The sequence below is a fragment of the Salmo trutta genome, chromosome 1 (genome assembly GCF_901001165.1).
Source record: "Salmo trutta chromosome 1, fSalTru1.1, whole genome shotgun sequence".
Lineage (NCBI taxonomy): Eukaryota > Metazoa > Chordata > Actinopteri > Salmoniformes > Salmonidae > Salmo > Salmo trutta.
Window position 1 is genome coordinate 76655342 of NC_042957.1, and position 117500 is coordinate 76772841.

Below are 117500 nucleotides of genomic sequence, written 5' to 3' on the forward strand. Positions count from 1 at the left end.
GATGCTGCGTTCGGCTTTGCCTACGTCCTGGCCTGGGTGTCCTTCCCTCTGTGTCTGGTCAGTGGTCTCATCTACATCGTACTGAGGAAGAGGGAATGAGAAGGGGAGGGAGGCTGAAGACCTCACACCACCACCACCAGCAGAACACAGCATTGTGCCCCAGGGTTGGAGTCAATTCCATTAGAATACCAGTCAATTCAGGAAGTACACTAACATTCCAGTTCGCTTCAAGGCTTCTTAATGAGGTTTACTTTCTGAATTGATATTGGAATTGGAATTGACCCCAACCATGCTGTGCCCACTGACCACCAGAGGAGGCTGGTGAGGGGAGGATAAATGGCTCACATAGTGTTTGTTTTCCATCAAATACTTTGAGCATTTGATTAGATTATGAGTGTTTGCACTTTTGGGATTATTCCATTGGTTTCATTGTGCCAAGCAAGCTCCATCAAGCCCAGCTAAGGCATTTGTTAGAAAACAAATCATATTTGAACCCAAGTCTACATTATACATACCAATCACAGGTGGTCATGACTGAAGCGGAATCAGTGGAATGGTTTCAAATACATCAAACACATGGAAACCATGGAAACCATGTGTTTGATTCCATTCAATTTGCGCAGTTCCATCTTTTATTACGAGCCGTCCTCCCCTCAGCAGCCTCCACTGAGAGCCATGTGTGAGTAAACTACAGAGGAGAACAGACCATCCATGTTACAGTGTAAAGATGTACATAGTGTCTATGGTTTTAGACATATTTATAACATTTTTTACATGACCTTTTGTACATAGTGTTGTTGAGCTCAGTTCATTGTCAGAGCTTGTTTTTGTCATACTTTCTCCTCCGTGCCAAAGAGATAAAGCTGTGATATCAGCTTTTAGTAACAAAGAGGAAATGTTTAAAACCTTTTAAATGTTTATGTTGCTTTACTATAATGTAGTGTCAATTCCTAGCTTGTCATTGTCAAGCCAAACAAGCCAGTTCCATAAATAGTTGTCAAGAAGGCAAGAACAGACTGGCAGTCAGGCTATTCAAATCCTTCACACAAAGTGAATCCACAAACAACATCAGTTTTCTTGATGAAGGAAAATGTGTTTCAGTAGAACCAACAATTACTACTTTGTCTTTGTACTGTCCTGTATTGTCTATTAAGATTCTGAACTGAAAATGGTGCTTTGTGTCTGCCATTCTACTGTACAGCCTACTTGCTGATGTTGTTATTAATTGATTTTAACAATGCTTGAATTGTATAGCCTACTTGTTTTGTGTTGCCATTAAATGATTTGAACAATGCTAGTGACTGGGGTCCTGCCCTTTCTGTCGAATCTGTAAAAATTAATGTGCCGTTTTTATGTCTATATTCTGATAAATAAAACCGTTGAAAGAAGGTCTACTTGCTTGGCATGCAGGCAGGTCATCCGTGATACAAGTCAGTATTCCACGTCCATCCATGTCTGACGACATCGGGAGATGACGTGGAAACCCACCACTACAGGGCAAGAGTGAGCCGTCTAACCTTCAAGTAGGCTTTGGTTTTGCTAGGGCGTTGGGGACGGGGACGGACGTAAGTTTCTGCCTCTGGATCCTCTGGTTGCATGTTTGAATCCAGTGATAGAAAGTTGTTTTTGACATTTCTGTTCTAAGCCTATCACAAAGCTTAACATTACCTTAACCATTCTGAGTTAATGTCTAAACTTTACAATTCCGAATCAATGCCTAACCTTAACTGAACACTTAAAAATCTGACATTTGAAACAATTTCAAAATTTGACGTTTGAGAAACATGGATGAATGTCTAATTCTGACATGAGACAGTGAGAACTTGTTTTGGTATGATCATTCATCCTCTGAGAACTGGGCTGATTGACAGCTTCAGTACTGATCTGCACCACAGGGTGGCGCTGTAATGCAGAGGTTAACAGCTAAGGAACCCATTTTGCGAGAATAATTGAAAGTCCATCAACAATATGTTTGACACAGTATGCAGCTCTCTCAACAGCTCTCTCTGGATAAGAGCGTCTGCTAAATGACTACAGTGTGCGTGTTACACTCTGCATAGCTTCAAATGCTGACAGATGGGTCTATAAAGAGATACAGAATATATATCTAGCTGAACCAACCACAGATGGATCTATAATGAGATACAGAATACATATCTAGCTGAACCAACCACAGATGGATCTATAATGAGATACAGAATACATATCTAGCTGAACCAACCACAGATGGATCTATAATGAGATACAGAATACATATCTATCTGAACCAACCACAGATGGATCTATAAAGAGATACAGAATACATATCTAGCTGAACCAACCATAGAACCGCTGAAAGCTCCTGCGTGTCGGTATCTTCACTAGTTGTTCCTGGCACCAAACCTGTAAACAATCATGTTCAATTGAACTTCAGATACCCACTTGACTTTGGCTTGTACAGACACATTTATCAAACTTTTGGAAATTTGGCAAGACCCAGGGGGCATCCCTCCTTCTCTGAGTCTTGTTTGGTTCCATGGCCCCGGAGGGCATCCCTCCTCCTCTGAGTCGTGTTTGGTTCCATGGCCGCAGGGCGCATCCCTGCTCCTGTGTCTTGTTTGGTTCCATGGCCCCTGGGGGCATCCCTCCTCCTCTGAGTCTTGTTTAGTTCCATGGCCTCATGGGGCATCCCTCATCCTCCTGAGTCTTGTTTGGTTCCATGGCCCCGGAGGGCATCCCTCCTCCTCTGAGTCGTGTTTGGTTCCATGGACGCAGGGCGCATCCCTGCTCCTGTGTCTTGTTTGGTTCCATGGCCCCTGGGGGCATCCCTCCTCCTCTGAGTCTTGTTTGGTTCCATGGCCTCATGGGGCATCCCTCATCCTCCTGAGTCTTGTTTGGTTCCATGGCCCCGGAGGGGATCCCTCCTCCTCTGAGCCGTGTTTGGTTCCATGGCCCCAGGGGGCATCCCTCCTCCTGTGTCTTGTTTGGTTCCATGGCCCCAGGGGGCATCCCTTCCCCTCTGAGTCTTGTTTAGTTCCAGGGCCTCATGGGGCATCCCTCATCCTCCTGAGTCTTGTTTGGTTCCATGGCCCCTGGGGGCATCCCTCCTCCTCCTGAGTCTTGTTTGGTTCCATGGCCCCTGGGGGCATCCCTCCTCCTCCTGAGTCTTGTTTGGTTCCATGACCCCTGGGGGCATCCCTCCTCCTCCTGAGTCTTGTTTGGTTCCATGGCCCCTGGGGGCATCCCTCCTCCTCTGAGCCTTGTTTGGTTCCATGGCCCCAGGGGGCATCCCTCCTCCTCCTGAGTCTTGTTTGGTTCCATGGCCCCAGGGGGCATCCCTCCTTGAATTGGAGACTGACACTTCCAGGATCTGCTGTCAACTGGCTGTGTTGTTACTAAAAATGGAGGTTAAATGTGACCGCTGCTTCACTGCAGAGGACTGATGTGCTAACTGTTGTGGAGGTATTGCAGCATATCGCTCCAGGACTTCAGCAGAAAGGTTTGGCTCCAGTAGACACAACATGAGTCTTGGGAGTTGGGCTGAACATATCTAGTATGATGCAATGTTTTCAGGACTATGGAAGATTTACAGTCTCAACATGATCATGTTTGAAAACGGATCAGTCAGAATATGTGATGCATTCCCACTGATATAGTTCTGTCCCTCAGTCTTCCTCATTTTCACAAAATGATATTCATCTTTATTTAATTTCAATCTGCGTCATCAACATCAACAGGCCGTTATTGTCCTGCTAAATAATTCCATGTCCTTCCATGGGATAGTGTTTCTGTGTCTCTCTAACCATGTACAGCTCCTTTGTCCTGCTAAACTAATGTGGTCATTTATCCTCTCCCCCTCTCTTACACTTCAAACAGTCATACATGGACACACACACACACACACACACACATGGACACAGACAGGTGCACAAGCACACACACACACACACACAAACACTCACACAAACTTCTACATGGACAAAGACAGACAGCCAATGATAGAGCTCTGTGCCTCCAGGGCTTGATCAGGCCTACACAGCCCAGGGAATTATGCGTAATGAGATTAGAGTGAGAGAGATATCCACCACAAAACAGGCCCGAGAGAGAGAGAGAGAGAGAGAGAGAGAGAGGATCTCTTAGATCATTCAGTAATTAAACCAGTTCAGTCCCCTACTCTACTCTATCGTACTGTACTGTACTCTATTCTACTATGCTGTACTGTACTCTACTGTATTGTACTCTACTATATTCTACTGTACTGTACTCTACTATATTCTACTGTGCTGTACTGTACTCTACTATATTCTACTGTACTCTATTCTACTATAATCTACTGTTCTGTACTCTACTATATTCTACTGTACTGTACTCTACTATATGCTACTATGCTGTACTGTACTCTACTATAATCTACTGCTCTGTACTGTACTCTACTATATTCTACTGTACTCTATTCTACTATAATCTACTGTGCTGTACTCTACCCTACTATATTCTACTGTGCTGTACTCTACTCTACTCTACTATATTCTACAGTACTGTACTCTACTATAGGAGTCTACAGTCATGTCTCATGGTAACAGTCAGACTTACCATTAGATACTATAGCAGTCTACAGTCGTGTCTCATGGTAACAGTCAGACTTACCATTAGATACTATAGGAGTCTACAGTCATGTCTCATGGTAACAGTCAGACTTACCATTAGATACTATAGGAGTCTACAGTCATGTCTCAGGGTAACAGTCAGACTTACCATTAGATACTATAGGAGTCTACAGTCATGTCTCATGGTAACAGTCAGACTTACCATTAGATACTATAGGAGTCTACAGTCATGTCTCATGGTAACAGTCAGACTTACCATTAGATACTATAGGAGTCTACAGTCATGTCTCATGGTAACAGTCAGACTTACCATTAGATACTATAGGAGTCTACAGTCATGTCTCAGGGTAACAGTCAGACTTACCATTAGATACTATAGGAGTCTACAGTCATGTCTCATGGTAACAGTCAGACTTACCATTAGATACTATAGGAGTCTACAGTCATGTCTCATGGTAACAGTCAGACTTACCATTAGATACTATAGGAGTCTACAGTCATGTCTCATGGTAACAGTCAGACTTACCATTAGATACTATAGCAGTCTACAGTCATGTCTCATGGTAACAGTCAGACTTACCATTAGATACTATAGGAGTCTACAGTCATGTCTCAGGGTAACAGTCAGACTTACCATTAGATACTATAGGAGTCTACAGTCATGTCTCAGGGTAACAGTCAGACTTACCATTAGATACTATAGGAGTCTACATAACAAAACATTTATCAACCCCACCAAAAAAATGTATGTTAATTATATTCCAGAAAAAAATTTGAATTTCCCTGTTGCTGCAGGATTATTTTCCTGCTGTAGAAAATGAAGATACTACATCCGTATGAGTCTACAGCCATGTCTCAGACTAGCTGATCATTAATGAGATGGCATCAGCATTGGCGGCATGGATGTTACATCATAACGTGTCTGTGTTTCCTCAGAACAGCTCTGGGACACCGTGGAGATCCATGAGAGCTGGGATTCCAAACCCATGGGTTGAAAGAGTATTTATATTCCTGCAAATCTTTGCTTGATTGGGCTTGTCTGGTGCAATGGAACTGAGAGAGCAAACCCTGTCCCTCCCTGACACTACTGGCAGGAGTAACCAAACACTATAGTATTCTGAAGTAAACAGATACTATTTTAACCCAGGTCTGGTGTGAGGGGCTGCAGAAGGGTCATACATGGATCACTGTCATTAGGAGTGGACATCGGTGAAGTCAGTGTCAATATTAGCTTTACTGACGCAGGGGAGAACCCATTCACCCTGTCTGCACACTCTCTATCTCAGATCAGATCTTATCAAACCAGGATTGGGGTCAATTCGAAGTGAAGGCACTCAATTCAGTATTTGATTAGAATTAACGTTTTAAAAGTGGAAAAACATTTGAAATAAATAGCATTTGCTTTTAAGATTATAGAGAAATCATTGAAAATATATTTTTTATTTTCTTCCAATTATTGCATATGAATTTCAGTTTACTTCCTGAATGGACTGCCTTCAGATGTCGAATCTACAGATGTCGGATCTACAGATGTCGATGTCGGATCTACAGATGTCGGATCTACAGATGTCGGATCTACAGATGTCGGATCTACAGATGTAGGATCTACAGATGTCGGATCTACAGATGTCGGATCTACAGATGTAGGATCTACAGATGTTGGATCTACAGATGTTGGATGTGGCGCAGCAGTCTGAAGCACTGCAGCTCAGTGCTAGAGGTGTCACTACAGACCATGGTTTGATTCCAAGCTGTATCACAACTGACTGTAATTGAGAGTCCCATAGAATGGTAGGCTGTCATTGTAAATAAAAATGTGGTCTTAACTGACTATTTAAATAAAACATTTTTTGAATTGGCTCGACCCTGTATAAGACGTGTAGTTGGTTATACTGCCATGGAGGAAGCAGCCAGTCAGAGATAGAGAGAGAGAGAGAGAGAGAGAGAGAGAGAGAGAGAGAGAGAGAGAGAGAGAGAGAGAGAGAGAGAGAGAGAGAGATGGAACCAGACATGGGTTCAAATAGTATCTCATTTATTTCAAATCATTTGAGTTGTTTGATTGATCCAGTCTGGACTGCTGGGACTATTCCCTTGGTTCCGTTGAGCCAGGCAAGCTCAATCAATCACAGATAAGTGTATAAATGTAAACCAGTACTAATTGAACCCATGTCTGCTACCGACCAACCAATCAGCCCCATCATGAAGGGGTCTGAGGCCACTACAGAAAGGGTCAACAAGGTTGAAATAACATGGACACTTTCTGTGTGTGTCCACTGTCTGACCCCTCATTGGCCCACAACAGTCATCCTTCATTTAACCAGCCAGTAGATGGATATCAGATCAGCCCAGTGTGTGTGTGTGTGTGTGTGTGTGTGTGTGTGTGTGTGTGTGTGTGTGTGTGTGTGTGTGTGTGTGTGTGTGTGTGTGTGGTAAACCCTTTGAGGAATAGAGTCAATCAAATCTCCCCCCCATTACCTGAAGACACCAGTCCTTCCTCACTGACCTCCTGACCCTGTGTACCCTCTCTAACCCCTCTCTAAGTGACAGTCTGACTGATGCATCCTGGGAACCATCCGTCCTGGCTCCTCTCAATGGGGACTGAGCGCTGAGCCAGAGATAACAGTACTGCTATATTGTTATGATAATGTGCTGTAGAAACAATGTAGATGTCACAGGTGGGATCTGATCCGCGGTCTCCCACATGTGGGATCTGATCCGCGGTCTCCCACAGGTGGGATCTGATCCGCGGTCTCCCACAGGTGGGATCTGATCCGCGGTCTCCCACAGGTGGGATCTGATCCGCGGTCTCCCACAGGTGGGATCTGATCCGCGGTCTCCCACTGGTGGGATCTGAACCGCGGTCTCCCACAGGTGGGATCTGAACCGCGGTCTCCCACAGGTGGGATCTGAACCGCGGTCTCCCACAGGTGGGATCTGAACCGCGGTCTCCCACAGGTGGGATCTGAACCGCGGTCTCCCACAGGTGGGATCTGAACCGCGGTCGCCCACAGGAGAAAACAACGTCTTAACCATTAGGCAGAAATCATAAATCTGTTTGTGTGTGTGAACACATTTTAAGGTCTTGAAGGGAGAGAAAAATGTAATGTTTCAAAATTTACATTTACATTTAAGTCATTTAGCAGACGCTCTTATCCAGGGCGACTTACAAATTGGTGCATTCACCTTATGATATCCAGTGCAACAACCACTTTACAATAGTGCATCTAAATCTTTTAGGGGGGGGGGGGGTTAGAAGGATTACTTTATCCTATCCTAGGTATTCCTTAAAGAGGTGGGGTTTCAGGTGTCTCTGGAAGGTGGTGATTGACTCCGCTGTCCTGGCGTCGTGAGGGAGCTTGTTCCACGATAGGGGTGCCAAAGCAGCGAACAGTTTTGTCTGGGCTGAGCGGGAACTGTGCTTCCTCAGAGGTAGGGGGGCCAGCAGGCCAGAGGTGGATGAGCGCAGTGCCCTCGTTTGGGTGTAGGGACTGATCAGAGCCTGAAGGTACGGAGGTGCCGTTCCCCTCACGGCTCCGTAGGCAAGCACCATGGTCTTGTAGCGGATGCGAGCTTCAACTGGAAGCCAGTGGAGAGAGCGGAGGAGCGGGGTGACGTGAGAGAACTTGGGAAGGTTGAACACCAGACGGGCTGCGGCGTTCTGGAAGAGTTGTAGGGGTTTAATGGCACAGGCAGGGAGACCAGCCTACAGCGAGTTGAAGTAATCCAGACGGGAGATGACAAGTGCCTGGATTAGGACCTGCGCCGCTTCCTGTGTGAGGCAGGGTCGTACTCTGCGAATGTTGTAGAGCATGAACCTACAGGATCGGGTCACCGCCTTGATGTTAGTGGAGAACGACAGGGTGTTGTCCAGGGTCACGCCAAGGCTCTTAGCACTCTGGGAGGAGGACACAATGGAGTTGTCAACCGTGATGGCGAGATCATGGAACGGGCAGTCCTTCCCAGTCCTTCCCCTACAATATGTAGGTAGGAGAACCCTTGTGTATTGCTACAATATGCCATACTGAACGTGACCATGGTCCACACATCAAATCAAATCAAGCTTTATTCATACAGCACATTTCAGATACGGAATGCAACGCAATGTGTTTTATAGGAAAACAAGCCAATAACATAAAGCCAATAGAAATAAAAGCTGCAATATATTTACTATATGGGTTCCTGCAGCATTACATCTCTGACTGTCCCACTGCTGCTCTCTAATGTGGAGAAGATCTACTAATACTGACAGCACTGGAGGAGAGGAGGAGGAGGAGAGAGAGAGACTGGAGGAGAGGAGGAGAGGGAGACACTGGAGGAGAGGAGGAGGAGGAGAGGGAGAGACTGGAGGAGAGGAGGAGGAGGAGAGAGAGAGACTGGAGGAGAGGAGGAGGAGGAGAGAGAGAGACTGGTGGAGAGGAGGAGGAGGAGAGGGAGAGACTGGAGGAGAGGAGGAGGAGGAGAGGGAGAGACTGGAGGAGAGGAGGAGAGGGAGACACTGGAGGAGAGGAGGAGGAGGAGAGGGAGAGACTGGAGGAGAGGAGGAGGAGGAGAGAGAGAGACTGGAGGAGAGGAGGAGGAGGAGAGAGAGAGACTGGTGGAGAGGAGGAGAGGGAGACACTGGAGGAGAGGAGGAGGAGGAGAGGGAGAGACTGGAGGAGAGGAGGAGGAGGAGAGAGAGAGACTGGAGGAGAGGAGGAGGAGGAGAGAGAGAGACTGGTGGAGAGGAGGAGGAGGAGAGGGAGAGACTGGAGGAGAGGAGGAGAGGGAGACACTGGAGGAGAGGAGGAGGAGGAGAGGGAGAGACTGGTGGAGAGGAGGAGGAGGAGAGAGAGAGACTGGAGGAGAGGAGGAGGAGGAGAGGGAGACACTGGAGGAGAGGAGGAGGAGGAGAGAGAGAGACTGGTGGAGAGGAGGAGGAGGAGAGAGAGAGACTGGTGGAGAGGAGGAGGAGGAGAGAGAGAGACTGGTGGAGAGGAGGAGGAGGAGAGAGAGAGACTGGAGGAGAGGAGGAGGCGGAGAGAGAGAGACTGGTGGAGAGGAGGAGGAGGAGAGAGAGAGACTGGTGGAGAGGAGGAGGAGGAGAGGGAGAGACTGGTGGAGAGGAGGAGGAGGAGAGGGAGAGACTGGTGGAGAGGAGGAGAGGGAGACACTGGAGGAGAGGAGGAGGAGGAGAGAGAGAGACTGGTGGAGAGGAGGAGGAGGAGAGAGAGAGACTGGAGGAGAGGAGGAGGAGGAGAGAGAGAGACTGGTGGAGAGGAGGAGGAGGAGAGGGAGAGACTGGAGGAGAGGAGGAGGAGGAGAGGGAGAGACTGGAGGAGAGGAGGAGGAGGAGAGGGAGAGACTGGAGGAGAGGAGGAGGAAGAGAGGGAGAGACTGGTGGAGAGGAGGAGGAGGAGAGAGAGAGACTGGAGGAGAGGAGGAGGAGGAGAGGGAGAGACTGGTGGAGAGGAGGAGAGAGAGAGACTGGAGGAGAGGAGGAGGAGGAGAGGGAGAGACTGGTGGAGAGGAGGAGAGAGAGAGACTGGAGGAGAGGAGGAGGAGGAGAGGGAGAGACTGGAGGAGAGGAGGAGGAGGAGAGAGAGAGACTGGTGGAGAGGATGAGGAGGAGAGAGAGAGACTGGAGGAGAGGAGGAGGAGGAGAGAGAGAGACTGGTGGAGAGGAGGAGGAGGAGAGAGAGACACTGGAGGAGAGGAGGAGGAGGAGAGGGAGAGACTGGTGGAGAGGAGGAGGAGGAGAGGGAGACACTGGTGGAGAGGAGGAGGAGGAGAGAGAGACACTGGAGGAGAGGAGGAGGAGGAGAGGGAGAGACTGGTGGAGAGGAGGAGGAGGAGAGAGAGACACTGGAGGAGAGGAGGAGGAGGAGAGGGAGAGACTGGTGGAGAGGAGGAGGAGGAGAGAGAGAGACTGGAGGAGAGGAGGAGGAGGAGAGAGAGAGACTGGTGGAGAGGAGGAGGAGGAGAGGGAGAGACTGGTGGAGAGGAGGAGAGGGAGACACTGGAGGAGAGGAGGAGGAGGAGAGAGAGAGACTGGTGGAGAGGAGGAGGAGGAGAGAGAGAGACTGGAGGAGAGGAGGAGGAGGAGAGAGAGAGACTGGAGGAGAGGAGGAGGAGGAGAGAGAGACACTGGAGGAGAGGAGGAGGAGGAGAGAGAGAGACTGGTGGAGAGGAGGAGGAGGAGAGAGAGACTGGTGGAGAGGAGAGAGAGGGACACAGAGGAGAAGAAGCACATCTCATCAACAAGGACACACTAGTACAGAATCCCTTGTTAGCCTCCATGGTGACGATTAGAGAGAGGGCTCTGATGATCGGCTAGCGACAGAAGGACACAGAGGATTTTGACATTCCTTCACTGCTTTACTGTGTGTTAGAGGATATCTTGTTCTTTTATATGTGAAAAACATGGGTGAACATTTTATTTCATTTTCTTTCCCGCTCATTCACTCCAGTTAAGCTCCGGATACAGAGGCATGGAACAACTGTTGCAGAAGCTCATCTGGAGCGACTGAGTGGGAAAGACAATGAAATAAAGAAAATATTCACCCTGGAGTCACTCCTGGTACTGAATAATTAATGAACACGTTGCTTCATCTTTTATACGATCAGGTTACTGTAACGACGATGCACCTCTGCTTCCTGATACACTGTTGGAGCCGCATCCCAAATGGCAGCCCATTTCCTTTGTAGTGCACTACTTTACCAGGGCTCTGGTCAAAAGTAGTGTACTACATAGGTAATATGGTGTCATTTAGGACATAGCCTAGGACCACATGAGATGGACTGCATTATAAACACACATTGATCCAGCTTCATTGTTTTAAGATCAACATTTTTTAGGAGTTTGAACCTTGATGTGTTTTTTCTCACAGACTCAACCTTTACCACTGCTGTGACTAAACGTCACTGATTGTGTTCTAGCCACAGTGAGCGAGACTATAGTTGTCTTTGATGTGTGGTGAGGCTGGGGAGCTTTACTAGGCTTTGTAATTTATAAAATCCTGTTGACTGAGGATTGCTGAGGGTGTTAATATCACTTCATCACTCGTGGTGACAGACAGAGTGTGAAAGGAAACATTATCTCCTCTCTGCCTTGCTCTATTCTACATGTCAACTAAACCCCAAAGAGGACTCAGAAACTATACGGCCCTGAGTGGTACTGGATATATAGAAAATATCTATATATATTTAGCTTTATTATTTTCCCCTAACCTGTCACGGCTGTCGAAAGGATCGGACCAAAGTGCAGCGTGGTTGTAGTTCCACATTTTATTAAATCTGTGAAACTTTGCAATACATAAATAACTGAATTTACAAAACAACAAACTGTGACGCAGAGAGAAACAAACACTACTCAAAGATAATCACCCACAAAACCCAGGAAGAAAAACCCCTACTTAAATATGATCTCCAATTAGAGGCAACGAGGACCAGCTGCCTCCAATTGGAGATCAACCCCCCCCCAAAAAACATAGAAATAGAACAACTAGAACTTAAACATAGAAAACATAGAAAAACACAAAACACCCCCTGTCACGCCCTGACCTACTCTACCATAGAAAATCACATCTTACTATGGTCAGGACGTGACATAACCATACCATCCCTCCCCTAATTGGAGAAAACTAATGGACAACAACACTTAGGATTCTACTTCCAGCTCATACATACTGTATACATTTTACAGAGACAGTATATGTTGCTATAGTTATCATTTGTTTGTTTTTAATCCCATCCTTCAGCTCCACTCAACCCATCCCATCTATCTCTGAATCCCATCCTTCAGCTCCACTCAACCCATCCCATCTATATCTGAACACCCTCCAGTTTTTATTTATATTTGCCATATAATTTTCAACTGTGCTGTAATGTTTCACAAAAGTTCTGAACCTTTCCAATTCTCATAGATTATACATATTGTAAATTAACGACAAACATGTTTGATAAGAGTATTATCATAGTATTCAGCGATTGACTATGACTTTTTAAATCACCCAGCAGTGCTATCTGCAGAGTTAGCTCAGGGTAAATGTTGCAATTCTTCAGCAATTTCTGAACCTGTGACTAAAAACAAGCTACATATGGACAGTACCAAAACAAATGATCTAATGATTCTGTCTCTTTGCAGCACAATCTGCAGAGCTGGGATGGTTGTATCCCCCAAATATATAACATTCTATTGGATGCAATAATTATGTTTAATCATTGTTATTGAAAAACTGTACGTTTTGAATCCAGTGTTGTTTTGTGCATCAGTTCATAAACCATGTCCCATGGAATCGGTACATCAAAAATGCCTTTCTTTGTTGTTGCCTTTTTTATGCTCATGCATTCCTATCCTTGCCAACTACTGTTTGTGTGAGTGTGTGAGTGTGTGAGATAGAGAATGCATGCCTGCATATATGAAAACAGAAAATAAAGTCATAAAACTCCATTCTGTTTGTGTTTCCCTCTCTCTCTCCCTCTCTTCTTCTCTTCCTCTTAGTGACTATCAGATAACAACCCACTGACCTGGGAGAGGGGAGGAGAGGAGAGGAGGAGAGCATTCCTTTCTCTCCCTCTCCTATCGTCTGTCATCCTCTACAACACCTATATATCTCTATATCTTGTCTGTAACAGGAAGCTGAGAAGTGGTGACATCCTGTGAGTTTTGGTGGGTACCAGGGGTCTGCATGCGGTAGGCAGGATGGTAGTGGCAGATTTAACTCCATTCCTGTGCGTTTTGGGGGTCGTCGTCTCTGTGTGTGTGTGTGTGTGTGTGTGTGTGTGTGTGTGTGTGTGTGTGTGTGTGTGTGTGTGTGTGTGTGTGTGTGTGTGTGTGTGTGTGTGTGTGTGTGTGTGTGTGTGTGTGTGTACAGGATGCTAGTGTTGGTTTTAACTCCAGGGTTCAAAGGTGCCTCCGGGTTCCGTGGGGTTCCACATCTGCAGCTCCTCAGCGCTCCTGTCCTGACTCCCGCAGACCCATCAAAGTGGCCAGTCAGCTGCACCCTAATGGGTATTACCAAGACAAAGGAGGAGTGGAGGGGCAGGGGAGGGGAGGAGTGGAGGAGAGGAGGAGGGGAGAGGAGGAGGGGTTAGGGCGTAAGACAGGCTTTGATATCTAGGAGATTTATGGGCGTGATGAAATCAGGTCTGAATACCCCCAGCTTCCCCTACCTATCTATAGGTCAGGCACATCTAAAGGCCCGGGTTTGTTCCGGGAGGACAGACGCCTGGGATGAAAAAAAGAATAAAAAGCAACAAATCTAAGAAGAGAAGAGAGGAGGGCAGTTCTGTCTCCTGGAGTAGGGGCTCTGAAGTCTCCTAATGTTCCATTCAACTGTCAGTCATCTGGCTTGGGCTATTGACTGTTACTACTGCTGCAGCAGAGAGAGAGGGGGAGAGTTATTCACTTCAGATTTACACACACACACACACACACACACACACTAAGACCCTTGACCTGTTTAGTGACAAATAACCCCAGGAAGTTAATAGTGTCTGAAGTTGAGCTGGGGGACTCTGGCCCTCTGGAACTCTCCTCTCCTGACATCACCAATATGTTATCAGCATGTCCCTCAGGGCTTGATCAGACCAGACAAGCTCAGGGCAGACCAGACCATGGCAAAGCTGACATTCACGGACTGCATGTATGTCTGTGTTGGAAACTAGGAAGTCCTAAAGTCAGGAAGAGGAGGTCTTTTAAACTATGGACCTGGGTTTGGCATATAAATGTGTTTGTTTGTTAGCTGTGTGTGCATGGCGACAACCCATTGATGGAATGCAGATATATCAGCCTATCAGCCAATGCCACCTCAATCCAAGATGGCATCACACGACCCATTGAGTAAGGTAGTGGATCCTAATTCCCAATCTATTCAATAAATAATGTAGTGTACTACTTTTGACCTGCCCTATATACAGAATAGGGTGCCATTTGTGACTTGTTTCAGGAAATGAGGCGTATGTCACATGCCACAACTTCACAGGAGTGGCATTTGAATGTCTTTTACATTTTTTTTAATCAAAATGCGTTTTTTGGGGGGCAGAAATGCCTTCTGGAACATGTGAACTTTCATGTGCCTTAATAACACACTTGTATTCCATCCATAAATACGAATACAATTGTTAAATTACGAGCCTAGTTGGTTTAGCCATGTAAAAAGTTAGGAACTTTCCTGCTAGCCATGATTGGCTGAGATAATGGATGGGCTGGACATGCCGGGAGATGAGTTTGGATTGGTCTGCCATGTAGCTTGCTCCTGTCTATAACGTGAGCTGTGATTATGGCCATCTTGTATTTCATGTGTACATGTCTAGACAATAGTGAACCATCCACTTAGCAGGATGTGGCTGGAGGTTGGTTACAGCATTTCCTTCACATGACAAATCAATTTAGACAAGTGTGTTGGGTAAACGTCATCTAATAAACATGAAATATTTATTAAATATTTGTATCTAGACACTTTTTGTTTTTGATGTTGTTACTATGCAAGTAACCACTTCACTGTACCGTTTACACCTTCTGTATCCTGTGCATGTGACAAATAAACTTAGATTTGATTTAATATAGCATGTGTTTACAACATGGCCTCACATGTGAATTCTTAAAAACATGGCTGGGCCTAAAGCTTAAGAGGGTGTGAACAATGCTGAATGGGTGTAGACAATGAAGAGCTCTCCAGTAGGTGTACCAAAACATTCAAGGATAATTTTCTCAAAAGTGAGGTTACAAGTTTATCAACTTTCAAAGCAGAATTACTTTCCCATTGTTCCTCAACTGCAGTGTGTGATATACCATTTTCTAGCTCTGAGTCTCTACTTTTATCCATTGTAAGAAAACACAATTTCAAATGTTGCTACGTAAGACTGAACTAGAAAGTGTGGTGGGAGCATTCTAGAAGGCTACTGCAAGGCGTTATGTCACTTACACATTCCTACCGCTGCCCTCTTTTTCCCATGGTTACACAGTGTCATAAATCTGATCCCAACAGCACAAAAATCCACCCTCGGAGAGTAACAGAGAAACACAAACATTATGCAGACACAGAACCTCACACAACCCACACAACAATAGACCAACTGTTTGTATTTTACCACATGGTCTCTCTCTCTCTCTCTCTCTCTCTCTCTCTCTCTCTCTCTCTCTCTCTCTCTCTCTCTCTCTCTCTCTCTCTCTCTCTCTCTCTCTCTCTCTCTCTCTCTCTCTCTCTTTGTGTGTCTGGCAAAAACGGATGTGGGATTGTCAGTGGTGGCTGGTGGCACTTTTATTTGGAGGAGGAGCACAATGTAATGGCTGGAACATAATGGATGGAATGACATCAAACACATGGTTTACAGCCTCCTCTGGTGATTGGGCTGTTGCTGGGTTCTCCAGGACACCCAGCTGGAGTCAAGCCTCGGGATGCACTGATCCACAGCAGAGCCACAGCAAGCAGACAGACCACTAGAGACAGACCCACAGAGGAACGTACCACTACAGACCCACAGAGGAACGTACCACTACAGACCCACAGAGGAACGTACCACTATAGACCCACAGAGGAACGTACCACTACAGACCCACAGAAGAACGTACCACTACAGACAGACCCACAGAGGAACGTACCACTACAGACAGACCCACAGAGGAACGTACCACTAGAGACAGACCCACAGAGGAACGTACCACTACAGACCCACAGAGGAACGTACCACTACAGACAGACCCACAGAGGAACGTACCACTACAGACAGACCCACAGAGGAACGTACCACTACAGACAGACCCACAGAGGAACGTACCACTACAGACAGACCCACAGAAGAATGTACCACTACAGACCCACAGAGGAACGTACCACTTCAGACAGACCCACAGAGGAACGTACCACTCAGACCCATAGAGGAACATACCACTACAGACCCACAGAGGAACGTACCACTACAGACCCACAGAGGAACGTACCACTACAGACAGACCCACAGAGGAACGTACCACTACAGACCCACAGAGGAACGTACCACTACAGACCCACAGAGGAACATACCACTACAGACCCACAGAGGAATGTACCACTACAGACCCACAGAGGAACGTACCACTACAGACAGACCCACAGAGGAACATACCACTACAGACCCACAGAGGAACGTACCACTACAGACAGACCCACAGAGGAACGTACCACTACAGACAACCCCCAGAGGAACGTACCACTAGAGACAGACCCACAGAGGAACGTACCACTACAGACAGACCCACAGAGGAACATACCACTACAGACCCACAGAGGAACGTACCACTACAGACAGACCCACAGAGGAACGTACCACTACAGACAGACCCACAGAAGAATGTACCACTACAGACCCACAGAGGAACGTACCACTACAGACAGACCCACAGAGGAACGTACCACTACAGACAGACCCACAGAGGAACGTACCACTAGAGACCCACAGTGGAATGTACCACTACAGACAGACCCAAAGATGAACGTACCACTAGAGACAGACCCACAGAGGAATGTACAACTACAGACCCACAGAGGAACGTACCACTACAGACAGACCCACAGAGGAACGTACCACTAAAGACAGACCCACAGAGGAACGTACCACTACAGACCCCCAGAGGAACGTACCACTACAGACCCACAGAGGAACGTACCACTACAGACCCACAGAGGAACGTACCACTACAGACCCACAGAGGAACGTACCACTACAGACCCACAGAGGAACATAGCACTACAGACAGACCCACAGAGGAACGTACAACAACAGACCCACAGAGGAATGTACCACTACAGACCCACAGAGGAACGTACCACTACAGACAGACCCACAGAGGAACGTACCACTACAGACCCACAATGGAAAGTACCACTACAGACCCACAGAGGAACGTACCACTACAGACAGACCCACAGAGGAACGTACCACTACAGACAGCCCCCAGAGGAACGTACCACTAGAGACAGACCCACAGAGGAACGTACCACTACAGACAGACCCACAGAGGAACATACCACTACAGACCCACAGAGGAACGTACCACTACAGACAAACCCACAGAGGAACGTACCACTACAGACAGACCCACAGAAGAATGTACCACTACAGACCCACAGAGGAACGTACCACTACAGACAGACCCACAGAGGAACGTACCACTCAGACCCACAGAGGAACTTACCACTACAGACCCACAGAGGAACGTACCACTACAGACCCACAGAGGAACGTACCACTACAGACAGACCCACAGAGGAACGTACCACTACAGACCCACAGAGGAACGTACCACTACAGACCCACAGAGGAACATACCACTACAGACCCACAGAGGAACGTACCACTACAGACCCACAGAGGAACGTACCACTACAGACAGACCCACAGAGGAACATACCACTACAGACCCACAGAGGAACGTACCACTACAGACAGACCCACAGAGGAACGTACCACTAAAGACAACCCACAGAGGAACGTACCACTAGAGACAGACCCACAGAGGAACGTACCACTACAGACAGACCCACAGAGGAACATACCACTACAGACCCACAGAGGAACGTACCACTACAGACAGACCCACAGAGGAACGTACCACTACAGACAGACCCACAGAGGAACATACCACTACAGACCCACAGAGGAACGTACCACTACAGACAGACCCACAGAGGAACGTACCACTACAGACAGACCCACAGAGGAACGTACCACTACAGACAGACCCACAGAGGAACGTACCACTACAGACAGACCCACAGAGGAACGTACCACTAGAGACAGACCCACAGTGGAACGTACCACTACAGACAGACCCAAAGAGGAACGTACCACTAGAGACAGACCCACAGAGGAATGTACAACTACAGACCCACAGAGGAACGTACCACTACAGACAGACCCACAGAGGAACGTACCACTAAAGACAGACCCACAGAGGAACGTACCACTACAGACCCCCAGAGGAACGTACCACTACAGACCCACAGAGGAACGTACCACTACAGACCCACAGAGGAACGTACCACTACAGACCCACAGAGGAACGTACCACTACAGACCCACAGAGGAACGTAGCACTACAGACAGACCCACAGAGGAACGTACAACAACAGACCCACAGAGGAACGTACCACTACAGACCCACAGAGGAACGTACCACTACAGACAGACCCACAGAGGAACGTACCACTACAGACCCACAGAGGAAAGTACCACTACAGACCCACAGAGGAACGTACCACTACAGACAGACCCACAGAGGAACGTACCACTACAGACAGACCCACAGAGGAACGTACCACTAAAGACAGACCCACAGAGCAACGTACCACTACAGACCCCCAGAGGAACGTACCACTACAGACCCACAGAGGAACGTACCACTACAGACCCACAGAGGAACGTACAACAACAGACCCACAGAGGAACGTACCACTACAGACAGACCCACAGAGGAACGTACCACTACAGACCCACAGAGGAACGTACCACTACAGACAGACCCACAGAGGAACGTACCACTACAGACCCACAGAGGAAAGTACCACTACAGACCCACAGAGGAACGTACCACTACAGACAGACCCACAGAGGAACGTACCACTACAGACCCACAGAGGAACGTACCACTACAGAGAGACCCACAGAGGAACGTACCACTACAGACCCACAGAGGAACGTACCACTACAGAGAGACCCACAGAGGAACGTACCACTACAGACCCACAGAGGAACATACCACTACAGACCCACAGAGGAACGTACCACTACAGACCCACAGAGGAACAAACCACTACAGACCCACAGAGGAACGTACCACTACAGACCCACAGAGGAACATAGCACTACAGACAGACCCACAGAGGAACGTACCACTACAGACAGACCCACAGAGGAACGTACCACTACAGACAGACCCACAGAGGAACGTACCACTACAGACCCACAGAGGAACATACCACTACAGACCCACAGAGGAACGTACCACTACATCAGACCCACAGAGGAACATACAACTACAGACCCACAGAGGAACGTACCACTACAGACCCACAGAGGAACGTACCACTACAGACCCCCAGAGGAACGTACCACTAGAGAAAGACCCACAGAGGAACATACCACTACAGACCCACAGAGGAACGTACCACTACAGACAGACCCACAGAGGAACATACCACTACAGACCCACAGAGGAACGTACCACTACAGACAGACCCCCAGAGGAACGTACCACTACAGACAGACCCACAGAAGAATGTACCACTACAGACCCACAGAGGAACGTACCAGTACAGACAGACCCACAGAGGAACGTACCACTCAGACCCACAGAGGAACATACCACTACAGACCCACAGAGGAACGTACCACTACAAACCCACAGAGGAACGTACCACTACAGACAGACCCACAGAGGAACGTACCACTACAGACCCACAGAGGAACGTACCACTACAGACCCACAGAGGAACATACCACTACAGACCCACAGAGGAACGTACCACTACAGACAGACCCACAGAGGAACGTACCACTACAGACAGACCCACAGAGGAACGTACCACTACAGACCCCCAGAGGAACGTACCACTAGAGACAGACCCACAGAGGAACATACCACTACAGACCCACAGAGGAACGTACCACTACAGACCCACAGAGGAACGTACCACTCAGACCCACAGAGGAACATACCACTACAGACCCACAGAGGAACGTACCACTACAGACCCACAGAGGAACGTACCACTACAGATAGACCCACAGAGGAACGTACCACTACAGACCCACAGAGGAACGTACCACTACAGACCCACAGAGGAACATACCACTACAGACCCACAGAGGAACGTACCACTACAGACCCACAGAGGAACGTACCACTACAGACAGACCCACAGAGGAACATACCACTACAGACCCACAGAGGAACGTACCACTACAGACAGACCCACAGAGGAACGTACCACTACAGACAGCCCCCAGAGGAACGTACCACTAGAGACAGACCCACAGAGGAACGTACCACTACAGACAGACCCACAGAGGAACATACCACTACAGACCCACAGAGGAACGTACCACTACAGACAGACCCACAGAGGAACGTACCACTACAGACAGACCCACAGAAGAATGTACCACTACAGACCCACAGAGGAACGTACCACTTCAGACAGACCCACAGAGGAACGTACCACTACAGACCCACAGAGGAACGTACCACTACAGACAGACCCACAGAGGAACGTACCACTACAGACCCACAGAGGAACGTACCACTACAGACCCACAGAGGAACATACCACTACAGACCCACAGAGGAATGTACCACTACAGACCCACAGAGGAACGTACCACTACAGACAGACCCACAGAGGAACATACCACTACAGACCCACAGAGGAACGTACCACTACAGACAGACCCACAGAGGAACGTACCACTACAGACAACCCCCAGAGGAACGTACCACTAGAGACAGACCCACAGAGGAACGTACCACTACAGACAGACCCACAGAGGAACATACCACTACAGACCCACAGAGGAACGTACCACTACAGACAGACCCACAGAGGAACGTACCACTACAGACAGACCCACAGAAGAATGTACCACTACAGACCCACAGAGGAACGTACCACTACAGACAGACCCACAGAGGAACGTACCACTACAGACAGACCCACAGAGGAACGTACCACTAGAGACAGACCCACAGTGGAATGTACCACTACAGACAGACCCAAAGATGAACGTACCACTAGAGACAGACCCACAGAGGAATGTACAACTACAGACCCACAGAGGAACGTACCACTACAGACAGACCCACAGAGGAACGTACCACTAAAGACAGACCCACAGAGGAACGTACCACTACAGACCCCCAGAGGAACGTACCACTACAGACCCACAGAGGAACGTACCACTACAGACCCACAGAGGAACATAGCACTACAGACAGACCCACAGAGGAACGTACAACAACAGACCCACAGAGGAATGTACCACTACAGACCCACAGAGGAACGTACCACTACAGACAGACCCACAGAGGAACGTACCACTACAGACCCACAGAGGAAAGTACCACTACAGACCCACAGAGGAACGTACCACTACAGACAGACCCACAGAGGAACGTACCACTACAGACAGACCCACAGAGGAACGTACCACTAAAGACAGACCCACAGAGCAACGTACCACTACAGACCCCCAGAGGAACGTACCACTACAGACCCACAGAGGAACGTACCACTACAGACCCACAGAGGAACGTACAACAACAGACCCACAGAGGAAGGTACCACTACAGAAAGACCCACAGAGGAACGTACCACTACAGACCCACAGAGGAACGTACCACTACAGACAGACCCACAGAGGAAAGTACCACTACAGACCCACAGAGGAACGTACCACTACAGACAGACCCACAGAGGAACGTACCACTACAGACCCACAGAGGAACGTACCACTACAGAGAGACCCACAGAGGAACGTACCACTACAGACCCACAGAGGAACGTACCACTACAGAGAGACCCACAGAGGAACGTACCACTACAGACCCACAGAGGAACATACCACTACAGACCCACAGAGGAACGTACCACTACAGACCCACTGAGGAACAAACCACTACAGACCCACAGAGGAATGTACCACTACAGACCCACAGAGGAACATAGCACTACAGACAGACCCACAGAGGAACGTACCACTACAGACCCACAGAGGAACATAGCACTACAGACAGACCCACAGAGGAACGTACCACTACAGACAGACCCACAGAGGAACGTACCACTACAGACCCACAGAGGAACATAGCACTACAGACAGACCCACAGAGGAACGTACCACTACAGACAGACCCACAGAGGAACGTACCACTACAGACCCACAGAGGAACATACCACTACAGACCCACAGAGGAACGTACCACTACATCAGACCCACAGAGGAACATACCACTACAGACCCACAGAGGAACGTACCACTACAGACCCACAGAGGAACGTACCACTACAGACAGACCCACAGAGGAACGTACCACTACAGACAGACCCACAGAGGAACGTACCACTACAGACAGACCCACAGAGGAACGTACCACTACAGACCCCCAGAGGAACGTACCACTACAGACAGACCCACAGAGGAACATACCACTACAGACCCACAGAGGAACGTACCACTACAGACAGACCCACAGAGCAACGTACCACTACAGACCCACAGAGGAACGTACCACTACAGACAGACCCACAGAGGAACATACCACTACAGACCCACAGAGGAACGTACCACTACAGACCCACAGAGGAACGTACCACTACAGACAGACCCACAGAGGAACGTACCACTACAGACCCACAGAGGAACGTACCACTACAGACAAACCACAGAGTAACGTACCACTACAAACAGACCCACAGAGGAACGTACCACTACAGACCCACAGAGGAACGTACCACTACAGACCCACAGAGGAACGTACCACTACAGACCCACAGAGGAACGTACCACTACAGACAGACCCACAGAGGAACATACCACTACAGACCCACAGAGGAACGTACCACTACAGACCCACAGAGGAACGTACCACTACAGACCCACAGAGGAACGTACAACTACAGACAGACCCACAGAGGAATATACCACTACAGACCCACAGAGGAACGTACCACTACAGACCCACAGAGGAACGTACCACTACAGACAGACCCACAGAGGAACGTACAACTACAGACAGACCCACAGAGGAACGTACCACTACAGACCCACAGAGGAACGTACCACTACAGACAGACCCACAGAGGAACGTACCACTACAGACAGAGCGACATAGGAACATACCACTCCTCTCATGAATTGGTTAGGTCGGTTTTGGCACTAATGAAATCTCTCTTTCTCGCTCGGTGCATTCTAGTGGAGAGAAACAAGACAATATAAAGTTAGTCAGGTTTGTGCATGTTTTGAGTGTATGACCTGGAGTGTTGTTCCTATTACAATGTGATAATTAGCATCAACTCAGTTGAAAGGTCGTACTTGTATAGCCAGCCTCTATGCCCTTCTACCACACAGACTAATACAGACACTTTTAGAGTCGGATCTGTATTATAGATTGTTCAATTAGCGTGGCAGATACTTTTCCCAGCGCCACTGACTCCGATATGGGCTTTCACGGTGCCTGCCCTACCCAGGGCAATGGGTCAGTGTGTGTGTGTGTGCCAACATGATGGGTCAGCCTAACTGACCCTGCCCTGGCCTGTATAATGAGTGATGGTGGTCACCAAGTTAGCTTCATTAAATCTGGTTTCCATGCTGCCCTGTACCCTGACATGGTCTCAAACTGGCGGGAAGAGAAGACATCAGAAGGAATAAGGTTTTGAAGTGTCTGTCCCATATCTAGGAGATGTAAGAACGCTCAGGAAATATAAAACATTTTTGTTAACCTGTTGGGGCTAGGGGGCAGTATTTGCACGGCCGGATAAAAAACGTACCCGATTTAAACTGGTTACTACTCTTGCCCAGAAACAAGAATATGCATATAATTAGTGGATTTGGATAGAAAACACTCTAAAGTTTCTAAAACTGTTTGAATGGTGTCTGTGAGTATAACAGAACTCATATGGCAGGCCAAAACCTGAGAAGATTCCATACAGGAAGTGCCCTGCCTGACAATTTGTTCTCCTTCTGTGGCATCTCTATCAAAAGTACAGCATTTCTGCTGTAACGTGACATTTTATAAGGCTTCCATTGGCTCTCAGAAGGCGCCAGAAAGTGGAATGACGTCCTGCAGTCTCTGGGAGAAAAACAGCAGGAGTTTTTGTGAGTGGTCAGGCAGGGACCAATGACACTGGAGATGCACGTCCACGAGACGACGCCATGTTTTTCTTTCAGTCTTTGAATGAATACAACGTTGCCCGGTTGGAATATTATCGCTATTTTACGAGAAAAATTGCATAAAAATGGATTTTAATAAACAGCGTTTGACATGCTTCGAAGTACGGTAATGGAATATTTTGAAATTTTTTGTCACGAAATGCGCTCGCACGTCACCCTTCGGATAGTGACCTGAACGCATGAACAAAACGGAGCTATTTCAATATAACTATGGATTATTTGGAATCAAAACAACATTTTTTGTTGAAGTAGAAGTCCTGGGAGGGAGTGCATTCTGACAAAGAACAGCAAAGGTAATCAAAATTTTCTTATAGTAAATCTGAGTTTGGTGAGGGCCAAACTTGGTGGGTGTCAAATTAGCTAGCCGTGATGGCCGGACTATCTACTCAGAATATTACAAAATGTGCTTTCGCCGAAAAGCTATTTTAAAATCTGACACCGCGATTGCATAAATGAGTTCTGTATCTATAATTCTTAAAATAATTGTTATGTATTTTGTGAACGTTAATTGTGAGTAATTTAGTAAATTCACCGGAAGTTTGCGGTGGGTATGCTAGTTCTGAACATCACATGCTAATGTAAAAAGCTGTTTTTTTATATAAATATGAACTTGATTGAACAAAACATGCATGTATTGTATAACATAATGGCCTAGGAGTGTCATCTGATGAAGATCATCAAAGGTTAGTGCTGCATTTAGCTGTGGTTTTGGTTTTTGTGACATATATGCTTGCTTTGAAAATGGCTGTGTGATTATTTTTGGCAGGGTACTCTCCTGACATAATCTAATGTTTTGCTTTCGCTGTAAAGCCTTTTTGAAATCGGACAATGTGGTTAGATTAACGAGAGTCTTGTCTTTAAAATGGTGTAAAATAGTCATATGTTTGAGAAATTGAAGTAATAGCATTTATGAGGTATTTATATTTCGCGCCACGCAATTCCACTGGCGTCCCACCTTGCCCAGGGAGGTTAACGGTTCACCTTCAGATGAGTCCCGTGACACTTGTGAGGGTCGTAGAGGAAAAACGGACAACATCTAGTTGGTGAGAGTCTTCCCTTTCCGTAGTGGCAGCATATTAGTTTGTAGGACAAACTGTTCGGACGCTACAGACGCTTGTGTGAGAAAGATTTTCGGCCTGTCTCTTGGTCTGACCAACAGGGCTATAGCTCTGTCACTTTCCCCCGCTGATGCGGAAGGCCGACGGGGGGTGTGGTGGATTGAGACGAAGCCCGTACTAAAAAAGATTAATAAAGGTGATACACATTACATTTTGGGGAATTTTTTGTATTGTAATTTCAGAAAATCCATGATATACCTGCTGTAACAATTGAATGATAGTGTTGTGATTGGCTGTGATACTGGCCTATTGATTTCTCCCGCTGGCGTAGCATCTGTTGTCTAAATGGGAAATCTGTTTTTGACTTTGTGTTTGTGTTATCTAGTGGAAATCAGGTCAAGCTGCCAATTTAGAAATCTCTCATTTCCTACACTGTTTCACTCAACTTCAATTTCTGTGAGAAAAAAAAGCAGTGAATAGAGTAGGGAATCATTGTATCATCTAAATCGCTTTGAAATATATTTTCAATAACATAAAATATAGTTTTTCCAGCTGTTTGAAGCTGGTGGACCAAAGCCGAAAGTAAAAGGCTCAGGCATGAGTGTGTGCCATGTTAAGGGGAAATGGGATGCGGGGGAGAGGGAGATTTATTTTAAATGCAGCCTAGTGCTGTTTCAATTCACCTAGCTTCCACATCGGGGAGAAATTCTGAGAAATGTGTGTAGCACCTTTAAACAGACAGATTTTGACAGGTGGCGTCAATCGACTCTTAAGGATTCTCAACGGGCTTAGATGGCTCCTTCTCAAAATGTGAAACTAGGGAAGTCAACACATCAACACCATCAACACCAAACAACTCACAGACAGGTAACATGGGCCTCGACGAATGGGAGGAAAAATCTACAGAAGACAGGAGAAGGTCTTTTCTACTGTATCTGTGATCACCGTGACCTAGATACAACAACTCTCCTGTGACAAAGAGATTAGATAGATGGAGCTTAAAGTATGATTCCTATCCAGACAGTCTTATCCCACTGAACTAAACTAAAGTATGATTCCTATCCATGACTGTCTTATCCCACTGAACTAAAGTATGATTCCTATCCATGACAGTCTTATCCCACTGAACTAAACTAAAGTATGATTCCTATCCATGACAGTCTTATCCCACTGAACTAAAGTATGATTCCTATCCATGACAGTCTTATCCCACTGAACTAAAGTATGATTCCTATCCATGACAGTCTTATCCCACTGAACTAAACTAAAGTATGATTCCTATCCATGACAGTCTTATCCCACTGAACTAAAGTATGATTCCTATCCATGACAGTCTTATCCCACTGAACTAAACTAAAGTATGATTCCTATCCATGACAGTCTTATCCCACTGAACTAAACTAAAGTATGATTCTTATCCATGACAGTCTTATCCCACTGAACTAAACTAAAGTATGATTCCTATCCATGACTGTCTTATCCCACTGAACTAAAGTATGATTCCTATCCATGACAGTCTTATCCCACTGAACTAAACTAAAGTATGATTCCTATCCATGACAGTCTTATCCCACTGAACTAAAGTATGATTCCTATCCATGACAGTCTTATCCCACTGAACTAAAGTATGATTCCTATCCATGACAGTCTTATCCCACTGAACTAAACTAAAGTATGATTCCTATCCATGACAGTCTTATCCCACTGAACTAAAGTATGATTCCTATCCATGACAGTCTTATCCCACTGAACTAAATTAAAGTATGATTCTTATCCATGACAGTCTTATCCCACTGAACTAAACTAAAGTATGATTCCTATCCATGACAGTCTTATCCCACTGAACTAAATTAAAGTATGATTCCTATCCATGACAGTCTTATCCCACTGAACTAAACTAAAGTATGATTCCTATCCATTACAGTCTTATCCCACTGAACTAAACTAAAGTATGATTCCTATCCATGACAGTCTTATCCCACTGAACTAAAGTATGATTCCTATCCATGACAGTCTTATCCCACTGAACTAAACTAAAGTATGATTCCTATCCATTACAGTCTTATCCCACTGAACTAAACTAAAGTATGATTCCTATCCATGACAGTCTTATCCCACTGAACTAAACTAAAGTATGATTCCTATCCATGACAGTCTTATCCCACTGAACTAAAGTATGATTCCTATCCATGACAGTCTTATCCCACTGAACTAAACTAAAGTATGATTCCTATCCATTACAGTCTTATCCCACTGAACTAAACTAAAGTATGATTCCTATCCATTACAGTCTTATCCCACTGAACTAAAGTATGATTCCTGTTCTCTCGAGTGGCGCAGTAGACTAAGACACTGCATCTCAGTGTAAGTGGCGTCACTGCAGTACCTGGTTCAAATCCAGGCTGCATCACATCTGGAGATTGCAATGCTGTCATCAAGGCAAACGGTGTCTTCTTGAAGAAACTCAAATATACACTGCTCAAAAAAATAAAGGGAACACTTAAACAACACAATGTAACTCCAAGTCAATCACACTTCTGTGAAATCAAACTGTCCACTTAGGAAGCAACACTGATTGACAATAAATTTCACATGCTGTTGTGAAAATGGAATAGACAACAGGTGGAAATTATAGGCAATTAGCAAGACACCCCCAATAAAGGAGTGGTTCTGCAGGTGGTGACCACAGACCACTTCTCAGTTCCTATGCTTCCTGGCTGATGTTTTGGTCACTTTTGAATGCTGGTGGTGCTTTCACTCTAGTGGTAGCATGAGACGGAGTCTACAACCCACACAAGTGGCTCAGGTAGTGCAGCTCATCCAGGATGGCACATCAATGCGAGCTGTGGCAAGAAGGTTTGCTGTGTCTGTCAGCGTAGTGTCCAGAGCATGGAGGCGCTACCAGGAGACAGGCCAGTACATCAGGAGACGTGGAGGAGGCCGTAGGAGAGCAACAACCCAGCAGCAGGACCGCTACCTCCGCCTTTGTGCAAGGAGGAGCAGGAGGAGCACTGCCAGAGCCCTGCAAAATGACCTCCAGCAGGCCACAAATGTGCATGTGTCTGCTCAAACGGTCAGAAACAGACTCCATGAGGGTGGTATGAGGGCCCGACGTCCACAGGTGGGGGTTGTGCTTACAGCCCAACACCGTGCAGGACGTTTGGCATTTGCCAGAGAACACCAAGATTGGCAAATTTGCCACTGGCGCCCTGTGCTCTTCACAGATGAAAGCAGGTTCACACTGAGCACATGTGACAGATGTGACAGAGTCTGGAGACGCCGTGGAGAACGTTCTGCTGCCTGCAACATCCTCCAGCATGACCGGTTTGGCAGTGGGTCAGTCATGGTGTGGGGTGGCATTTCTTTGGGGGCCGCACAGCCCTCCATGTGTTCGCCAGAGGTAGCCTGACTGCCATTAGGTACCGAGATGAGATCCTCAGACCCCTTGTGAGACCATATGCTGGTGCGGTTGGCCCTGGGTTCCTCCTAATGCAAGACAATGCTAGACCTCATGTGGCTGGAGTGTGTCAGCAGTTCTTGCAAGAGGAAGGCATTGATGCTATGGACTGGCCCGCCCGTTCCCCAGACCTGAATCCAATTGAGCACATCTGGGACATCATGTCTCGCAGCATCCACCAACACCACGTTGCACCACAGACTGTCCGGGAGTTGGCGGATGCTTTAGTCCAGGTCTGGGAGGAGATCCCTCAGGAGACCATCCGCCACCTCATCAGGAGCATGCCCAGGCGTTGTAGGGAGGTCATACAGGCACGTGGAGGCCACACACACTACTGAGCCTCATTTTGACTTGTTTTAAGGACATTACATCAAAGTTGGATCAGCCTGTAGTGTGGTTTTCCACTTTAAATTTGAGTGTGACTCCAAATCCAGACCTCCATGGGTTGATAAATTGGATTTCCATTGATTATTTTTGTGTGATTTTGTTGTCAGCACATTCAACTATGTAAAGAAAAAAGTATTTAATAAGATTATTTCATTCATTCAGATCTAGGATGTGTTATTTTAGTGTTCCCTTTATTTTTTGAGCAGTGTATTTGGATTTGTTTCGTTACTACATGTGTTATTTCATAGTTTTGATATCTTCACTACTATTTTACAATGTTGAAAATAGTAAAAATAAAGAATAACCCTTGAATGAGTAGGTGTTCTAAAACTTTTGATCGGTAGTGTAGATCTGTTAATGATAAAGATGTGTTAATGATATAGATCTGTTAATGACAGGGTGGATGATAGGGTGATCTGTTAATGATATAGATCTGCTAATGATATAGATCTGCTAATGACAGGGTGGATGATAGGGTGATCTGTTAATGATAAAGATCTGATAATGATATAGATCTGCTAATGTTAGGGTGAATCATAGGGTGATATGTTAATGATATAGATCTGATAATGATATAGATCTGTTAATGACAGGGTGAATGATAGGGTGATCTGTTAATGATATAGATCTGTTAATGATATAGATATGTTAATTATATATATATGTTAGTGATATAGATCTGTTAATGATATAGATCTGTTAATGATATAGTTATGTTAGTGATATAGATCTGTTATTGTCTATAATTGTCAGGCTGTGGGTAACTGGTGCATGGAATCAGGCGCAGGAAAGCAGAGATGAGTGTACAAGGTAATTTATTCCACGAACAGCACCAGTATAAAACAAATACTAAAGGTGAGTGAACTACCGGTCACTCGTAAATAACGGGCATAATAACGAACCCGGCAAACAATACCAGCCAACAAGTAACAACCTGAACATTATATACAAACACGCACACAAACATGGGGAAAACAGAGTGTTAAATAATGAACATGTAATTGGGGAATAGAAACCAGGTGTGTAGAAAACAAAGACAAAACAAATGGAAAATGAAAAGTGGATCGGCGATGGCTAGTGACGTCGACCGCCGAACGCCGCCCGAACAAGGAGAGGGACCGACTTCGGCGGAAGTTGTGACAATAATGGTCTATAATGGTTCAGAAGTTTTCATTTTCTTTGAAATACTTTTAGCTGTGCTTTATTGGGCTGGCCTGGCTTGATGGAACCAATGGAAGAGTCCCAAAAGCACAACAGACAGGCTCAATCAAACGCTCAAAGTATTTGAAAGAAAAGTTATGCTTTTTGTGCCCACATCTGGATCCTACAAAACCTCCCCATCTAGCTTGGTTTGAGAGGGAGGAAGGGAGGGTAGGAGGGAAGGAGCGAGAACTGAGAAAGAGGGGAGGAGGGGAATGGATAGAGAGAGGGAAGGAGGGGATCAGAAAGAGAGAGGGAAGGAGTGAAACAAAGAGAGAGACGGACGGAGGGGAACAGAGAGCGAGACAGAAGGAGGGGAACGGAGAGAGAGAGGGAAGGAGGGGGACAGAGAGAAAGACAAGGAGGGGAACGCAGAGAGAGAGGGAAGGAGGGAGGCAAAGGCATGCTTGGTTGGGGAGAGAGAGAAAAAAAATGAAAGAAAGAGAGTGAGTGAGCGAGAGAGTGAGCGAGAGAGAGAGGAAGAGAGAGAGATAGGGAAAGGAAAAGAGGTAGAGAAGAGAGAGATGTTTGTCATCTCTGTGACAATGAGTGGCAAGAACAGCCTTGAAACCATGGTAACTCTTGGAATTCGGCAGCATGTGCTTCAGATGGAGTAAGACTGGGAGTAGAGGAGAGGGGAGGAGGAAGGAGGGAGGGAGGAGGGGAGGAGGGAAGAAGGGAGGAGGGAAGAAGGATGATGGGAGGAGGCAGGAGGAAATAGGGAGGATGGGTGGAAGGAGGATGGGGGAAGGGGGAGGGAGGAGAGATTGGAGCCCATTGATTGGAGCCCATTGAGTTTAGAATTAAGGATCCGCCCCTTTTTTTAAAAATTTGCCTAAAATGACATACCCAAATCTAACTGCCTGTAGCTCAGGCCCTGAAGCAAGGATATGCATATTCTTGGTATCATTTGAAAGGAAACACTTTGAAGTTTGTGGAAATGTGAAAGGAATGTTGGAGAATATAACACAACAGATCTGGTAAAAGATAATACAAAGACAAAAACAACTGTTTTTTTGTATTTTTTTTGTACCATAGTTTTTGAAATGCAAGAGAAAGGCCATAATGTATTATTCCAGTCCAGCTGAAATTTAGAATTTGGCCACTAGATGGCAGCAGAATATGTGCAAAGTTTTAGACTGTTCCAATGAACCATTGCATTTCAGTTCAAGATTTTGTGTCAAGACTGCCCAAATGTGACTAATTTGTTTATTAATAGCTTTTAATGTTCAAAACTGTGCACTCTCCTCAAACAGTAGCATGGTATTCTTTCACTGTAATAGCTACTGTAAATTGGACAGTGCAGTTAGATTAACAATAATTTAAGCTTTCTGCCAATATCATATTTATCTATGTCCTGGGAAATGTTCTTATTAGTTACAACCTCATGCAAATCGCATTAGCCTATGTTAGCTCAATTGTCCCGCAGGGGACCCACCAATCCTGAAGAAGTTTTTTTAAAGAAAACAACTTTTAAGGCTCATGAAGCCTTCGCTAACCCTTTATATCAAATCAAAAATCATATTTGTCACATGCGCCGAATACAACAGGTAGACCTTACAGTGAAATGCTTACTTAAGGGCTGTATAGATGCTTCATAAATCATTCATTACCAATTATCATGCTATACAAAGGGTGGCAAAAGGGTTGAATTCATTTGTCTTATTATGAACTTTGGTCAATCCAGAGTGTGATGGAACACAGTCCCAGAGGTGAGGAGGAGCTGTGATTGTGATCAGATCTCTGTACACATGGTTCTATTTGGAGACCCCTGTCAACATGTTTGGAACCTCATTGCCGTGGATACATATCACTTCGACAACAACAACAGAAAGAACAACATCCAACAAGAGCTACATCTTGAGATACAAAATGCAACAGAACGTAAGCTTTGATATGCTGCTTTACAGTGTGCTGTTTTGGGCCAAGGTCCAACCCTGTCAGAAGAACACAGAGAAAGGACGTGGAATATTCCAGGGGAAGATAGGGGATTCCACTGTCTGGTAAATATGAATATGAGATGAACAGAGAGTAGAGAGGCATCTTGGGAAATCTGCCTGCTTGTCTCTGGCCTGGCTTTAATTTCCCTTTAATCCCAGAAGCAGACGTTTAACCAACCAATTAATTGCATCATCAGATTAAATCCTTTGGAGACTTGAAATTATCTCGGTGTATGCATCCCAAATTGCCCTATTGGCCCTGGTCAAAAGTAGTGCACTATATAGGGAATAGGGTGCCATTGGTAACGCTCACTGTGTTAAGTGTTTGGGTCGCCCCAGGCACATATGAATATTATCTGCTAGGACTTTAGTTGTTACTGTAAGACTTTGGTATGGTGTCCATATTAGGAAAGCCTAACTTCTGCTGAGACCGTCCCAGCAAGACAAAGGAGCTGATCGTGGGCTACAGGAAACATTCACATTGACAAGGTTGTAGTGGTACGGGTCGAGAGCTTCAAGTTCTTCTGTGTCCACATCACTAAAGATCTATCATGGTCCAAGCACACCAAAAAGCTGATAAGAGGGTACGACAATGCCTCATCCCCCTCAGGAGGCTGAAAAGATTTGCCTTGGGCCCTCAGATGCTCAAAAAGGTTCTTCAGCTGCACCATTGAGTGCATCTTGTCTGGCTGCATCACTGCATCTGACCGCACTGCACTGCATACGGCCCAGTGAGGGTAGTGTGTATGGCCCAGTGAGGGTGGTGCGTATGGCCCAGTGAGGGTAGTGTGTATGGCCCAGTGAGGGTAGTGCGTATGGCCCAGTGAGGGTAGTGCGTATGGCCCAGTGAGGGTAGTGCGTATGGCCCAGTGAGGGTAGTGCGTATTGCCCAGTGAGGGTAGTGCGTATGGCCCAGTGAGGGTAGTGCGTATGGCCCAGTGAGGGTAGTGCGTATGGCCCAGTACATCACTGGGGCCAAGCTTCCTGCCATCCAGAACCTCTATACCAGGTGGTGGCAGAGGAAGGCCCTAAAAATTGTCAAAGACTCCAGCCAAGACTGCTTCATAGTTAGTAAAATAGTTAATGCTTCATATTTTATTAAATAGTTAACCTAGCCATAAGACTGCTTCATATTTTATTAAATAGTTAACCTAGCCATAAGACTGCTTCATAGTTAGTTAAATAGTTAACCTAGCCACAAGACTGCTTCATAGTTAGTTAAATAGTTAACCTAGCCATAGGACTGCTTCATAGTTAGTTAAATAGTTAACCTAGTCATAAGACTGCTTCAAAGTTAGTTAAATAGTTAACCTAGCCACAAGACTGCTTCATAGTTAGTTAAATAGTTAACCTAGCCATAAGACTGCTTCATAGTTAGTTAAATAGTTAACTTAGCCATAAGACTGCTTCACAGTTAGTTAAATAGTTAACCTAGCCGATAATACTGCTTCATATTTAGTTAAATAGTTAACCAATCCATAAGACTGCTTCATATATTTAGTTAAAAAAACAATTAAACAATTAGCAACATACTTAGTTAAACAACCAGCAACTACATTTAGTAAAACAACTAGCAACACATTTAGTTAAACAACTAGCAACCATATTTAGGTAAACAATTAGCAACACATTTAGTTAAACAACTAGCAACTACATTTAGCTAAACAACTAGCAACACATTTTGCTAAACAACTTGCAACACATTTAGTTAAAAAACTATCTACACATTTAGTTATAAAACAAAAAGCAACTAGATTTCATTAAACATCTAGCAAGTACTTTAGTTAAACAACTACCAAGAACATTTATTTAAACAAAAAACAACACATTTAGTTATACAACTAGCAACTAGATTTAGTTAAACAACTAGCAACTACATTTATGTACAAAACACTTTGATCAATGTTGAAACAAAAATTATTGCTTTGTGGTCATTCATGTATTGTCATTAATAACTGCTTCATGGTCATTGGTCTTTAATGTATTGTCACTAATAACTGCTTCATGGTCATTAATGTATTGTCATTAATAACTGCTTCATGGTCATTGGTCATTAATGTATTGTTGTTAATAACTGCTCCATGGTCATTAATGTATTGTCATTAATAACTCTTTCATGGTCATTAATGTATTGTCATTAATAACTGCTTCATGGTCATTGGTCATTTATGTATTGTCTTTCACAGCAGCATACAGTAGTTTTATCAACAAAATCACATTCTATTTCAATTCCTCTTAGCAACACACATACAAGCAAAGATATGTGTGTAACGGTCGTCTGTGGAAGAAGGAGTAGACCAAAGCGCAGCGTGGTACGTGTTCATGTGTTTAATATAACTTGAACACTGAAACAAAAAAACAAAGTGGAACAAAACGCAACAGTTCTGTCGGGTGAACACACCAAACAGAAAACAACTACCCACAAAAACCCTGTGGGAAAAGGCTACCTAAGTATGGCTCCCAATCAGAGACAACGATAGACAACTGTCCCTGATTGAGAACCATACCCGGCCAAAACAAAGAAATAGACAAAACATAGAAAAGAGCACCCTGGCCTAACCAAAATATTGGTAACCATACTTAGGCAGCCCCTTTTCCCTCCTTGAGTTGTGGGATCTTGTTTTTGTGTAGCTGCCTTGGAACAGCCCCAGAAAGTCACGTTTCTGTTTATCCTGTTTATTGTTTTGTTCGGTTTCACTTCGAAATAAAGGTTGTGGAATTACCGGCACGCTGCACCTTGGCTTATTTATGACAGGGAGTTTGAGGACAGTGACCGTGACATCCTGAGACACCAGCTGGGAAGAGTTACGTACCAGCAGCTGTTAGACTCCAACTGATGCAATGTGTCACACATCCTTGGGGTCAGGACATCCGGGCATTACACCGAACTTCTAGCTCGTAAATTCTGGTGGTCCTCACTGGCATCTGACGTAAGGGATTACGTACTGTCCAGTCTGTGCACAGACTAAAAGCCCTCGTCATCTCCCTTCCAGTAAGCTTCAACCTTTGCCAATCCCTCACAGACCCTGGTCCCATATAGCTGTTGACTTCATCACAGACCTTCCTGAATCCTCTGGTAACACCACCATCCTTGTCATAGTAGACTGTTTTTCAAAAATGTGTCTGGTTCCTCTTCCTCATTTACAGTTGAAGTTGGAAGTTTACATACACTTAGATTGGAGTCATTAAAACTTGTTTTTCAACCACTCCGCTCCAAATGTCTTGTTAACAAACTATAGTTTTGGCAAGTCGGTTAGGACAACTACTTTGTGCATGATACAAGTAATTTTTCCAACAATTGTTTACACACAGATTATTTCACTTATAATTCACTGTATCACAATTCCAGTGGGTCAGAAGTTTACATACACTAAATTGACAGCTTGGAAAATTCCATGTCATGGCTTTAGAAGCTTTTGATAGGCTAATTGACATTATTTGAGTCAATTGGAGGTGAACTGTGGATGTATTTCAAGGCCTACCTTCAAACTCAGTGCCTCTTTGCTTGACATCATGGGAAAATAAAAAGAAATCAGCCAAGACCTCAGAAAAAAAATTGTAGACCTCCACAAGTCTGGCTCATCTTTGGGAGCAATTTCCAAACGCCTGAACGTTCCACGTTCATCTGTACAAACAATATTACGCAAGTATGAACACCATGGGACCACGCAGCCATCATACCGCTCAGGAAGGAGACGCATTCTGTCTCCTAGAGATGAACGTACTTTGGTGTGAAAAGTGCAAATCAATCCCAGAACAACAGCAAAGGACCTTGTGAAGATGCTGGAGGAAACAGGTACAAAAGTATCTATATCCACAGTAAAACGAGTCCTATATTGACATAACCTGAAAGGCCGCTCAGCAAGGAAGAAGCCACTGCTGCAAAACCGCAATAAAAAAGCCAGACTACAGTTTGCAACTGCACATGGGGACAAAGATCGTACACTTTGGAGAAATGTCATCTGGTCTGATGAAACAAAAATATAACTATTTGGTCATAATGACCATCGTTATGTTTGGAGGAAAAAGGGGGAGGCTTGCAAGTCGAAGAACACCATCCCAACCGTGAAGCACAGGGGTGGCAGCATCATGATGTGCGGGTGCTTTGCTGCAGGAGGGACTGGTGCACTTCACAAAATAGATGGCATTATGAGGAGGGAAAATTATGTGGATATATTGAAGCAACATCTCAAGACATCAGTCAGGAATGTAAAGCTTGGTCGCAAATGGGTCTTCCAAATGGACAATGATCCCAAGCATACTTCCAAAGTTGTGCAAAAATGGCTTAAGAACAACAAAGTCAAGGTATTGGAGTGGCCATCACAAAGCCCTGACCTCAATCCTATAAAGAATTTGTGGGCAGAACTGAAAAAGCGTGTGCGAGCAAGGAGGCCTACAAACCTGACTCAGTTACGCCAGCTCTGTCAGGAGGAATGGGCCAAAATTCACCCAACTTATTGTGGGAAGCTTGTGGAAGGCTACCCGGCATGTTTGACCCAACGTGTCCCATACCCCCTTGCATCCCATACAACCCTGCACCCCAAGCCACTCTTCATCACAAACCACCCTGCATCCCAAACCACCCTGCATCCCATACCACCCTGCACCACAAGCCACTTCATCCCAAACCACCCTGCATCCCAAACCACCCTGCATCCCATACCACCATACCACCCTGCATCCCATACCACCCTGAATCCCATACCACCCTGCATCCCATCATGGCCACCTAATAAAGGTACAATAAATTGAAAAGCTTAGGCCTCAAGCAGCCAAATTCTTCAGGTCTCAGGCAAGGTTACCACCGGTGAAGACCTGACCATTAGCTGGAGGCATGATGCTTCTCTTTGGCTAGTACTGAGAAGGCTGTACTCCCCATCAGACAACATGACAATGGAGGATAACCAGACATATCAGGCTTACTCTGTGGTCTACTGTAGTCAGAGCATTGATAGCCTGGGCAAGCTGCTGAAAGCTGGCATCAGTAGGGTACAGTTATCTGTTCTGCATGTGTCAGACCTAAGAACATATGTAATAAAGAATATGGAGGCATTCTAGAATATAACAATAAAATGAGTAATTCTAATGCAGGGACATAGAGCTTTTTATTTAAAAACAGAAACACAAGCCAGTTTCCAACATTTCGGCTGTATGCCTTTATCAAAAGCAAAAACAATAATGAAATAACACAATAAAATTAGGTTCCCTCCAACTCACAAACATTACTTCATTATCCAGAAAGGGGGACACCTCCCCCTGCCAATGAGTTAAGACATGTATCAAATACATGTGTGGTGAACTATATACAGGCTACACTCATGCAACACCTTTAGTTAAACAACTAGCAACACATTTAGTTAAACAACTAGCAACACATTTAGTTAAACAACTAGCAACACATTTAGTTAAACAATTAGCAACTACATTTCTGTACAAAACTCTATGATAGATTTTGCCATTAATAACTGCTTCATGGTCATTGGTCATTCATGTATTGTCATTATTAACTGCTTCATGGTCATTGGTCATTCATGTATTGTCATTAATAACTGCATCATCATGTTTAGTCATGCATGTATTGTTATTCACAACAGCATACAGCAGTTGTTATCTGAATTAAAACAGAAACAGAGCTAAATCCCACCCTTTTTCAGTTCCTCTTACCGACACATTTACAAGCAAAGATATGTGTTAGCGATTAGGTGTTGAAAAATACAAACAGAATCTGTTCAAACTTGGGGAAGTAAAAAAAATGCATTGAATTTTTTTCTAAAAGTTGAAATAGGATTATTTCAGATAATTTCAGAAGAATCAGAAAAAGTACACTCCAGGTAGAATATTTAAAAGGACTTCACCAGAATTGTCAAAACAAATCTCAAATAGTGGTTGACATTTGTACGGAGCACTTTAAACGACAAATGCCATACCTCAACATTACATCTGCATTAGCACAATGTCCTACATTAACCTCTGATGTCACATTTCAGTCCACAATGTCCTACAGTACATCAACCTCTGACCTCACGCTTCAGACAGAGGTTTCAGTTTAGCCCACAGTCTGTCCCAGAATGCCTGGTGCTGATTGGGGTCCTGGGGCCAGTCCAGATGAGTCCTGGTCTTCACCAGGCGAGCCAGCCTGTGGTGGGTAGACAGCCGGTGAGGGGGATCTTCTCCAGGAAGACCAGGAGGAGGATGTCCCTTTGCTCCACCTGCAGCCTGGAGGTGGCCAGCTTCATCTCCAGAGAGCACCAGTTACTGCACAGGTAGTGGCAGCTGACTAGACAGAGGGTGTGGCGGCTCCGGTAAAGGCTATCTGTGATGTTCTCCACAATGTCCTTCCCCAGCTGGAAGTCCCTGCTGTGCAGACAGAGGCGCAGGAAAGGAGGACCCCTCTGCTCCAGGTTAGGTAGCAGCTCCTTCACCACCCAGCGCTCGTCCTTCCCGCAGTAGGAGACAAACACATCATAGTGGTAGCGCCTCCTGGTGTTGGATCGCATGGCCTCCGACAGCCAGCCAAGTGTGATGTTATGGACCAACACCACCAGCATGAAGAACAGTACTCCCAGGACAGTCACAGCAAAAAGCACAAAGCCCAACTCCACCTTTGTGCAGTTGGCTTCTGTGTAATTGAAAAAATTAGGTGTGTCTAGTCCATTGTCCGACAAGCATATCATGTCCTCCAAAGCAGACATAACGGGATGTGAATACGGAGTAAGCATGAGCACTTCAACCTGCCTGTACTCTTTGGCCCATGTAATGAGCCAAGCATTGTCACAACTGCAAAACATCTGTAAATTATCAAACGTCAAATACTTAAGACTAGAGAGAGGTTCAGTAAAGCTGTAGAATACATTATAAATGTTCTCGATACACAAATACAATGTTTTCAAGGATTTAAAGTCTTTAGTTAAACTTCCCTCCAAAGAATAAATCCTGCAGTTGTCAAGTTCCAGAAACTCCAGTTTGGTCAGGTTGTGAAAAATGTTGTCGGCAGAACGCTGTATTAAAAGATCCACCTGATGTAGAGTCAGTTTCCTCAGGTGAATCAGCTGATTAATTGATGTTAAATCAACACTTTTAGCTTAAAGCTTAGATCTGTAGTCAAATGTCTCCACAGACGTGAAGTACTTTCCCATGAATTCAGATCCACAAAGGAATTCTTCAGCATCAGCATGAAGATGGGTTACAGACTGAAAGAAGGGTCTGTCACAGTCCTGAAATGACACCGTCTGGCCTTTGAGCTGGAGACTCAGGTTCTGTTTAGATGTGATGTTACTGCCGATAATCAACTGCATTGGCCTCATAGCTGAACTAATGTACAGATGGGTCAGCTGACTCAGAATGCCACCAAATATAAGTGTCAGATTCAGCTTGATCACAGGTTCTGTTAGTGGATTGTTAAATTGCCCGAGAAACACTTGTTTTAGAGACGTGAGGTGTGTGAAAGACATTGCCTCAATGTTGTGAATAAGTGGATTGTTCCTGAGGTCTAACCATGTCAAACTATGTAAACCAAAAAATGTGTTTGCATTTATCTGTGTTATCTTATTTCTTGTAATGTCTAAGGACTCCAGATTTGTTAATCCCAGGAAAGCAAAGTCTTCAATGTTTGAAATTAAATTATGTGTTAAATCCAGATACTGCAGCTTAACAAGACAGCTAAATTGTTTAGCAAAAAGCATGTGTAGCTTGTTCAACCTTAAAGTCAATTTTGTCAGTTGTAAACCAAAAAATGTGTTTGTATATATCTGTGTAATATTATTTATTCCAATGTCTAAGGATTCCAGATTTGTCAGTCCCAGGAAAGCAAAGTCTTCAATGTTTGAAATTAAATTATCTGCTAAATCCAAATACTGCAGGTTAACAAGACAGCTAAATTGTGTGATCAAGTTCATATTTATATCAAAAAACAGCTTTTTACATTAGCATGTGACGTTCAGAACTAGCATACCCCCCGCAAACTTCCGGGGAATTTACTAAGAATTTACTAAATTACTCACGATAAACGTTCACAAAAGCATAACAATTATTTTAAGAATTATAGATACATTACTCCTCTATGCACTCGATATGTCCGATTTTAAAATAGCTTTTCGGATGAAGCACATTTTGCAATAGTCGGAGTAGATAGCCCGGCATCACAGGGCTAGCTATTTAGACACCCGGCAAGTTTAGCCTTCACCAAAATCAGATTTACTATAAGAAAAATGTTATTACCTTTCCTGTTCTTCGTCAGAATGCACTCCCAGGACTTCTACTTCAATAACAAATGTAGGTTTGGTCCAAAATAATCCATAGTTATGTTCCAACAGCGACGTTTTGTTCGTGCGTTCTAGACACTATCCCAATGGTAAATAACGGTCGTGCGCACGGCGCATTTCGTGACAAAAGATTTCTAAATATTTCATTACCATACTTCGAAGCATGTCAACCGCTGTTTAAAATCAATTTTTATGCCATTTTTCTCGTAAAAAAGCGATAATATTCCGACCGGGAATCTGCAATTAGGTAAACAGCCGAAGGAAAACACTGCACGGGGTCGAATCGGGCAAGCGCCTAAGCCCTTTGTCCTCTGATGGGCCACTTGGAAAAGGCGATAATGTGTTTCAGCCAGAGGCTGCCTTGTCATCGTTCAGGTTTTTCCCGGGCTCTGAGAGCCTATTGGAGCCGTAGGAAGTGTCACGTTACAGCTAAGATCCTGACTCTTAAATAAACAGAAGCAAGAACAACACCTTGTCAGACAGGCCACTTCCTGCATGAAATCTTCTCAGGTTTTTGCCTGCCATAGGAGTTCTGTTATACTCACAGACACCATTCAAACAGTTTTAGAAACTTTAGGGTGTTTTCTATCCAAAGCCAATAATTATATGCATATTCTAGTTACTGGGCAGGAGGCGTAACCAGATTAAATCGGGTACGTTTTTTATCCGGATGTGAAAATACTGCCCCCTAGCCCAAAGAAGTTACACAACTTGCAAATACATTAAGGTAAACAACTAGCAACATATTTAGTTAAACAACTATCAACTACATTTCCTTAACTTCTTCGGGATCGTTGTTAGTCACATTTGGTCTGTCTTGATACAACATTTTGAACAGAAATGCAATGGTTCATTGGATCAGTCTAAACCTTTGGACATACACTGACGCCATCTATTGGCTAAAATCTAAATTGCACCTGGGCTGGAATAATACGTTATGGCCTTTCTCTTGCATTTCAAAGATGCTGGTACAAAAAAAATACAAACACAAAGGATGTTTTTTTTCTTTGTATTATATTTTACCAGACCTATTGTCTTATATTCTACTGCATTCCTTTCACATTTACATAAACTTCAAAGTGTTTCCTTTCAAATGGTACCAAGAATATGCATATCTTTGCTTCAGGTCCTGAGCTACAGGCAGTTAGATTTGGGTATGACATTTTAGGCAAAAAATGAAAAAAGGGGTGGATCCTTAAGAGGTTTTAATCTGCATCCCTGCGCATTACTCTCCCATCTTCTTAACGCCACAGAGAGGAATTATGATGTGGGAAATTGAGAACTGCACGCTGGGAAAATGGCATTGGAGGAGTGGAGACACTGGTTAGAGGGGGCGGAACTCCATTCATAGTGTGGATAGACCACAAGAACCTGGAATATTTTCGCATCGTCAAGCGTCTCAACTCCAGGCAAGCTCAATGGGCCGGTTCAACTTCACCATCTCCTTGACACACTTTCATGCCGCTATAGCCCCGCATCTACACCCTCGGAGCCAGAGACCATTCTTCCTACCTCCGGGGGGGGGGGGGGGGGGGGGGGGGGTTGGCCCTGACTAAACAGATGTTTGTCCCAGATGCTGCCTGCTCCACGGTCCTGAAAAGGGCTCAATCCTCTAGACTTCCCTGTCACACTGGCTCCCTTCGAACCCTGGCCTTTGTGCGACAACGCTTTTGGTGGCCCACCATGGTCCCTGACATCACCGAGTTCGTCACCGCCTGCACTGCCTGTGCTCAGAACAAGACTGATCCCGAGCATGCCTGCCGTTCTGTACCTTACGGACTCTACCCTGGATTAATGACCTCTGCCTGTCGTTTGCCTGCCCCCCGTTTTTGTAATAAACTTTTGTTATTTTGAACTGTCTGCATATGGGTCTTATCCTGAGGTCTGATAACTACAGCCCCAGAGTAATAATGTCATTATGGAGGCATGTCACAGGGGTCTGAAGAGAACTACAGCCCCAGAATAATAATGTCATTATGGAGGCATGTCACAGGGCTCTGAAGAGAACTACAGCCCCAGAGTAATAATGTCATTATAGAGGCATGTCACAGGGCTCTGAAGAGGACTACAGCCCCAGAATAATAATGTCATTATAGAGGCATGTCACAGGGGTCTGAAGTGAACTACAGCCCCAGAGTAATAATGTCATTATAGAGGCATGTCACAGGGCTCTGAAGAGGACTACAGCCCCAGAGTAATAATGTCATTATGGAGGCATGTCACAGGGCTCTGAAGAGAACTACAGCCCCAGAGTAATAATGTCATTATAGAGGCATGTCACAGGGCTCTGAAGAGGACAACAGCCCCAGAGTAATAATGTCATTATGGAGGCATGTCACAGGGCTCTGAAGAGAACTACAGCCCCAGAGTAATAATGTCATTATAGAGGCATGTCACAGGGCTCTGAAGAGGACTACAGCCCCAGAGTAATAATGTCATTATGGAGGCATGTCACAGGGCTCTGAAGAGAACTACAGCCCCAGAGTAATAATGTCATTATAGAGGCATGTCACAGGGCTCTGAAGAGGACAACAGCCCCAGAGTAATAATGTCATTATGGAGGCATGTCACAGGGCTCTGAAGAGAACTACAGCCCCAGAGTAATAATGTCATTATAGAGGCATGTCACAGGGCTCTGAAGAGGACTACAGCCTCAGAATATTATTATTATTATTAATATTATTATTATTAATAATAATAATAATAATAATAATGTCAACATCACAACTTCATTAAATAAGTTACCCACTTCCTATTTTGATATGTATATGTACTACAGAATTCAAAAACGTTTTTTTTTTAAATGAAGTATTGTACTCCAATTCATATTTCATTACAATCTGCAGATATTTTAGTGAAACTCATCTGTCTTCTGAAGTCTCGTACAAATAGGTCTTTCATGTCAATTGACTTTTTTTAAAACAGCATGTTTCTTTCTTTAGCGGAACTGAAAGAGAGAGATGTGAAAATAGACTTTCACAAGCTGTTTAATGGAGTGTCACTGTGCAATACAAACAGGATGCTGCTCCTCGAATGTGTGCAGACATCAACTGTGATGGTTAGAGAACACGTTGCAGCTCTGCATTAATTCCTTAATTGCCTGTGGGACATTTTATAGTTTCTTTACTTTTGCAACCAAACTAACCATTAAATATTTACTCCTGTTACCTTGAGATACAATTCAACTGCAGGGTGAAAGGGCAGACCATTGGAACAACCAAAAGATATGAGCTGCTGTTAGTTACCAAGGAGGAACCCATCTGACAAACAACGACAAGAACAGAGACGCCTGAAGAGAGATGTACTGTTTGCAGCATTCACAAGTGTGTTACTGTATCAAGCCAACGTTCTAGAGATATCCACCGGAACCAAACTATTCTGACAGTTATCTCAGTAGATTTGGCGGCCGTTGGAAGAGATAAGAGCTACAGTTAGATAGATAGTGCAGCATTTAGTATTTTTTATTTAAACTTTAAGCCAGTTAAGAACAAATTCTTATTTACAGTGACAGCCTACCGGGGAACAGTGATACAGACTGTACCGCCTTGTTCAGGGGCAGAATGACAGATTTTTACCTTGTTAGCTAAGGGAGTCAATCCAGCAACCTTTCGGTTACCGCCCCAACACTCTAACCACTAGGCTACCTGCCGCACTATATGAGAAGAGTAATGCGAGATATGTAAACATTCTTGAAGTGCCATTATTAAAGTGACTACTGTTCCATTTATTAAAGTGGTCAATGATATCAAGTCTGTAGGTAGTCAACCACCTCTTTGTGCTATTGGTGGCTGTTTAACAATCTGATGGCGTTGAGATAGAAGCTGTTTTTCAATCTCTCTGTCCCAGCATTGATGCACCTGTACTGACCTCGCCTTCTGGAGGGAAGTGGGGTGAACAGGCAGTGGCTCAGGTGGTTATTGTCATTGATTATCTTTTTGCCTTCCTGTGACATCGGGTGTTGTATGTGTCATGGAGGGCAGGTAGTTTGCCTCCGGTGATGCATTGTGCAGACCGCACCACCCTCTGGAGAGCCCTGATGTTGTGGGAAGTGCAGTTGCCGTACCAGGCGGTGATACAGCATGAGAGGATGCTCTCAATTGTGCACCTGTAAAAGTTAGTGAGGGTTTTTGGTGACAAGCCACATTTCTTCAGCCTCCTGAGGTTGAAGAGGTGCTGTTGTGCCTTCTTCACCACACTGTCTGTGTGCGTGGACCATTTCAGTTTGTCGGGAATATGTACACTGAGGAACTTAAAACTTTTCACCTTCTCCAATGCTGTCCTGTCGATGTGGATGGGGGTTGCTCCCTTTGCTGTTTCCTGAAGTCCACGATCATCTCCTTAGTTTTGTTGACATTGAGTGTGAGGTTATTTTCCTGACACCGCACTCTGAGGGCCCTCACCTCCTCCCTGTAGGCTGTCTCGTTGTTGTTAGTAATCAAGCCTACCACTGTAGTGTCGGCTCCAAACTTGATGATTGAGTTGGAGGCATGCATGGCCACGCAGTCATGGGTGAACAGGGAGTAAAGGAGAGGGCTGAGAACGCACCCTTGTGGGCCCCAGTGTTGAGTATCAGCAGAGTGGAGATTTTGTTTCCTACCTTCACCACCTGGGGGCGGCCTGTCAGGAAGTCGAGGACCCAGTTGCACAGAGCGGGGTCGAGACCCAGGGTCTCAAGCTTAATTATGAGTTTGGAGGGTACTATGGTGTTGACTGCTGAGCTGTAGTCAACGAACAGGATTATTACATAGGTATTCCTCTTGTCCAGATGGGATAGGGCAATGCTCAGCGTGATTGTGATTGCATTGTCTTTGGACATACTGGGGCGGTAAGCAAATTGGAGTGGGTCTAGATAGAAGTAAATAGAAGTAAATATTTATATATATATATTAAATATATAGAAGTAAATAGAAGTGAGTGCTATGGGGCGATAGTAATTCAGTTCAGTTACCTTAGCTTTCTTGGGAACAGGAACAATGGTGGCCATCTTGAAGCATGTGGGGACAGCAGACTGGGATAGGGATTGATTGAATTTGTCCGTAAACACACCAGCCAGCTGGTCTGCACATGCTCTGAGTATGCGGCTAGGGATGCCATCTGGGCAGGCAGCCTTGCGAGGGTTAACACATTTAAATGTTTTACTCACGTCGGCCACGGAGAAGAAGAGCCCACAGTCTTTGGTAGCGGGACGTGTCGGTGGCACTGTATTGTCCTCAAAGTACGCAAAGAAGTTGTATAACTTGTCTGGGAGGAAGACGTCGATGTCCATGGCTGGTTTTCTATTTGAAATACATGATTGTCTGTAGACCCTGCCACATACGTCTCATGTTTGAGCCGTTGAAATGCGACTCCACTTTGTCTCTATACTGACACTTTGCTTGTTTGATTGCCTTACAGAGGGAATACCTACACTGTTTGTATTCGGTCATGTTTCCATTCACCTTGCCATGATTAAATGCGGTGGTACGTGCTTTCAGTTTTGCGTGAATGCTGCCATCAATCCACGGTTTCTGGTTAGGGAAGGTTTTAATAGTCACAGTTGGTACTCCTATTCACTTCCTTATAAACTCGCTCACCGAGTCAGCGTACACGTAAATGTTATTGTCTGAGGCTACCCGGAAAATATCCCATTCCACGTGATCTAAGCAATCTTGAAGCGTGGAATCTGATTGGTCAGTCCAGCATTGGATAGACCTAAGCACGGGTGCTTCCTGTTTTAGTTTCTGCCTATAGGAGGGGAGCAACAAGACAGAGTCATGGTCAGATTTGCCAAATGGAGGGCGGGGGAGGTTCTTGTCTGCATCGTGGAAGTTAGAGTAGCAGTGGTCGAGAGTGTTACTCGCTTGTGTACTGAAATCGATATTTTGCTAGAATTTAGGTAGCGTTGTTCTCAGATTAGCTTTGTTAAAATCCCCAGCTACAATAAATGCAGCCTCAGTTTCAAGCGGATACCAATATATGGTTTCAAGTTTGCATAAGTTCCAGTGAAGTTCCTTGATGGCCGTCTTGGTATCCGCTTGCGGGGGATATACACGACTGTGACGACAGGAGAGTTTTCTTGGGAGATAATTCTAGGTCAGGATAATACATTTGATTGTGAGGAATTCTAGGTCAGGTGAACAAAAGGACTTGAGTTATTTTATGTTGTTACAATTACACCATGAGTCGTTAATCATGAAACATACACCCCGCACTTCTTCTTACCAGAGAGATGTTTGTTCCTGTCGGCGCCATGCACTGAAAATCTCGTTGGCTGTACGGACTCCGACAACATGTCCCCAGCTAGCCATTTCTCCGTGAAACACTATGTAACGTGAATCGTACAAAGGGGACCAAGGTGCAGCGTGTAAAGTGCACATATTTTACTTTAATGAAAACACTAAATCAAAACAACAAAAACGACCGTCAACAGTTCCTTCAGGTTACAAGGAACAAAACAGAAAACAACTACCCACCAAACCCAAAGGAAAAACAGGCTGCTTAAGTATGGTTCCTAATCAGAGACAACGATAGACAGCTGCCTCTGGTTAGGAACCATACTCTGCCAAACACAAAGAAATACAAAACATAGAATTCCCACCCCACACCCTGACCTAAGCACATAGAGAAACAAACCCTCTCTCTCAGGTCAGGGCGTGACATTACCCCCCCAAAGGTGCGGACTCCCGGCCGCAAACCTGAACCTATAGGGGAGGGTCCGGGTGGGCATCTATACTTGGCGGCGGCTCTGGTTTGGGGCGTAGCCCCCAAACCGCTCGCTGATCCCCCGCTTCTGTGTCGCCGGAGGAAACCGACCGTGGATCAGCGCCGGAGGCTCTCAACTGCTGACCGCCGCTGAAGACTCTGGGCTGCAGGCCGCCGCTGAAGACTCTTGGTTGCAGACCGCCGCTGAAGACTGTTGGTTGCAGACTGCCACTGAAGGCTCTGGGCTGCAGACCGCCGTTGAAGGCTCCGGGCTGCAGACCGTCGCTGAAGGCTCTGGGCTGCAGACTGCTGCTGAAGGCTCTGGGCTGCAGACCGTTGCTGGAGGCTCCGGACTGGGGAGCATCACTGGAGGCTCCGGACTGGGGAGCGTCGCTGGAGGTTCCGGACTGGGGAGCGTTGCTGGAGGGTCCAGACTGGGGAGCGTGCTGGAGGCTCCAGACTGGGGAGCGTCGCTGGAGGCTCCGGCCTGGGGAGCGTCGCTGGAGGCTCCGGGCTGAGGAGCGTCGCTGGAGGCTCCGGGATGAGGAGCGTCGCTGGAGGCTCCGGACTGGAGAGCATCTCTGTAGGTTCCGAACCGGGGACCTTCGCTGCAGGCTCCGGGCCATGGATCCTCAGTACTGGTTCCGCGCCATGGATCATCACCGGAGGCTTTGTGCCATGGATCATCGCTGGAGGCTCCGGGCCATGGATTATCACTGGAGGCTTTGTGCCATGGATCATCCCTACAGGCTCCGGGCCATGGATCATCTCTGGAGGCTTCGTGCCATGGATCATCCCTACAGGCTCCGGGCCATAGATCATCACTGGAGGCTTTGTGCCATGGATTATCACTACAGGCTCCGGGCCATGGATCATCACTGGAGGCTTCGTGCCATGGATTATCACTGGAGGCTTCGGACTATTGATCATCACTGGAGGCTTCCTACGGGGAGCTGGAACCGGTCTCACCGGACTGGGGAGACGCACTGAGGACTGAGTGCTCAAAGCAGGCACCGGCATTACTGGGCTATTAAGGCGAACTGGAGGGAGAGTGTGGGAAGCAGGCACAGGACTTCCTGGATTCTGGAGGCGCACTGGAGGGAGAGCGCGAGGAGCAGGCACTGGACGTACTGGATTATGGAGGCGTACCGGAGAGAGAGTGCGAGAAGCAGGCACATGCTCACCACAATAAGCACGGGGAGTTGGCTCAGGGCTCACACCTGGCCCAGCCAAACTACCCGTGTGCCCCCCCCAAAAAATGGGGCTGGGGCTGCCTCTCGTTCTTACCCGGTAGGCTCCGATATCTGTCAATGACTTGCCCCCAAGTCCAGTTTCTCCTCTCCATCCATTCCATGTGTGACCAGGTGTCCATCTCTGCCTGGGCACGCCGCTTGATCCAGTCATGGTGGGTAGTTCTGTAACGGTGGTCGTACAAAGGGGACCAAGGTGCAGCGTGTAAAGTGCTCATATTTTACTTTAGTGAAAACACTAAATCAAAACAACAAAACGACCGTCAACAGTTCCATCAGGTTACAAGGAACAAAACAGAAAACAACTACCCACCAAACCCAAAGGAAAAACAGGCTGCTTAAGTATGCTTCCTAATCAGAGACAACGATAGACAGCTGCCTCTGGTTAGGAACCATACTCTGCCAAAAACAAAGAAATACAAAACATAGAATGCCCACCCCACACCCTGACCTAACCACATAGAGAAACAAACCCTCTCTCTCAGGTCAGGGCGTGACACACTATGTTACCATCCAGGATATCTCTTTGGAAAGCAACTCTTGCCCTAATTTCATCAACTTTGTTAACTAGGGAGTGGACATTAGTGAGTAATATACTCGAAAGTAGTGGGAGGTGTGAGTGCATCCAAAGCCTCACTAGAAGACCTCTCCGGCACCATCTCCTCCGACGGCGTTGGTTTGAGTCGGAATCTGGAATCAGTTCAAATGCCTTGGGAGGTGCAGACAAAGGATCCACTTTGGGAAAGTCGTATTCCTAGTCGTGGTGCTGGTTGTGCTGGTAAGTTGACGTCTCTCTGATATCCAATAGTTCTTCCTGGCTGTATGTAATTACGGTTTTCTGAGCTAACAATGTAAGAAATAATACGTAAAAAAAAACTAAATACTTCACAGTTTCCTGAGGACTTGAAGCGAAGCTGCCATCTCTATCGGCACCATCTTGCTACAGAAGAGACAATAGATTAATGACCAATGACCATGATCCAGTTATTAATCACAATACATGAATGACCACGAAGCAGTTCTTTTTATTTGAACATTGATCAAAGTGTTTTGTATAGAAATGTAGTTGCTAGTTGTTTAACTAAATGTGTTGCTAGTTTCTCTTAAGGATCAGGCCCTTCTTTTCAATTTCCTGCCTAAAATGACAAACCCAAATCTAACTGCCTGTATCTCAGGGCCTGAAGCAAGGATATGCATATTCTTGATACCTTTTGAAAGGAAACACTTTGAAGTTTGTGGAAATGTGAAATTAATGCAGGAGAACATAACACAATAGATCTGGTAAAAGATAATACAATAAATTATCTTTGAGATGAAAAAGAAAAAAAGCCACACATTCAGCTAGGAAGCTGGAGATAATTTAGATGGTGTCCACAAGAGGGCAACAGTGAATGTGCAAAGCTTCAGACTGATAACTTCAAGACTGAGCAAGCTACATGACATTTAATATGGCACTGAAGAAGAAGGCTGACGTTCTACGTGTCCCCAACCGATTGTGTTTTTTTGTTTGTTAATTTGCGTTGTTTGTAACTTATTTTTTAACTTATTTTGTACATAATGTTGCCGCTACCGTCTCTTATGACCGAAAATAACTTCTGGACATCAGGAACGTGATTACTCACCACGGACTGGCAGAATCCTTTTTTTCCTATAACTTTTTTAGGATAGCATTCGGAATTTTGGATGAAAAGCGTGCCCAAAGTAAACTGCCTGCTATTCAGGCCCAGAAGCTAGGATATGGATATAATTGGTAGATTTTGATAGAAAACACTCTAAAGTTTCCACAACTGTTAAAATAATGTCTGTGAGTATAACAGAACTGATATGGCAGGCGACAACCTGAGGAAAATCCATCCAGGAAGTGCCATTATTTTGAAATGGCAGTTTTTCCAATGAAAGCCTAGCCACCATTTAAAGGGATAGGACCCAGATTCCATTCCCTATGGCTTCCACTAGTTGTGAACAGTCTTTAGACATTGTTTCAGGCTTTTATTCTGAAAAATGAGGGAGAATGAACACATTGAGTCAGTGGGTAGCGGGATGTCCGCAGAGCTGGTTCCTGTGCGCGACGAGAGCGCCCCTTTCTTTTTTTTATTTTATATTGACAACGCTATTGTCCGGTTGAAATATTATGGGGCCAGAGGGCGGGCTGCCTTCCGAGAATTCGTAGGCGATCGAATTAACCTCCACTTTCTTCTATTCTGCAAACGTGCAATCTTTGGAGAATAAAATCGATGACCTACATGGAAGATTAAACTACAAATAGGACATTCAAAACTGTAATAGTCGTGGCTGAACGACGACACTATCAACATACAGCTGGCTGGTTATACGCTGTACCGGCATGATAGAACAGCGGTATCTGGTAAGACGAGGGGCAGCGGGACTATGTATTTTTTTAAATAACAGCCAGTGTACGATATCTAAGGAAGTCTCGAGCTATTGCTTGACTGAGTATCTCATGATAAGCTGTAGACCACACTATCTACCTAGAGAGTTTTCATCTGTATTTTTCGTAGCTATTTGCATTCCACCACAGACTGAGGCTGGCACTAACACATCATTGTATTCCGCTAAAAGCAAAAATGAAAATGCTCACCCAGAGGCGGCGCTCCTAGTATTGATTGATTGAAGACAGCCTTCAACACTGCTAGCACACACTATGAAAACCTGGTGATGCCATTCGGTCTGACCAATGCTCCTGCTGTGTTCAGGCCTTGGTTAAGGATGTTTTCCGTGACATGTTGAACCGGTTCGTGTTCGTCTTTTCCCACTCGGCTGAAGAACACGTTCTCCACGTCCGACAGGTCCTCCAGAATCTCATGAAGAACCAGCTTTTTGTCAAAGCCAAAACATGTGAATCCCATCGCTCCACCATCTCCTTCCTACGTTATCGCTGCTGGGACTGTGCAGATGGATCCCAGAAAGGTGAGAGCACCCACCTCTTCCAAGGTCCCGTTCACATGGTCCCCAGCTGCTGACTGGGCGTTCCTGGACATTAAGCACCTCTTCACCAAAGCTCCCATATTGATCCAACCGGATCCGTCCCGTCAGCTCGTGGTGGAGGTAGACGCCTCGGATGCGAGAGTGGTGGCCGTCCTGTCCCAGTATTCTGCCCTGGACCTTAAGCTACATCCCTGCGCATTCCTCTCCCATCGTCTTAACGCCACAGAGGGGAATTATGATGTGGGAAATCGAGAACTACACACAGTGAAGATGGCACTGGAGGAGTGGGGACACTGGTTAGAGGGGGCAGAACTTCCATTGATAGTGTGGACGGACCACAAGAACCTGGAATATTATCGCATTGCCAAGCGTCTTAACTCCAGGCAAGCTCAATGGGCCGGTTCAAATTCACCATCTCCTGGACACACTTTCATGCCGCTATAGCCCCGCATCTACACCCTCGGACCCAGAGACCATACTTCCAACCTCAGATGCTGCCCGCTCCCCTGTCCTGAAAGGGGCTCATTCCTCCAGACTTGCCTGTCACCCTGGTTCCCGTCGGACCCTGGCCTTTGTGCGACAACGCTTTTGGCGGCCCACCATGCTCCCTGACGTCTCTGCGTTCGTCGTCGCCTTCACCGCCAGTGCTCAGAACAAGACTGATCCCGAGCATGTCTGCAGTGTACCTTACGGACTCTGCCATGGATTACTGACCTCTGCCTGCCCTTGACCTGTCATTCGCCTGCCCTCTGTTTTTGTTAAAAATGTTTGTTATTCTGAACTGTCTGCATCTGGGTCTTATCCTGAGGTCTGATAACTACAGCCCCAGAGTAATAATGTCATTATAGAGGCATGTCACAGGGCTCTAAAGAGGACTACAGCCCCAGAGTAATAATGTCATTATAGAGGCATGTCACAGGGCTCTGAAGAGAACTACAGCCCCAGAGTAATAATGTCATTATAGAGGCATGTCACAGGGCTCTGAAGAGAACTACAGCCCCAGAGTAATAATGTCATTATAGAGGCATGTCACAGGGCTCTAAAGAGGACTACAGCCCCAGAGTAATAATGTCATTATAGAGGCATGTCACAGGGCTCTGAAGAGAACTACAGCCCCAGAGTAATAATGTCATTATAGAGGCATGTCACAGGGCTCTGAAGAGGACTACAGTCCCAGAGTAATAATAATAATAGTAATAATAGTGTCAACAGCACAACTACAGAATTCAATAAATTAAAACAAAAATGAAGTACTGTACTCCAACTGATATTTCATTACAATCTGCAAATATTTTAGTGAGACTCATGTATCTTCTGAAATCTATTACGTCCAAACAGGTCTTTCATTTAAATTGTCTTTTTCATAGACGACATTTCTCTTTCAGGAACTGAAAGAGAGACATGTAAAAACAGACTTTCACAAGCTGTTTAACATACAGTGTGATTGTGCTGTACAAACAGGATGCTGCTCCTTCGATGCATTCAGACATCAACTGTGATGGTTAGACAACACGTTGCAGCTCTGCATTCATTTCTTCATTGTCTGTGGGACATTTTATAGTTTCTTTACTTTTGCAACCAAACTAACCATTAAATATTTACTCCTGTAACCTTGAGATACAATTCAACTGCAGGGTGAAAGGTCAGACCATTGGAACAACCAAAAGGTATGAACTGCTGTTAGTTACCAAGGAGGAACCCATCTGACAAACAACAACAACAAGTAAGACTCCATACTGTTTGCCGTATTCCCAAGGATGTTACAATATCAAACCAACGTTTTACAGATATCAACCGGAACCAAACTATTCTGACAATTATCTCAGTAGATTTGACTGACGTTCGGAGAGATGAGAGCTATGTTTTCCCACCCTGCCGTCCTGTTCCTGTGGATTCAGTGTACTAGTGGATGGATGCATCCTAAATGCCAGATTTATGACAGTGGTGATGACTTGGGAGACTTTCCCACCTGGTCCTGCAACTACCTACCTCGTCATGCAGAACATTACACTGCTGCCTGTAAATATGTCACAGCCATCGAGGAGGATCTACTTGGACTTCCCCCTAATATCAATACCTTCTGCATATCTATGGCAAATGGCGAAAATAGATCCATGTCTCTGGGTTTTTTCTCTCAGTTTCAGGATCTGGAGTACCTGTACATTAAGGGCTGTTTTACTCAAATCCTTCCATCTGGGAAAAGCCACCTTCCAAATCTGCAGTATTTACATTTGGATGGAATGGGCTCTGGGTGCTGTGATTGTCATATTGGGCCTCATACATTCAGAGATCTAGTCAAGCTGAGTAATTTGACCGTATGGGGTTATAGACTATCAGCAATGGCCCCAGATGTTTTCCATGGCATGACTCATTTACAAAGTCTCATCATTAGTGAACCCTGTGTAGATGATTTGTCAGAGATACTATGCAGAATAATGAATATAAAGTCACTTATAAAGCTAAATATAGAAGCACCAGAGATACAATCGTTAAACCAATCAAACTGCTCCATCTTAAATACCAACGAAAGCATGAAACCTGTTTTTAACAATCTAGCAATCTCTGACTTATTATTTGGTGAAATAACACATATAGAGGAAGGTTCACTGGCTTGGCTCCAGAACCTCACAGGATTATCTGGGGCTTTCAGCCAGGAAGTCCTACTGCGTCTTCCCCTGTCTGGGATTCAGCAAATCCAGTACTTCAGTTGCTCTGGTAGCAATGAAATAGATATTGAAAGTATCTGTAGTGTAGTGTTTTTGCTTTCAATCAAGAAAATATATTTTCACAATGCCAATATAAGCAGCCTCTCTATGTCCAGTGTTGAATTGTGCATTGGGCTAGAATATATGTATTTACATAGATCTGACTATTTCCTTTCTACTCCATATTTGGAATGGCATTTTATTTCCGGTCTCAAAAACCTTATTCAATTAACAATAAATGGCCTGAAAGATAACAGACTTGATATTTGCTCCTTCCAAAAACAACCAATAAAATGGTTAAAAAAATTGACTTTAGGGTTGAACGAGCTACAAATGCTTTTTGCTAAACAATTTAGCTGTCTTGCTAACCTGCAGTATTTGGATTTAGCAGATAATTTAATTTCAAACATTGAAGACTTTGCTTTCCTGGGACTGACAAATCTGGAATCCTTAGACATTGGAATAAATAATATTACACAGATAAATACAAACACATTTTTTGGTTTACAACTGACAAAACTGACTTTAAGGTTGAACAAGCTACACATGCTTTTTGCTAAACAATTTAGCTTTCTTGTTAAGCTGCAGTATCTGGACTTAACACATAATTTAATTTCAAACATTGAAGACTTTGCTTTCCTGGGATTGACAAATCTGGAGTCCTTAGACATTACAAGAAATAAGATAACACAGATAAATGCAAACACATTTTTTGGTTTACATAGTTTGACATGGTTAGACCTCAGGAACAATCCACTTATTCACAACATTGAGGCGATGTCTTTCACACACCTCACGTCTCTAAGACAAGTGTTTCTCGGGCAATTTAACAATCCACTAACAGAACCTGTGATCAAGCTGAATCTGACACTTATATTTGGTGGCATTCTGAGTCAGCTGACCCATCTGTACATTAGTTCAGCTATGAGGCCAATGCAACTGATTATCGGCAGTAACATCACATCTAAACAGAACCTGAGTCTCCAGCTCAAAGGCCAGACGGTGTCATTTCAGGACTGTGACAGACCCTTCTTTCAGTCTGTAACCCATCTTCATGCTGATGCTGAAGAATTCCTTTGTGGATCTGAATTCATGGGAAAGTACTTCACGTCTGTGGAGACATTTGACTACAGATCTAAGCTTTCAGCTAAAAGTGTTGATTTAACATCAATTAATCAGCTGATTCACCTGAGGAAACTGACTCTACATCAGGTGGATCTTTTAATACAGCGTTCTGCCGACAGCATTTTTCACAACCTGACCAAACTGGAGTTTCTGGAACTTGACAACTGCAAGATTTATTCTTTGGAGGGAAGTTTAACTAAAGACTTTAAATCCTTGAAAACATTGTATTTGTGTATCGAGAACATTTATAATGTCTTCTACAGCTTTATTGAACCTCTCTCTAGCCTTAAGTATTTGATACTTCCTCAGATCCAGATCTTTTGCAGTTGTGACAATGCTTGGCTCATTACATGGGCCAAAGGGTACAGGCAGGTTGAAGTGATCATGTTTACTCCGTATACTAATCCCGTTATGTCTGCTTTGGAGGACTTGATATGCTTGTCGGACAATGGAATAGACACACCTAATTTTGTCAAGTACACAGAAGCCAACTGCACAACAGATGTGGGCTTTGTGCTCTTTGCTGCGACTGGCCTGGGAGTCCTGTTCTTCATGCTGGTGGTGTTGGTCCATAACCTGGCCGGCCCCTACCTCCTCCCCCTCTACCACATCACCTTTGGCTGGCTGTCGGAGGCCATGCGATCCAACACCAGGGGGCGCTACCACTATGATGCGTTTGTCTCCTATAGCGGGAAGGACGAAAGTTGGGTGGTGGAGGAGCTGCTTCCCAATCTGGAGCAGAGGGGTCCTCCTTTCCTGCGCCTCTGTCTGCACAGCAGGGACTTCCAGCTGGGGAAGGACATTGTGGAGAACATCACAGACAGCCTTTACCTGAGCCGCCACACCCTCTGCCTAGTCAGCCGCCACTACCTGCGCAGTAACTGGTGCTCCCTGGAGATGAAGCTGGCCACCTCCAGGCTGCAGGTGGAGCAAAGGGACATCCTCCTCCTGGTCTTCCTGGAGAAGATCCCCCCTCGCCGGCTTTCTGCCCACCACAGGCTGGCTCGCCTGGTGAAGACCAGGACTTATCTGGACTGGCCCCAGGACTCCGATCAGCACCAGGCATTCTGGGACAGACTGTGGGCTAAACTGTCTGAAGCGTGAGATCAGAGGTTGATGTAGGACCTTGTGGACCGAAATGTGACATCAGAGGTTGATATAGGACCTTGTGGACTGGAGCTTGAGATCAGAGGTTGATGTAAGACCTTGTGGACTGGAGCTTGAGATCAGAGGTTGATGTAAGACCTTGTGGACCGAAATGTGACATCAGAGGTTGATATTGGACCTTGTGGACTGGAGCTTGAGATCAGAGGTTGATGTAAGACCTTGTGGACTGGAGCTTGAGATCAGAGGTTGATGTAGAACCTTGTGGACTGAAATGTGAGATCAGAGGTTGATGTAGAACCTTGTGCTAATGAAGATGTAATGTTGACACATATGTTGAGGTATTGAATTTGTTGTTAGAAGTCCTCCGTACAAAATGTCTTCCAGAATTTGAGATGTGTTTGGACAATTCTGAGTCATTTTAAATGCTCTGTACTTACTCTGATTAATCTTCAACTACTTATATGTATATATATTCCTATTTAAATTACTTAGAAATAATCCTATTTAAATTACTTAAAAATAATCCTATTTAAATTACTTAAACATAATCCTATTTAAATTACTTAGAAATAATCCAATTTATATTACTTAAAAAGAACCCTTTTTATATTATTTAAAAATAATAAGATTTAAATTTCCTAGAAAACTTACTTCCACGAATTTTATGAGATCCTTTTTGTATTTTGTATCATCTATTTGCTAACACATATCTTTGCTTGTATATTTCTTGCTGAGAGTAACTGAAAAAGGGTGTGAACGACAATACATGAATGACCAATGACCATGAAACAGTTATCAATGACAATACATGAATGACCATGAAGCAGTTGTTAATGACAATACGTGAATGACCACAAAGCAGTTCTTTTTATTTAAATATTGATCAAAGAGCTTTGTATAGAAATATCATTTTCAGTTGTTTAACTAAATGTAGTTGATAGTTGTTTAACTAAATAAAGTTGCTAGTTGTTTAACTAAAAGTAGTTGCTAGGTGTTTAACTCAATGTAGTTGCTAGTTGTTTAACTAAATCTAGTTGCTCTTTGTTTAACTAAATGTGATGTTAGTTGTTTAACTAAATCTAGTTGCTCGCTGTTTAACTAAATCTAGTTGCTAGTTGTTTAACTAAATCTAGTTGCTAGTTGTTTAACTAAATCTAGTTGCTCGTTGTTTAACTAAATGTGTTGCTAGTTGTTTAACTAAATCTAGTTGCTCGTTGTTTAACTAAATGTTGTTGCTAGTTGTTTAACTAAATGTGATGTTAGTTGTTTAACTAAATGTGATGTTAGTTGTTTAACTAAATCTAGTTGCTCGTTGTTTAACTAAATGTGATGTTAGTTGTTTAACTAAATCTAGTTGCTAGTTGTTTAACTAAATGTGATGTTAGTTGTTTAACTAAATGTGATGTTAGTTGTTTAACTAAATCTAGTTGCTAGTTGTTTAACTAAATCTAGTTGCTAGTTGTTTAACTAAATCTAGTTGCTCGTTGTTTAACTAAATGTGTTGCTAGTTGTTTAACTAAATCTAGTTGCTAGTTGTTTAACTAAATGTTGTTGCTAGTTGTTTAACTAAATGTGATGTTAGTTGTTTAACTAAATGTGATGTTAGTTGTTTAACTAAATCTAGTTGCTCGTTGTTTAACTAAATGTGATGTTAGTTGTTTAACTAAATCTAGTTGCTAGTTGTTTAACTAAATGTGATGTTAATTGTTTAACTAAATGTGATGTTAGTTGTTTAACTAAATCTAGTTGCTCGTTGTTTAACTAAATCTAGTTGCTCGTTGTTTAACTAAAGGTGCTGCTTGAGTGTTGCCTGTATATGGTTTGTGACACATGTATTTGATACATGTCTTAACTCATGGGCGTGGGGAGGTGTACCCCTTTCTGGACAATGAAGTAATTTCTGGAGGTAACATAGTTTTATTTTATTATTTCATTATTGTTTATGCTCTTGACAAATTCATAAAGCCGAAATGCTGGAAACTGGCTTCTGTTTCTGTTTTTAGATAAAATGCTATATGTCCCTGATCCCTGTCTTAGCATTACTCAGAACGAGTTATTTATATTTTCAGGTAATTTAATTGTATATTCTAGAGCGGCTCCATATCCTCTATTCTACATGTTCTTAGATCTGACACATGCTGAACAGATAACTGTCTCCTCCTGAGGCCAGCTTTCAGCAGCTTGCCCAGGCTAGAAATGATCTATCTACAGTAGACCACAGAGTAGACCACAGAGTAGACCTGGTATGGCTGGTTAACCTCCATTATCATGGTGTCTGATGGAGACTCCAGCCTTCTCAGTTCCATCCACAAAGAAGCATCATCCCTCCAGCTAAATGTCAGGTCTTCCCCGGTGCTAACCTTGCCCGACCCCTGAGGAATTCTGCTGCTTGAGGCCTACAGTAGGCTTGAGTTTTGTTTTTATTTAACACTTATTTTACCAGGTAAGTTGACAGAGAACACATTCTCGTTTAAAGCAACGACCTGGGGAATAGTTACCAGGGAGAGGATGGATGAGCTTGGTACGATTAGGTGGCCTTGATGGTACCCTGGGTCTCAACCCCGCTCTGTGCAACTGGGTCCTGGACTTCCTGACGGGCCGCCCCCAGGTGGTGAGGGATGGTAACAACATCTCCACCCCGCTGATCCTCAACACTGGGGCCCCACAAGGGTGTGTTCTCAGCCCTCTCCTGTACTCCCTGTTCACCCATGACTGCATGGCCATGCATGCCTCCAACTCAATCATCAAGTTTGCAGACAACACTACAGTGGTAGGCTTGATTACCAACAACGACGAGACGGCCTACAGGGAAGAGGTGAGGGCCCTCGGAGTGTGGTGTCAGGAAAATAACCTCACACTCAATGTCAACAAAACAAAGGAGATGATTGTGGACTTCAGGAAACAGCAGAGGGAGCAGCCCCCTATCCACATCGATGGGACAGTAGTGGAGAAGGTGGACATTTTTAAGTTCCTCGGCGTACACATCACGGACAAACTGAAATGGTCCACCCACACAGACAGAGTGGTGAAGAAGGCGCAGCAGCGCCTCTTCAACCTCAGGAGGCTGAAGAAATTTGGCTTGTCACCAAAAACACTCACAAACTTTTACAGATGCACAATCGAGAGCATCCTGTCGGGCTTTATCACCGCCTGGTACGGCAACTGCACCGCCCACAACCATAAGGCTCTCCAGAGGGTAGTGAGGTCTGCACAACGCATCACCGGGGGCAAACTACCTGCCCTCCAGGACACCTACACCACCCGATGTCACAGGAAGGCCAAAAAGATAATCAAGGACAACAACCTCCCGATCCACTGCCTGTTCACCCCGCTATCATCCAGAAGGTGAGGTCAGTACAGGTGCATCAATGCTGGGACCGAGAGACTGAAAAACAGCTTCTATCTCAAGGCCATCAGACTGTTAAACAGCCATCACTAACACTGAGTGGCTGCTGCCAACATACTGACTCAACCCAACTCTAGCCACTTTAATAATGGAAAAATGTATGTAATAAATGTATCACTAGCCACTTTAAACAATGCCACTTTATATAATGTTTACATACACTACATCGCTCATCTCATATGTATATACTATACTCTATACCATCTTGCCTATGTCGTTCGGGCATCACTCATTCATATATTTGTATGTACATATTCTTATTCATTCCTTAACACTTGTGTGTATAAGGTAGTTGTTGTGAAGTTGTTAGGCTAGATTACTTGTTAGATATTACTGCATGGTCGGAACTAGAAGCATAAGCATTTCGCTACACTCGCATTAACATCTGCTAACCATGTGTATATGACAAAAAAGTTTTGATTTGATTTGACATACTGTAACACAACAGAGGTACCAGACAGGCAGGTCACGCCAGCAAACAGTCATGGTAGTTGTGGGAGTGAGAACACAGAAAAATATTAGCAAGGGAACTGCCTTGACTGGTGGACACACACTCTGTCTCCTCCGTTTTTACATTCGGTGTGTGTGTGTGTGTTTATTTTTTAAATTTAATTTATTTAACCTTTCTTTAACTAGGCAAGTGAGTCTTATTTACAACGGACTCCCAATCACGGACGGATGTGATACAGCCTGGGTGTGTGTGTGTGTGTGTGTGTGTGTGTGTGTGTGTGTGTGTGTGTGTGTGTGTGTGTGTGTGTGTCTGTGTGTGTGTGTGTGTGTGTGTGTGTGTGCAGCATTTTCAATGCTCAGATCATTTCAAAGAACTTCCTCTATTTACAGAGGCCTGATAAGCTTTCCTGTAACCTTCTATTTATGTTTAAATTAATAAAAATCTGTTGAAATAATGTGTGTTCCGTAGGTGGGAAGCTGAGTTTAATCAGCGATGGGGATGGCAACACACTGGAAAGAAGAAGAAAAAATCTGAATAACTTTCCAACTTAAGGACAATGTTGAGTACCATATTTAAAGTCCTATAAGCTCATTTGGCAAAGCCCCCAACCCCGAGCCCACAGCCTCCAAGCCCCAGCCCCCAGCCCCCAACCCCCAGCCCTCAACCCTCAGCCCTCAACCCTCAGCCCTCAATCCTCAGCCCCCAGCCCCCAGCCCTCAGACCTCAGCCCTCAGCCCCCAGCCCTCAGCCCTCAACCCTCAGCCCCCAGCCCTCAACCCTCAGCCCCCAGCCCTCAACCCTCAGCCCCCAACCCTCAGCCCCCAGCCCTCAGCCCCCAGCCCTCAGCCCCCAACCCTCAGCCCTCAACCCTCAGCCCCCAACCCTCAGCCCCCAGCCCTCAGCCCCCAACCCTCAGCCCTCAACCCTCAGCCCCCAACCCTCAGCCCTCAACCCTCAGCCCTCAACCCTCAGCCCCCAGCCCTCAGCCCCCAACCCTCAGCCCTCAACCCTCAGCCCCCAACCCTCAGCCCCCAGCCCTCAGCCCCCAGCCCTCAGCCCCCAACCCTCAGCCCTCAACCCTCAGCCCCCAACCCTCAGCCCCCAACCCTCAGCCCTCAACCCTCAGCCCTCAGCCCTTAGCCCTCAGCCCCCAGCCCTCAACCCTCAGCCCCCAACCCTCAGCCCCCAACCCTCAGCCCTCAACCCTCAGCCCTCAGCCCTCAGCCCCCAGCCCTCAACCCTCAGCCCCCAACCCTCAGCCCCCAACCCTCAGCCCTCAACCCTCAGCCCTCAGCCCCCAGCCCTCAACCCTCAGCCCCCAACCCTCAGCCCCCAACCCTCAGCCCCCAACCCTCAGCCCTCAACCCTCAGCCCCCAACCCTCAGCCCCCAGCCCTCAGCCCCCAGCCCTCAGCCCCCAACCCTCAGCCCTCAACCCTCAGCCCCCAACCCTCAGCCCCCAACCCTCAGCCCTCAACCCTCAGCCCTCAGCCCTTAGCCCTCAGCCCCCAGCCCTCAACCCTCAGCCCCCAACCCTCAGCCCCCAACCCTCAGCCCTCAACCCTCAGCCCTCAGCCCCCAGCCCTCAACCCTCAGCCCCCAACCCTCAGCCCCCAACCCTCAGCCCTCAACCCTCAGCCCTCAGCCCTCAGCCCCCAGCCCTCAACCCTCAGCCCCCAACCCTCAGCCCCCAACCCTCAGCCCCCAACCCTCAGCCCCCAGCCCTCAGCCCCCAGCCCTCAGCCCCCAACCCTCAGCCCTCAACCCTCAGCCCCCAGCCCCCAACCCTCAGCCCCCAACCCTCAGCCCTCAACCCTCAGCCCTCAGCCCTTAGCCCTCAGCCCCCAGCCCTCAAACCTCAGCCCTCCCTCAGCCCTTAGCCCAACCCTGGCATGGCTTCCATTAAAGACATGCAGTATGCATTTTGGACTGAACGGTTAAAAGACAAAGAACAAAAGAGGAGATTTGCCTCATGGAAAATGTGTTCCAGTAGGCGTGGCCATGACACATGTATGGATCTGTTGGATATCCTGAACTCATGATGATGATGATGATGATGTACATCCCAGATGAATGATATGTACTGTACATAGATACACTGTGCACTCTAATCTTCATCCACATATACAATAGGTATTTATTTCAGACGTTGACAGAAATTTATGAAAATAGTTATGTCCTGCTTATCAATGTGGTATGCCTGGGTTATGAATGTGGTATCATGTGGACCTTGGTACCCATCAAGTGTGGGCCTAGGTACCCATCAAGTGTGAACCTAGGTACCCATCAAGTGTGGACCTAGGTACCCATCAAGTGTGGGCCTAGGTACCCATCAAGTGTGGACCTAGGTACCCATCAAGTAAGGGCCTTGGTACCCATCAAGTGTGGACCTAGGTACCCATCAAGTGTGGGCCTAGGTACCCATCAAGTGTGGACCTAGGTACCCATCAAGTAAGGGCCTTGGTACCCATCAAGTGTGGGCCTAGGTACCCATCAAGTATGGGCCTAGGTACCCATCAAGTGTGGGCCTAGGTACCCATCAAGTGTGAACCTAGGTACCCATCAAGTGTGGACCTAGGTACCCATCAAGTGTGGGCCTAGGTACCCATCAAGTGTGGACCTAGGTACCCATCAAGTAAGGGCCTTGGTACCCATCAAATGTGGGCCTAGGTACCCATCAAGTATGGGCCTAGGTACCCATCAAGTGTGGGCCTAGGTACCCATCAAGTGTGGGCCTAGGTACCCATCAAGTATGGGCCTAGGTACCCATCAAGTGTGGACCTAGGTACCCATCAAGTGTGGGCCTAGGTACCCATCAAGTGTGGACCTAGGTACCATTAAGTGTGGGCCTAGGTACCCATCAAGTATGGGCCTAGGTACCCATCAAGTGTGGGCCTAGGTACCCATCAAGTGTGGGCCTAGGTACCCATCAAGTATGGGCCTAGGTACCCATCAAGTGTGGACCTAGGTACCCATCAAGTGTGGGCCTAGGTACCCATCAAGTGTGGGCCTAGGTACCCATCAAGTATGGGCCTAGGTACCCATCAAGTGTGGGCCTAGGTACCCATCAAGTGTGGGCCTAGGTACCCATCAAGTATGGGCCTAGGTACCCATCAAGTGTGGACCTAGGTACCCATCAAGTGTGGGCCTAGGTACCCATCAAGTGTGGACCTAGGTACCATTAAGTGTGGGCCTAGGTACCCATCAAGTATGGGCCTAGGTACCCATCAAGTGTGGGCCTAGGTACCCATCAAGTGTGGGCCTAGGTATCCATCAAGTATGGGCCTAGGTACCCATCAAGTATGGGCCTAGGTACCCATCAAGTGTGGGCCTAGGTACCCATCAAGTGTGGGCCTAGGTACCCATCAAGTGTGGGCCTAGGTACCCATCAAGTGTGGACCTAGGTACCCATCAAGTGTGGGCCTAGGTACCCATCAAGTGTGGGCCTAGGTACCCATCAAGTGTGGGCCTAGGTACCCATCAAGTGTGGACCTAGGTACCCATCAAGTGTGGGCCTAGGTACCCATCAAGTGTGGACCTAGGTACCCATCAAGTGTGGACCTAGGTACCCATCAAGTGTGGGCCTAGGTACCCATCAAGTATGGGCCTAGGTACCCATCAAGTGTGGGCCTAGGTACCCATCAAGTAAGGGCCTTGGTACCCATCAAGTGTGGGCCTAGGTACCCATCAAGTGTGGACCTAGGTACCCATCAAGTGTGGACCTAGGTACCCATCACGTGTGGGCCTAGGTACCCATCAAGCATGGACCTTGGTACCCATCAAGTATGGGCCTAGGTACCCATCAAGTAAGGGCCTTGGTACCCATCAAGTGTGGGCCTAGGTACCCATCAAGTGTGGGCCTTGGTACCCATCAAGTATGGGCCTAGGTACCCATCAAGTAAGGGCCTTGGTACCCATCAAGTGTGGGCCTAGGTACCCATCAAGTGTGGGCCTAGTTACCCATCAAGTGAAGCATGACCTGCTGATTTTAAATATAATGGATGTTGGAATAACTCCATGACATCAACAGCTTTAATTGAACTGTTGAATATTCGCTTTATAAGGAGTGTGGTAGGAGTCACTCAAACACTAGCTTGTCTGTTGTAATCGTGTAAAACTCGATTGTAACAGTCATCTTAAAAAGTAATAGTATAATCCCAGTTATTAAATCTGTGGCTGCACTCCTCAAACAGGAAGGAATCTCAAAGTACATTATTCACTTTGAGATTCCTTCCTGTTTAAGGAGTGCAGCCATACAGCTGTAATAACTGTGATTCCTTCCTGTTAAAGGAGAGCAGCCATACAGCTGTAATGACTGAGATTCCTTCCTGTTTAAGGAGTGCAGCCATACAGCTGTAATAACTGAGATTCCTTCCTGTTTAAGGAGTTCAGCCATACAGCTGTAATAACTGAGATTCCTTCCTGTTTAAGGAGTGCAGCCATACAGCTGTAATAACTGAGATTCCTTCCTGTTTAAGGAGTGCAGCCATACAGCTGTAATAACTGGCGTTAGGAAGAGTTGAATAGGAGGGCTGTGAGCTAATACATGTTGTTAATTCAACGAGGACGACTTGTTGGGAACACTTTCTATTACATGACACTTTTTCCCTCATATTAGTGGCTGTCACATGACTTTTCTGGCAGGCTGAAGAACTGTCTGCACACCCAGGATCTACAAGGATAAAATACTGAAACTTGACCAATAGAAAGGTGAGTTGGAGGGACTTGGTTCAACCATCCACCATGACAAAAACAATGAAAATTTGGTGGGTGTTGTGTTCTCCCTGTTAGGCTAATTCACCTGCCAATCACTTATCATTCCTCCAGTGTATAACCCAGGGATTGTACATTTAAATGTTAAAACCCCCTCGGGAAGTGAACATTCCAATCCCAAACCCTGCTGGTCCTAGACAATGGGCCTACTGGTCCTAGACAATGGGCCTACTGGTCCTAGACAATGGGCCTACTGGTCCTAGACAATGGGCCTGCTGGTCCTAGACAATGGGCCTGCTGGTCCTAGACAATGGGCCTACTGGTCCTAGACAATGGGCCTACTGGTCCTAGACAATGGGCCTGCTGGTCCTAGACAATGGGCCTGCTGGTCCTAGACAATGGGCCTGCTGGTCCTAGACAATGGGCCTACTGGTCCTAGACAATGGGCCTACTGGTCCTAGACAATGGGCCTGCTGGTCCTAGACAATGGGCCTACTGGTCCTAGACAATGGGCCTACTGGTCCTAGACAATGGGCCTGCTGGTCCTAGACAATGGGCCTGCTGGTCCTAGACAATGGGCCTACTGGTCCTAGACAATGGGCCTGCTGGTCCTAGACAATGGGCCTACTGGTCCTAGACAATGGGCCTGCTGGTCCTAGACAATGGGCCTACTGGTCCTAGACAATGGGCCTACTGGTCCTAGACAATGGGCCTACTGGTCCTAGACAATGGGCCTACTGGTCCTAGACAATGGGCCTGCTGGTCCTAGACAATGGGCCTGCTGGTCCTAGACAATGGGCCTACTGGTCCTAGACAATGGGCCTGCTGGTCCTAGACAATGGGCCTGCTGGTGTTAGACAATGGGCCTACTGGTCCTAGACAATGGGCCTGCTGGTCCTAGACAATGGGCTTGCTGGTCCTAGACAATGGGCCTGCTGGTCCTAGACAATGGGCCTACTGGTTCTAGACAATGGGCCTACTGGTCCTAGACAATGGGCCTGCTGGTCCTAGACAATGGGCTTGCTGGTCCTAGACAATGGGCCTGCTGGTCCTAGACAATGGGCCTACTGGTTCTAGACAATGGGCCTGCTGGTCCTAGACAATGGGCCTGCTGGTCCTAGACAATGGGCCTGCTGGTCCTAGACAATGGGCCTACTGGTCCTAGACAATGGGCCTACTGGTCCTAGACAATGGGCCTACTGGTCCTAGACAATGGGCCTACTGGTCCTAGACAATGGGCCTGCTGGTCCTAGACAATGGGCCTGCTGGTCCTAGACAATGGGCCTGCTGGTCCTAGACAATGGGCCTACTGGTCCTAGACAATGGGCCTACTGGTGTTAGACAATGGGCCTGCTGGTCCTAGACAATGGGCCTGCTGGTCCTAGACAATGGGCCTGCTGGTCCTAGACAATGGGCCTGCTGGTGTTAGACAATGTCAGTGGTCTGGCTGGATTAACAGGGATTAGGGCATGGCTATTCTCATTGGTTCAGCCATCAATCATCAGTCACGTGATTCATTTAAAACCCAGAAGATTGGACATTTACATTTTAAAACCCATGTGCCTTGTCTTCTGAGGGAGTTACAGTAACATCCCAATCCCATTTCGTGCTAGTCCTAGACAATGTATGCATCCCAAATGGCACCCTATTCCCTACATAGTGCACTATGGCACTACGGGCCTTGTTCAAAAGTAGGGCACTATATAGGGAATAGGTTGCCGTTTAATGCCAATGGGCCTGATGAATGAACAAGGATTAGGATTGGGATTAGCCTTGTCAGCACATATGTTACTGACACCCCCAGCGCACAACCCCCACTCAGATTAACACGGCATGGCCTTTCGTACCAGATTAGGATTAGGCCATTTAAACAATGGCAAGGACAAAAGAGGTGGAAGACAAAGCCCACAGCACTAGGACACTGTTGTATTACTGTAACACTTGAAACTGTGTTCCTTTACCAGAGGGGGATGCATTTCTCTGTGTGAGAGAGTGAATGATCATATCAGCCTCTCCTTGAAGAATTATTATGATGGATTGTAATGAATGTACAATTTGGTAGGGGGTGATACATTTTACGTTAGGGTAAATCAAGTCTGACACGTTAAAGTGAAAATTGCAAACTTTATTTAGAAGCCACTTTAAACCTTGAATACAAGTTCTCAGCAACAAAAAAGTTAGCAAATTATGATCCTACATCTGTGTAAAGCTGCACAGTGGCTCTTAAAGGGATGAAAACCGCAATAGAGCAGTCCTCAAAAGGTCAACAATGACAAGTACTTGAATGTGTCGATGAGCATCTACCAAAGCACTCAAGTGTTCCCCTTGCAGAATACTGTACATTGACCCAGCGATTACTTTATTCTGAGGTATTTGGTGACATCATGGTCATGATGTATAATAGTTGTATGAGGATGTTTTTTCTTTTTTTGTCACGTTGACAATGTCCAGGGATGTTCCACTCAAAATACAAACTCTGAACCATATCAGAGGTCCCCAGTATATTGATCTGTCTCTGCCTGTTATTAGTCAGCCACACACTACAAACCTTGTCAAGTCCTAAAGCACTGACAGACTACAGGACATACTCCTGAAGACCACTGATCTCTCTCTCATTTCCTCTGTCTTCTTTATTACTTACTCTAAATCTGCTTCTTACCTAGTCCTTACCATACCATGACACCAACACTACCTTACCTGGTCCTTACCGTGTCATGACACCAACACTACCTTACCTGGTCCTTACCATACCATGACACCAACACTACCTTACCTGGTCCTTACCGTGCCATGACACCAACACTACCTTACCTGGTCCTTACCGTGCCATGACACCAACACTACCTTACCTGGTCCTTACCATACCATGACACCAACACTACCTTACCTGGTCCTTACCGTGCCATGACACCAACACTACCTTACCTGGTCCTTACCGTGTCATGACACCAACACTACCTTACCTGGTCCTTACCGTGCCATGACACCAACACTACCTTACCTGGTCCTTACCGTGCCATGACACCAACACTACCTTACCTGGTCCTTACCGTGTGTCATGACTGTCCTGATCAGGTCAGGGTACAGGAGACCACCACCCTACAGATTATCTCCCAAACCCCCAACAGAGGAGGAGAGATCTAGGGGTCTGAAGATGTGGGGGTTTTATGACACCTCATGCCCATAATACAGAGAAATTCCTTTGTCCTAACAATGGAGAACTGGCCTCAGAACATTAAACATGCAATAAAGGGACTTTGGAACAATGGTTTCCGTCAGCCACAATGGTGGTTATGACGAAAAGTGGAATATTAAAATGTATGTAACTTTTGTATTTGTTTTTAAAGGTTAAGAGATGACGTTATTATGAAAACATTGTACCTTTAAGAGTTTTCCCAGTATATGCCTGATGTTTATACATTGTACGCTGTTTGGAAAATATCCAAATCAAACAGAATGTTGTGATAAAGATGAAATGTGAAGTTAGTGTCTAAAATCGGATTTTTAGCCAAATCTAAGCCTTGCCCCCTTTACTTGGTCCGCCCAGAGAATTGCCCTAAAGGCTGTTACACCCACTTCTGACCCGAGGGTATAAGACAGGAGAGTGAAGAATTAAGATAGAAGACTATTGACCCCAAGCTGCAGCTAAGGTCTAACAAAGTCGACGAACCCCAAAACGAAACACAAGGTTGAAGACAAAGAAATATTTTTCTACACGAGCTACGGACGAGTAGCTGTGTCTAAGCGGGTGAATTCAAGCCGAACCACCCAGCCTCCACTCTCCATTGAATCGTGGTATCGACACCATTCGAGCCGAAGCTGTGAGCTCTGAGCTACAGAGCTGTCTGTCCTCAGAAGACCCCTTTCCGATCAAGGGTGAGGATCAGACCACTTAGCCAAGAAGGACACTGACATCGTGAGGACAACCAGAGAGTTGCGCCGGAGAACTGCGGCATTTAGAAGCCTAAACGACCCACGCGGAGCTTCCCACCTGAGAACTCCAACACGTAATTACATCATTATATTCTGACCCATAAGAGCGGCAGTTCGGGGCGAGGCTAGTGAAATAAGCATGGCTGACAAATGAACCCAAATGTATATTTCTCTCGTGTACTTCCTTTATTTCTCTCTCTTTAAAATCCCCATTTTGGGTAACAAGCGCCATAGTGTGTTGGCCCGTTGTACTAAGTCCTAATCAATAGCTAGACTGTGTTTTGTGTATGTGCATTTTTATCATCATTTTAGCTTGCTAGTAAATAAATAATCAACTAAGATTGGTGTGGTAAATTCAGTGGTAAAGCCCGGGTCCGTGCAGATTCCCGGATTATACGACTTTCAGATTATGAGACTGTAGAGGAAATTGATTAATTTAGCGACTCTTGTAATCGATATTCTGATATCCTTTGAGTTAATTTGGGAAATAGAAACTCAATCAAAACAATGTTCCCATGGTGCCCCAGGTTAATGAGTTAATAATTGCTTGATTCATTGCTTAATTCATTTAATCACGTAATTATAAACCGTTAATCATTCGATGAGCAACAGTCGTCACATTAACTAATACAACGTCACGACATATGGTGCCCCCTGTGAGGAATCTAAGATAGGACTAGGCCGCACTGTTGTGTTATTCCATATCAATTGTGTAGCAATATATATACATTCCATTAATAGCTATAGGCAGGACTAGTGCGGGAGAGAAGTGTGTGTGTGTCGTTCCATTTGACCCAGATACTGGTCGGGAGAGAACGACCCCTGTTGTATATCTGACCAAAGCCAGTGTGAAGGGGGTCTACTGAATGCTACGAGCTAGGGCATATGTACCAGCCGATGCAGGCATTCTGAGAAATAATACTAGTTGGGCCTAACGTAGTGTTATTTCTGTCGATCGCTTTCAGGAGTGATCTGACTCGGTCATAAGTAATTCCTAGAGCAGAGGACATATGAGCCAGCCATTACGGAAATTAGAGTAGATATATTCGTTTGACCGAAGCGAAGTTATTATCTCTCTACCTCTCGCGTTGGGTAACGGGGAGAGGTTAAGGGTTGAACGTGAGACGTCACCAAGTAAACCCGTTCCCTTGTTGGAGGGAACATCCCTTGTGCGGCGAGGGGGAAACCCCGCGCAAGGAAAGCTAAGCATTGCGCCAGATGCTAAGCTAACAAAGGGGAGCCGCCATTTTTGTTTTCCTCTTTGTTCATAGTGAATTCCCGCGTTAGACGGGAATCCTGTGTGATCTCAGCTTGGGCTATCCGTAACCTCTGGCGAAGAATCGCCAGTCATTTTTCGTGAAATAAGTCAGGTTACGCTGTAGGATATCAAACCAGTCTTAACTGATTAGATATCATTGTCTTGTTCAATTTTATACATACATTAAATTGATACACTACCTCTCCAGGTTGGTTATGGGAATAATACACACACGAATGTACCATAACCAATGAGACATGGTTAAACTGTTCCACGTTAACTTAGATATAGCAACTATTTCAGGTTAATTAAAGCTAATTCCTTTAGCCTATACGGGGTTGACTAATCATTCAAATTGATTAATAGATTAAAGCTGTTTTACCAGCTTAATGGTGTTTAGGTAGACTTTTTAACAGTTTTGTAAAATTCTATTTTCACTGGTACCCTGTCGATTTTAGCTTGTGTTAACAGTGACCTCCGGTGGTGAAGAATCACCAGTAATTATTTTTAAATAATTCAGGTTATGCTGTACGATATCTAACCAGTCTCAACTGATTGGATATCATTGTCTCGTTCAATTTAAATATACATTAAATTGCTACACTACCGCCCAGGTTGGTTATTGGAATAATACGCAAACTAATGTGTACTAACCAATGAGACATAGTTAAACTTTTCAACGTTAACTTAGAGAAAGCAACTCTTTCAGGTGAATTAAAATTAAAATTCCCAAATAGCCGATACAGGTTAGATTTATCATTAAAATCGATTTAATCAATTAAACCTGTTTTGGCAAGTTCAGTAATAACCAACTCACATTACTGACCCAGTCTTGATGATTCACTGACGTTTACAAACTGAGTTAAATCGTGTTTGCAGCCTCCAACTAAAAACCCCAAACATTACGTAAATTGAAATAACTGACAATCATAATAATGAGCAATCAATCAGATGGGTTTCCACCCATTTCCCCTCTAATCAGTGGACCTTCACCCACGGAAAGATTGATCGCGGACCTCAGCAACGATGCAAATCCTAACTATGCCGAGGGGCTGAAAATGTTAGATTTCAATGCCATAAGCGAGAAAAATGCAGACATTGCGACAGACGCTCTTCAAAATAGACCATCAGGCGGAGGCCTTGTGAAGGTTCTCTCCAGTTTAGCCCTCAACTATGCCCACCAGCAGAGATGGACAGTGCACCAGTACCTCAGTGCCCAGCAGAGGCACGAGCAGGAAGCTGGGGAGTTCAAGGTACAGGTGGAGAGAACCAGGGAGCTGGCATCGAAGCCGAAAAAGATAAGCTACTGCTAGCTGAGGAACTGTGTGTGAGAACAGATAAATTGGAAGATCTGTCTAACACTTATAACAAAGAACGCGAACAAACTCTTGACCAAGTCCGTATTCTAAAAGAACAACTCGGTTTAGCCAAAACTAAATACGATGAAGTCCACGCGAAACTAGATGAATCGGAAGAGCTAGTTAGAAAACGGGGCGAGCAAATTGATGCCCTACAAACGATTGTGAATGAAACCACTCAAAGCAATAATGCTCTATTCCAAAAGTTGCAGACCAAAGACGATCAGTTAATGAACACAATGACCAAGTTGGAGGACAAAACAGCAGAACTCATTGAAGTCGCTGATTTAATGAAGGATGAGAAAGACCAGGTGAGAAAGTTGGAAAATGTGACCTCTAAACAAAAGGAGGACATCGCATCACTGGATCTCTCATTCCACACTCGCGACCTCTCCCTGCAAACCATGACAGATAAGTATGAGGCCGAGCGAAAAAAGGGCGACACCTACGTGTCGAAAATAAACACCCTCAACTCCCAGGTGGACTCTGCGATGCAGCATAACACCACCCTTAGGTATCATCTGGAGGAACTCCAGAACAGTCACGCGTTAGCGCGGGACAACCAAACCAAGCAACCTAGCTCACATCCGGAGCTAAGAGAACGAGGGAATGTAGATGACAGGAGATTTCAGCCTCTTTCTCTTGGCCATTCGGCCCACAGTGAATTGGGGCCTCCTCGCCAACACAACCACAGCTTGACTTTTCCTCTTGGCCTCTCGGCCCACAATTCTCCACGGGAGAGTGCAGATGCTCCCCGCGCACTTGGCGGGGATCGCCTTGACAAAATCGTCAAAAACTTCCGCCTCTTCGACCCCGTTCCGGGAAAGCCAAACGACACTGAGACATTCTTAGTAGACATAGAGGACGTCTTGGATGGCTACCCAAACGCTACGAATGCAGACAGGCTCTATCTTTTGAAGCGAACGTCCAACAGACACGTGACAAGGTTCATCCGTCTACAAGAGCAACACGTGCAAAACGACTATGCTAAACTTGCCACGGTTTTGAAAATAGAATTCAGTGGTTCTGCGACTCGCAAACACGATAGTTCGTTGGCTAACAATATCAGACAAGCTCGAAATGAACACCCACAAGCCTACTATCACCGGCTTCGTTCAGCTTACTTTGGCATGCTCACTGAAACAGGAATGGAAGACCTATTACCGTTCAAACAACTTTTTCTGTCAAACATGTCTCCCAACTTCATTAACTACTTGGGCCCTACTGCCCACGTCGGGTTGTCAATCTCGACGCTCCGAGAGCTGGCAAGCACCGCTTTTGAAGCATCAAAAGCAAGCCGGGCTAAGAGCCCGGACACCTCGACTTTCGAGCTTAGGCGGGAACCATCACTCGAATTAGAAGGGGCTGCATCAGGGACATATGCTGTAAAAGAGGACGATCAAAGGGGGTGGCTACCAAGTAACCACCACCCCGACAACCACCGCCGTAACAATAGCTACGATGAACGTCCCCAATCTAACAGGTCCCGTAGAGATCAACCTAGCCGACATGCCCCTCCGCCTAACTCTCACAAAGGGTCAGGACACAAGGGTAACAAGCGTAACAAGGGCAACAAAGTGTTCAACAATGATTTAAACGCTAACCGAAATGATATAGAAGCTCTGATAAAAGATGTACTGCATCGTAAGAAATTTGAGAAAGAGGACAAGGATAAATCCTCATGACTAGGCGTAAAATCGTTGGAAACCGAGTCCGCCGAAATTCATGCAATTCAAGAGGACGCAAACATTTCCATTACCCCCGCCTCCACTTGAATCCCTGTCCAGGTACCGCCCGTTCTAGACACAAGCCCGCAGGTTTTGTCTACAGACTTGGACACGGAGGTGGAGATGCACGAGATAAGCAGCTTTGTAACAGATGATTCCTCTACCATTCCGATAGAGGACCCACTGGGTCACGTAGGTAACTTATCTGTCTTGGAAATCGACGCAGATTACAAACCGCTCCGTTCTCCCAACCCACTCCATTTTGTTGGGGATATGACGAGAAAAACCAACTCGAACAGGCCATACCTTAGAACAGTCCTGGAGGACTGTGTGACCTGTCACGCTCTGATAGATTCGGGTTCAACAATTTCCCTCATATCCGAAACCTTGCTGGGTGAACTAAAAAGGGCAGAGGACCCAACAAAACGTTGGTTGAAAACGGAACATTGCGATACGAATCTTCGAGGTTTCACTCAAGCTACCTCGCCCCTAACCAAACGTCTCCTACTTAAACTCAACTTCGAAAGCGTGTCACTGATACACCCCGTGTATGTGACTAGCATCGAAATCGAACGAATGCTGATTGGGAGTGATTTAATTGACCGTTTGGTACCACTAATGGATTGGAAAACCAATCAAATCTGGTCACAAATACCTATGCCTACTCCGTTGACTTCGCCGCATTCTTCCAAGGCTACCTGCCTTACATTGTGCAACGACGTGGGTCCGACGTCAGCATCTGACGCAAACCCTGTGAACTTGGCCATGAGCCCGCCATTTGTGGCAAAGGACAATGTGAGTTCGACTCGGAACTTAACCGAACATGTGGTTTTCTTGTGCGGCTTGGGTGATTCACCACCCGACACTTACCGCCCTCCTCTGATAGGGGGCGTGTGCCTAAACGGCACTATGGCTGAGGATACCAGGCTGGCCACCTGGTCAGAAAAATCCGCAATCAGTTTGGAAATGTTCAACGAAATTTCGAAAACGGCTAACTGCCATCCCCTTGTGCCGAAAACGTTTATATTTCCACTGGGAACGACTCCCCAGACAACACTCACCGCAATAGGGGTGTGTGCGCTATCGATCCGCATTGGAACCAAGGAATTATCCCACTACCTACTGGTTGTCGCGGACCTCCCACATACAGTCTATGTGGGAGCGGACATTTTGGTAAGATTGGGTGTTAAACTTGATACCATACACCAAGTTCTTTGGTCTTTGGCGCAGCCAAACCAACATGCCTTGTCTTTCGACCCGGTGCGAATGGCTTCCGGGCAGACTATTCCTGAAGCTTGCAAGACGATAACTGAGTCCGCCATGTTGATACCGGCAAGAACCACAGAGGTTTCTGTAAGACTGAACCTGGCGCCCGGATACCGGATGGAAGGCACCACTGCGTTCTTCCAACCCTCTCCAAAACTATTCGACTTGGGGCTAACTATCAATGGTAACCCACTGTTGGAACTAACCGCTAGATCCACTTACCTCCTGGTACAAAATCTGACTCAAGCGGATATTTCCATTCCTCGGCACACTCAGCTAGGAACATTGATCGATTACGCCTTCCATGATTTTGAACTAGTTGTTCCTGTGATTGGGCCTCTTCCGTCCTCCCTAGACCTAGATGGCGAGGGAGGTACGCTGTTTACTTGTCAGTCAAAAGCAATAGCACTAACTCCCGTATTGCCACTGGACGACACATCGGCATTCCGGCTGGATGCCGATCCTGACAGCAACCTGTTAATATACTCCATCGTCACGGAGGATGATATTGCGTCTCCTCCTGCATGCGAAGTACACTCTTGTGAGAAAACAACCGATGACTCTTCCAAAGGTGACATGCCGTCACCACCCGATGAAGACCTGTACAATGTCGCCGAACCATATCCTGGTTTCCATGCACAGGTAATACAACTACTGTCGGAGGCTGATGCTCTTGTCAATGACACTGAACGCCATCAGTTGAGAGAATTGTTTAACAAACACAGTGAGATCTGGTCGACAGACTCGCTGGATTGCGGGGTTACGGGTATCCATGTGGTGCGTATTCCTACGCCACCCGGAGCAACTCCTACGTTCGTTAGACAATACAAAATCCCGCTCGCAGCATACGCAGCAGTACAAGAGATTATCGATTCCTTATTAGCTAAACGGATAATCAGGGAATGTAACAGTACGTACAGCGCTCCCGTGTGGCCCGTTCTGAAACCAACGGGTAAATGGCGTCTTACCATTGACTATAGACAACTCAACAAACTGGTTCCGTTGTCTCGTTGGCCAATGACACAGCTCGACCAAGAGTTGCCAAAGGTGGCAAACGCCAAGTACTTCTCCACAGTCGACGTGGCAAATGGTTTCTGGACCATGACAGTCGACCCGCGTGACCAACACAAGTTGGCTTTCTCTTTCTCGAACAAGCTCTTCACGTTCAATCGTTGCCCATTCGGGTATGCGAACTCCCCCTCAGAGTTCAACATCTTCCTGCACAAGGCGATGCCAGACGCAGCCTCTAGGGGGACGATAATTTACGTGGACGACGTTCTCATGAGAAGTGAGACTTGGTCACATCACCTAAATGAAATGGACCACGTTCTCACCCAACTCGGGACTGCAGGGGCTAAGTTGGCCATCATGAAAGGACAATGGTGCAGGACCAAGGTAAACTACGTTGGGCTTCTGGTGGGTGCCGAGGGCATCCTGCCACAGTCTAACCGAATCCAAGCAGTCCGCAACATCAAAACACCTACAAACCTTCACGAGGTGCGCAGCTTCTTGGGAGTATGTAATTACTCCCGTCAATTCATCGAAAACTACGCCGACTTGTCAAAACCGTTGACTCACCTTCTTCAGAAAGACACCCCATTCGTTTGGGATGTCACTCACAACGAAGCGGTGGCTTCCTTGAAAAACCTGCTTTGCGAGGCACCCTGCCTGGTATACCCCAACAAAGACAAGACATTCTTTTTGGAAGTCGGTTTCTCAGAGCACTGCCTTAGCGCTGGGTTGTACCAAAAATACGACCAAGACAAACGTGTGGTTGCTTACGCGAGCAAAACACTCAACCCCGCCGAACACAAATACTCAGACTGCGAAAAAGCGCTGCTGTCGACAGTCTGGGCGATCAAACACTTCACCAGTTATGTCGGCGGACAAAAGGTGATCATAGAAACATGTCACCAGCCTGTGACTTTTCTGAAAAGCCAACGAATCCGTGAGGGTGCTGTACACAACAGCAGGATAGCGGCTTGGCTCATGACGCTGCAGAGCCATGATGTAGTAATCAACTACGCAAAAGCAAAGAACCTGCCTTTGGGCAGTGCTTTGGCGGTGTGTCAACACTGTGGTGACGATGAAACCGACTCCGGACCACCCCCGCGTGACATCGCTCCGCCATTGCCTTCGAACCATCACTATTTCGAAGAGAACGTGTGTCTCGACATGCCGATGGCATTTGTAGATGGCTGTTCTTACCGCCATCTAGACCACTTGCAAGCTGGGGTGGGATTGGTATGGCACAACGACATTCCGTGCAAACCACTTCAATTTCAGCTTGGCAACAAGACCAGCCAGTTTGCAGAAGTGGCTGGCGTGCTGATCACCCTGCAAACAGCGGTGAAACACGGATTGGCAGAACTGGCGATCTGCACCGACTCTAACTACGCGAGACTCACCTTCTTATGCCACTTGCCGTTTTGGAAACAAAAGCACATGACTACTTCAAGTGGTAAAGAGGTGAAAAACAAAGAGCTCATTCTAGCTTGTGATGATCTCATCACCAAACACGACATACAGGTGTATTGGAAGAAAGTCAAGGGACACTCCAAATCACCGGGTCGTGACAAACTTGGCAACGACCATGCTGACAGCATGGCGAAATCTGGTGCAATTCACGGCACCCCTTGGGTGTTTGCTGCTCGAGACGAAAAACCCACTGAGGAAGCTATGGTGTCTGCGGTAACGCGTAGCCATGTAGCACCACGGAAAACGTCGTCGCACAAACATAATGTGTTGCTAACGCATTCATTCATGAATGGCGACCTGGTAGCAATGCAACACCAAGATGAGTCCCTCGCCACTTTGATGGCATTCCTGTCGGATCCTGTCAACCACCCAGTGTCCGAACTGGCTTTGGCAGGTTCACACGACTAATTTAGCGACTCTTGTTCACACAACTAAACAGCACCTCACACTTGTAGATGACCTATTGGTGTATGTTTCAGAAACCGACACCGCTCGAAGGTGGGTGGTTCCTAAAACACAGAGGGGGATAATGATAGCTCATGCCCACGACGAGCCATGTGGAGGCCATAGGGGGGTCAAGGCTACATGTGAAACATTGCGACAGGTGGCCCACTGGCCTCACATGGAACAAGACGTGGCACGATACGTGAGGGGGTGTCTAGTTTGCTGCCAGTTTCAACCCACCAAGCCACTTCACAGAGCACCCCTGCAACGCAAGGGTGTGTCTTACCCCTGGAGCTCGATCCAGATCGACTGGGTCGGCCCAGTTGCCAGGTCTGCCAGAGGCAACAAGTACCTCCTCACAGTGACTTGCGCATTTACAAAGTGGGTGGAGTGCCTGCCGGCGACCAATGACACAGCGGAAACCACTGCCGTTCTTTTGCTAAACCACGTTTTCAGTCGTTTCGGCCTGCCAGGAGAAACCGTGGACAGCGACAGAGGAACCCACTTTTCGGCAGCTGTAATGACCGAACTGTGGAAGCTCCTGGGAGTCAAAGCTAAACTCCACATCGCGTACCACCCTAGGAGCTCGGGGGGGGTAGAAAGGAGCAACCAATCAATTGTCAGAATCTTGAGGAAATATGTGGCAGCCAACCACAAAGATTGGGACCTCAAACTCCCATTGGTATTGATGGCAATCAGAGCCACATGCAACAGGTCTACGGGAATGACACCCTTTGAGATGATGACGGGCCGGCAAATGACCCTTCCACTGCATCTCCTGTACCAACCGGGAGATGTCGCTGCAGCCACCGCCTACACGGCTCATCAATACGTGACCGACTTGCGGAACCATCTCCAGACTACCTTTGCGTACGCTCAAGGACAATTGGAAAGAAGTGCAGAAGGTGACAAGACCTATTACGACAAAAAAGCCTCACACCAGGTGTTCGAGGTCGGAGATAAGGTGTGGTACTACATATACACCAAACCCGCGGGCGTCGCAACAAAGTTCCTGCCCCACTGGACGGGGCCACACGAGATTGTGGTGAAGCTATCACCTGTAGCTTACCAGATCAAAATCAGCAAAGGTCGACAAACCGCCACATTAAAGTGGGTCCACCGGAACCAAATCAAGTTGTACACTCCCCCCATGGGAATAGAAGGGGTGCTAGCCAGCACCGAATAGATAAAAACCCTAGCAAAAACCCAGAGGTACTAAGAAAATTCTTAAGTACCCTCAGCTGATCCCTTCCAGGAGACCAGTACGTTGCACCTAATATCTTTTATCCTCTTCCCAGCTACCAGATATACATCTGTTGTCACTAGTGATATCGTCCTGCGCTGTACTGATTAAAAATAAGAAAAACAGAAAAATAGTTGTCAAAACAATTTTGGTTTACGAATACAAATAACTGAAATAATCCAACAATCTCTGATTATGCGTTTCTGTAGGATGGAGTTCCTTTGGATGATCCTGACACTCTGCGCCCTGGTCAAAACCAACCCAGCAGACGTAATCACGAACGGACCCCCTACGGGAATCGTTCTCCGCGACGATCCAGGACTCCTCATAACTAACTGCAGAGTACACACGCAGAGGGTATATGTCCGCCTAGATGCAGAGAATGTGTACCGCCAACACATTCCACCTGCGGCGCATTTGAGTTGGGCCGGGGCTGACTGGACCAGCCAGGCAATTAAGCACGCCCAGCTAGACACTGCCCATATGTTGGCCCAACTCCAAAAGTTCACAGTAACCCAGTCAGAACTAGCTGAGCCCAGGCGAGAAAAACGATTCGTCGGGGCGCTACTATCGATAGGGGCAGCCGTAGGGTCACTATTTGCCCTAGGTACCACTGCCGTCAACGCAGTCAGTCTAGCCACAGTCAAGAGGAATGTTAGGGAGATTACTGAAGAGATGCCACTTATCCAGCAGCAGATGAAGGCACAGGCCCTTAGGTTGCAACATGTGGGAAAGTCTCTCCAGGACACTATTCTGGTGGTCAACACACACGCTACTCTCCTGAACAAAACTATCCTGTCTGTAGGAAAGCTAGCAGAGGTCATGAACCATGACTATGCCCATGTCCAATTGGTTCGGTTGTTACTGGAGGATTTTCTCCGTGAAGTTAGCTCTTCTATGGACCACTTGGCCATGAATAGAATCCCCTCATATCTAGTGCCCCTCTCAATGGTGCACGACATATTGACCTCAGCTACTTCAACCACACTAAGGTCGTTACAATCACATTTGGCCTATAGTCTGGGGTCGGCCATCCCAATACACATTGATGTTGATCGTAATGAAGTGGGTTTTCTACTGACGCTGCCGGTTGTTGAACTGGAGAATATCTATAGATTGAAAACGGTTCTCAATGTAGGATTTTGGCGCGACAGTACCCACGTAAAGATTGCCACGCCCCCAGTTGTAGCTTACCAGGAAAACAACCCAGATTTCTATCTCACCCCTAACCTGCTAAGGTGTACTCTAACCAAAGATGTCCACTACCTTTGTCCTAGCAAACCATTTGTCAGGGATAACACTGAGCGTCTTTGTGGTATTAAAGCTATCACCAGCGAAGAACGCTGTAGAGCCAAACTAACAGCCAGGGATGGGGCCACCACCACACAAGTGGAGGTGGTAGGGAACCGATGGTTGGTCAACACACCGTTCGCGTCCGCCACTATGACTTACGAACGCCATGACTCCATCACCCAATTGAACCTCCCCAACCAGACTGTTTTTGTTACGGTACCAGAGGGGGCGATTATTCACGTAGACGACCTCGCTCTATACCACCTTCCCGACGACCGGATAGACACAGAGATTGAAATGCCGGACGCTTTTGCTAAACGTTCCCTTGAGTTACCACAAGCCATTCAATACCAAACCCAGTACGAGGGACCCATGACTGTCGATCTTAGCGTACTGGATGAGGCACTGTTAGTCGACCCGACTGACTACAGACCAAAAGATTGGTCTGTCGCCCGCTCTTGGACGGTGCCGGACAGTATCCTGACTGTTACCATGATCCTTGGTCTCATTTCCCTTGGCGTGTGCACCTACTACGTACACAGGCGCACACGTGCAATGGAAGACCTAATGAGGTCTTATACTAGGATCACCCGTGGGACGGAAGCGATCCCGATTTTTGGAAAGGTGGCAATGGATCCCGGAAACCCTCTTACAGGGCCCAGTCCCAGCCTCCTCTCCCGAACTCGCTAGGTCAGCCCAGTAATGTCCCTAATGTAAGCTTTGGCCTTCGGGGGCCAAGTTTTTCCAAGTGCATTAACTACCCACCTGCAAGTAGGATCAACCTAGACATGACATTAGAGACAATGCCATGATAGAGCTATTTAGCCAAGGCCTTGGACATATATAGAACATAGTCCATATTAGATGATTAAGGTGTGGTAGACATATTTTGTATACTTTTATGTTTTTATTCCAATTTTTCGTTTCATTACCTTTGACACTTAGGAAGCCTTAGAGCCAAGACACCGCTCGTTTGGGGAGGAAATGTAATGATGTATTGCCTGAGTGTTGTGCGTTATTAACGTCTGCCAAGTTACTGCCTAGGTCCACTAACCGGGATAACCGGACGACGGGCCGGAACACAGAGCCACTGCCAGACCTCCTTGATCCATTCTGGTGGTGATCCACAGCTTGCGGAAAGCCTACCAGGGGGAACCACTAAAGGGGGGGGGGCTGCTCTGATGATCCACAGACCAGGACATCCGATGGTCATTCTTATGGTGGGTTGCAACATGCAGAATCATTCCAAGTTGAACCTACCAGAGGGGGACTGTCATGACTGTCCTGATCAGGTCAGGGTACAGGAGACCACCACCCTACAGATTATCTCCCAAACCCCCAACAGAGGAGGAGAGATCTAGGGGTCTGAAGATGTGGGGGTTTTATGACACCTCATGCCCATAATACAGAGAAATTCCTTTGTCCTAACAATGGAGAACTGGCCTCAGAACATTAAACATGCAATAAAGGGACTTTGGAACAATGGTTTCCGTCAGCCACAATGGTGGTTATGACGAAAAGTGGAATATTAAAATGTATGTAACTTTTGTATTTGTTTTTAAAGGTTAAGAGATGACGTTATTATGAAAACATTGTACCTTTAAGAGTTTTCCCAGTATATGCCTGATGTTTATACATTGTACGCTGTTTGGAAAATATCCAAATCAAACAGAATGTTGTGATAAAGATGAAATGTGAAGTTAGTGTCTAAAATCGGATTTTTAGCCAAATCTAAGCCTTGCCCCCTTTACTTGGTCCGCCCAGAGAATTGCCCTAAAGGCTGTTACACCCACTTCTGACCCGAGGGTATAAGACAGGAGAGTGAAGAATTAAGATAGAAGACTATTGACCCCAAGCTGCAGCTAAGGTCTAACAAAGTCGACGAACCCCAAAACGAAACACAAGGTTGAAGACAAAGAAATATTTTTCTACACGAGCTACGGACGAGTAGCTGTGTCTAAGCGGGTGAATTCAAGCCGAACCACCCAGCCTCCACTCTCCATTGAATCGTGGTATCGACACCATTCGAGCCGAAGCTGTGAGCTCTGAGCTACAGAGCTGTCTGTCCTCAGAAGACCCCTTTCCGATCAAGGGTGAGGATCAGACCACTTAGCCAAGAAGGACACTGACATCGTGAGGACAACCAGAGAGTTGCGCCGGAGAACTGCGGCATTTAGAAGCCTAAACGACCCACGTGGAGCTTCCCACCTGAGAACTCCAACACGTAATTACATCATTATATTCTGACCCATAAGAGCGGCAGTTCGGGGCAAGGCTAATTTTAAATAAGCATGGCTGACAAATGAACCCAAATGTATATTTCTCTCGTGTACTTCCTTTATTTCTCTCTCTTTAAAATCCCCATTTTGGGTAACAAGCGCCATAGTGTGTTGGCCCGTTGTACTAAGTCCTAATCAATAGCTAGATTGTGTTTTGTGTATGTGCATTTTTATCATCATTTTAGCTTGCTAGTAAATAAATAATCAACTAAGATTGGTGTGGTAAATTCAGTGGTAAAGCCCGGGTCCGTGCAGATTCCCGGATTATACGACTTTCAGATTATGAGACTGTAGAGGAAATTGATTAATTTAGCGACTCTTGTAATCGATATTCTGATATCCTTTGAGTTAATTTGGGAAATAGAAACTCAATCAAAACAATGTTCCCATGGTGCCCCAGGTTAATGAGTTAATAATTGCTTGATTCATTGCTTAATTCATTTAATCACGTAATTCTAAACCGTTAATCATTCGATGAGCAACAGTCGTCACATTAACTAATACAACGTCACGACACGTGCCATGACACCAACACTACCTTACCTGGTCCTTACCGTGCCATGACACCAACACTACCTTACCTGGTCCTTACCGTGTCATGACACCAACACTACCTTACCTGGTCCTTACCGTGCCATGACACCAACACTACCTTACCTGGTCCTTACCGTGCCATGACACCAACACTACATTACCTTGTCCTTACCGTGCCATGACACCAACACTACCTTACCTGGTCCTTACCGTGTCATGACACCAACACTACCTTACCTGGTCCTTACCATACCATGACACAAACACTACCTTACCTGGCCCTTACCATGTCATGACACCAACACTACCTTACCTGGTCCTTACCGTGTCATGACACCAACACTACCTTACCTGGTCCTTACCATACCATGACACCAACACTACCTTACCTGGTCCTTACCGTGTCATGACACAACACTACCTTACCTGGTCCTTACCGTGTCATGACACAAACACTACCTTACCTGGTCCTTCCCGTGCCATGACACCAACACTACCTTACCTGGTCCTTACCGTGCCATGACACAAACACTACCTTACCTGGTCCTTACCGTGCCATGACACCAACACTACCTTACCTGGTCCTTACCGTGTCATGACACCAACACTACCTTACCTGGTCCTTACCGTGCCATGACACCAACACTACCTTACCTGGTCCTTACCGTGCCATGACACCAACACTACCTTACCTGGTCCTTACCATGTCATGACACCAACACTACCTTACCTGGTCCTTACCGTGTCATGACACCAACACTACCTTACCTGGTCCTTACCGTGTCATGACACCAACACTACCTTACCTGGTCCTTACCGTGTCATGACACCAACACTACCTTACCTGGTCCTTACCGTGTCATGACACCAACACTACCTTACCTGGTCCTTACCGTGTCATGACACCAACACTACCTTACCTGGTCCTTACCATGCTAGAACACCTGCTCTGCTCTACGACCTAACCAGGTGGCCTCTGCCCCATAGGCCTGTAATCTCTACATCTTAAACCACTTTAGCTAAGTAAACTCTAATAAGGCCAAGTGTATTAAGGGACCTTAAGTATTCGTTAAGTTACTAACTCCATTATACACTACCACTGGATTGGCCAACTTCCTTTGGCTCAGAGCCCATGTGACTTCAACAGAGAAGGGATGGAGAACCTACCCAAGTTGTCTGGAGGTAAGGAGTGTCATCAACCAAGATTCAAACCCTGGTCTCCTGCAGGCCATACAACCTGGGATAGAAGGCTTAAAAATGGATTTCAACCATAGGTTTTCTGTGTACTGTAGGACTGTGTTTGTCCTCTGAGCTAAAGCCAAGGCAATAGCTCGGGAAGCTAACACCAGTCTTCAGATCTCAGCCATCCATTTTATCAACAGAGACTTGTTTTTTAAAGTTTTAAAGTATTACAGTATTACAGTATTAAAGTATTACAGTATTACAGTATTACAGTATTACAGTATTACAGTATGACAGTATTACAGTATTACAGTATCCCATAAAAGCAAGAGCGTGTTCTGTTCTCCTGGATTCTTTTGTTTCTTTGCTCCTGCTCCGAAGCTACATCAGTACTCCCTGGAAGGAAGTCATGCCAAGTGGTTGTCTTCTGTACTGCCAATCTGCCAGGTGTCTGTTCTGTAGAGTGTGTGTCAATGTGTGTGCGTGTGGTTGTGTGTGTGTGTGGGTATGTGTGTGTGTGTGTTGCCAGATTCTGTGGTTTCGATCCAACCCTTCGAACAACAGCCTGAAGGGATGTATGTTAACAACAGTTTCTCAGCTGGGAGTACAGCAATTATACACACACATAACCCCTCCAATCAGTCACTCTCACTCACTCACTCACACACACATATGCACACATACACACACACACACGCACACACACGCACGCACACACACACACACACGGTTGTGTGAGAGGAACTGAACTGGTGTTTACCTCAACTAACATCCATACATATGCTATATATATACTGTACTCATCCATACAGGTACAATATATATATGCTGTCCACATCCATACAGGTATTATATATATACTGTACTCATCCATACAGATACTGTATATATATATATACATACACATACTGTATTGTACTCGTTCATACAGGTATTATATATATATAATAAACTCATCCATACAGGTATTATATATATACCGCACTCATCCATACATGTACTAGCACACTTACATACAGGTACTAGTACATGTTCAATTCACTCCAACACAAACCCATTCACAGGTAATACGAAAAAATGACTGATCGAACAACTGAACAATCATGTTGACCTGACGTTACTTCTTTACAGTGTCAGGTGTTATCAAATATCAGGCTCTCCTTCTTTACAGTGTCAGGTGTTATCAAATATCAGGCTCTCCTTCTTTACAGTGTCAGGTGTTATCAAATATCAGGCTCTCCTTCTTTACAGTGTCAGGTGTTATCAAATATCAGGCTCTCCTTCTTTACAGTGTCAGGTGTTATCAAATATCAGGCTCTCCTTCTTTACAGTGTCAGGTGTTATCAAATATCAGGCTCTCCTTTACAGTGTCAGGTGTTATCAAATATCAGGCTCTCCTTCTTTACAGTGTCAGGTGTTATCAAATATCAGGCTCTCCTTTACAGTGTCAGGTGTTATCAAATATCAGGCTCTCCTTCTTTACAGTGTCAGGTGTTATCAAATATCAGGCTCTCCTTTACAGTGTCAGGTGTTATCAAATATCAGGCTCTCCTTCTTTACAGTGTCAGGTGTTATCAAATATCAGGCTCTCCTTCTTTACAGTGTCAGGTGTTATCAAATATCAGGCTCTCCTTCTTTACAGTGTCAGGTGTTATCAAATATCAGGGTCCCAGAGAAATGGCAGTGTTTTGATCATCTGTCTTTTCTCCTGCTTAGAGAGGGACCTGACAAATGGTACAGTGACCATGGCGACAAGCATGGTAGTGTTCCATTGAGTCGCTAACACTAACAGTAATGCTAACTGCGCTCTTTAACCTGTCTGGCTAATGAGGTTCAGGAAGCGTTAGACAACCCCTCTGGTACCACTGTGCTCGGTGCTAGGCCTCCAATGACGTAGAGTCACTGAAGACAATGAGGAGAAATGACAGGGGCTTTATAAGCTGGTCATAAGCTGGTTATAAGACTGTATCATTTGTTTATAATGTAGTTATAACACATGTCAAAGGTGTAGTGTCGTTTTATGACAATGTGACACTCAGAGGATCATTTGGTTTTGGTAAAATAGATATATTCCTTACTTCAAAGAAATAACAACAATAACGCTATTTTACTCACAACGGCCTCAATTACATCGTTGCAAAATGGAAACAATACAGCAAAATAGTTGGATTTGTTTATGTACGTATACAGATTTTTATCAATACATTATCATCATATTTCATGGGTAGAAACACTGTCATTGGCGTATCTCTCTGTATAGGGATGAATAAAACTCACCCATACACAGACTTAGGAGAAAGGAATTGTGAGCCCTGAATAGCAAGACGTTGGTCACAATTCAATTCAAGGCTCGTTACAGCACTGCACACTATCACAGAGGTAATGTTCCCGCTTTCGCAGAGGTGACATTCAAAGGTAAACGCTGCACATGTCGCTCCGCTGGAAATTACTTTTAAATGTCAAGCGCACTTGTCACGTCCTGACCAGCAGATGGAGCTGTTGTAGTATTTTGGGGGTCAGGATGTGGCAGTCTTGTGTGTGTGTGTTTGAATGTTCTCTGTGTCTTGTGACTCCTGATCAGGAACAGCTGGGGATCGTTGTTCCTGATTGGGAGTCATATATGTAGGAGTATGTTTGTCACTGGGGGTTGTGGGTGGTTGTTCTTGCACTGCGTTTTTTGTATGCCTGTAAGACTGTCCCTGTTGTGTTTATTGTTTTTTTTCAGTGGATGCTTTACTCCTTTTTTGAAATTAAAATATGAGTATTTGTCACGCCCTGACCAGGGGAACTCTGCTATTTTGGTCAGGGTGTGGTATTTCTATGTTTTATTTTCTATGTTTTGTTATAGCCTTTCTTTGTGGTTTATTTCTATGTTGGGCTCGGGGTGATTTCCAATCAGACAGCTGTCGCTAGTTATGTCTGATTGGGAATCACATTTAAGTTCCTTTCCCCCCACGATGTTTGTGGGTTGTTGTCTCTTTTTGTTTGAGCAGTAGCGATACGTTTATTCTCTGTTTTGACCGTGTTATTTCAGTCTGAAATAAATAACATGTGTTCGCTCCCAGCTGCGCCTTGGTCCACTTCTTCCTTCATGCACGACGATCGTTACAGAACAACCCACCGAACCAGGACCAAGCAGCGGGAGGATAAGGAGCGCGAGAGATGGGCTCACGAGGGGAAGGAGTTCTGGACCTGGGAGGAGATCATGTCGGGGAAAGGACCCTGGCGGAAGGATTCCCAGGTCGAGGAGGTGATGCCAGCCGGTGGAAGGAGTCGCAGGCGGCGGTCGAGGAGGCCCGGAAAACACCCCCAAGAAAATTATTGGGGGGGGCTAATGGGGTGGTCCGGAAGGGCAGAGGAAGAGCCCAGACCACTGCTCTCGTGGGGGATAACGGCGAAGGAGGAGGCAGAGATGTGGCAGGTCCTGGAGGACCTGCATAGGGACAGCGTGGAGGAAGAGCCTTGGGTGGCAGAGGTGCGCACGGTATCGCCAGTGCGCCTGCACAGCCCAGTGCGCTCTGTGCCAGCGCCCCACATTTGCCGGGATAGGGGGAGTGTTCAGCGAGGACGTGTTGTGCCGGCTCAGCGCTCCTGGCCTCCGGTGCCCCTTCTCAGCCCGATGTACCCTGCGCCGAGGACGCGCACTGTGTCTCCGGTACGGCTGCACAGCCCAGTGCGTTCTGTGCCAGTGCTCCACACTTGCCAGGCTAAGGTGGGCGTTGAGCCAGAACGGGTGATGTCAGCTGTGCACTCCAGACCTCCAGTGCGTCTCCTCGGTCCAGGATATCCGGCGCCGCTTATGCGCACTGTGTTGCCGGTGTGCGGTCACGGTCCAGCACGTCCTGTGCCAGCACCTCACCCTTGCCGGGCGAATGTGGTGCGTGTCCACAGTCCAGTCCGGCCCGTCCCTGCTCCCCGCACCAGGTTAGTGGTGCGTGTCCCCAGTCCTGTCCGGCCCGTCCCTGCTCCCCGCACCAAGTTAGTGGTGCGTGTCCACAGTCCTGTCCGGTCCATCCCTGCTCCCCGCACCAAGTTAGTGGTGCGTGTCCCCAGTCCTGTCCGGCCCATTCCTGCTCCCCGCACCAGGTTAGTGGTGCGTGTCCCCAGTCCTGTCCGGCCCATCCCTGCTCCCCGCACCAAGCCAGTGGTGCGTGTCCCCAGTCCTGTCCGGCCCATCCCTGCTCCCCGCACCAAGCCAGTGGTGCGTGTCCCCAGTCCTGTCCGGCCCATCCCTGCTCCCCGCACCAGGTTAGTGGTGCGTGTCCCCAGTCCTGTCCGGCCCATCCCTGCTCCCCGCACCAGGTTAGTGGTGCGTGTCCCCAGTCCTGTCCGGCCCATCCCTGCTCCCCGCACCAAGTTAGTGTTGCGTGTCCCCAGTCCTGTCCGGCCCATCCCTACTCACTGCACCAAGTTAGTGGTGCGTGTCCCCAGTCCTGTCCGGCCCATTCCTGCTCCCCGCACCAGGTTAGTGGTGCGTGTCCACAGTCCTATCCGGCCCATCCCGGGTCCCCGCACCAAGCCGGTGGTGCGTGTCCCCAGGCCAGTCCGGCCCGTCCCTGCTCCCCGCACCAGGTTGGTGGTGCGTGTCCCCAGGCCAGTCCGGCCCGTCCCTGCTCCCCGCACCAGGTTGGTGGTGCGTGTCCCCGGTCCTGTCCGGCCCGTCCCTGTTCCCCGCACCAGGCCCACGGCGCGTGTCCACAGTCCGGCACGGCCTGTGTCCGGTCCACCGGTGACCAGTCCTGTTCCGGTCGGCGGCTCCGCTCCGGAGCCTGAGCATGCCGCTCCACCGTGGTCCAGTCCGGGCCAGAGGTGTAGGGCTAGGGTGGAGGCAGGGGGAGAAACACGCCCGGGGCCAGAGCCTCCACTGAGGGTGAGGCGCCCACCCGGGTCCCCCCCCTAATAGACTTTAGGTTGGTGCGCCGGGAGTACGCACCGTTGGAGGGGGGGTACTGTCACGCCCTGACCAGGGGAACTCTGCTATTTTGGTCAGGGTGTGGTATTTCTATGGTTTATTTTCTATGTTTTGTTATAGCCTTTCTTTGTGGTTTATTTCTATGTTGGGCTCGGGGTGATTTCCAATTAGACAGTTGTCGCTAGTTATGTCTGATTGGGAATCACATTTAAGTTCCTTTCCCCCCACGATGTTTGTGGGTTGTTGTCTCTTTTTGTTTGAGCAGTAGCGATACGTTTATTCTCTGTTTTGACCGTGTTATTTCAGTCTGAAATAAATAACATGTGTTCGCTCCCAGCTGCGCCTTGGTCCACTTCTTCCTTCATGCACGACGATCGTTACAGTATTCACATACCTGCTGCGCCTTGGTCCTCCTTTCAACAGCACAAAGGATTTTGTGACAGCACTGCAACGCGCGATCGGATTGAATCGCAGCCTTTGAATTTCCCTTTCAACAGCAATAACACAACAATGCACCAAACTGAGTTCCCAATAAATGCGGTCTGATCCAACAGCAGTCCTTTAACTTTACCTAACAGGACCACAGAGGACTGTGATGATAACATCTGATCCAACAGCAGTCCTTTAACTTTACCTAACAGGACTACAGAGGGCTGTGATGATAACATCTGATCCAACAGCAGTCCTGTTAACTTTACCTAACAGGACTACAGAGGACTGTGATGATAACATCTGATCCAACAGCAGTCCTGTTAACTTTACCTAACAGGACCACAGAGGGCTGTGATGATAACATCTGATCCAACAGCAGTCCTGTTAACTTTACCTAACAGGACTACAGAGAGCTGTGATGATAACATCTGATCCAACAGCAGTCCTGTTAACTTTACCTAGCAGGACTACAGAGGACTGTGATAATAACATTATACTGTATCATGGTCAGCTCATCATCCCAGAATAGAGTCATCGTATCATTACACAAGCAAACCTCACTGCTAGCAAAGTATGGATTACAAACATGAAAAGGTGACGGCATCTCATCAAAAAGACTGCACATTTAAAGATCGTTTAGGTCGGTCAACTGGCTTCGGCAAGCAGAGGAACTAGGAGGGGTGCTAATGACTATGACAGTAATGTAAAGCTTCCTAAATAGCTTGCCCCTTCAGAAGAGCCTTGAATCTGGAACATAAAACCCAGATCATTACGTTAATGTGTAGTGGTCACAAGGTCCCAACATACGTTGACTCCAATGAACCTTTTGACGGATCCTTGTTTTATAGCAGGAGAGTCCAGACAGCACTGTGACATCACTCAGCTTTAATGTGACATCACTCACGTGTAATTGATGTGATGATGAGTTATTACTGTATTGATATAGCTGTCATAGTGACACTGGGAGGGCATCCCAAATGGTTCCCTGTTCCCTAAATGCCCCATGGGTCGTGGTCATAAGTAGTGAACGATTAAGGGAGCAGGGAGTCATATGGGACGCAGCCTGACTGGATCAGCTGGGGTTGTATATATTGATCTGATGGATGAAGTGGGCCCACAGGCCTCTGGAGGTCAGGCTGATCTTAAGGAGGTAAATGATGGGTTGTTTTGGACTCCTTGAGTGGTTTTGAACATCTTTTAAAGAAGAGGCTAGAGAGATGTCTTCGTGTTCAATGACCCAACACTAATTCTCTGGTCGGTACAATATTTCTACATCCTCATTCTACCAACCTTTGAAATTGAACAATTTTTGCTGAAATGGTGTGGTATTCGTACAGCCATGTTAAAAACCAACGTGGTAAAGGTAGGGAGATTGAGCTAAAGCAGCATTATAAAGTCATTGCATGTATATAAAGGGAAACAATAGCTCTAGCCTAACCCTGCTGGTCGAGTGCTGCTACCCGTAACAGGATTGTGCTGTTATATTTTCATTTCCACAATTCCTGTACATGTATTTTTCTGAGGTAATTTCAAGATTACAAAATGCCCTTCAAATGAAGATTTTAAAAACAGGAATGTAAAGATGTGTGATGATCGTCAACAAACATGGATAGGCAGCTCAGTGAGTTCCTAATATCCTAGAAATAAATTATCATAAAATAGACTTCTGTACTTTTTACACACGCTGCCTTATATACACAGTATAACAATATCTCCTAAATGTTACAATTACAACCTAAAACCCCTCAAAGAAAAACACAACATCTCTGTCTGAAAGGGCACCATAATACCTCAATAGTGCACTACATTTGTGCAGATTAGTGTACAACAACCTCAATAATGCACTACTATTGACCAGGGTAGTGCACTACATAGGGAAGAGGGTGCCATTTTGTCCTATATTATAGTGCACTACTATTGACCAGGGTAGTGCACTACATAGGGAATAGGGTTCCATTTCGGATTCACTCAATGTCTCCGTCGCTCAGCTCCATGAACCCCATCCAAAGTCATGTCCCGTCATCTGATAAAACCTCCTGTTGAAAGGTTGATAAAACTCCCTCAGCCTCTGCACCACCTCAGGGTCAATATTAGGATGAATCCTTCCTTTGGTCTTCCCCAGACAGTGAGGTTTACTATTCACCTCCGGCCTCTTCAGACAGGGGAAGCCCTTGGCTGGGTTGAAGTGAAAGTGTTTGTGACCGACCACCCTCCTGAGCCCCAGGAAGTCCTGTACGCGTGTCATCTCCCCGGCTGGGTCGGAGATCAACCTCTCCCCGCTGATGAAGAGGAGCTGGTCCTTGGGGAAGTACTGCAGCCAGCGTTGTAGGTGCTTGGCATACATCCCGATCTGGACGGCGCTCCAGGACGTATCGATGAGACCCGTAGTCCTGTTCTTGAAGGCGAGGCTCTCAAAGGATGGGATGTCAGGTTTCTTGGAGCGGGTCTGAGTGTAGTCTGAGATGGCCCTGGTAACGGGGTCTCGGACCACCACAATCAGCCTGGTGTCTGGGGACATGGTGTGGATACGGGCGGGGACGTCTTTAGTGACGTAGTAGCTGGGGGTCTTCTCCATGGTGATCTGACCCTCCTGGGTCTCAGGCATACGGTCTCTAAGGAGAGGAGAGATGGAGAGGTTTGTTATTATACACACAGGATAAAGACAGGACTGTGAAGCACTACATGAGATGGAGAGATGGAGAGGAGAGATGGAGAGGTGGAGATGTGGAGATGTGGTGACATGGAGAAGTGGAGACATGGTGACGTGGAGAGGTGGAGAGGTGGAGGGATAGAGAGGTGGAGAGGTGGAGATGTGGAGACGTGGAGATGTGGTGACATGGAGAGATAGAGAGGTGGAGAGGTAGAGAGGTGAGAGGTGGAGAGATGGAGAGGTGGCGATGTGGAGAGGTGGAGAGGTGGAGATGTGGAGAGGTGGAGATGTGGAGAGGTGGAGGGATAGAGAGGTGGAGAGGTGGAGGGATAGAGAGGTGGAGAGGTGGAGGGATAGAGAGGTGGAGAGGTGGAGGGATAGAGAGATGGAGAGGTAGAGAGGTGGTGACGTGGAGAGGTGGATAGGTAGAGAGGTGGAGAGGTGGAGAGGTGGAGGGATAGAGAGGTGGAGAGGTGGAGAGGTGGAGACATGGAGAGATGGAGAGATGGGGAGATGGAGAGGTGGTGAGATGGAGAGATGGGGAGATGGAGAGGTGGTGAGATGGAGAGGTGGAGAGATGGAGAGATGGGGAGATGGGGAGATGGGGAGATGGAGAGGTGGTGAGATGGAGAGATGGAGAGATGGAGAGATGGGGAGATGGAGAGGTTAGTATTGGGCTAAGGCACATAGAGCACTGTGTGGTTCAGGAGTTACAGCCTGGGACCATGCAGCAGCCAGGCTATAGTTCAGGAGTTACAGCCTGGGACCATGCAGCAGCCAGGCTATAGTTCAGGAGTTACATTCTGGGACCATGCAGCAGCCAGTCTATAGTTCAGGAGTTACAGCCTGGGACCATGCAGCAGCCAGGCTATAGTTCAGGAGTTACAGCCTGGGACCATGCAGCAGCCAGGCTATAGTTCAGGAGTTACATTCTGGGACCATGCAGCAGCCAGTCTATAGTTCAGGAGTTACAGCCTGGGACCATGCAGCAGCCAGGCTATAGTTCAGGAGTTACATTCTGGGACCATGCAGCAGCCAGGCTTTAGTTTAGGAGTTACAGCCTGGGACCATGCAGCAGCCAGGCTATAGTTCAGGAGTTACAGCCTGGGACCATGCAGCAGCCAGGCTATAGTTCAGGAGTTACAGCCTGGGACCATGCAGCAGCCAGGCTATAGTTTAGGAGTTACATTCTGGGACCATGCAGCAGCCAGGCTATTATTTCAGGAGTTACAGCCTGGGACCATGCAGCAGCCAGGCTATTATTTCAGGAGTTACAGCCTGGGACCATGCAACAGCCAGGCTTTAGTTTAGGAGTTACAGCCTGGGAGCATGCAGCAGCCAGGCTATAGTTCAGGAGTTACATCCTGGGACCATGCAGCAGCCAGGCTATAGTTTAGGAGTTACAGCCTGGGAGCATGCAGCAGCCAGACTATTATTTCAGGAGTTACAGCCTGGGACCATGCAGCAGCCAGGCTATAGTTCAGGAGTTACAGCCTGGGACCATGCGGCAGCCAGACTATTATTTCAGGAGTAGTCAGACTACGCATTCAGGTCAGATTACTCATGGAGACATAAAGGATCAAGCGTTGTGGAATAGGAATGCTGATCTAGGATCAGATCCCCCTGTCCATGTAATCTTATTCATTATAATATAAAGGTCAAAACTGTTAGTCTGTCTGTCTGTCTGTCTGTCTGTCTGTCTGTCTGTCTGTCTGTCTGTCTGTCTGTCTGTCTGTCTGTCTGTCTGTCTGTCTGTCTGTCTGTCTGTCTGTCTGTCTGTCTGTCTGTCTGTCTGTCCAGTCCCATGATGCCCCCTCTTATTGAGTTGACCTGACTCTTTTAGATAATAAATTAGCCAGTTAACTGCAGCCCCAGACCAGGGTAATGACCAGGGCTTTGGGTAATGGCTAAAGTGGGCCACCAGAGATTTCGACTAAGCCTAAACACATAGGCATTAGGGGTAGTAGTCCTTGTAGTGTATTAGAAGGATAGGAAAGGAGGGAGGGAGATAGCGCTAGTAGACTAGTGCTTAGTGAGTTAGAGGGGTAGTAGACTAGTGCTTAGAGACATAGAGGGGTAAGGGAGTAGGGAGGGTTGGAGGGAGGGGAGGAGGGAGTGTAGGAGGGAGGGGAGGAGGGAGGGGAGGAGGGAAGGGAGGTAAGGAGGGAGGGTAGTGGAGAAAAGAGGAAGACAATTAGATAACGCTAGTTTAGCACAGTCACAAACATTAGGAGTTGGTTGGTAGTACAGATCTAACACTACTTTAGTACAGTCACTAACATTAGGAGTTGGTTGGTTGGTAGTATATATCTATCACTACTTTAGTACAGTCACTAACATTAGGAGTTGGTTGGTTGGTAGTATATATCTATCACTACTTTAGTACAGTCACTAACATTAGGAGTTGGTTGGTAGTATAATCTAACACTACTTTAGTACAGTCATTAACATTAGGAGTTGGTTGGTTGGTAGTATATATCTATCACTACTTTAGTACAGTCACTAACATTAGGAGTTGGTTGGTTGGTAGTATATATCTATCACTACTTTAGTACAGTCACTAACATTAGGAGTTGGTTGGTAGTATAATCTAACACTACTTTAGTACAGTCACTAACATTAGGAGTTGGTTGGTAGTATATATCTAACACTACTTTAGTACAGTCACTAACATTAGGAGTTGGCTGGTAGTATATATCTATAACTACTTTAGTACAGTCACTAACATTAGGAGTTGGTTGGTAGTTTATATCTATCACTACTTTAGTACAGTCACTAACATTAGGAGTTGGTTGGTAGTATATATCTAACACTACTTTAGTACAGTCACTAACATTAGGAGTTGGTTGGTTGGTAATATATATCTATCACTACTTTAGTACAGTCACTAACATTAGGTGTTGGTTGGTAGTATATATCTATCACTACTTTAGTACAGTCACTAACATTAGGAGTTGGCTGGTAGTATATATCTATAACTACTTTAGTACAGTCACTCACATTAGGAGTTGGTTGGTAGTATATATCTATCACTACTTTAGTACAGTCACTAACATTAGGTGTTGGTTGATAGTATATATCTATAACTACTTTAGTACAGTCATTAACATTAGGAGTTGGTTGGTTGGTAGTATATATCTATCACTACTTTAGTACAGTCATTAACATTAGGAGTTGGTTGGTAGTATATATCTATAACTACTTTAGTACAGTCATTAACATTAGGAGTTGGTTGGTTGGTAGTATATATCTATCACTACTTTAGTACAGTCACTAACATTAGGTGTTGGTTGATAGTATATATCTATAACTACTTTAGTACAGTCATTAACATTAGGAGTTGGTTGGTTGGTAGTATATATCTATCACTACTTTAGTACAGTCACTAACATTAGGAGTTGGTTGGTTGGTAGTATATATCTATCACTACTTTAGTACAGTCACTAACATTAGGAGTTGGTTGGTAGTATATATCTATCACTACTTTAGTACAGTCACTAACATTAGGAGTTGGTTGGTTGGTAGTATATATCTATCACTACTTTAGTACAGTCACTAACATTAGGAGTTGGTTGGTAGTATATATCTATGACTACTTTAGTGCAGTCACTAACATTAGGAGTTGGTTGGTAGTATATATCTATCACTACTTTAGTACAGTCACTAACATTAGGAGTTGGTTGGTAGTATATATCTATCACTACTTTAGTACAGTCACTAACATTAGGAGTTGGTTGGTTGGTAGTATATATCTATCACTACTTTAGTACAGTCATTAACATTAGGAGTTGGTTGGTAGTACAGATCTAACACTACTTTAGTACAGTCACTAACATTAGGAGTTGGTTGGTAGTATATATCTAACACTACTTTAGTACAGTCATTAACATTAGGAGTTGGTTGGTTGGTAGTATAATCTAACACTACTTTAGTACAGTCATTAACATTAGGAGTTGGTTGGTTGGTAGTATATATCTATCACTACTTTAGTACAGTCATTAACATTAGGAGTTGGTTGGTTGGTAGTATATATCTATCACTACTTTAGTACAGTCACTAACATTAGGAGTTGGTTGGTTGGTAGTATATATCTATCACTACTTTAGTACAGTCACTAACATTAGGAGTTGGTTGGTAGTATATATCTATCACTACTTTAGTACAGTCACTAACATTAGGAGTTGGTTGGTTGTATATATCTATCACTACTTTAGTACAGTCACTAACATTAGGAGTTGGTTGGTAGTACATATCTAAGACTACTTTATTACAGTCACTAATATTAGGAGTTGGTTGATAGTATATATCTATCACTACTTTAGTACAGTCACTAACATTAGGAGTTGGTTGGTAGTATATATCTATCACTACTTTATTACAGTCACTAATATTAGGAGTTGGTTGATAGTACATATCTAAGACTACTTTATTACAGTCACTAATATTAGGAGTTGGTTGATAGTATATATCTAACACTACTTTATTACAGTCACTAACATTAGGAGTTGGTTGATAGTATATATCTATCACTACTTTAGTACAGTCACTAACATTAGGAGTTGGTTGATAGTATATATCTATCACTACTTTAGTACAGTCACTAACATTAGGAGTTGGTTGATAGTACATATCTAAGACTACTTTATTACAGTCACTAATATTAGGAGTTGGTTGATAGTATATATCTATCACTACTTTAGTACAGTCACTAACATTAGGAGTTGGTTGGTAGTATATATCTATCACTACTTTATTACAGTCACTAATATTAGGAGTTGGTTGATAGTACATATCTAAGACTACTTTATTACAGTCACTAATATTAGGAGTTGGTTGATAGTATATATCTATCACTACTTTAGTACAGTCATTAACATTAGGAGTTGGTTGGTAGTATATATCTAAGACTACTTTATTACAGTCACTAACATTAGGAGTTGGTTGATAGTATATATCTAACACTACTTTATTACAGTCACTAACATTAGGAGTTGGTTGATAGTACATGTCTCATAAGTAGAGTTATTACTATATTTTTTAACAATGAATAACACAGTTCTAAATTCTACTAAACTACTACTTTGTCACAAATAAGGTATTTGCTGATCTCCTTCTGAACATGTGTAACCAACTACTGCAGAAACAGGCATGGTAAAGCCTTAGCTGAGCACTGCGGACTGGAGCCTTGGGGTGGGACCTTGGCCCATGGGGAACGCTCCTTTTGGAAAGACCTCATTACTCCAATTCAAACACACAGAGGGTTGCTCTTTCCTTCTGTCGCAATCACATAAACCAACAAAACCTCTTCCCCATTAGTCTCTCGATACATCTCTCTCCACTACACTCATACGTTCCATCTCCCTCTCTCCCTATTACTGTGTGAGGTGTGAACAAAACACCAACCACTACAGCTAGCAGCATCACTGCAACACTTCTGCAATTATCTGCCGTATCTCTTGGATACACAAGCGGAGTGCATTTTCTCAAGGCCCTGAGGGAGTCACAGAGAAACTTACTACCAATCAAAACGTACACTTAGTCCCAGAGCAAAACAAACCTGGATGGAAGATGGATGAATAATGCATTAGATAGATATGAGAGAGAGAGAGAGAGAGAGAGAGAGAGAGACAGAGACAGAGACAGAGACAGAGACAGAGACAGAGACAGAGAGAGAGAGAGAGAGAGAGAGAGAGACGGAGACAGAGCAAGAGAGGGAGAGAGAGAGAGAGAGATATGAGGGCTTTCTATATAAATTGATTGAAAGCGGTGTTGGGGGAAAATCATACGACATTATAAAATCCATGTACACACACAACAAGTGTTGTTAAAATTGGCAAAAAACACACATTTCTTTCCACAGGGCTGTGGGGTGAGACAGGTATGCAGCTCAACCTACTAATCTGAAATCAAATGTCTACTGTTTGCTGATGATCTGGTGCGTCTTTCCTCAACAAAGGAGGACCTACAGCAGCACCTAGATATTCTGCACAGATTCTGTCAGACCTGGGCCCTGACAGTAAATCTCAGTAAGACAAAAATAATGGTGTTACAAAAAAGGTCCAGTTGCCAGAACCACAAATACAAATTCCATCTAGACACCGTTGCCCTAGAGCACAAAAAAATATACATAAAAAGGAAACATAAAATTTGACACACTAAATAGCGTATGTCTATAAACACTTGAATCAGTTATAGAACCCATTGCCCTTACGTTTGTGAGGTCTGGGGTCCGCTCACTGACCAATAATTTACAAAATGTGACAAACACCAAATTGAGACTCTGCACGTAGAATTCTGCCAAAAAATATCCGCAGCGTACAATGTAAAACACCAAATAACGCATGCAGAGCAGAATTAGGCCGATACCTGCTAATTATCAAAATCCAGAAAAGAGCAATTAAATTCTACAACCACCTAAAAGGAAGCGATTCCCAAACCTTCCATAACAAAGCCATCACCTACAGAGATATGAACCTGGAGAAGAGTCCCTTAAGCAAGCTGGTCCTGAGGCTCTGTTCACAAACACAAACAGGCCCCACAGAGTCCCAGGACAGCAACACAATTAGACCCAACCAAATCATGAGAAAACAAAAATATAATTACTTGACACACTGGAAAGAATTAACAAAAAAAACAGAGCAAAATAGAATTATATTTGGCCCTAAACAGAGAGTACACAGTGGCAGAATACCGACCACTGAGACTGACCCAAAATGAAGGAAAGCTTTGATTATGTACAGACTCAGTGAGCTTAGCCTTGCTATTGAGAAAGGCCGCCGTAGGCAGACCTGGTTCTCAAGAGAAGACAGGCTATGTGCACACTGCCCACAAGGTGGAAACTGAGCAGCACTTCCTGACCTCCTGACAAACGTATGACCATATTAGACACATATTTACCTCAGATTACACAAACACCCAAATAAATCAAAAAAGCCCTTTGAATTTAATTTATTTGAGAGGGAGAGAAGAGAGAGTAAGAGAGAGAGGAGAGAAAGAGAGAGAATGAGAACGAGAGAGAGAAATAATAGAGATGAGAGAAAGAAAGAGAGTGAGAGGGAAATAGAGACAAAGAGAAAGCGAGAGAGAAGAACAGAGAGACAGAGAGTGAACAACTTCGCAAGCTAGATGAGTGAAGAAGAGTGCCCTTGGGGGCAGATGTAACAAGCTTTCACAATTGTTTCTGTGTTTATAAACTAGATTGCCTGGAGGAACCAATAGGTTGCAAAGCATCTTCCTCTATCAGCCAATAGAGATTTAACATACCCTTCCTGTCCTCCTCCTCCTCCTCCTCTTCCTCCTCCTGAACCACTAGATATCTCTTAGCTCCAGCCACTAATCACTATGTGAGCTGTGAAACTGCTGTGTTGTGTCTGTTGGTCTGTCAGGTGACTTCATTAACCAATCTCCTCCTAGACAGAGGCTGTTTGAAGCTGCTGGTCTGTCAGGTGACTTCATTAACCAATCTCCTCCTAGACAGAGGATGTTTGAAGCTGCTGGTCTGTCAGGTGACTTCATTAACCAATCTCCTCCTAGACAGAGGCTGTTTGAAGCTGCTGGTCTGTCAGGTGACTTCATTAACCAATCTCCTCCTAGACAGAGGCTGTTTGAAGCTGCTGGTCTGTCAGGTGACTTCATTAACCAATCTCCTCCTAGACAGAGGCTGTTTGAAGCTGCTGGTCTGTCAGGTGACTTCATTAACCAATCTCCTCCTAGACAGAGGCTGTTTGAAGCTGCTGGTCTGTCAGGTGACTTCATTAACCAATCTCCTCCTAGACAGAGGCTGTTTGAAGCTGCTGATCTGTCAGGTGACTTCATTAACCAATCTCCTCCTAGACAGAGGCTGTTTGAAGCTGCTGGTCTGTGTTATCTGTTGCTATCAGGGAACAGGTTCAAAGGTAGGAATTTACAACCCTGACTGACTGGCTGTATGGAGCTTGTTGTGCTTGGCTGTTGCTGTCGGATGACTTGGGGGAGGAGTGTGGTGTATAGTCATGTACTTTTATCTCTACATTTATATCCAAATAAAACGTTACTTACATACCTGGTCCATTGTAATCTGAATGAGGTGAGCACTGGCTTTCAACAACTTATTAACAACAATCATGATTAGAATTTGAACAGACAGAATTCATCAGGACTATAGGGTCCACTACTCTCTACCAGCTCAGAGAGGAGGATTCACCAGGACTATGGGGTCTACTACTCTCTACCAGCTCAGAGGGGAGGATTCACCAGGACTATAGGGTCTACTACTCTCTACCAGCTCAGAGGGGAGGATTCACCAGGACTATAGGGTCTACTACTATCTACCAGCTCAGAGAGGAGGATTCACCAGGACTATAGGGTCTACTACTCTCTACCAGCTCAGAGAGGAGGATTCACCAGGACTATAGGGTCTACTACTATCTACCAGCTCAGAGGGGAGGATTCACCAGGACTATAGGGTCCACTACTCTCTACCAGCTCAGAGGGGAGGATTCACCAGGACTATAGGGTCCACTACTATCTATCAGCTCAGAGGGGAGGATTCACCAGGACTATAGGGTCTACTACTATCTACCAGCTCAGAGAGGAGGATTCACCAGGTCTATAGGGTCCACTACTATCTATCAGCTCAGAGAGGAGGATTCACCAGGACTATAGGGTCTACTACTATCTATCAGCTCAGAGAGGAGGATTCACCAGGACTATAGGGTCCACTACTCTCTACCAGCTCAGAGAGGAGGATTCACCAGGTCTATAGGGTCCACTACTATCTACCAGCTCAGAGAGGAGGATTCACCAAGACTATAGGGTCCACTACTATCTACCAGCTCAGAGAGGAGGATTCACCAGGACTATAGGGTCCACTACTCTCTACCAGCTCAGAGGGGAGGATTCACCAGGACTATAGGGTCCACTACTCTCTACCAGCTCAGAGGGGAGGATTCACCAGGACTATAGGGTCCACTACTCTCTACCAGCTCAGAGAGGAGGATTCACCAGGACTATAGGGTCCACTACTATCTAACAGCTCAGAGAGGAGGATTCACCAGGACTATAGGGTCCACTACTCTCTACCAGCTCAGAGGGGAGGATTCACCAGGACTATAGGGTCCACTACTCTCTACCAGCTCAGAGAGGAGGATTCACCAGGTTTATAGGGTCCACTACTATCTACCAGCTCAGAGAGGAGGATTCACCAGGTCTATAGGGTCCACTACTATCTATCAGCTCAGAGAGGAGGATTCACCAGGACTATAGGGTCTACTACTATCTATCAGCTCAGAGAGGAGGATTCACCAGGACTATAGGGTCCACTACTCTCTACCAGCTCAGAGGGGAGGATTCACCAGGACTATAGGGTCCACTACTCTCTACCAGCTCAGAGGGGAGGATTCACCAGGACTATAGGGTCCACTACTCTCTACCAGCTCAGAGAGGAGGATTCACCAGGACTATAGGGTCCACTACTATCTAACAGCTCAGAGAGGAGGATTCACCAGGACTATAGGGTCCACTACTCTCTACCAGCTCAGAGAGGAGGATTCACCAGGTCTATAGGGTCTACTACTCTCTACCAGCTCAGAGAGGAGGATTCACCAGGACTATAGGGTCTACTACTATCTACCAGCTCAGAGAGGAGGATTCACCAGGACTATAGGGTCCACTACTCTCTACCAGCTCAGAGAGGAGGATTCACCAGGACTATAGGGTCTACTACTATCTACCAGCTCAGAGAGGAGGATTCACCAGGACTATAGGGTCCACTACTCTCTACCAGCTCAGAGAGGAGGATTCACCAGGTCTATAGGGTCCACTACTATCTACCAGCTCAGAGAGGAGGATTCACCAAGACTATAGGGTCCACTACTCTCTACCAGCTCAGAGAGGAGGATTCACCAGGACTATAGGGTCTACTACTATCTACCAGCTCAGAGAGGAGGATTCACCAGGACTATAGTGTCCACTACTCTGGATTCACCAGGACTATAGGGTCCACTACTCTCTACCAGCTCAGAGAGGAGGATTCACCAGGACTATAGGGTCCACTACTATCTACCAGCTCAGAGAGGAGGATTCACCAGGACTATAGGGTCCACTACTCTCTACCAGCTCAGAGAGGAGGATTCACCAGGACTATAGGGTCCACTACTCTCTACCAGCTCAGAGAGGAGGATTCACCAGGACTATAGGGTCCACTACTATCTATCAGCTCAGAGAGGAGGATTCACCAGGACTATAGGGTCTACTACTATCTACCAGCTCAGAGAGGAGGATTCACCAGGACTATAGGGTCCACTACTCTCTACCAGCTCAGAGAGGAGGATTCACCAAGACTATAGGGTCCACTACTGTCTACCAGCTCAGAGGGGAGGATTCACCAGGACTATAGGGTCCACTACTCTCTACCAGCTCAGAGGGGAGGATTCACCAGGACTATAGGGTCCACTACTATCTACCAGCTCAGAGAGGAGGATTCACCAGGACTATAGGGTCCACTACTATCTACCAGCTCAGAGGGGAGGATTCACCAGGTTTATAGGGTCTACTACTATCTACCAGCTCAGAGGGGAGGATTCACCAGGACTATAGGGTCTACTACTATCTACCACCTCAGAGAGGAGGATTCACCAGGACTATAGGGTCCACTACTCTCTACCAGCTCAGAGAGGAGGATTCACCAGGACTATAGGGTCTACTACTATCTACCACCTCAGAGGGGAGGATTCACCAGGACTATAGGGTCTACTACTGTGGGAACCACTCCTCTCCTCAGACCACCAAACACTGGATAAGAGGTGATGGTATGCAGACACTCAGAATAATCTGGCAACATTTCTGTGAGACAAGTTCCAGACATGAATGAAAGAGAACAGCTTCTTAGAAGGAACGATGAGGCCGTTTTTTTGGCCGTAGATACCGGTGGAACTTTCTCTTATCAACCGTGTAAAATACATTCTCATCACTCTCTCTCTCTCTGTGCACTCAGTGCCTTCTTCACTGTGCTCTTATGTCCAATATCTCTACAGCATTCCTGTCAACACAGATAATGCAGAGAAAGGCTTTCCCATGCTCTCCTCCTCTCCTTTTCTATCCACTCCTCGACTCTTCCCATACCAGCAATATGCAGCAGCAGGAATCAAGGCCACCTGATTAACAGTTGGAAGAAGGCCCAGGTCTAGAGAGAAGATGAGAGGAGAAGGGCGGAGAATAGGCGTAATGTGTATGCACTCCTCTGGTTTTACATTTGAGTCATTTAACAGACGCTCTCATCCAGAGAGATTTACAGGAGCAATTAGGGTTAAGTTGCTCAAGGGCACATCAACAGATGTTTTACCTAGATGGCTGGGGATTCGAACCAGCAACCTTTCGGTTAGCTACTTGCCACCCATAGATCTGTCACTTTCAGCCTTGCACTACCACGTAGCAGTTTTATCACTCTCTGACTTCCTGCTGTTAACGGACCAACAGAACCAACACCTCTGTCAGGGTGGTAAGGATGGATAAATTACAGTTATACATTTTGATCATTTAGCAGACTGTCTTATCCAGAGCGATATACAGTCAGCAAAATAAATGTTCAGCAAAATGTGACAAAATATTCTGGAAAAGAAACTTCTTCCTGCCCAAAATTATATGTTTCCTGCTAGGTGATTTGTTTGACAAATTACTTTGGTAATCCAACTCATGGCTCTATCCTAGCTGCTGCAGGGATGTACAGGTCTACAGTCTGACAGGATCTGATCAGTAATGACATCAGAGATGTACAGGTCTACAGTCTGACAGGATCTGATCAGTAATAACATCAGAGATGTACAGGTCTACAGTCTGACAGGATCTGATCAGTAATGACATCAGAGATGTACAGGTCTACAGTCTGACAGGATCTGATCAGTAATAACATCAGAGATGTACAGGTCTACAGTCTGACAGGATCTGATCAGTAATAACATCAGAGATGTACAGGTCTACAGTCTGACAGGATCTGATCAGTAATAACATCAGAGATGTACAGGTCTACAGTCTGACAGGATCTGATCAGTAATAACATCAGAGATGTACAGGTCTACAGTTTGACAGGATCTGATCAGTAATAACATCAGAGATGTACAGGTCTACAGTCTGAGAGGATCTGATCAGTAATAACATCAGAGATGTACAGGTCTACAGTCTGACAGGATCTGATCAGTAATAACATCAGAGATGTACAGGTCTACAGTACGAGAGGATCTGATCAGTAATAAGAGGATAGAGAAGGAGAGAACTAAACAACTCCAGGAGGATAGAGAAGGAGGTAACTGAAAAACTCCAGGAGGATAGAGAAGGAGAGAACTAAACATCAACTCCAGGAGGATAGAGAAGGAGGGAACTAAACAATTCCAGGAGGATAGAGAAGGAGAGAACTTAACAACTCCAGGAGGACAGAGAAGGAGAGAACTAAACAACAACTCTAGGAGGATGGAGAAGGAGAGAACTAAACAACTGAACTGAACCGCAATGTTTCCATGTTCTTCTAAGTGTCTGACAAAGTGCTGTGGTCTGATGACCTCCAATAAACCCTGGGTTTTACCACCTGAAATGACAGTTTCCATCCCTGATTGATAATAGTTTGATGACAGATTAACTTTAGTTTTCCAGCTATTGAACTCGGAGAAGTAAAAGTAGGTCTTAACCAATACTGTTCACATAGCTGAGTCAGCTAAAAGTCAACTATTTCGGGAATGTTCAGAAACAAATGTCAGCATATTTCAATACCTACTGTAGTCCTATACCGCCCCTTTGGGCCCTTTCCTCATTCTCAACAGATGTTCTCTTCTTTTCCTGCCTATCAATATGCTGATGCATTGAATTTAGCTGGGAAGAATCTACATGGATGGCTTTCCTGCTTCTTAAACCATTTTATTCCCCTGTGTCCATAAAAACTACTAAGGGTTTGTAGTCAGCAAAAAGAAAACCAAATGGACTTGTATGAACTACCTGAAGGGAAATACAACTTCTCCCTCTGAAAAACCTCAGGAGGAGAGTCAACTTTCAGAACAGAATAGAGAACACTGAGGCTTAGTGTTAACAATCTGTCCATCCTGCTAGCTTCAGAGTTCCAGAACCCAGAGTTCCATTCCCAGGCAACGTTCTGAAGGTTTCAAGCTGTGTTTGTTGAAAAAGCAGTTCCCCGCTCCTGAGGGACATTTGCATACAACGTAAAGTGAAGAGAAACCACGTTTCACTCTAATGGCCCTGTTCTATTATCACTAGGGTTAATATAAACCCCAGGGGTTCCTCTGCTCCTCTTTCAGCTGTACACCCCCACCGCTGCTGCAGATTCTAAAGACTCACTTTCAATTTACTGCCCTCTCTCTGGCTGCATCCCCAATGGCACTCTATTTCCTAGAAAAGGCACTACTTTTGACCAGGGCCTATAAAGCTCTGGTCAAACGTAGTGCATTATATAGGGGATGGGGTGCTATTTGGGACTCAACCCCATCTTTCACTATATATAACTATCCCAAACCCAGTTCCAACCCAGCTCCCACCCAGCTCCCACCCAGCTCCCACCAAGCTCCCACCCAGCTCCGACCCAGCTCCCAGCCAGCTCCCACCAAGCTCCCACCCAGCTCCGACCCAGCTCCCACCCAGCTCCCACCCAGCTCCCACCAAGCTCCCACCCAGCTCCCATGCAGCTCTGTTTGGGGTTAGAATAGCTGTTTCCCATCCTCTGACAATGTCAGTGAGATAGCAAGCAGAGGATTAGAATACAACCAATCATTGTTTCACAAAAAAGGAACTCGGGAAACTGACGAGAATAGAAAAACCCCACACTATCATATTTCAACAAAATGGGTTCATTTTCCAGGATCACTTCATGTCATATTTCAACAGAATGGGTCCATTTTCCAGGATCACTTCATGTCATATTTCAACAGAATGGGTCCATTTTCCAGGATCACTTCATGTCATATTTCAACAGAATGGGTCCATTTTCCAGGATCACTTCATGCCTTTTGATTCCAGCAGCATGTGGTGCCCAGATGTCCTCCTCTCTAAATTCATAGTATCAAGAAGAGAATAAGTCAAGAAGTCTAACTGGGAAATAAAACATTGACTTATAGAGAAAGGAGGAGGAAGGTTGGAATGGAAAAAAACATTCCCATGGCCTTTGGGAGTTCCCTCCTCCCGCGCTCCCTCCCTCCTGTATGAGTGAGCGTGCAGCCTACAATTTGTCTGGCAGATCCTGTCTTTCTGCCTCTTGGTGTAAGTATGTCTATATTCTGTGAAAGCGTGGCCAACTAGCTATATCTGTGGCCGGAGTCCCCGCTGCGCCAGGCCTTGGCCATAGAAATAGAAGGACTAGATGAGAATCCCCTTTCAAGGCGACCATATTGTGTGCTGTAGTTATTCTATGTGTATGGCCTCTCCTCTCTGTGTGGCTCTAGACTGCAGTGTGGGGGGCTTCTACAGCACTGTTGGACCAACAGTGTGGAGATGTGGGCAGCAGAGATCAATGCCTCCACGGGGGACGGGCCTGGACCAGGCCACCCAGCAGAGCTGCTCCTCAGCCCCCTCTCTCCCCTCCCCTGCACCTCCTCTCCCCAGGCAACTGACTGATAATTAGACAGTGGTGGAGGCTTTACGAGAGTTAGTCAAGCCACACCATACCCTCTCCCTGTCCATCCCCTCCCAAGGATAAAGTTAGGACCAACACTGAAATAACTAACCTCATGGTAAGAGGACTATCCTCCATGGTGAAAGAGTTGGGCCAGCTCAAGTAAGCACCGAATAACTGGCACCCTTTCTGATCATCTAGAATGTTTTAACAGTAGGTTTACTGGTTGGTATGTGGATAACCATGTGACCTCGGCCCTCCCTCCCTCCACTGTGACTTCACTAAAAGACAGAGTAGAGGGAAATGATTCTGTTGATCCAAGGTGATGACGGTCACTAGTGATGGTCATTAGTACAGAGACCTGTGGGGTTTCCCCTCCCTCCCTCCCTCCCTCCCTCCCTCCCTCCCTCCCTCCCTAGTCCCTGAACAGAAGCATCATTAAGGGGTGGCTGTAGTGTTCCTTGGCTGTCTGAGGTCATGGTGCTCTGGTCTGGCTGGGGTCTGAATGGTCTGACTGGGGTCTGAATGGTCTGACTGGTCTGGCTGGGGTCTGACTGGTCTGGCTGGGGTCTGAATGGTCTGAATGGTCTGACTGGGGTCTGACTGGTCTGGCTAGGGTCTGAATGGTCTGACTGGGGTCTGAATGGTCTGACTGGGGTCTGAATGGTCTGACTGGTCTGGCTGGGGTCTGAATGGTCTGGCTGGGGTCTGAATGGTCTGGCTGGGGTCTGAATGGTCTGGCTGGGGTCTGAAGGGTCTGACTGGGGTCTGAATGGTCTGACTGGTCTGGCTGGGGTCTGAATGGTCTGGCTGGGGTCTGAATGGTCTGACTGGTCTGGCTGGGGTCTGAATGGTCTGACTGGTCTGGCTGGGGTCTGAATGGTCTGACTGGGGTCTGAATGGTCTGACTGGTCTGACTGGGGTCTGAATGGTCTGGCTGGGGTCTGAATGGTCTGACTGGTCTGGCTGGGGTCTGAATGGTCTGACTGGTCTGGCTGGGGTCTGAATGGTCTGGCTGGGGTCTGAATGGTCTGACTGGTCTGGCTGGGGTCTGAATGGTCTGACTGGGGTCTGAATGGTCTGACTGGTCTGACTGGGGTCTGAATGGTCTGACTGGTCTGGCTGGGGTCTGAATGGTCTGGCTGGGGTCTGAATGGTCTGACTGGGGTCTGAATGGTCTGACTGGTCTGGCTGGGGTCTGAATGGTCTGGCTGGGGTCTGAATGGTCTGACTGGTCTGGCTGGGGTCTGAATGGTCTGGCTGGGGTCTGAATGGTCTGGCTGGGGTCTGAATGGTCTGACTGGTCTGGCTGGGGTCTGAATGGACTGGCTGGGGTCTGAATGGACTGGCTGGGGTCTCAATGGTCTGGCTGGGGTCTGAATGGTCTGGCTGGGGTCTGAATGGTCTAAACGGTCTGGCTGGGGTCTGAATGGTCTGACTGGGGTCTGAATGGTCTGAATGGTCTGACTGGGGTCTGAATGGTCTGGCTGGGGTCTGAATGGTCTGACTGGGGTCTGAATGGTCTGGCTGGGGTCTGAATGGTCTGAATGGTCTGGCTGGGGTCTGAATGGTCTGAATGGTCTGGCTGGGGTCTGAATGGTCTGGCTGGGGTCTGAATGGTCTGGCTGGGGTCTGAATGGTCAGACTGGGGTCTGAATGGTCTGGCTGGGGTCTGACTGGGTTCTGAATGGTCTGAATGGTCTGGCTGGGGTCGGAATGGTCTGGCTGGGGTCTGAATGGTCTGAATGGTCTGGCTGGGGTCTGAATGGTCTGGCTGGGGTCTGAATGGTCTGGCTGGGGTCTGAATGGTCTGGCTGGGCTTAACTCAAGCTGAGGGGTTTTAATTAACCTAACAACCACTCCAGGGAATCAGCTACAGGGTTCTTTCATGACATCCTACAGATACAACTGCACTGTGTTTCCCCACTGTGGATACTTACTGTAGGCCAACACAGTCATGAACCTGCAGCTCGAACGTGTTTAGAAATACCAGTTCTGAGCCAGAGGATGAGCTGTTGCAGGTTCACCTTTAACTAACATAAATACATCAGATGTCATTCAGACGTTACTGTCTTCCAGCTCATGTTTTTCTGTCTTCAATCAAAACCACAGAATTCCTGAAACTATCTAGCTAACACTGAGAACTCACTGAGATGCACTGAGATATGTATCATTACAACCACACATTGTTGAACACTGGGCTAACTGTTCACTGTTCCTATAGCTTTGGATCCCTGGAATTTGAAATTAACTCATTTCTGTGTCCCAAGTGGCACCCTATGCCCTACATAGTGTGATATGAGCTCTATGAGCTCCGGTCAGAAGTAGTGCACTATATCTGGACTAGGGTGCTATTCGGGAATCAGGCATGGTTAAAGCTGTGTTGTCGTAAAGGGAATTACAGTCTAAGAATCAATACCTGGAACCGGGAGCACTCAATTGAATTACGATGCTTCTGGCTGCTAGGGGATGATGTCATGATTTAGTCTGTTGACTCCTGGCAGTAAACCGTGTGCTGTTTGGGTCTAAACTCCAGAAGAAAAACTGAATAGAAGCTCTATAATGTTTGTCTGAGCTCCAGAAGGAACAGTCAAACTGAATAGAAGCTCTATAATGTTTGTCTGAGCTCCAGAAGGAACAGTCAAACTGAATGGAAGCTGTAGAATGTTTGTCTGAGCTCTAGAAGGAACAGTCAAACTGAATGGAAGCTGTAGAATGTTTGTCTGAGCTCTAGAAGGAACAGTCAAACTGAATGGAAGCTGTAGAATGTTTGTCTGAGCTCTAGAAGGAACAGTCAAACTGAATGGAAGCTGTAGAATGTTTGTCTGAGCTCTAGAAGGAATTGTCAAACAAATCAGTTTCTATGTGTCATTTAAGGTGCATAATTGAATTTGGGCCCTTTTATTAGGCCAATATAGGTTGCATCCCAAATGGCACCCTATTCCCACTTCTTTTGACCAGAGCCTATGGGTGCCATTTGGGACTCTACCTATGACTCAGGACTATACTTTATATGGACTCTTTTATTACACCAAGGTGGTATTTAGATTTTATTGAGTTAGTTGGTAGTCAGCTGTTAGAGTGATACATTCCTCAGTTCACACTTATCACACTGTGAGGAGAGACTTCTAGCTTCATTATAACTTTATTATAGCTTTATTGGCCCAATGAAAATGTGTTTTATTTTCACCTTGAACAGGATATACATTCATAAACACATTCCATTGGATACCCATAGTGTCTGCACATTCATGTTACAGTTTTTCAGAACTACTGTAGGCCTATATTCACCAACCACATGAGCCACAATGAATGGTCACTACTTTAATTAACTTAACTTAGCTACAGGCACTGATTACTTTAACTAATTGTTACCATTGTGTGGAGTAGGCCTATTTCTATTCTATGTGTGTGGTGTGTGTGTGTGTGTGTGTGTGTGTGTGTGTGTGTGTGTGTGTGTGTGTGTGTGTGTGTGTGTGTGTGTGTGTGTGTGTGTGTGCATATGTGGGTGTGAGTGTGTGTGTGTGTGTGTGTGTGTGTGTGTGTGTGTGTGTGTGTGTGTGTGTGTGTGTGTGTGCATATGTGGGTGCGAGTGTGTGTGTGTGTGTGTGTGTGTGTGTGTGTGTGTGTGTGTGTGTGTGTGTGTGTGTGTGTGTGTGTGTGTGTGTGTGTGTGTTTAAATCCATGCTAATCAATCTGGTTATTTTTTCCACTCAGCACAATGGCCATATGTCCATCTAATCTTAGTGTTGCATGTTATCGTAGAGGCGTGTTTAAATATGAATTCGTCCTCCAACAGCTATGTGAAGAGATATAGAGGCCAGCAAACATACTATTCTAAAGGGAGATATTCTCCCCTGACAGCCTTGAGGTTTTGTTTGATGTTCTTTGTGACTTTAAAAATAACGGTGTTTCTCAGAAACCCATTCATCGACAAGCCAACCTGTGACATATGTATGTGTTATAGACTGAATAGTAGTCTAGAAATGAAGATGGATACAAAATAAATTAAATTAAATAGATGGGCTCAATTAAATGGCAAATTATGAATTATTTTAGTAGTATATGCATAATTCGTTTGTATTCTAATCAGTTAACGTTATTAAGTGTATGAAATGTACCTGTACCACTCCAGTCCCTTGTCATAGTTCCGATCAAAGAAGTGTGGCTCGGCCCCAACAGCTCTGATATCTGGATGCACCCGGAGGAACTCCAGCAGCGCCCGTGTGCCTCCCTTCTTCACCCCGATGATAATCGCCTGGGGCAACTTCTTACTCTCCACCGGTCCTGACTCGTTGAAGAGACTTGACATGACATTATTATCCAACGTCCTCTGCTCGCTTCGAATCTCATCCCAGTCCTCCCCTCCTCTGCTGTCCAAATCATTCTCATTATTGAACAAGTCCCTGGATGAAGCGCCGAATAACGGATCTAAAGAATCTAACGGGTCTTCTTGGTGTTCGGATTCCAAGTCCCCTTCGTTTTGGAGTCGGGGTTGAGTTCTGTTAGGGTCAACTTTTTCGAGATGTTGTGAATGTTTACTGCTGGCTGTACTGACCATCAGACTTGGCATGGTTGAACAGTATCCGACGCAGCAATATATCATATACACCCACAGGGACAACATGATGCAGAAAACAAAGAGTTTATTCTTCACGGGGGATGATGAGACAACATGCAGGTTCTGATATATTGGGCTATATTCCATAGGACAGTCGGGCGAGACGAGTCATAATCCAAAAACTCATATTGGCTAAAGTTATTTGCTCCTCTTCCACTGCAAAAATCCTGGTGAAATTGACATATTTCCACAACTTGCCTACACGCTGTTTATAACGGACTTCTTATTATTTAGTGATGAGCGCATCTCCTTTCCAGCTCCATTCATACGGAATTCCAAACGAAACGAAAAGATACTCGGGTCAGGTGTGTCCGCGCCCTGTGCGTAAAAAGACACTCTCGGCGGTTGTTTCCCATCACTTGGCCAACAGGCGTGTGAGCGAGAGGGAGCGCACTACCGCGAACAGATGAGCAGCCTACAACCCATTCATCCCGTTTAGATTTGGGGCGTATGATTGACAGTAGAGTCGACCAATCCTAGAAGACTATGGTGAGAGATAATTATCTGTTGCTTTATTTCCAATGAGGAGTTATAGGCCTATAAACCCTTCACACATCATGGCTACGTGCGTAATAGTCACCTTATAATGTAGGCTGATTTTAACTTTAGGCTTTCACCACAAGTGTTTCGTGTTTTATATGTAAAACTTGAAAATATGATAGACTTTTTTTTACATAAATAATTTGTAAAACAATTGTTATTTCTTTACTTTAATAGACTGGAATTGTTGAACGAAATCAACTTTTGTCACTGAAGTGCGCCTGTCGGCGAAGTAGCCGAATCCTCTATCCAACCCGGTGAAATGCAAAAGCAAATATTATTATAGCGTTTTAAACATCCTTTTATACACCCCAAACATATGGCAGCTTCAACACAACATCTGTTTACTGCCATTGGAATTAGCATCAGAATATCTACCGCTAGAACAAGTGCTTTTCTGCATGACCAGACAAGACAGTCTAATGTGGAGAGATCAGCACGAGCACACGATGTTCTGAAAGGACGTGGCACGACGCGGGCAGATGTCCTGAATCTCCTGCGGTTCCAGGGTGAATGGCTAGTTTGTAAAGTTGTGTTCTTTCACTGCGCAACAGCGGTAGGGTGTCACGGGTTGTGACTACTCGATTTAAGGCGGTTTCTGTACTCCTGCTAGCCGGTAGTCAAGATGCGCTTGTAATGTACAGTATAACAAGTATAGGCTACAAGTGGTGTGTGTGTACCCCTTCTTGTGTGTGTGGGCCAGGGAAGGTCAGGGGGCAGACATTGTGTTCAGATGGATTATGAGGATTACTGAAGAGCTTTCCATGTCAGTCAGTCTCACCAGAACCACCACACTGACACTGTAATCCCCTTATCTCATCACACACACTCACACACACGGCTAGATATGGGGAGGGCTTGTGTGTCTTTGTGTGCGTGTGTGTGCTCTGTGTTTATCTGAATCCATACACCCAGGCATGTTCCAACAGAAAACACATTTTCTTCAGAAAGTTGGAAACAGTTTTCTCAGCAGGCCTACTGGAGATGACTTTGAGTGTTATAAAGCAGGAGTCAGACAGTTATATGATATAAGTTTGATAATGGCCCCAAAAAAACTGTGTTAACGAGTTGTAGTCCTTTACATCTTCAATCAGATTACAGTAAATGGACACATTAAATGAGTTCTGGTTCTTCACATCTCCCATCAGATTACAGTAACTGGACACATTAAAGGAGTCCTGGTCCTTTACGTCTTCAGATTACAGTAAGTGGACACATTAAAGGAGTCCTGGTGGTTTACATCTTCAGATTACAGTAAATGGACACATTAAAGGAGTCCTGGTGGTTTACATCTTCAGAATACTGTAACTGGACACATTAAAGGAGTCCTGGTCCTTTACGTCTTCAGATTACAGTAAGTGGACACATTAAAGGAGTCCTGGTGGTTTACATCTTCAGATTACAGTAAATGGACACATTAAAGGAGTCCTGGTGGTTTACATCTTCAGATTACAGTAAATGGACACATTAAAGGAGTCCTGGTGGTTTACATCTTCAGAATACTGTAACTGGACACATTAAAGGAGTCCTGGTCCTTTACGTCTTCAGATTACAGTAAGTGGACACATTAAAGGAGTCCTGGTGGTTTACATCTTCAGAATACTGTAAGTGGACACATTAAAGGAGTCCTGGTCCTTTACGTCTTCAGATTACAGTAAATGGACACATTAAAGGAGTCCTGGTGGTTTACATCTTCAGAATACAGTAAGTGGACACATTAAAGGTGTCCTGGTGGTTTACATCTTCAGATTACAGTAAGTGGACACATTAAATGATGACATTCCAGCAGAGTCCTGTCAGGGGTGGATGTGTCATGGCAGGAGATATTCCCCAGCTGTCTGGCCAAGGAGAATATCACCTGTGATGTTGATGAAAATCTGTGGCCGGACCAAAACAACAGACATGACTGATTTTGTTTTCTCAATGGAGTATTTGTTTCTTGACTTATGATTTAGATTTGACCGTTTTTTTTATCTCTTCCATACAATTGATGGAACATACAGTACAGTAGTATAAATAGGACTATTTTTCTTCCTTTGCATATGCAAAATATATTTACTGTATAATTGCCTTTTTACTGGATGTGTGCTTACAGTATGCTGTTTGATATGTATTGAGTCATGTTGAAATATAAAACAGATATTTTTACATTTGTGTTCCTTTCCTGTTTAGGTACACACAAACAATATACAGTATAACAACAAGTCTTTACACTGAAATAGGTTCTGAGAGTAGTGTTTTGAATATGTCACACCAGTGGGATCTGGGTTGTCACTAAGTTAGATTCATTTGATGTGTGTGTCTCAGTATTCAGAGTTTCATTTTGAGCAGGGAGAACATGATTTTGATTGCTGTGTTTCATTTTGCAAGATGTCTGTGGTGTTTGGGGAAATTGGCTAACAGTTTTGTGTTTAGAGTTTTGAGTACCTGAGATGTAGTTTCAGAAAATGTGTGTTAAAAGCTGGGAAAAACCGTTAAGGGGGAAAGCATACAACCACAAAGTTTTGTTCGTCTTCCTTTAAATATAGCGATGCCGCGACTGCCTAACCATCTGGGCTTTCTTATCACCTCATCCTGGCAACACATTATTGTGGCAGAGTGCAGATTTCAGCACCTCACAGGATTTTGACAGGCTCTCCCACAGTGTTCAAATGACAGAGGTTTACCACATGGTTACAGATGTATTAATGCCAGAGTGTTACCACGTGGTTACAGATGTATTAATGACAGAGGTTTAACACGTGGTTACAGATGTATTAATGACAGAGGTTTACCACATGGTTACAGATGTATTAATGACAGAGGTTTACCACAGGGTTACAGATGTATTAATGACAGAGGTTTACCACATGGTTACAGATGTATTAATGCCAGTGTTACCACGTGGTTACAGATGTATTAATGACAGAGGGTTACCACATGGTTACAGATGTATTAATGACAGAGGTTTACTACATGGTTACAGATGTATTAATGACAGAGTGTTACCACGTGGTTACAGATGTATTAATGACAGAGTGTTACCACGTGGTTACAGATGTATTAATGACAGAGGTTTACCACATGGTTACAGATGTATTAATGACAGAGGTTTACCACATGGTTACAGATGTATTAATGACAGAGGTTTAACACATGGTTACAGATGTATTAATGACAGAGGGTTACCACGTGGTTACAGATGTATTAATGACAGAGGTTTACCACAGGGTTACAGATGTATTAATGACAGAGGTTTACCACAGGGTTACAGATGTATTAATGACAGAGGGTTACCACATGGTTACAGATGTATTAATGACAGAGTGTTACCACATGGTTACAGATGTATTAATGACAGAGGTTTACCACGTGGTTACAGATGTATTAATGACAGAGGTTTACCACGTGGTTACAGATGTATTGATGACAGAGGTTTACCACATGGTTACAGATGTATTAATGACAGAGGTTTACCACGTGGTTACAGATGTATTAATGACAGAGTGTTACCACGTGGTTACAGATGTATTAATGACAGAGGGTTACCACATGGTTACAGATGTATTAATGACAGAGGTTTACTACATGGTTACAGATGTATTAATGACAGAGTGTTACCACGTGGTTACAGATGTATTAATGACAGAGTGTTACCACGTGGTTACAGATGTATTAATGACAGAGGTTTACCACATGGTTACAGATGTATTAATGACAGAGGTTTACCACATGGTTACAGATGTATTAATGACAGAGGTTTAACACATGGTTACAGATGTATTAATGACAGAGGGTTACCGCGTGGTTACAGATGTATTAATGACAGAGGTTTACCACAGGGTTACAGATGTATTAATGACAGAGGTTTACCACAGGGTTACAGATGTATTAATGACAGAGGGTTACCACATGGTTACAGATGTATTAATGACAGAGTGTTACCACATGGTTACAGATGTATTAATGACAGAGGTTTACCACAGGGTTACAGATGTATTAATGACAGAGGTTTACCACGTGGTTACAGATGTATTGATGACAGAGGTTTACCACATGGTTACAGATGTATTAATGACAGAGGTTTACCACGTGGTTACAGATGTATTAATGACAGAGGGTTACCACGTGGTTACAGATGTATTAATGACAGAGTGTTACCACATGGTTACAGATGTATTAATGACAGAGGTTTACCACAGGGTTACAGATGTATTAATGACAGAGGTTTAACACATGGTTACAGATGTATTAATGACAGAGGATTACCACGTGGTTACAGATGTATTAATGACAGAGGTTTACCACAGGGTTACAGATGTATTAATGCCAGAGTGTTACCACGTGGTTACAGATGTATTAATGACAGAGGTTTACCACGTGGTTACAGATGTATTAATGACAGAGGTTTACCACATGGTTACAGATGTATTAATGACAGAGGTTTACCACAGGGTTACAGATGTATTAATGACAGAGGTTTACCACATGGTTACAGATGTATTAATGCCAGAGTGTTACCACGTGGTTACAGATGTATTAATGACAGAGGTTTACCACGTGGTTATAGATGTATTAATGACAGAGGGTTACCACATGGTTACAGATGTATTAATGACAGAGGTTTACTACATGGTTACAGATGTATTAATGACAGAGTGTTACCACGTGGTTACAGATGTATTAATGACAGAGGGTTACCACGTGGTTACAGATGTATTAATGACAGAGGGTTACCACATGGTTACAGATGTATTAATGACAGAGGTTTACCACATGGTTACAGATGTATTAATGACAGAGGTTTAACACATGGTTACAGATGTATTAATGACAGAGGATTACCACGTGGTTACAGATGTATTAATGACAGAGGTTTACCACAGGGTTACAGATGTATTAATGCCAGAGTGTTACCACGTGGTTACAGATGTATTAATGACAGAGGTTTACCACGTGGTTACAGATGTATTAATGACAGAGGTTTACCACATGGTTACAGATGTATTAATGACAGAGGTTTACCACAGGGTTACAGATGTATTAATGACAGAGGTTTACCACATGGTTACAGATGTATTAATGCCAGAGTGTTACCACGTGGTTACAGATGTATTAATGACAGAGGTTTACCACGTGGTTATAGATGTATTAATGACAGAGGTTTACCACATGGTTACAGATGTATTAATGACAGAGGTTTACCACATGGTTACAGATGTATTAATGCCAGTGTTACCACGTGGTTACAGATGTATTAATGACAGAGGGTTACCACATGGTTACAGATGTATTAATGACAGAGGGTTACCACATGGTTACAGATGTATTAATGACAGAGGTTTACTACATGGTTACAGATGTATTAATGACAGAGTGTTACCACGTGGTTACAGATGTATTAATGACAGAGGTTTACCACATGGTTACAGATGTATTAATGACAGAGGTTTACCACATGGTTACAGATGTATTAATGACAGAGGTTTAACACATGGTTACAGATGTATTAATGACAGAGGGTTACCACGTGGTTACAGATGTATTAATGACAGAGGTTTACCACAGGGTTACAGATGTATTAATGACAGAGGTTTACCACAGGGTTAC

At 45.6% G+C, this 117500-nt stretch overlaps 4 protein-coding genes and 1 pseudogene across 4 annotated transcripts in view; 3 read left to right on the top strand and 2 right to left on the bottom strand.

Annotated features, from left to right (window-relative positions):
- The window catches only part of LOC115208171 (peripheral myelin protein 22), a gene marked incomplete in the record, with an annotated part of 14169 nt that extends 12872 nt beyond the window's left edge, over nucleotides 1–1297 (top strand). Inside the window, 1 exon segment of the mRNA XM_029776030.1 lies at nucleotides 1–1297. Within this exon segment, the coding sequence (XP_029631890.1) occupies nucleotides 1–99 (99 nt within the window).
- A 37257-nt stretch (nucleotides 1298–38554) lies between these two features.
- LOC115198858 (toll-like receptor 13) lies at nucleotides 38555–39225 on the bottom strand (annotated as a pseudogene).
- A 13747-nt stretch (nucleotides 39226–52972) lies between these two features.
- On the top strand, nucleotides 52973–57135 carry LOC115208092 (toll-like receptor 13). The gene is made up of 2 exons (XM_029775870.1): nucleotides 52973–53394; nucleotides 53501–57135. Exon 2 carries the CDS (start codon nucleotides 53522–53524, stop codon nucleotides 56603–56605), a length of 3084 nt encoding a protein of 1027 aa, XP_029631730.1. The 5' UTR covers nucleotides 52973–53394; nucleotides 53501–53521; the 3' UTR covers nucleotides 56606–57135.
- A 3783-nt stretch (nucleotides 57136–60918) lies between these two features.
- On the top strand, nucleotides 60919–62344 carry LOC115198921 (vegetative cell wall protein gp1-like). Its single transcript, XM_029761382.1, has 3 exons — nucleotides 60919–60929; nucleotides 61228–62206; nucleotides 62285–62344. Exons 1-3 carry the CDS (start codon nucleotides 60919–60921, stop codon nucleotides 62342–62344), a joined length of 1050 nt encoding a protein of 349 aa, XP_029617242.1.
- A 28039-nt stretch (nucleotides 62345–90383) lies between these two features.
- LOC115208154 (heparan sulfate glucosamine 3-O-sulfotransferase 3B1) lies at nucleotides 90384–111863 on the bottom strand. The gene is made up of 2 exons (XM_029776006.1): nucleotides 110872–111863; nucleotides 90384–92128 (listed from the first exon to the last, which is right to left on the bottom strand). Exons 1-2 carry the CDS (start codon nucleotides 111456–111458, stop codon nucleotides 91501–91503), a joined length of 1215 nt encoding a protein of 404 aa, XP_029631866.1. The 5' UTR covers nucleotides 111459–111863; the 3' UTR covers nucleotides 90384–91500.
- Between the last annotated feature and the right edge of the window lie 5637 nt (nucleotides 111864–117500).

What these genes read in the sequence shown, in the direction of transcription:
- LOC115198921 (XM_029761382.1), top strand. An exon ending in CCCTCAGCCCCCAGCCCTCA is followed by an intron (nt 62,207 to 62,284) that starts GCCCCCAACCCT and finishes CTCAACCCTCAG; the next exon opens with CCCTCAGCCCTTAGCCCTCA.
- LOC115208092 (XM_029775870.1), top strand. Translation starts at nt 53,522, where the DNA reads ATGAGAGCTATGTTTTCCCACCCTGCCGTCCTGTTCCTGTGGATTCAG.
- LOC115208154 (XM_029776006.1), bottom strand. Translation starts at nt 111,458, where the DNA reads ATGGAATATAGCCCAATATATCAGAACCTGCATGTTGTCTCATCATCC. An exon ending in AAGGGACTGGAGTGGTACAG is followed by an intron (nt 92,129 to 110,871) that starts GTACATTTCATA and finishes TCCTCTCCTTAG; the next exon opens with AGACCGTATGCCTGAGACCC.